We start from the raw sequence: 144,179 nt of genomic DNA, 5'->3' as shown, positions 1-144,179 counted from the left end.
TGGGAGCAATGTTGGTTAGATGTCCACATTGATGGGCAATGATGGTTAGATGTCCTCATGTGACCTTCCCTTAAGCCTTGTTAAGCCCATTCTGACCGATTTACCGATTTTGATAATCGGTCGATTCCGATTGACCGATTGCCAATTCTGATTGACGAGACCGATTTGTCGATTCTAACTATCAATCGATTTCGATTGTCGTGACCGATTTGCCGACTCTAATTTTCAATCGATCCCAATTGTCGTGACCGATATGCCGATTTGATTATCGATCGATTCGATTGTCGTGACCGATTTGCCGACTCTGATTATCGATCGATTCCGATTGTCGTGACCGATTTGTTGATTTGATTATCGATCGATTCGATTGTTGTGACCGATTTGCCGACTCTGATTATCGATCGATTCCGATTGTCGTGACCGATTTACCGATTTTGATTATCGATCGATCCGATTATCGTGACCGATTTGCCGATTCTGATTATTGATCGATCCGATTGTCATGACCGATTTGCTGATTCTGATTATCGATCGATCCCGATTATCATGATCGATTTTGCCGATTCTGATTATCGATCGATTTCGATTGTCGTGACTGATTGCCGATTGACATGACCGATTCACTGATTCTGACTATCGATCGACCCCGATTGTTGTGACCGATTGCCAATTGACGTGACCGATTTGCCGATTTCGATTATCGATCGATTCCGATTTGCCGAGGCCAATTGTATAGGCCGATTCTGATTGCCGAGGCCGAGTATCGAGGCCGATTCCGAGTGTCGAACCCGATTGTTAAGGCCGATTTCGATTGCTAAGGCCTATTGTTGATGCCTACATAATGCATATGCGACCCGTAGTTGAGGCCCATTGTGATGTATTTGAGGCTCATGGGCAAGGCCCATTGTAATGTATTCGAGCTCCGTGGGCGTGGCCCATTGTGATACATTCGAGGCCCTTGTATGGAGCTCGATGTGATGTATGTGAGGCCCATGAGCAGGGCTCGCCTGTTGTGTATATGTGTCCCTTGAGTAAGGCCCACTGTGTTGTATATCGGGCCTTTGTGTGAGACCGTGGACCCATTATATGTTTGGCTCTATGTGGGTCATTCCTTGGGAGCAATGTTTGTTAAATGTCCACATTGTCGAGGTCGATTGTCGATGCCGGTTGTGGATACCAGTTATGAGTATGTGACAGCATAGCATCATGATACATGCCCATACGCATCATCTGCATGTTTGTTATGAGAGGTGGTTGATCATTGCATATGTCATTAAGCATGTTGTGTTATGAGACTCCCTGATAGGTGGAGGTTATCTCACATGAGCACGCGATATGTGCAGGACTGATGCATGACTGAATTGTATGACTCATGCATCTCGCATTATGATTCTGTATGCCCTAACGTATTTCCCTTTCAATATTGTACTCAAACGATTATATTAGTGGCTATGTGATGATGATGTTGCTTTTGTGATTTGGGTAATCTTGTGGTTATGCTCATTACGAGATAAATGTACGTTGAAAAATCCTCCTTTTAGGATCCCAGGATCGAAATCTGGCGTATGAACGCTAAGAGTCGAGAATGGGGTACTACGGAGGCTGTCGGCACCGAATTCGGCAATCAGGATTCCTGTGAATCCGATTTTCGGGTTTGGGGCGTGACAATAATATCATTGACATAAACTGAAACAATTGTATTCCCCTTTACTGAGTATTTCCAGAAGACAGAATGATCTGAGCTACACTGGTGAAAAGAAGCATCCTGTGTTGCATAAGTAAATTTGTCAAACCATGCATGCAGCGACTGCTTGAGGCCATATATAAACTTGCGAAGATGGTACACTTTCTTTTTCTCCCCCTTTCAGCAAAAACTGGGTGGTAGGCTCATATAGATTTCCTCATGAAGATCACCATGTAAAAATACATTTTTTACATCAGGTTGATGAAGTGGCCAGACTAAATTTGCTATAAGAGACAAAAGGACACGAATGGAATTCATTTTGACTGTAGGAGCGAACGTCTTAGTGTAGTCAATGCCATAGGCCTGAGTAAAGCCTTTTGTAACAAAGCGAGCTTTTTTACCAATTAACCGTACCATCGGGCTTGTGCTTGAGAATGTACACCCATTTACAACCCACCGCCTGCTTTCCCACAGGTAAATCAATGAGCTCCCATGTCTGATTTTTCTCCAAGGCAGTCATCTCCTCCATCATGGCATGCTTCCAGTTCGAGTGTGCTAATGCAACATTCACCTAGGTAGGGAAAGATATGGAATCCACATTGGTAATAAATAACTTGTAGGAAGGAGAAATCGAGTGACATGAAACAATTTGTTGGGGTTCGAGTGAACAGTGCTCGACCAATTGAGGACTCTGTTCGACTAGTCGAGCTTACGCATATTTGAGTTCGAATCTTGTACAGAGTGCGGAAATTGGAGGCGGTTTCGCAAGAGGTGCAAAAGGAGGTTTCCAAATTTAGGCAATGCAAGAGGGTTTTCTAAAGCTTTACAAGGGTTTGCTAAAGGGTTTAGGGCTATCAAAGGTGAGAGAGAGAGAGAGGAAGCTTGTGGAAGGGAGGTTATGCTCGTAGAGGTGATCTACTGTGCACTCGACATCTCAGCGCTTCTACATCCTCGTGATTGGTGAGATCTCTCCATTTTTCTTTTATTCTCTTATTGTTTATCCACTCCTATGTGAGTGAAGAAGGTTGTAACGTTATACTTCATAGTGGATTATTGATCTGGATGAGGTCCGGTGGTTTTTACCTATTTGAGGGTTTTCCATGTAAAAATCTCTTGTGTGGTATGGTTTATGCTTTGATTTATTTCATTGCTTTATTATCCCATAATTCTGATTTGTTTAGGGAGGTTAGATCATAAGGTTTTCGGCAAGGCCCCCAACAAATTGCTTTAGATATGAATAGTAGCTTAGTTATCACACATCATCTGCATTGGTGTAGAAGGAGAGAACCAATTTCAGTCAAGAATTTCTTAGCCAAAGCAATTCACTAGTGATCTATGCCATAGCTCTGTACTCGGCTTTAGCACTAGAGCATGCATGCTCTAGTTTATTCCTATTGGCGAAAAGGGGGAAGCCAAACTCTAGTGTTATGGATGGAGGAGAAATAGTCAACCACTGATATGGACTGATTCATGCATTAGCTCGTAAGGAGGAGGAATTACGACTTAAGTGATGAACTGCCTATCCATACATCATTCCAAAAACTAATGTTCTTGCTGTTACCCAAAGATATGCCAATTCTTGGAATGACCTTGCATGTCATGCTGTCAATAGATTTCAAGCAATAAGAAGCTCTATACAATGAGGATTTCTTGATCCACCTCACTGAGCTCTCCAGCCCATACTTACCCGCAATTACCTTGTGCCAAAGACTGCTCTCTTCCACCCTGAACCTCCAAATCCATTTACCAAATAAAGAGGATACAATTAAAATTAGTTTTCTGAGGTAGCGGATGGAGAATATATTATATATACAAAATTTTAGTGTTGGGAGAAAGATTTATTCTCGACCACATGCACAACGATATCAAAATCAAAAGAAAGCAGAAAAAAAAAAGAAGCAAACTATAACGCAAAGATTCACATGGTTTCCTTTCGGTACGTTCATAGATTCACATCGATCCACTATACTCAAAGTCAAAAACAAAATAACAGCTCTTAATAAAACGACAACTCTTTCTCTCTCTTTCATGACAAAATATATATTATCCCGAACAAGCTAATGTTTACATAAAATTCCATGTAAATTTATGAAATTGCCCCAAGCAAGGAGGCATTGCCTCATTTGACCCTATCGAACTCAACGCGGACCTTAACCCATGAAAGTGATGGTTGAATGAGTAACACACTTCTTATGATCAAGCTCCACAAATAATAACAGTTGGGCCCTATAGAGTTGGTTGTTTTACGAACTGGTGGTGAAGACAAGTGGTTAACTATGTAAATTGCGTATCTTAGCTGATCATTAGGGGTGTACACCAAGTCAAGCTGGCCTCAACTCGACTCGGCTTGGCCACTAGCTGACCCCAGCTCGAACTGGGCTCGGCTCAGTCCTCGAGCTTGACTGGCCAACTCGACTCAGTTCAGTTAGTAGCTCAGGCCAATTCGAGCCGAGTTCGAGCCAAAATTGAGCCTACGCGGCATTTTCACAAACACATGTAGTGCGCTTTCAATTTCTCATTGTATGTAAACTAGTAGTGGTTGTTTACAAGTATTTCATCAAACACTTTATAGGCAACATCAAAATCAAGAAAAAATGGTATTTGTTTCATATACATACCTTCCTCGCCACTAGCTGACACTTCGTTGAGTCATTTCATTAACGACTTGGTGAGCAACATCAATATCAAAGTAACCGAGTCACCGAACTAGTTCGATTCGAGTTCAATTCGAGTTGGGGTTTGATTCAAATCGAGCTTGGGCAGCTCGAACTTGGTTTGAAATCTTTTCAAGCTCAAAAAATCAACTCGGCTCGAACTCAACTTCAAACTGAGTCGAATTGAGTTTTTTTTAGTCGAGTCGAGTGAGCTAACCAAGTTGACTCGGGTCATGTACACCCCTACTGATCATGTGTTCTAACTTGAAGTATCCGTAAGAGCGGAACGATAAGGTGAAATATAGGGCTAATGAGAATGTCCTCCGGAGATGGACTCTCGTGTTAGTTTGGCAAAAATAAAAATAAAAATAAAAATGGTACAAGCTTTTAAAATGTACACTTGGTGCATTTGTATAGCAATCCAAACCTTCCAAATCCCTGGACAAATTGTGAATGGAACAAAACAAGAAAATAATGTCAGTGAATATATTGTTAAGCATCTCATATTTCTCTTAAATGGTCCACTCACAAGTTACAAGTTTACTTTTAACCGTTCATTTGACACCCACTAATCACTAATCAAATGGTTAGGATTGCTTAGTAAGTATAATTTTAGAGCTCCATCCACATTGGGATCATAATTTGAAACGGTAGAATAGCTGTACATGGGAGCCACATGTGAGGAGGATGAGTCACATTATATTTTGACCCAGTTTGGGTTAAGTTGGATTGACTGGGTTCCGATCAGCTCGTCTGCTTTTAGTGGGGGGTGACTTCACATCCCATCCATGGCTTGGGAAAACGATTGCTATAGATAATAAGGCCATATCAAAGGATTCAATCATATGATTAATGTAATTTTGGGGACAGTTCAGATCAATAAATTGGGCAGTCCAAATCAACCGACGCAAAGGTCCATTTTAAACAAACAAAAAAAAAAAAACCCATAGGTCCGGTTTAAGCAAACAAGAGCCCATGATCAGATGCTAGGATTGTTTAGGGCCTGTTTGATAAATTACCTCGTAAATGAGTAATAATTACTTATCAGGTAATCACCGCCGAGACTCTGGCGGCCTAGCTTGGTACATGGGTAATAATTATTTATCACGTAATGACCGCGTTGTTTCTTACGCCGAGACGTTGACGGCTTAACTTTTGGACGTTTAATTTGAGGATGGCTGCCAAATGAATATAGGGCTCACTGTGATATACGTGATATATCAACACCGTTCATCATATATGTCAACCTAATTTAGCCCATGAAACCAACAATGAGGTGGATCCAAAGCTCTAGTAGACCACACCATAAGAAACAGCAGAAATTGGATGCTTACTGTATAAAAATTTTTGCGGCCCTCAGAAGTTTTGGATGAAGCTGATATTTGTGTTTACCACTTATTAATGTTTTAATGACTTTATGAACAAGTTAGATGACAAATAAACATTAATGTGAGGCTAATAAACAAAATAACTTTCAACAGTGCACATTAAAGGTCATTATTTTTTGTGATATGTGTCATTTGAGCATTGCATCTGTCTAAATTTTAGATTTAAGCCCTAAAATCTTTCGATAAAACAGATGGACAGTGTGGATATGTCATGTACATGAGGTCCACAAATTTAAGTAAACTTTTTTGAACTAATTTTTCGAGACGAAAATACGTTTGCAATTTCAAAGAGGGTGAAAAGGTAATAATAACCTTTTTCGAAGGTATCTCCCTGATATACAGAAATCAAACGGGCCCTGCATCGTGTACAATTTTTCATCACGATGTGTATCATTCATCAAACCCGTTCATCATGCGTGAATCATCTGGATGAAGAACTGATAAAAAAAATAATGATAATAAGATTGATAAAAATCTCAGGTGGGCCACGAATCATGAACTTAAATGCTTTAGTCGTAATTTCTATTTTTTTCCATTTTTGTGGCCCACCTGAGTATTACACATGGATGAAATTTTGAATATACGGTGAACATAAGTGTTACTACATGATGCACGGAGTCGATTTCAGATAAACAACACAGTAGGCCCCCAATAGCTTGGATGTCTTACGCGCTGTGTAAAAACAGGCGTTGTATACGATTTCGGTACATATTAGAACGGATGATAACCCGAACATATAGAACAAGAAGGGGGAAAAATCAAGGACACGTCCATTTCAGTCCGTTCCAGAGAGAGGGAGAGATGAGAGCGATTTCCACTTCTCTGCCTTCCGTTGCTCCTCGGCTGAAAATTAGCCGTTGCTCTCCTTCTTCGTCTGCTCTTCTCTGTTCTCCACTTCTCTCTGCCAACTCTCCTCTTTCTCTAAATCCAAGGCGCAAAACCGGTAGAAGATTTTCCAGGCTTGTATTGCAGTGCAGCAGTAACAAGCAAGGATTTGGCTCAGGTATACCAGACTCTCCTTCTCCTTTCAAGCCTGTGTGTTTGCTGCTTGCTTCTGCATAGGATTTTCCGTACATGTGGGGTCCATGAAGTGATTAAAACCACCGGCGACCACTTGATGCGACTAAACCACCGCCCAAGCAACACGCCACCAGAATCAAACGCCCCTTTGATTCCAACGGCACACGGAAAATGCGATGATCGTGTGCAATAAATAGAAAGAAGATAATGGAGAGAAACCCAAAACCACAACCACACAAGAACACACGATATACATGGTTCATCACTTGGGCTACATCCACGTGCAATCCGGCAAAGAAAAATCGACTATAGCAAGGAGAGATTACAAAGAAACAAGGAATGAAGTACCTTTTTCAAGAATACAACAAAACCCCATTGAATCCAAGTTTTAAAAGAAAAGCCCTCCACCATTGCAATGTTAGCAATAGAGCTTTTCACCTTGAATACCTTGAAAAGAAAACCTTGGAGCACCTCTTGGAAAACCTTGGAGCCTTGAATCAAGCCTTCAAGAAGAAAACCCCCTTTTGAGACCATTTCGTGGAAGAAGAAACACTCTCTCCAAAATTTGTAATTCTCACTTAACCCCAGAAGCCCCCTTTTGACAAGTGAAATGGCAAAATGCTCCTCCGTGCACTAACAATTGGGCATTGCTAGCATGTGAAACATGGGTCATATGGGCTCAAGAAAGGGAATAAACCAAAGTAATTTTGGTGTCACAATTTTAATAATCTCCACCTTGATAGCAAAATCACTTCCTTGCCTTGCCAATCCACCATCATTACCTTGCCTCGAAGCCTAGAGAAGTCAAGCTCCAATCAAGCCTCTCCACTTGAACGGTCTTTGTAAGCATGTCCGTTACATTCTCCTCTGTTCCTACCTTCGACAAATGAATTTGGCTATCTTCAATAACTTAATGAATAAAATTGTGCTTAATTGCAATGTACTTGCTTCTCTTGTGATTAACTGGATTCTTTGCCAAATAAATGGCGCTCATATTGTCACAAAACAAATCCATAGGTTTACAAACAAAACTTATCTCTCCCATAAGTCCTTGAACCAAACTGCCTCCTCACAAGCTTCCGTTGTTGCCATGTACAGTCGATAATGCTACCGTTCCTTGAAGCTTTGACATCCAACTTATAGGACCATTTGCAAAACAAAATACGTATCCTGAGTCGATCCCTTATCAAAATCACCGACAAAATTTGCATCAACAAAACCATGCATCACCTTTGCCCCTTTGCTATAAGTAAGCACATGATTACTTGTGCCTCTCAAGTATCAAAGTAGTAATTTTTCCACCTCCTAATGTGCTTCCCTAGATTTGCCATAAAACGACTAAGCACCTCAACCGCATAAACTATGTTCGGCCTAGTACATACCATAACAAACATTAAACTTCGAACCACACTTGCATATGGAGCCCAATCCATATATCCTTTTTCCTCCTCCGACTTTGGACTTTGTTCTGAAGATAACATGAAGTGAGCCGCCAATGGAGTCTTTACTGGCTTTGCCTTGCTCATGCTGAACTTGTTGAGCACCTTTTCAATGAACCTTCTTTGAGAAAGTGACAAGGTTCCACTTCGAGTTGGAGAAAGGATAAAAGTGGGTCCCTATAGAGTTAATCTGGTGGGTGTTCAGAAAGAAAATAGTTTCAAAAGGATATATTGACATGATTAAAGATGTGTATGAGGGAGCAATAACAGATGCAAGGACAACTAGTGGAGAGACAAGTGAATTTCCTATTATTGTAGGCTTACACCAAGGGTTGGCATTGAGCCCATACCTCTTCTCATTGGTTATGGACGAGCTAACAAGGCATTTGTAGGAAGAGATTCCATGGTATATGTTGCTTGCAAAAGATAGTTTTGATTGACAAAATGAGGGAGGGAATAACCACAAAGTTAGAATTATGGAGGGATGCTATAGAATTTAAAGGACTTAATATTAGCTGGACTAAAAATAGAGTGTATAGAGTGCAATTTTAGTAACAATTGGGGGGGGGGGGGGGCGCACTTTTGATACCTTCGATTAATAATTAATGAGAGATTGAGAAGGACGTTTCCTGTAGAATTCAAGTTGGGTGGAAGAAATGGATATATGCCTTTGGAGTTTTATGTGATCGTCTTGTACCACTCAAATTGAAAGAGAAATTTATAGGATAGCTATGAGACTTGTCATGCTTTATGGGATAAATGTTGGGCAGATAAATAGCAACACGTTCATAGGGCAAGTGTAGTTAAAGTGAGGATGTTGAGATATATGAGTGGCAAGACGAGGAAGGATAGAATTAGAAATGAATGCATTTGAGGGAATAAAAGAGCAATATTTATAGGTAATAAGACAAGGAAAAGTAGACTTAGATGGTTTGGTCATGTGCAATAGAGATCACAAATTATGATGGTTAGGAGTGAGTTGGTACAAGCTGAGGCTCTAACAGGGACATGGATGGAGGTAGTAAGAAAAAAATTGATGACATATGGTCTAACTAAATGTTTGACCCTTGACAGAGTAGAATGGCAGAACAAGATTCATGCAGCCAACCCAATTAATTGGGATAAGGCTTAGATGATGATGACGACGACGATGATGCAACTAGTACAATGAAATGGTAGCTTTAAGTGCACATTTTGATCATATCTTCGTATAGATTTTTGTTGATATTTATGCCCATTTTCAGATACCTTTTCAATGATATTTGTCAATTTTTCCTCTATTAATGTATAATGACACTTATGGTGAACCACTCTCTTAATTTGTAGTCTCTTTTCCAAATCAATTTCATTGGAGTTTCTTCCTTAAAGGCTTTTTGGGTCCTCTTGCTTACTCAATTTTAGATTGAATCAGTTGATTGATTTCAAGTGCATTTCTCTCTTAATCACTCCTTTATTTATTTATTTATTATTTTTTAGTTCTCTCAATTCCATGATCATTGATCTCTTTTGCATGTTTTGGTTAGTTGTTCACTAAACTCTTTTAGATTCAAATGGATTTCCATTTTTTTTTCATGTTAAAATTCCTCTTTAGTGCTTCTCAACACACACACATGCACATGATGGAATCCTATTATAGGAGAGAGAATACAAAAAGAGGGAGAAAACTCAAAAAAAGAAAGAAAGAGAAGAGGATCTGGGATCAAAATTCGAAGTGGTGAACTCTTTGCAAGATAAAAGAAGATTTGATGGTCCATGATCAAGATCTTTGGTCCCCAATCTGTTGATCTAGATGCTTGTGACTCAAAACTCACATTTGGACTCTAACCATCATTGAGTGCCCTAGTGCCCAAACACATCATGACATCCATCATCCACCACATTTGACGCATGGAAGGATGTGTTGAGGTCAAGCACCGTCTTCCTTAGGGGATAGCTACTCTGAATCCATGGAGCTTCTCTGGACTCTTCACAGAGATGCCTCGAATCCACGAGGAAAGACTTTTTTTTAAAAAAACAAAAAAACAAAAAAACAAAAAAAAAAAAAAGTAGAAGTAATTCTAGAAATCCGAAATAAGTTGCTTGATGATTTTCTAATCTATATGTGTCCCTGTTACACCATTAATATAGAAAAAGGAAAGAAAAAAAATTCGTAATTACCAAAAATAGCAAAATTCTAACTCTAATAAAAATCCTAATTCTAATAAAACTCTTCTAAAGCCTAATTTCTAAAAATAAAAATTCCAAATAAACTTTTGCTAGAAGAGTCCTAGCATGATTACAAGTTATTTCTAAAAAAGAAGAAAATCTAAAACTCTGAAAATAAGAAAATATTAAAAATCGGAATTACTAAAAATAGTAATTTTTTCCTTAAATTTTCGTTTTTGAGCTGAAAGTGTGCATTTTCTGGCGAAACGGATAGGTGTGACCCACTTGGTGGGTCTGTTCACCTCGGATGACCCGTTACAGTAAAGATTGATAGGTTGTGCGTCCCGTAACGATACCCAGATCAAAAGTTATGATCAATTTACGGTCCACCTTCTTTTGGTCCAACCATGCTAGGAATGTATCGGTGCCACGTCCTACATCAACATTTTTCCTCACAAGCAGTTGTTCTGCAATCAATATCTTGCCTTAAATGATCCCCACTCTGTCGATATAGATGCTTGTGACAAAAAAATTCATTGATCCAATGGCCAAGATCCTTAAAGATTGGTGCAAGGATCTTTCAATCTAGGAGAAGTTTGGATCAATGAAATTATGGGCCCCACTTCTTGAAACATATCCTCAAGGATCATATAATTCCTCCCCTTCTGACTGGACCAGGTTCATGGAGTCGGGAAATACAGAGTTTTCTCTTGATTGCTCAAGGTTGATATATCTCTTACCTTTTCTGCTGTGTGCTGTGATGTTGATGCTGTGCAGGTGAGAATGATAGCAAAGCTATTTTGGATGCTTTTTTTCTGGGAAAGGCTTTGGCAGAGGCACTTAACGAACGTGTGGAAGCTACAGTAGGGGAAATCTTTAGCGTTTTTGGTCAGTGGCAAGCTGAGCAACGAAAGCAAGTGCAAGACTTACAGGTAGCAATTTCAGTAGGAATGTAGCTGATTTATGTAATAACTGGCTTCCTTTCTCTGTCTTTAATTTCCCTGGGACACAGTAGTTCCAAAGCTTCAAATTATTGTCTTCATCTATGACTTGGAATTCTCGGCCAATCCTCTCAGAGCATCAAACATATTAATAAATAAGCGATGCTATTGATTTTTCAATATACAATTAACATAGAAGAAGTTGACTAACTGATCACTGGGGGGCAGGGTTTTAGAATTTCAAGCCTTTGATGTTAAAGCACTTTTTCTATAGAATTCTTATTATTCGATATATGATCATTTTCAGTATGGGCATCTTTTTTGCCAAGTATTTATAAGTCAATGTGTTGCAATTTTTGCTCTCGTGGGTGTTCCTTTTTCTGGTGGCAGATATGATGTGCTGTTTCCAAATCACAATTGCAATATGAAACAGACCTTCTCATTCCTTTCTCACCTGTGATGTGGGGAAGAAGGGCATGGAAGCCCACCTTGCCTCAAACATCAAGAATATCATGTCCGCTTGAATCCCCAAACCAATTACAGCTTTGTTGTACAAGCAAACGGGCCTTATTCATCATTTGGTACTTGTCATTTGAGGAGAGGCTCTAAACTTTGGTTATGTTTAGAAGAGATTCATGATCCTTGTGCTCAGTTCACCATCTAGAAATCACCTGACCCCAAGCCGACTTGCCTGAGTCGGCTTGGTTTCAGTGGAAAATAAATGTGTCATCTGACCAAGCTGGGGCAAGCGTTACCATTTTTGGTCCCCAGCTAAGTCGCACTCTGAGACTGTTTTGTTTCTGTCTCAGTTAGTAGTTTTATTATTCATCCTGTCGAAAGCAAATGAAATTGCAGGCTCATTAGGGATAGAAGGTGTCACTGTTGAGTGTTGATTGCGACTGCTGCCCTCTTTTCTAGTCTCTTTGTCTGTTTGACTCCACTCTGCTTGTTGATAAACAAAGTTCTTAAGTTATCAGGGAAAAAAATTAGGAGTAAACAGGGGTACTCATTTCTTAGAAAGCTAAGGCATGGTTTTCTGCAATGGTAATAATCTTGTCTGAGACACCAATAGCAAAAGGCCGTTGGGGGTAACTGTCCGGTGATGGAAATTGGACACCCTTGTTCCTAAGATGTTGAAGGAATGGGGCCCGCCACCCTTCAGCAATAGCAAATTTTCACAAAGAGGTTCAAATCAGGTCGTTCTGATTCATCATCATCATCATCATAGCCTTATTCCAACATGAATCCTTTTCTGCCATTCTATTCTATCAAGGGCCATAACTTCAGTTACACCACAGGTCATCAAAGTTGTAACTCATGTCCCTTGCCCTTTTAGAGCCTTCAACTTGTACCAACTTATTCCACAACCACTGGTTATTCCACTTCATTCAAAGAAAAAAGATCACTTGCAATCAAAAGAGTGTTATGAACTATAAAGTTCTAAAAAAGAATAGAGGCTGATGAAACTTATTTTCTTAAGGAGCTGAATGGTAGAAAACTATGGAAAACTGTGGAAATGAAATCAATCTTCATAGATGTGATGTTCTCCTCTGTGAAAACAATAGTAGGTGTGGAAATTGACTTCTAACGATTGACCCTATGCAAAAAAACCAAAAAGCCTGTTTTCCACATTTTATGAGAGAGTTCTCGACCAGAAATCACATTTGTTAAAACTAACGAGCCTTTTAAGATTCTTTTCCATGGTTTTCCTCTAATGTGATGTTTATCTCTTCAAACTTACTTCTTGAGTTTCACCAATCCAAACGAACCTATGGAAAATGATATATTACACCCCATGCATTTGATAAATACCCCTGTTTTTATAATTCTTGCACAGTAAATGGTATTAGAAGTGTACTTCTCATAAGGAAAAAGGGGGGGAAAAAGCGTTGACTTTCAAAAAGAAGAATAAGAAGTGTACTACTCTAATAACAAAAGCAGAAAAATGGGTGCATCTATCAAAAGCTTAGGGTTTAGATATGGGTCCTTACTCTTGCCCCGGTGGTAGACTCACAAGAGTTTGAACACCAGGTCAAGGGTTCGAGTACCCATAGGTGGTGAAATCCCACTACGGCATGAGTGTGTGGGTGTGAAGAAAAGTTCCTAACCGTGGTTGATGCCTCGATATACTTCTTTTATAGTTCTTCTTTAGTTAATGGTTTAGTGAACAATCTATGCAGGAAGAGGTGTTTGAAAGGGCCAAAAAAGCGAAGGAGAAAGCTGCACTTGAAGCCATGGAAGAACAAGGAATCCTTCGCAAGTCAACTGCGCCATCAACAGAAGCTGAGACTCCTGCAGTCCCACCTCCACCACCTGTTCCTAGTGACATTGACCCTCCTCTGGATACCGCGGAAGAATAGCTTTGTCACTTTTATATCATATCGCCTGGCTGCATTTGGATGCCCAAGTGAATTGAATTGCAAAATTCAGTTTAATCAAAAGAGGAAATGCTGAAAATTTAGTGACGCTTGCTCCTTTTCATAACGAGGAGGAAGTAGCGTTCAGCTGTGGTTATGTTCCTTTCGAGTCCAACTTGAGAGCAATGTAATTGCACCTGAGGAAGGATACTGTAATTTGGTCATTTCCACTTCTATTAGGCTAGCAATTGCAATTCAATTGGGTGGTGCATCCCAACACATGCACTGTTGTTGTTATCTTCTTGTTTTCTAATTCGAATGCATCAGCCTTCCATCATTTCTAATATATGGGTATAGAAATACATTGTATCTTCTTGGGCTTGACATTTGCTTATGGTTATATACGCATGTATAGTCATTCATCATGCAGCAAAATTTCATTTTCTTATTCTTTTTCATGTTGGGGCATGTTTGGATATCACTAGTTCCATGAAAATCAATTTTTAATAATCTCTCTGGAATATCACATACAATCCTTTGATATAAAAAACAAAGTAATTGTTATACATTTTCATAGATCAAAATCTCTGATATAAAAAACAAAGTGATTGTTGTCTCATAAATATAAGATTTTTACTTGCTATCCAAATAAATTTTTTTTAAATATAATTTATGTTTTAATAATCTCTAGAACATCGCATATCATCCTTCGGTTAGGTATGACAGGTTTTTTTTTTTTTTTTTTTGGTAGGAGGGTACATAGGATTCTGAACATGCAGGCCCATGTTTTGGTTTGTCAAGAAAGTTGACCAAATTGGCCCCAGATGAGGAGTGCCTTGAAAAATCTGCAATGCTTATAGATCCTAACCCTTTGATTGATGGCCTATGAATAGATGGTCTAAGGAGAAAAACCAAAGTTCAATCGTCCAATGTGAGAATAGTTCAAGTGATTAGCGATCTCCAAGTCTTTGAAATCTTCTGGGTTGTACTCATCAACACCAGTTGATATAATGTCCATGGTCTACGACACACAACATGCGACCAGGATGGAACACCAAGCATGTTATGAGTCCCTAGATGGGTTTCACGCCTCTATTTCACCTTTCCATGAGGGCCCATCAGCAGCAGTAGTAATCTAGAGGCGCCCCTCTACAAAATCAAGGAGATTCCATTTCCTTGTGATATGGTTTCTCAGCTATGGTCTGCCCATGGCTGGGCCCCGTAGGTGGATGGTACACATGGCAATTGTAAAAGGTGAGCAGAACCATTGTCAACAGCACAAGAGCGGTGGTGGTTGGAAAGTCATGTGAAATCGTTCCAGCTGCATGCCATTTAAGGGACGTCTAACACAGTTTCAGTAGCCACAAGACTTCTGGGAAGTTACTGGTGCATGTGCTGGCCCACCAGATCACAGTAGTTCATATTAACCGCAGGCAGTTGCCACGTGTATGCTTGATGTGAGGGTGGTACAACAATCTCCACCGTTGATCACAAACTGTGTTATCATACCGATGTTGATATGTTAAATTTTATTATTAACTTCAAATAAATATTTCTAAATAATTTAATTTTCCCCAGTAACATAACAGCCTGAGAAAATCCTAAAATTTTAAAAATCTCCCAAGAAATTTCCAGCCGAGAAAACGGTAGCAGTTGCCAGGTTTAAAATCCTAAAGAACTCAATAGAGCATATAGGAAGCAGTTCTCATGGATCCAATGCACAAGCATGGCCGACATTCTGATGATCCAGATCGTTGAGACAATTATACCCCAATTTCCCAGACTGGTCCTTTCATCAACCCACTACAACTGTTATTCCAAACCCTCATTCTCAGGCAGGGCTACTGACCAAAGGGTTAGAACCGTCTGATCTGGGAGATTCTTCAGGCAGCATGTATGGTTTAAACGGCAGTTTCAGACTGCAACTTGCCAAGAGACCAAATACACTACAACTCACCCGACTTGTTCCATTTTAGTCGGTTTTAGACCTATCCTGTCTGCTTTTGAATACAATATAGCCATGGATAGTAGCTGCCACCAAAGCCAATGCGACACAACCGACTCGGTTTCCCACAGACAATATATACAACATGACCCACATCCAAAAGTACCGAATAGAAAGCCACCCCAGGTAGTTGCCACCAAACCAACATGACTCATCCGAGTTGACTCAGTTTTCGACAGACTGTAGATACAACTCAGATTTCCAACTAGCAACCTCCACATTGATTGAAAGAAAAAAAAAAAGGGGGTAATCTGAGTAGACTCGGTTTTCAACAGGCGCAATATATGAGACTTGGTTTCCGACAGATGCAATATATAAACAAATCCAAGTCAACCCAGCGCAATGTAAAGTCAGTAATGGCAAGTGATTGATTTGTGTGCTATCTAATAGTCTATTACATGGGTTGATTACAATAAACAAGTCCCATTCCAGCAAGAACACTGACCCATCTTTCACAATGGCCCATTCATTCAGCTCTAATGCAAATATAGGAAATTTCAGAACACAACTAATGATAGCAAATACAAAAGAGAATTAAACTACAGTTAACAAAAACAGAAGGCCGAAGATGCTAATGCAAAAGGTCCATTTTATTCATATCTACAAAGACCTGTTTGTATATGTTTCTCTAAGGCCTCAGCCCCTACCCTGACCATGTATTAAAGGAACAACAGAAAAGAAAAGGAAAATTTTCCAAAATCTACTTGTTCTTAACTTCAATGTTCAAAACACGCTCCACAGGTGGGACGTGGTGGCTAAGTTGGAACTTAAAAAGGTGAAAAGAAAATATGGGGCGATTAGGAAGAAGGTGATTTTGGGTAAATATTGAACTCTCAAGCAAGTAGTGGACGTTTAGTTAAGAAAACAAGTAGGTTTTGGTAAATTTCACAAGGTGGGGCATGCCCATTTACACCGAACTTACACCTTGGGTCTTATCTCAATGCCTTCGATGATAACCCCAGCCTTCCAGTTACCACCTTTCACCTCCAACAAGCTCATGTTAACCTTCCCTTCATCTCCCTCATCATTGTAGCAATCTCCTAGCTCAATCTCCGACCAACCATTGCTTCTCGGGAGTGGGACCCGTGCGGTGCATCTTGCATTCCCTGCCCCAGTACGGCGCCACATGTTAGGGCGATTAAGCATGTTCCATAGCCGGTCCCGATTGCTCCGGTTCTCCTCGGACTGAAGGGAGGCAGTGTGTTCGGACACTTGACTTCCTAATCTAACTGACACTTCCGCAAGGGGGAACTCGAGCCCATGTGAACCCACATCGTATCCCATGATGAAATGAGCACTGTACGTAGTTTTGGGTGAGAGCATGCGGGAGTTGATCAGCCCATGGATCTCTAGCCAACAGACACTGTTGAGCACAGCTACTTCAGCAAACCTGCAAAGGAAAAGAGATGAATATGCCTGACTAAATTAAGAGCTGACATGGATATCTAGAAGACAAGCTACTTGGTAAAGTTTTGGTTAAAATTCAATAATTCCTATGATCAGGGCTGGGATTTTGGTGATCCCTGTGATCTTCATGGTTTGATTTATATATATATATATATATAGAGAGAGAGAGAGAGAGAGAGAGGAATGCTCACCTGTGCACCAATTCTCATGGGTTATCGTGAATTTTTTTTCAGAACTCATCTCCCATGATATGAGCACAAAATCCAAACCGTCCATGTGATGCAGCACCCCATGAAACCCCCATGACCCAACTTTCGCTCTTGTCCAAAACTTTGGTGGGCCATGGCAAAAGAGAGACAAATCAAGGGGGGAAATTGTTTCCTTTTACCATGGCCCACAAAGTTTTGAATGGGTGAAAGTTGGGCCCTGAGGGTTTCATGGGGTGTTGCATCACATGGACGGTTTGAATTTTGTGCTCATATCATGGGGATATGAGTTCTAAAAAAGTTCACATGAGTGCTTGTGAGAACTGATGTGCTCTCTATAGGGGAATGCTCACCTGCGCACTCATGAGAACTTTTTCAAAACTCAACACATGTAATGTGGATCCAAAATCTGAACCATCCATGTGTTGCAACACCCCATGAAATCCCCAGGGCTTGACTTTCACTCCGATCCAAAACTTTGGTGGGCCATGGAAAAAGGAAACAGTTTCCTCCCTTGATTTGTCTCTCTCTCTCTCTCTTGCCATGGCCCACCAAAGTTTTGGATAAGGGTAAAAGTCGGGCCCCAGGGGAATCATGGGGTGCTGACGGTTCAGATTTTGGGCCCACAGTACGTGTGATGAGTTTTGAAAAAGTTCTCATGAGTTTCTCGGGAGAACTGGTGCGCGGGTGAGCATTCCTCTCTCTCTATATATAGCATTCTGTCCAAAGCTTGTAAATGACACTTTGGACAGTTCAATCATTGATCTAGAGTACCACATGCAAAAATCACACTGATCGGATGATTCTGGCCATTTGAATGACAGCCATCATGCGATAACCATCCGTTTTTATGAGCCATAAATTTGGATGGTTAGAGCTCGACCCAGCAGAGTTCTTCTTTGGAATCATAGGCAAAAGCCTATCAGATTCAGTTTCAAAACGATGACTGTATCTATTGCTTATTTGCTGGATATTGACCATCCATTTTTTCTTATGATTGGACCGTCCCATGGATCATTAAGAAGCCTTGTGCACAGCACTAAGGGGGCATTTGGCGCATGGGATTGGAAGGGCATAGGTGGGACTGGGATTTGTAAACCTGGGATCTGAACAGCCAGCTGTTTGGTGACGGTTGCAATTCCGGGGGTTAGGACACCCATATCAGAAGCTGTGCCTGGGGAAGGGATTTTCACAATCCCGCCTTGGATTTGGCAATGCGTTCGGTCACTTCCACAGGTCTGCAAAGTTCTGGATATGGGATGGAAGCAAATCCCACAGCCGACCCTGCAAGTCCCTCGTCTCAGGCCTGCAGGCTCTTGTGTCTTTCTCATTACATCTTTACGGATTGATGCATGGAAACCCTAGAATTGCTCTGAGGCTACGGACTAAAAACTGGTTGAATGGTCCATCATCTGTAGCCCATGACACTCCATCGCCTGTACCCCACGACCCAAACACTCCTTTCGGTGGATTTGTGTACTGATTCAAACCAGGCCCTCTTCGTTATCCAAACAACGTTTGGAGGGGGATCCTTACATAACCCATGTGGTTACACCAACACCCAAACAGGACATCACCTTCATTCCGCAGGTTGTATTTTCTGCCAAGAAGCCATCCAAACGTTCCACCTATCAAGCCAACCCTCATGGGATTCAAGACAATCCCTGACGTACCATCATCATTATTTTTTTTGTAATCCCATCCCACCAAATCCCTTCCAATCCCATGCGCCAAACGCCCCCTAAGGACTGTCCCTGAAGGTGCAGGCATTTTAGCAGTCCCATACCATACATATTATTATCAGTAGTATGTAACAGGAGCTTTGCCGGGCACACAAGCGTGTGCAATAAATAAAGCTCATACACATGCCACGCGTGCCAGCATGGCACATAGGTGCGGGATCTAATCCATCCATCAGGTTGGTCTGCCTTCTACATTTTCCCCATAAAATGAAATCTGGTCCAATTCGCATGCAGGCCCCAATATTAGCAACAGGTGGATGTTATGCAAACTGCAGCCCACCTGAGCAGTGGATCAACCTGATTTTTGCACTAGGGCATCAATATAGTGGTGCTGTTCTGACGGATGGATTGGATCTTGGACCTATCGTGCCATGCTGGCACTTGTATGGTGTGAACATGTGCATACCTGCGTGGGCTTAGGCAAAGCTCTATGTAACAGCAGTCACCATTCCCATAAAGACATAGTTATTAATGGTATTCTGTTATTATTATAAAGAAAAAAGATAGGGAACTCAGAAAAAGTAAAAACCAAACCGGGGAAGCTGCCAGTTCAGTCCCTGTTCAATCCAAATAGCTCAACTGTTGGTTCATGATCTTCAGCCTGGTTTAAGTGGTTTCTGAGTTCTAGAATGGTTTGAATTGAACTGAACTGGAAATGGCTCTGGTTACTGTTGAACTACACTGGACGATCTGCTCTGGTTTTCACACCACTGAAAGTTCAAATTCTCTATCTCATTAGCAGTCCCATGAGGAAGAATGAGATGTAGAAAGGATAGAAAGGACTAACCTGGATTGGGGATGATTCGTCCACTTCCAGTAACTTGGAGTATCTCCCCATACAATCGAAAGCTCCCTTGCAGACAACATAAAACACTTCTTACCAGTCGTTTTCTCAATTGAAAAGCTCTGCCAGAGGGAGAGAGAAGAAAGTATTCAATGGAGGTTCATAATTTCATGCAGTGCAATCATTCCATGCTATTCATAAATTCATCACTATATATATGTATATGTGTGTGTGTGTGTGTGTATAATTTTTATATTTATATTCGTGAGTAGTGTTTGGCCAATTTTGCCAATATTACCCATGCAATCAATCCAAGGGAGGGGCATAAAGGCATAAACATCCAATGTTAAAATGGAAAGGGAATATGTCTGGCCCTTCAACCGATGGCATTTTTTCATGCAGTAGCCCACTCTCAAACTTCTTCTCTTTGCGTGTAGCTCACACAAATGACGTCGCATTGGGGAGAATGCACGACAAAGGCTCCATACAATTGTTGCACCCACTCATTTTAGGACACTAGACCAAAAACAAAGCAGATCTAAAACTCGAGTGGGCCACAACAAACCAGAACAAGAGGGGATGAGTTGCCCTGTTTTTTTTTTTCCTCTCCCCTACTCTCTCTACATGCGTCGTACATGCCGCAACCCTAGCTTATATAACAACGCCAAGAACAATAGGAGTAGAAACAACAATAACGACATTTCATAATTGGACTCAAATAATGATGATAATACTTCAAATTATTATTGTACTTGGATTGAAATACCACATGCCAGATAAAAGGTTCTCTACTAGCTTATTCACCAAAACCTCATGGCCTGAAGTTGGGCCATGACAGTCACTGTATTGAAGGTCAAGAGTTCAATTGAATCCAACTAGACAGTAGGGTTGACACTACAATAGTGCTTGTAACATTATATCAAGGGCCCCCTTCTTTAACCTAACTTTACCCATCAGGAACGGAAGTATCCAAGGCCGAACCTTCCAACCACAAAAATAACAAAACCCCCATCATTTGTCATTTCCATCCTAAACAGTTTCTGATGAGCATGATGAGTTAGTCATCTATAAACAATGGTAGATGAGGTTTCAATTGACTACTGATATATTTGATTTTCAACATGATTTAAGCATATCTGTTTGCCAAACAGATATATATGCAGTTGGCTTGGCCCACTGAAGCAAGTTTGTCAGATCAGAATTGATTAAGCTTCATACCCAAGACAGATTTGGCTTTGTTGGTATCTTTGATCTCAAAATAGCAAGATAGTCACTACTCCATCAAACTGATTCACTCAAGCCCATGTCATTACAAACGAGTAAGGTGTCACAATCATACGAAAAACAAGGCCAAGAATCTTCATTGGTTTATTTAATACAACAATGTTTGTTCATGAAATGGGATCTTAGGATCCTTGGTTTCGATGGTTTATTTGTATATGAACATGGCCTTTTTGTAAGGCAATATTTTTTTCGGAAAGGAAATTTTTTTGGGTCTTGCAAGGAAATTGTCTACTTCCGATTTTACTAGAATAAGAACCGCAAAGGACAACCTGAACATTGGGTTGTGCGTCGCACCAATGCTCAGAACCTTCAATAAGGTATCCAATCCAAGAAACCTTGGTTTCTCAAGCGACGCCATTTATGGCCAAATTGGTTGGAATTTCGTAGTTTTCCACTTTGTAGGACATGCTTAGCAAATTCTAACGATGCTTTGTCGTTTTGCCAGATTGCAGTCAAGCACACAAACTCGACCTGATTGACCAATGAGTCAAGACTCAGACTAGTTATTCACTAACCTAGGTTTGGCATTTTGCCAGATTGCAATCAAGAGCTACAATTTTGGCTCGGTTGACCAATGAGTCAAGACTCAGTCAAGCTAACCACTGACCCAACCTAGTCTCATAAATCTTGACCAGTTTAATTAAAATACTGCTAAAATTAAAATTGAAAGTCTTTGACATTGAAAAAAGAGTGAAGACTCATCATATCATTTTAAATAAAATGAAACAAAAGTAAGAATTGAGGGCAAGGTGTTCCGTAACGGTAATGGTGGCCATAACGGCCACCACCGTTACCTTTATGATACGGGGCATAACAGCTATTACGGCCTCATAACGGCTGTTACGGTCTCTTTTATTCATTTATTTATTTATTGAAAAAACCCCTGAAAAACTTGTATATGCCCCGTGATGTTAATTAAAAAGTATGAAAAACATGTATCTGTCCCGTAACGTGTTTATAAAAAAAAGTAATTATGGCCTTTATAGGGGATGTAATGTGCCGTTAATGGCAATTGTTGATCATTTTTTTCAATAACGGTTGTTACGGCCGTTACAACCTTGTAACGTGTAACGGTTGCCACCGTTACCTTTACGTAACAGCCTTTACGGCACATTATGATTGAGGGTGCATTTAATTTCTTCAGATATCATTAAATTGAAAGTCCTTGCCTCTGTGGTAGACTTTTAGATGTTTCAACACCAGGTCTTGGTTTCGAGTTCCCATAGGTGGTGAAATCCAACTATGGCGTGAGCGCAGGGGTGTGTGTGTGTAGGGTGTTTTTTAAAAAAAGGTGCATTTAATTTCTCCTGATATCATTAAATTTCATAATATTTTGCACCAAGTTAGACTGATTAATGATGAAATGTCATGAAATTTCACAACACTTGGTGAGACCAACACACCCTTAAATAAAATCTTGAAAGATATTGATAAATGGAGTGGTGGGCAAAAGAAGATGGTGAATTGGCTCATAATTGAGTAGGAATTTATAGAGTCGCAGTGCATTAGGATACTACTCAATTTGAATGAATGAGCCCAATCCTACCATGATGGAGTTTTACCCAAATATGTTGTTTATTTTCATATTTGGAAGTTTGATGGCATATTAAAAGTTAAGTGGGAAAAAGGAAAAGAATCAGCAAGCTGATGGAAAATCCGGCATGCAAAATTGCGAGTGTTTACAGTGAAAAAAATATCCATCAGATATCCAGACTGTTCATCTAGTTGGGCCATCTCAGACAAGCCATGGCCCAAGCAATCGCACGGTGGGTTGGCCTGCCAATGGAAGGGGGGAAAAAAAAACAAATAGGGTAAAGGTTACGGGGCTCAATTGCTGTATGTGCTTTTCAGCATTCAAAAGGCTGCATGTGTTTTTGAGCCTTCCTCGAGGTGGTGACTAATCCACAGTCCTTGCATATGGCATTGTACATAATTCCAGATTGTCTAAATCATGATATCACCGTAGATGGGACATGTCCTCAAGATCACCATTCTCAGATGATCCCAACCATCCACTTGGTGGAGATCAGTTGATGGTTAGTAATGTAATGGTCTCATCTGTCCAAAATGGCTACATTTACATCAATCCAGACCATCAAAGTTGCAAAATGGCTATATTTACATCAATCCAGACCATCCGAGTTGCAGGCTCTATTGTCAAAGAAGCATATCACAAAAACTGCCCTTGCCAAATGATCCCTAGCGTCCATTTAATTTCAAAGGCCTGTTTGGGAAGGTTGAGATCTCTCCCAATCAGTTTCATTTCTGAGGGGCCACTATTTCACCGGTTTGGATTGACTTGCATGCGAGCCAGAGGTCCAGTGGATGAGTCACCACCATTTAAGAAATGGTGTGAAACGCACATAGCATATTAGCGATTTCACGTGGGCCACCAAATGGTGGGTCCCACTGGTCGAATGTCCATATCTGGACTGAAGCATACCAATTACGAAAGACTTCAAAAAAAAAAATCAAGATTAAAATATTACCGTCATGGCATCACATCTGCCATACACGTGCCTGAATGCATGTCAATCCAGACCGTCCAAATCCAAGGATGTAGCACAGAACGAAAATCACAGACTGAATGGGGAATCAATGGACGTCTAAATATAAAATATCCAGACGTCCAAATTCAACAAATAAGATCAGACGGCTGAGGTCATTCAATCACTGTAAATTCCAGTATATCCTCCATCCAAAATGGAACCGCAATTTGGAGGGCTCGGATTGCCTTGCATGCCACATGTACGGTGGATGGAACACCACCAAATTGAAAATACTTTAGACCGTTGACATCTAAAATTCCAGCGAAAGCACCTGCTGGGTGACCAGGGTATCAATCGGCGAAGAATCAACGGGCGGTAAAATGACAAAAATACCCTTGACATTTCTAAAAAAGTATAAAGGGCTGATGAATCCATGGTCTCTGAAGGATGGATATCATCGTCTTTTCTATTTATAAAGCCTATGGCACAAAAAAAGGGACTTCTATTGATTCCAAATGAGAGCTTTTTAGCCAAGAAGTGGAAGAAAAAAGGACCTCGAGAATCAAGGAATTTACCATTTTTCCACCGTCGATGAGAATCGGATCGCACAGACGGAAATAGAGCTCCTTCTTCGACGAGAACTCGACAGGATTGACAGATTTTGAGAGGATCTCCGAGCAATCCGACGGCAAGAATTTCTCCCAGACGGTGTCAGATTCCGACGCGGATTTGAAGGTATGAGAGAGGGTTGACGATCTACACGCATCACGAGGAGTTGTGTAGGAGAGGATGTGAGAAATGCAACCTTCGGGCAACCTACCGAAGAGACGATCCGGATCGTCCATCTCCACCTTTGTACTACTGGAATCTGACGGGTGAGAGAAGGGACGCGAGAACATACAGAAGATAAAACGAAATCCTGATGCAGACCAGAGCGAAATCCTTCGCATGGAAGGAAACGTTGTTCCAAGAGCCCTATTTGTGGCCTAAGGGTAAGGTTAGAATTACGGAAATGCCCTCGCTGCTGTGCGAATACACTTCCAACAGCCCTATTTTTACTGAAATGCCCTCGCAGCTGTCGAAACAAGTTGAAACACGGTATCACACAAACGGAAACGGATTGGCTACTCCCCCTGACACCAGCCAATGGCTGGTGGTGGGTGCTATGTGGGCCCCTCCATGATATATGTGTTTCATCCATGCCATCCATCTATTTTTAGATATCATTTTATGGTATGAGTCCAAAAATTTAGGTATATCCAAATCTCAAGTGGACCACATTACTGGAAACAGTGTTGATTGAGGGGTCAACCATTAAAAATATTTTGGGGGCCATAAAAGTTTTGGATCAAGCTGATCTTTGTTTTTTGTCTTCATCTGGGCCTGTATGACCTAATCAACAGATTGGATGTCAAAGAAACAGTACAGTGGGCCTTAGGAGGATTTTAATGGTGAATATCCAATTACTATTGTTTTCATGGGGTGTGGTCCACTGAGATTTATATACCTCTCATTTTTGGGATCAAGCCATAAAATGATCTGTAAAAATGGATGAACGGAATGGATGAAACACATACATCATGGTGGGCCCCACAGAACACCGACCACCAGCCACGGAGCTGGTGTCAGGGGGAGTAGCCAATCCGTTTCGATATGCTACAACATATCCCCTACCTAGTTTTACAGTACACGTCGGGACACTAGCTGTTTGATCCGGGGTATATTCCGTCATCCTAACCGTTGATCTGACGATTTGCACAGCTGTTGATGGCTTGGTCGAGAAAATTAAAGATTTAAATATCTTAAACTTTCGATGAATGGTCCATAAAATAAAGGTTAATCAGATGTTTATATTCAAAGATATTCTAAGCGTTTGGATTATTGCCACGTCACCTGAGATCCCACGGGAGCAGATTGGGGCCATCCATCACGGTAACGCCTTGACGTGGCAAGATTCGATTGAAGCAACCCGTGTGAGTACCTAATCACTTTCAAACCGACTCGGATTCAACAGCGACCTCTCCCAAACCGACGTTCTTACTGATCGGTGTTGGAAATCTCCGTTGCCCACCATGATTTATGTTTTATCCAGCCGTCCATCCATTTCCAATATATTTCAGTGCATCATCTAAAAAATAGATAGATACGAATCTCAGGTAGACCATGTTATAGGAAACAGTGGTGATTGGGGTTAATCATCACTGTTTCCTGTGGTCGTGCACCTGATATTTTGATCTGCTAACTTTTGACCTCATGACTTAAAATGAGCTGGAAAATGAATAGACGGTGTGAATTAAACACATATGTTATGGTAAGGTCCACTGACTAGCGCCAATACCTCACTGTCAAGGGTCGCTGCCGAATCCAAGTCCGATGCAGCGATCCTAACCCTTGTATCCGGGGCAGTAAATCTACGAGTGACAAGGAAGGAAGCCAATTGCCTACTGAGTAAACTCTGTATTTTATCCGCTTAATCCATCTATTTTATTAGATAATTTTAGAACTTAAGCGAAAAAAAAAATTTGAAGAATGTCCAGAGCTCAAGTGGATCACATCACCGACATGAGTTTTGAATCAAGCTGATATTTGTATTTGTGTAATCCAATTAATTGGTTGGACCACAAATAAGAGTTGTTGTAGGCCTTAGCAAGGTTTCAAAGGCAGAAATCATTATTCCCACTATTTCACGTGTGGTCTGCTTGAGCTTTGGACATGTTTTAAATTTGAGCTCAACCACTAGCATGAACTGGAAAAATAAATTGATGGCACGGATATAACATATATGTACACATGCACTCAGGCCTAGGGAAGCATATTGAGTACTGACTAAACTTTGTTCCGTGAGCGTATTGAGTATACTCTGTGGGGTCCATGGTGATTCATTTATTTTATCATTCGATCTGTCATCTTACCAGATAAATTTAGGGCTTGATCTAAGAAATGAAGCATATCAAAAGCTCAAGTGAACCACACCATAGGAAACCGTGTGAATTCAATGTCTAAGGTTGAAAATTTCTTAAGGGTATTAGAAGCTTTCAATCAAGTTAATCTTTGTTTTTTTCCTTCATTCGTGTTCTTATGATCTTATTAACATGTTGGATGACAAATAAACATTACTGTAGACCCTAGCAAGGTTTTAACTGTGGCAATTATTATTTCAACTATGTCCTGTGGTGTGGTCCACTTTGACTTTAGATATACTTTAATTTTGGGCTCACTCCTAAAATGATATGGAAAAATGGATAAAGGGCATGGATAAACCATACATTCACGGTGGGCTTACTCAGTACGTTAAAAGCGTGCTGAGTAACTTAATACGCAATCCGATTTCAATGATCAGCCCCATTGTTACGAGCTCAATTGCGAATGCCCGAGTAGAATGTGCATGCCCTCGACCGAGAACCGTACAATAGCCGTTTTTGGGAAGGGTGCCGTTGGTTTCCAAACAACGGGAATACCCTCGAGCGAGGATGGTGGGCTACCAGACATGATCCGTTACTTTGTAGTTACTGAAGTTTCGATGACATGTTTCCTCTCAGAGCATCGACTTTTGGCTCGTAACAACGCATGCTGGTGCACACGTAGCACAGGCAGATAACATTCACGCTAACGTACTTTGTTTTAAACAAGCTTGTCGGTCAGCATGTGTGGCACATGTGAGATAAGGGTACTAACATATGAGAGTTGTGGCTCAACTAACTTCACCATATTTTTTTTTTTTGTTAGCTTGTTAGTACACCCATTGTCAGTTCACACTTCACTGTTAGCCACCCGCACTAGGGATCGATGCCAAGACCTCAATGTTGAAACGAGGTATCTTTCACTCGGTCTACCACTTGAGCTTAAAGTTGAGCATTTCAGATTCGATCCGATGGATCCGACCCAATCAGACCTGATCAAACCTGATTCGAACCGAACCGACGGTCTGAATCGGTGCGAATCGGGTAGCTCCATCTAAATCCGAAATCTTTTCGGGTCGAGTTCAGGTTGGACCTGATCCGACCCGACCCGATCCGGAATCCGATCCGATTCGGACCGTCTGTATTTGAAATGGGTTTTGAGACGGGTTCCAGCTATTTACCTTTGTAGCAGTATAGAAGAAGCTTTTGCTTTCAATCGTTCGATTAACTTGGGTGTGAAATGGAAGAACCGATCGCGGAGAAGCAGACGGGAAACTGTCTCTGTGTACTCGTGTGGGTTAAAAAATGGGAGTGAGACAGGAGATAGTTCAACCATTGAACGATCATGGTTGCTGCACGTGGCATGCAAAGAGTGGCGGAGAACAGATGAGCAGCTCAGATGTCGCACGTGTAACGAAGGAGCGAAGTAAGCAGAGAGGGTCTACTCAGGCCATTAATGCAAAGAAATCTTCATCACGAGGGTACTTGTCTCAATGGCCTCCAAACCCATGGACGCGGATTGCGTCCTACCCCCACCCGTGTCCACCCCGAATGGGCAGTTCTGTGGGTGGGCCCACCGTTATGTATCTGTTTATCCAAGCCGTCCATCCCTTTTCTCTTATAATTTTAAGGCATGAATACAAAATGAGGCAGATCCTACGATTAAGTTGACCACGCGAAATAATAAGCTCGGTTGCATTAAAGGCACAACGCATTAAATGACAGTTGCATTAAACACAAGAGTAATCTTTGGTGTGGTCCACTTAAGCGTTGAATGTGCCTCGTTTTTGCATTTATGCCTTAAAATGATAACAGAAAAGGGATGGACGGCTTGGATAAACGGATGCATCTCGATGGGTCCACCCGCAGATTTGCCCGTTCGGGGCTAGAGACGAGCGGGGGTAGGACGTAATCCGCATCCCGAATCCATGCATTAAATAACATACAGGTCTAATCTCATTATGAGATCTCTTATGCAACGTCACCCCGTTTCTCTCTCCCCAACATCTGCCCTGAGGTTTCGTTCTATACATCTCGATGTTAATTTATGGGATTCCCACTGCATACTTGACTTACGTTTTCTTCTTATCCACCGTTAATTTAGTATCGACAGATTTGATGGATAGGATTATTTAATAGTATTAATTTTTTATATATAAACTGTCCATGATAGAAACTTACATATGGACAAACCTGATTTTTATATAACTCCTCTACGTGTCCTTTTGTGTAAGGCCTGTATCTTAATCCGTACTGTTTCGTCGATTCTCGCGATCCTTCCCGACGAATTCTGGCAACCCGCGACCTATAATCGACGTTTACGCGCGATCCTAAGTCGTATCCCGTAGATTTGAGTCGGCTTGACCCGAGACTTGTACCATTGTGACTGCACCGTCACCGTGGTTTCGACGCCGCGTATTACGTGCCGAGGCGATACCCAGGCCAGGAGATGTGAGCCCGCGTTCAGTTCGAGGAAAACACCGCGCGTTGCAAATCCCAAGAAAATCTCTACATCATGTCTCATCAATCAACCAACCAATCAATCAATCAATCACCTTATGTCAAGTACAAGAACAACCTCAAAGTCAACTCTCTCTTACACGCCCATACATGTGAAGTACACCTATCAACTCACATCCATCACCTCTCCCTTAAAACCACACATTCTCTCTCTCGTTCTCTTCACATTTTCCAAGCAACAAAGACCAAAAGAAGAGTGGACGTCCAAGCAATTCTAAAAGAGAAAAGTGTGTTGTGTGGCCCACTCCCTATCACAAAATCTATCATCCTAGCCCTTCATCTCTCATCACCTTCCATCAAAGTGAGACACAAAGAGCTCGACATTCTATCGGACCAAGAAGATTAAATATTGGGTGCTTCTATAGGCCTAGATTTTATATTTTTATGATGGGCCAAGTGAGGCTTATCGATTGATGGTATGGATCTCACTTTGGACCTTAGATGCGGCCAATGGCCCGCTATGATTCACATGATCATTCCATGATGGGGCCAATTTCCATGGACCCCATCACGATGTTTACTTTCTAAGTTTGAAAGAGGTCATCTAGATCTTCCATTTTGGTGGAGAAGGAATCTCCACCGTTGATTTTTGATTTGGTGGGCCCACATATATTGGGACCCACTTGATGTATGATTGAATGCATAGAAGGGAGGGCCCATAGTGTCGGGGTCCCTCCATCGCACGTGTCCCTTTCTCTCTCTCTCTTCCTTTCCTTTTCATTTTTATGTGATGATGTGGCCGTGTGGCCCACCCGGATGTACCCCACCTTGATGTATGTCTTATCTAACCGTCTTAAGCCATGTGGGCCCTATCCTTTAGTGATGGGAAAACACAAGTATCAGGTTGATCCAATCAAGTGGGCCACTTCCACGTGGGACCCATTAGCCGTGGTCCCCACACGTGGGACCCACCCTATATATGTGTTACCCAAACCGCCCAGCGTTCAGGGACGCTGGACATGGCTGCACAGTGAAGCTTGAACTGATGGTGTGGTGTACTAACAACAAGCCTTTTTGGGTGGGCTGCTCATGCAGGCCCCACCTTGATGTATGAATTCAATCCACGTCGTCCATCCCATTTCCCAAACTATTCAAGTTAACATCCCGGATTTTTGTCAACTTGGAGATAGACGTCCTTAGGCAATGGGTCGATCATAACACCTTATTAACTTCTCAGAATTCAATCCCAAAGTCTCGAATCCCATTTTCAACCCATTTCCTTCAAAAATCTTACCTTTCACCACCTTGTTCTTCAAATTTTTCTAAATACTTTCACATTAAACACTAATCCTAAAGTTTAAATGATGAAGAACAATACTTAAACTAAAACTTTTTGTAAATGGTAAATACATAAATAAAATAGGCTTTTGACTATTAACTTTATGGAATCTCACAAAATGAATAGGTTATTTGGAAAGATCAGTTTCTCCTACCCTAGGACCTTATTCTATTGTAATTAAGGCAGAATTTAGTCAAGTACTCAACTAAATAATTGATGGATTTGGGTCGAACCACTTTCTATACTAACTGCAAGACCCAAAACCATTAGAATCGCTAACCTAACATTACCTAGAAATCTAGGATCAATCTCAAAACCCAGTTGCTCTCGGGAGCACATTGAAACTTTGTATCGGACCTGGACCGCGCGTCGAAAGTCCGATTACCGTGAAATTATACGGTTATGACTACCTTACTGGCCTTGACAATCATCTCAGAAATCAAGTCCAAATAATATCTCAAAATGCACAACTTGAGCCCGGAGCGAAGTGTGTGAGAAACGCGAATATCTTTCGAGAATGAACTTAAACTTAAGTGATTTGGGCCGTTCACTTGCAGGCCAAACTTAAGGTTTCAGACCGTCAGATTCTGACCAACTACACCCTCGGATCAGGAAAAATTTTCAACACATATCAGTGTACTTGTGACCCTGATCGAGTAACGGTGACCGTTGAACTGAAGCAGGTCCTCCGCGGTCGATCCATAAATCCAATCGGATCGAAATCTTAACCTAGCCTAGATCCAATGTCAAGAAATTTTTTCCAGACCGTATGCATGAAATGGGCCTCCAAATGAGCTCCGTTGGCCCGAAACAATTGACTTTTGGCTATAACGTAAGTATACCATGGCCTTGGGGCCATTACCATCAGTTCTGGGCCTATATGAGGGCCTAAACCCACCTCATTTCTATTCCATACGATTTTCTCCAAACCCTAGGAGAGAGAAGAGAGAAAAGGGGAGAAAGGAGTAGAGATCGAAGGGAGGTCCTTAGAGTTTGCTGCCGTAGTTCCTTCCTGCTACTCCACGTGTTGAATCGCATCTACATCTAACTACACCGTCGAATCCAACTTCGATTTTGGTAAGAAATACTAACCCTAATCTGTTTTAGGTATCCAAGTAGATGAATCGATGAAATAACTAACCTATTTCGTGATTCAGGTAGCCGTTGTGCCGTAGACAAAGACATAGTATTCAAACCGAGCTCGATCGGTACGGGTTTACCGGCGAAAGGTGTGGACTATAAATGTTTAGGTTATGGTTTTCAAGGCTTTCAATGTCAGTAATGGTTTATGACTGACTTGCTTGCTATCACATACGCCTAAATACGACGTTTTCAGCGTCTTACACATCTATATGAATTATGTAGAATATAATGCATTCCATGCATTTGTTGAAATGTCTGAATGAATATGAAATTATGATTTGTGCTTGTCATGCTTGTTAATCAAAAATACATTATCATTGTATGTGTGACAACTCTTTTGTGAAAGGATCCGCCATAATATAAGTTATAACTAATATATTACATGTATGTTGTAATGTGTAGTCTAGGTGTTTAATAAAATGCCTGAATGAGTAATTGTTCGATGAAATGTATTTATTAAAGGTGTTGGGATGAGATCCTCAATTACCTTAGTGATTCGAATAGATTTCTCCATGTAATTTACATTAGGCTTAATGATTTCTGTATGAAATGTACATGTGTGATGTCATGCTCACTATGTGTTTATAGAATGCTTAAATGATTGAAATGCATGAGTTGGTTGTTAAATCCTGTTATGACTACTATATGGGAGTGCTATTACTTGGAGTATGATTGGGACTACTACGTAGTCTAGGCAATCGGTAATAATTCATATTTAGTGGTCGAATTAGTCTTGCACATTTGATGCGTTCGATGAATCCGAGTCGTACGATGATTGTCAACAGTGGTACGATGTCGATTAATTCAGCGTACGCTCATACTAGTTGAATTTGTCTAATAAACCGATTAGCTTATTGTGCGTTCACCATATATGGATGCTACTGCTTAAATCTAAGGTATCACTTACAATGTAAAACCCGCTTCAACTATGGTATCACGATCTACTAAGACTCATGAGCCGGACATGGTGGTATGAGACACCGTGGTCGAGCTGTCGGCCTATGCTGGGGCGACGAGCCTCCCCGTAGTGACCAATGAGTAACCCAAACTCGTGAGTCGAATACGGTGGTATGTGACACTGTATTTGAGTTGTTAGCCTCCATTGACGCAGGCTGGTTGTGGTCTGCAGACAGGTTGGTGACGAGCCTTCGAAAATAGATTGCCAGTTGGTAGGGCATTGGTGGAGTAACCTCGAGTACAAAATAGGCCTACCACGGCGCAATCTAGCTGTGGTCCCCAATCGGGTTGGTGATGAGCCTTCGAAAATAGACTGCCAGTTGGTAAGGTGTTGGTGGTAGTGACCTTGAGTGTGAATTAAACCTACGCTGAGGTGACGAGCCTCCTGTAGCAACCTATGGATAAACTCGCGAACTTGCCTATCGTATGTGATTAACTAGGACTTATGACCCTAGATGGATCATTGTTTGGGTAAATGATATAAAAGGAGGTACCTTAGCTTCCCAAATCTGCTGTATGAATAAGTCTAATTAAGAAATTGGCTAATCATATACATGCACCGCATTTGCATGTGCCTTTGGCGTTGGAGTTGAGCACAGAGGAAGGGGTGCATGCCGCGATCGTGAGATGATGTCTTAGAGGGAGTGCAGGCGAAGGCATGCATCATTAATACATACCATCCCTGCATTAATAAGAATAGCTAGGATTGTTTAATGTATTACTTTATCATTACTGCTTAACTGAATTGATAACATGTTAACCTTTGCTTTATAATTCCACTGAATTAGCTACTCATTCTCACCTGGGACGGTGTTTTAAAACACCACCTAGACTCTAGTTTAGATGCAGGTAATGGTAGAATCTATGCAGCTAAAATGGACTTCATAGGTGAGGAGGAAGAGTTTTTCTACATTCAACTCTCCGGCGGGTTTATGTAGACCCCGTGCTGATTCGATGGGTTTACAGGGACTTATGATTTAGTCAAACACCTTATATTTGATAATTTCTTTATTTTGAACCAATACATGTATATATTTAGCCCAGTTCCATACTCATACTACGAAATTTGTGAAACGTTTTCATAATTAAATACATATATTTCAGTCTTTCGCTTGCCAAATTACATTAACTCTGGAGTATGATATGTTGTTTTAGTATAATCCCACTTATGTTTAAATGCACTAATATGGACAACATTCAATTATCATTATCTATGTTGCATAAGTAAAGCGTTGGAACTTGAGAGTAGAGCTTTGCTCAACCCCCAATTTTCAGGGTGTTACAGTACCTCACTACATAGTTGTTGTAGTGGCATCACCAAGTCTGTGGGTCCCACACGCTTTATCTATGTCGTCCATCCCTATGGGACCCACCATGATGCATGTGTTGCATTCAAACCGTCCAACCATTTTGAAAGATAATTTTAAGGTTTGAGACTAAAGAATAAGACAGATCTAGAATCACGTGGACCACGCTGTAGAAACAATGGGTTTGAACGTCCAACATTAAAACCATTAGGCTACAGGGTTTGACCAATATGATATTTGTTTTTTCCTCTAAATCCAGGTCTTTGTGATCTTATGAATAGGCTAGATGGGAAATGAACCCTATGATGGGGTCCACTGGAATTTAACCGTGGAAATCACTACCCACGGTTAGATGTGGTATGGTCCAGATAATCTCTTGATATGACTCATGTTTTTGCATAATACTTTATATTGATCTCCATAAATAGATGAATTGTGTTTGACCCATTCAACTCGGCCCATTCGACTTGGCCCATTTGATTCGGCCCACTGATTCGGCCCATTTAATTAGGCCCAATATGATATATGAGGCCTGTTGTTGAGGCTCACCTTGATGATATATATGAGGCCCATTGTTGAGGCCCACCTTGATACATATGAGGCTCATGTGATGCAGCCTATTTGATGTATGTGAGGCCCATGGGTCGAGGCCCAATGGTATGTACATAGGGTCCATTGCAATGTGTGATTCCACCATGGTTTACGTAATGATGTTTATGGCGGGCGATGCCTTGGGAGCAATGATGGTTTGACATCCACATTGTAAGAATAATGTTGGTTAAATATCCGCATTATTACTCTCCTAGGACCCATTGATAGGCCCATACTTATTGTGTGTAGGCTGTCTAGCCCCATCTTCGTTGTGAGGATAGTTCATCACCATATAACATTCTTAGTATAATTCCATGATTCATGTCATACACATCATATGTATGCTTGATATGAGTAATGACTGATCATAGCATCTGCCATTGGGCAGATTATTTATGGGACTCACTGATAGAAGTTACCCACATGAGCCCGCGGTGTGCGCAGGATTGTTGCATGACTAGACGGTGTGACTTATGCATCTCACATATGTGTGACATGATCGTTGTACGCCCTAGCGATATCAGGGTCGTGGCCTCCACAGGCATGTCGTGGATAGCTAGATGGGACACCGAAAATATTTGGTTCGAGCATCTGGGTACTTTGGATGTCCATGGGTGAAAGTCCCTAAACCTCCAAGGCCAGGAGATGCCCCAATGTCTAGACCGAGTGGAACATGAGCACCCGAGTGCCAAATACCAGTAGACCGCGTCTCCCACTATGTCATGGTCGGTTGAGAGGGGGTACAGCCTTTTCCGCCCAAGTGATGGGGCTGTAAGCTAGGCTGAGTTTGACCAGCTCGCAAATGAGTCCGCTATCGATGAGCTGAGTAGGTATTGGCAGACTATTGGTCAGGTGGATAGTGTGGTCTCTTCCACTCGCTGGGCTGTGCGGCTAGGGAGGCCGCAGTCAGTGTGGAGTGTAATAGACCCCGGTGATTCCCCAGAGAAGAACAATACTGATATACAGACTTGATATGAGGACTGACATGATATTTGACACCCCGTCACTATTGCACATATGGGCGGGTGCACGTAAGCGGACGCTGATGTGGGCGGGGCTGAGGCCTGGGCGAGTTACCACACTAGGCGAGCTACCAGTGGTTGGCAGGCTACTGTGCTGGCAGGCTACTGAGAAGGAGTTGCATACTCATTCATTCATCCATTCACTATCCACTCGGGCTGGTGGTGCGCAACTATTTGTTACATGTACTTTCGCAATGTTCATAATTTCGGTTGGGGCACGCGACTAACCTGAGATCAGGAGTTTACCATATTGTGTTTGACTATCCAAATTTAGGTATGAGACTGGTTTGGATAGAATTCCCTTGTGATGGACCCCATAGCCTGCGATACTACATACTATCATCCCGACTTTACTCCAACGTGGTCGTTTCATTCGCATCGCATATTGCATTTCATCAACGACATACGACATTTTGGATTGCTATGTTTCTGTACTTAAATGGCTTAGACGGACTTGGCAGGATTTGCATATTGCATTGCATCCACAGTATATGATATTTGGCTCATTATGATCTGCGTTGCGTGCTCTGATATTATATGACTCATGGACTTACCAGTATATTTTCGCTTACTCTGATATTGTATGATTCATGATCTTATCAGTATTTCCGCTTACTCTGATATCATATGATTCATGATCTTACCTGTATTTTCGACATTGTATGATTTTGACGTTGTATTTGTGTGTTTGACACTTACCTTGTGCACACACTTGCACCACCCTCTAAGCTTTCTATAAGCTTATGCACGATAGATGTGTGCAGGTGACGTTAGGTTGCAGCATCGTTGAGCATGGAGCGTGCAGCGGTCTTCTGGAGCTTTGATTTTCAATATATGTATTTCCCCTTCAACACTATATTCAAATGTTTATATTAGTGGATATGTGATGATGATGTTGCCTTTGTGATTTAAGTAAACTTGTGGTTATGCTTATTATGAGATAAAAGTACGATGGAAAATCCTCTTGTAGGATCCTAGGATCGGAATCTGGCATATGAATGTCGAGATCCGAGAATGGGGCACTACGGAGGCTGTCGATGCCAGATTCGGCGATCAGAAATTTTGTGAGCCCCTTTTCCGAGTTTGGGGTGTGACATTTTGGCTAGATGGGTCTACCATATTACGGTTCCTCTGTCTCCACCTTACCATATAAAGTAATCTTTGACAGTTCTTTCGTCATGGAGAATTTTTTTAAAAACTACCTACACAGTATGAAATTTACACCTGGTACCTTTTCCAAGTTTTCAATAACCTGCTTTATTAACATAAGTAATTATTACTAGAGTAGCTTCATTAGGCTTCTTAATAGAGGTTGGGCAGAGCAAATGAGCTCAGTGACTCAAGCGGGGCCCCACCAAGATGTCTTTGTTAAATCCATCCCAACCATCGGGTGCATCACTCAATCTTAACCTCAGGGTTCAAAAATCAGTCTAATTAGTGATTCATGTGAACCACATAGCTACAAAAGGTACAAAGGACAATCCTCACCATCCAAATTATTTCACTTGGTATGGCCTACTTGAATCATAAATGGTCTAATTTTGAGCCATAGGCATAAATTTTGATGTGGCATCTAATAGGTGGAGTGGATTTATATAACTATTATGATGGGCTTGTGAAAATCAAAGGTGGATGTCTCCCTCGATAATGTATCTTTTGATGTAGCTCATCTAAATTAGATATCATTTAATTTTTAGTCCAAAATCTAATGTGAGATCATGCATATACACATCAAGGTAGGTCCAAAAAAAAAAAATCATCCCTCTCATATCTATGTTGGAAAATGAGAATATTAAGGGATGCCTACCCTTGTTTTTTAAGGGGCTCACCTTAAAGTGAGACCTACTCATCACTAGATGTGTCATCTCATGTTAGGCTCAAAGGAAAAAATAAAATAAAATCAAACTTCCTTACAATTAAGCAAGCCACAGTAATAGAAATAATTTGGAGAGATACATCCACCTTTTTTTAGAAAGCTCAGATGATATTTATATAAAATCCACTCAAACCATTACATGTCAAACCAAAATTTGGACCTAGGGTTTATACATCAGGCTCATCAATGATTCAGGTGGGCCACACAAAGGAAAATAGTTTAGAAGATGAAGGTTGTCATGTACATTGTCTCCAATCATGTGGTCCACCCAAATCATGGATGGAGTTCATTTTTAGACCCTAGGCTAGACATGTGGTGATGCGCTTGGTTGTCGGAGTGGATTTTATGTAAACATAATAGTGGGGCCCACCCAAGCTGCCGACTCCTTTGCTCCACGCAAGACCAACTTCAATCTTATAGAGTTTACAAATGATAGTGTAGGTTATTGATTTTTATTTATTTATTTATTTATTTTTATTGAAAATAGCACCGGAATGCAAATTCCAAAATAACTCGCTAGTTTTTTTGTAAAGTTCCTTTTTATATTGCTTTTGAGAAAGGATTTCATACTCTGGCAGTGTGATGGATGATGATATGCAGGCGCTTAAAAATTACTTAAATATTATATACATGGCATACTATAATTCAAACTAAACCGTCCAAATTATGTCTCATATCTTAGATGCATCATGAACCAATAACTATACTTATTGGATTATCTGACTTTTAAATTAGTTGGAATTTTATTGGACGATTAAAAATGAAAATATCCAACGGTCTTATTTTAAGAAGCAAGTGTCCACGAATCAGAGGTTATGATTGTTCAGCCAATCTTATTTTTGACATGTAACTTAGAAAAATTCGAGTTAATAGATGCCACGTGTACCATTTTCCAAGTGCATGCGTATCAAGTGTCATCCGCAACCAGAGTATTTCAAAGAACTCTCATCTCTTTTTCTTTTTCTTCTTTTCAAATGGCTATTCTCTTCCTTTTACGGAATTGAGAGAATCTAAAAAAATCTTCTGAGGTATGTATTCCCTATTCTATTGGAAATCTATATTCTTTTGTAATGGAATTTTGCATTTCCTGTTTTCAATTTCATCTCTGTTTACTGCTTTCAATTGTATCTCTGCATTTTCTCCTTCGTTGTAGAACTCTTTCTTCTTGGATTTGTAATATCCCTGGTAGTTTTTTTTTTTTTTCTACTTTTGTGAATTGAAATTCCAAATATTTTGTAGATTTCTAGAAGTTTCTGGAATTGTCGGTCATACATATGAGGATAAAAATGACCTTTTCTTTTTAATCAGAGGATATAAACATTACTTCCAACCAAATGGAAAGATCAGATCTCGCACAAGTGTTATCAGTTGGCACGTGTGATTTGTGTGGAACAAAAAAAAAAACACGAGGACCGGGGGTAACATGTTGAAAATTCTCTGGTCTTCTTCAAATTCTGGTTTGGAGTTAAGAGGACACATTTTCTTCATGCATCGATCGCCTGTTACTTCTTTTGTCATTTTTCTCTTGAAATCTGGGTCGGTTCGAACAATGTTCAATCCGATCCGACTCGGTTTTCCTGACCGAGTAGGACCCGGATTGGATCAGGCCATACAAATTTCGGATCGGTTCGAGTCAGGAGACCCGGACTCAGTCCTGGATCGGATCGAGTTCAGGTCAGCCCATTGAGATTTCGGATAGGATCGAGTTGGGCCCAATCCGATCTGACTCGGTCCGATGCCCAGCTCTACTTGAGCTATGGATCAGGGGTATTACTGGTGATCCAAATCATTCATTGGTAGGGGCCCCAACGGACTTGGGCGTGCATTTGGTAATCCAAACGGGACGTTAGGTAGTTCCATGGTGTAAGAATATTGCAGACTTATTCTCATTTTGCTAAGGAGTGCATGTCAGTTCGCCAAATGGTCCTGCGCTTGTAACACTAGGTAGCTAAGGCTGCAATGTCCATCTCGACTAGAAGTGCGTTTGGTCCATCAAATGATCACAGTCAGCTAGATTTTAGTTATGTTTGGGTCATGAAACCTTGTCAAGTGAGAAATGTGGACGTATGATTTTATTTTATTTTTTTATTTATGTGTCCTTTCAATGTAAATTTTAAGCGATGAAAAGGATAGACCATAACATAAAGATTATTTGAATCGAAAAATAGGGCTTAATTTTGAGCCATGAAAAATATAGATCATATTATAAAATTTATTTGAAGTAAAAAACGGGATAAATTTAATCATAAGGTAGACCACACACATATATTGAGTTGAACCATTATGGTTTTCGGTCAATCTTGCGTTTTAAGTTTATATATATATGTATATAGAGAGAGAGAGAGAGAGAGAGAGAGAGAGAGAGAGAGAGAGTTGTATATGAACATTATACATAGACACACACAATGTTGTATATAAACATTACACTCCTGAAGTGACTACCAATGTTTTAATGGTGGGAATTATTGAGCATGTGAGGCCACGAGAATGAATCATAAGATGAGAGGAAGTTGTAGACGGATTTCTCCCCAACAATATGAAGCTAATAATTTGTCTTGTGTGAAATTATCCACTTCCAATTTTCCTGGAATAGGAACTGCAAACGACAATGTGACTGTTGGGCTGTGCGTCCCGCCAATGCTCGGAATCTTCAGAAAGGGTATCTAATCCAAGAAACCTTGGTTTTCTCGAGCGAAGCCATTTATGGCCGAATTGATTGGAATTTCCAAGTTTTTTATTTTGTAAGACACGCATAATAAATTATAACTGCGCTTTCTCATTTTGCCTGATTGCAATCAAGAACTCAAACTTAGCTTGATCGACCAATGAATCAAGACACAGACTAGTTATTCACTGACCTAGCTTTGGCATTTTGCCAAATTACAATCAAGAACTCCAAATTGGGCTTCGAGCTAACCATTGACACCTACCTAGTCTCATAAATCTTGTCCATTTTTAACAAAAATAATTCTAAAATTAAAATTGAATGTAATTTATGTTGAAAAAAAAAAGTGAACCCCCATTATATATATATTTTAAAATAAAATGAAAGAAATGTAAGAATTTAGATTTCATGATATTTTGCACCAAATTAGAATAATTAATGATGAAATATCATAAAATCACAACATTTGGTATGACCAAACATGCCCTTAAATAAAATCTTGAAAGATGTTGACCTATGAAGTGGTGGGCCAAAAGAAGGTGTTTGGCTAATAATTGCGTGAGAATATATAGAGTTGTAAATGCATTATAAGTCAGGAGTAGTATTCAATATGCTCAATTTGTACAAACAAGTGCAATCCTATATCATAATGGGTTTTTTTTTTTTCCAAATATGTTCAAAATTCTATAATTTTCGAATGGCCTAAGCATCCAATGTTTGGTCCTTTTCATGAATGATTGTTGTGTTGTTCACATAAACATATATTTTCACATTTCTCTTTAAAGAAATGTGCATTGCATCAACCATCCAAAATGGGGAGCTTATCAAATCAACAATCTGGATTGCCAAACAGTCCATGAAAGCAATGTCCACCTTGGTTTTCCTTGAAATCTATTTCAGTAGAGCATATTATGTCAATTGCCTAAGGCAGAACTCTCAATGAAATAGGCCACTATAACTTCGCCTTTCTCACCCCAAGAAAACTAAAGAATACAGTTCTTATGATTGGAATTCTATAAAATTTTCTAATGCTAACTAAGTTTTCATTGACTTTATCAAGAACAACGATGGGATCTTATAAATCGAGCTATAGATGGGTGAAATAGTAATTTGATTGTTTGGTTGTCACATAAGTCCTGTTTCGAATTTTCAAAGGTTAATAAAAAGTTCTTAGTCTTAGTCCATAAGAAATAATAAGCATTAATGGTCAAAATGGTTGAAATTTCTGCCTTGATGGTTTTGCAGGGCGGGCCCACAGATTCCACATAAAGCTGTCCTTTGCCAGATTGCATCCCTCTGGAAGATGGAGATGAATTTAAAGCTTAATCTAAGAACTCAAAACTTGGCTTGGTGGACCAACGAGTCAAGACTCTTCATTGACAATTCAACCGGCGAATCAACGCAGGCTCACGAGTTTTTAGTAGATTTAATTAAAAATCAGTAAAAAGTTCAAAACTGGGAAACAAAAAAATATCTTTACTACTTTTTCTAAAATAGAAGCCTGGCTATGTTTTTGAAAGATACTCATATCGGAGTTGGAGTTTTGTGGGGCCATGTGGGTTGCTTACAACATTTAAGCCATCCAATATATTTGCCCCACTATGGTGATGGCATGTACTAAAAAACAGACTAATTAAATCATTGCATGAGCTATGTTTGAATTTGAATGTTTTGAGTGGTGTATATTATTTTTTATGAATTGACCTTTTTTATTATTGGATCCCTATTATATTTTTGCCCAATAACCATGTTAGTGTGCACTTGTTGAATATAAGGACGTCAAACACATGACCCAAAAATTCTGAATTCTTTGCTTCTTAGAGCAAAAAAAAAAAAAACAGAGAATATAATAATGTAAATTTTCCTTTGAAAAAGTACTGCCGGTAATAAAAGCTCACGTAGGCATTATTTGGTAAAATCTCCATTGGGCATTGTAATGCAAGAATTCAAAGTCAAAATTGGAGAGCAAGAAAATTCTTTTTAAGGATGAAAATACAAAAATACTTTTGTTTATTTTTTGTTTAAAAATGCAAAATTAAAGATATATGGACCCACATGGTGTGTGTGTAACATCTAACCTATTATCAAACGTATGAACAACACCATGATTACAACCTGAGGAAAGTATTAAGTCCATTATATCATTAGATGGGCTCTATTTGAATATTAGTATCTTTTGAATTGTGTACATTATTTTTTATGAATTGGCCTGTTTTATGATTAAATCCATGGTATTTTTTATTAGCCTAGCAATAATATTAGTGTGCATTTATTAAATTAATTATATAAGAGACACATGCCACATGGGCTCGCAACTTTTGATTTTCTACTTTGTTGTAAAGAAAAGATAAAAGGAGTGCAGTATTGTAATTTCACCTCTTAAAAAGCCTGGGATATATTCCAGTGCAGGCTCCAATTAGTAAAATCAAAGGCGGTAAAAATCCAAAGTAGAAAAGATTAGAAGACTTTTATACCGTGAAAACAGTGAATCCTAGTTAGGTTATTGGTATGGAATGAATGAACGGTCTAAATTGATGATGGGACTATCCCAAGAGTCTAAAGCGCATCGTGATCCATCTACAAAAATATGCTTATGGGATTCGCTGTAACCAAATCCAGACCGTTCCCTTTATCCGATCAATCAACGGAAGTGCAACGCTAGTGGACACACAGGACTTTGATCAGTGGGCCAGAGAGTGGTCTTAAATGGGTCCACCCCAGGTCAGAGCCAGTTAAATCTCAACGGTACTTTACTCCTGGCCCATATCCATTCATGCATCTCTACCAATGCCAAGTTGCTGCATATTCGACTAGATATCAGATGTGGCCTCAGATAAAAAATCACATCCATCAGGTGATCGTAACTAGAGCTTGCATGAGTCAAGTTGGACCAAGTTAGGGCTGACTTGGCTTGATCCGGTATTGAAGCCTAAGCCGAACTCGATCCAACTCGATACTGAGTCCAACATGCTTGACTTGATTCGAGTTCGGTTTGGCCTAGACTGATCTGGACCGAGTCCAATTTGATTAGAAATATCAAGTTGGGTCAAGTTGGCACCAAGTTGGATCGAGAGATAAGAGAGGGAGGGACCGGAGAGGATAGAGAGAAGGGGAGGAGGGGAGGGTGATGGTAGTGGGTGGTTGCCAAGCTTGGAAGAGGTAGATGAGGAGTATGAGAGAGGGAGTGGAGAGGAAAAAGAGGAGAAGGAGGAGGGTGATGGTGGTGGGTAGTTGCCGGGCTTGGAAGAGGAGGATGAGGAAGGGAGTGAGAGAGGTTGTGATCGAGTCGGGGTAGGGTTAGATAGTCGGGTAGAGTTGGGTTTTAGATCGAGTCGAGTCTAACCAGTTCGAGTTTCGAGTCGAGTCACGGGGTAACTCAAATTCGACTTGGTTTGAGTTTGGATTGGGCGAAGCTTACACAGTTTGGACCGAATCACTCATTCGGTTCGGATCTAGTTGGATTGGACCGAGTCAAGTTAGTCAGATTGGGTCATCCCGTGCCCACCTCTAATCGTAGCACACCAGATCAATGGACATTATTGTAATTTGTTTTATCCATCAATCACATGGAATCAATCAGAAAATTAAGGTGGTCTAATTGGTGGGCCTATTGAATTGTCAGGACAGTAGAAGAACAGGATCACTGACATCCAGAGCCACATGTAGGGAGGTGATTGGTCCATACGATTGGCTGTAGTTGAGGAATGCCGATGGATAATGGGACGTGGATTGTGTCCCATCCCCGCTCGTATCCAGCTGGGAACGGTCAGCAGCTTTGAGATCCATACCGACTATTCATTTTTTCGTATCATTTTAGGGGATAAGCCCCAAAAAGAGGCAGATCCAAGACTAAAGTTGACTAAACAATGGGGATTAAATTCTTACCGTTGAAAACTTCTTGGGGCCACAGAAGTCTTGGATGGAACTGATATTTGTGTTTTCTCTTCATCCGGGTCTATGTAACTTTTTGAATAGGTTAGATGGCAAATAAATATCATGGTGGGCCATAGAAAAGTTTCAACGGTGAGAATCATTATCAGTGCTGCTTCCTGTGGTGTGGTCCACTCAAGCTTTGGATCTACCTCATTTTCAAATTTATCCCTTAAAATGATACGAAAAAATAGATGGACGGTGTAGATAAGATCCATACATCACCATGGCCACACAAAGCTGCTGCCCGTTCCGAGGTGGAAACGGCGGGGGTAGGACACAATCAGATAATGACTTGTGCTTGAAGTTCAGACCCAAAAATGGTCTGGGCGTTGTTTCAAGCCAAATACATTGAAATGGCTGGTCTTGGGCTTAACTAATCACTGCCAACTCGGACGAGTCACGAGTCGATTTGAAATTAAACGAGTCAGTCCGATTCAGGGAGGGGTCGGCCAACACTCTCATGTTAGTTTTGCATCATTTAAAAAATGGTGGCAGCCCACCTACCTCAGATGTGGAACTGATGTACACATATATAGACCATCCAAATTGTGTCCCATTGTCATTGGAGTTTATATCTAAAATCACACTGATCAAGAAATCTTAACTATCCCATCAATGGCTATCAAATGGATGGTTAACAGTAAAATAGCAAAAGGTCCAATTTTGAAAAGAAACTTAGAAGTTTAATGTTATCTTCTCTGGGATTTTTTTTTTTTTTTTTTGGGCTATGCTCCATCCACATTTCGTTCAGCCATTTGGATGGTCTGGATTGTGCCACAACCATACTATACATGCATTTGAAGAGTCACCACCATTTGTTAGGGGTATTTGGATCCTCAGTTGCTTAAAATAAGCTACTTTTTTCACAAGTAACTTCTCTTAATTTCTAATTATTAAGAAGATAAGTATATTTGGCAAGCAACATACTTACCTACTCATTTTCTCTTTCATATATTCTAATTGATTAAAAGTAGAAAAGCAAAAATAAAATAAAATTAGGTCTATTAAGTAAAAAAGTTACTTAGTTAAAAGTCGCTTTTATCCACCGCTGCTGTAAGTAGAAAAAGTAACTTATTTGGTGGAATCCAAATGGGCCTAAATGTTTCAAAACTAACACAGGATTCCAACAAATGTACAGCAATGGTCGAGATTGAATAGGACAAAAAAAATCAAATGGCTAGAAAATTCCAATACGAGATTTCTTCGGCGCAGTCTATCTACTGCGGGCGCAGCACAGTAACAGTCTGGATTACTGGCAAATGGGCGCCAGTTGTCGCACGATGGAAACCCGCGTATCCAATAAATCCTCTCGAGGAGATGAAAATTGGAAATTTTCAAAAATTGGCGCCAGAAAGGAGGAAAATGGTATAATAGAGAGAGGTTCGAGAAATACAAACTCACGAGAAAAAAATGAAGTCGAAACGGGCAGCGGTCAGGCAGTTCGGGCAGCTCTCCCTTCCCTCATCTTTCCACTCGAATTCCATCCCCAGGTTTTTATGGTGCTTTTTTCGTCCTCTTCTTTTGATAGATCTTCCTCTGTTTGCTAACTTGCGCCTGGGGGTTTAGGGTGTCAACCTTTTTTTGACCTGCAATATCGCTTAGTTGTAAGGGAAAAAAAGAAAAAGAAAAATAAAATGACGGTGCAGATTGACAGGTGCCCATGGCTCATTATAGATGCATTCCCTTTATTTATACTATTTTGTGCATGAAAAAAAAAAAACTAAAAAAAAAAAACTGTTGTTGTTATGTGTACACAGTGCGCACCAAGAGTTGGTGCGCACATGTTGCCCACAGTTAGATTATTATGGGCGAAAAATCCAAGACCTATTCCAAAACTGGATTATTATTATTATTATTATCATCATCATCATTGGAAAAGATTCTGTGTGCACGGAGTGCACTGAGAGTTGGTACGCACATATCTCTCACCATCCAAAGGTGGTGGGGCAGAAATTTAACACGAATTTCAAAAGTTGTGTTTGAAATTCGCATTTGAGGCACCCAACAAGTTTCAAAGGATGTCTTTTGATTGCAGGAGTAACATAGCAGGTGCATGGATAAAGAGGAGATTACTGTCTTCTCAAGAATACCCCCCTGAATCTACAAGGAGAGAAATATTTGAAAACATTAGATAAAATTGATATTATTGATGAAAAGTCTAGATAAGGACTGTTTATAAAGCCCCATGATATGACTTATATAAGACCTAAGCCCCAAGTCCTAAATTCACAACTTTCGAAAATTGGTAAGCTTACTAAAATGGTAAATTTTTTAAAAATAGTAAATGACTTTTAAATTGACAAAAACTCTTTCTCATGACTCAAACAAATATTTTAAAGACTCTCTGAACTGTAAAATACATTTTAAAAAAATGAAATTATTAAAAATAGTAAATTTTAACGTAAAAACTTAAAATCAAACCCTAAAATGACCTATTTTGGAAAACTGCTCAGAGGCCAATTGTCTTTGGCATTGGCCAGCATATAGAGCTTGTTGATAGCTTTCGAATGACATATTATATGTGCTAAATGGATAACTCGTTGCAAAATTATGGCCCTCGGAAGCTATAGTGTGTGCTAGACCCTTAGATTGAACTTTCTGAATTGTAACACAGTTTCCTTCCATCTTAGCTATCCATGTGATTGTCATTGACTTTGTCCTGCATCAAGGAGGGATAATATGCATGCTGAATTTCAGTGCTTGATGTGCACATTAAGTCACAATCCTTTTTTTTTTTTGCTCAATGATATTTTCCTTCAACTTTTTCCTTGTGGGTATGCCAAAAACCTACTAGAAATCCTATTTATACACTAAAACTTGGGGAATGTTCGGACAGTTATAAACACTTGATAGGTACAGTATCTTTAAGTCATTGCCCACAAAATGATGCTTGGGATTGATGGGGCATTCAGGATGGCTTAGATACAGTTTCATTTTATAGTTTATACACATTTATACACAACCCATGCCAATCCCTTTCTGATTTTTTATCATCGTAGTGTTTTGGTTGATTGAATAACTTTATGTGGAGTTTTTAATTTCTTTATGCCAGTTCCAAGGATAGGAAAGATGATACATCAAGCAAACCCTTGACATCATGTATATCTCTCTCTGACTTCTTAGACCGAAAGCTTGATAAAACTACGCAAAAATTGATTCAGGTATCTAACATTTTTTTTTTCTTATGGACATTTCTAGCCCTTTCTTTTACTTTTATGTATTCACATTCTATTCATACATTTTCATATTTCAAATTTGCTGCATATGGGTTTCAATTGTGAAAGCGATTGAATTGAGAACTCAATAACAGGAGAAACAAAAGTCGTTTTCTACAGTCGCTATTGGGCCTGTTAATGAACATATGGGACTCAAACGAGAAGAATCTGGGGCTGATTTTTTTCTCAATAGAGCTGTTTTTCAACATTTTAAGCACAAGTTGAATGAAGGAGATTGCGTACGATCAAGTGGTGGGGGTGAGCTTGGAGTATTCGAGTTAGAATTGACGGAGGATAGGGAAGATTTGAGGAAAAGAAAGAACCCATTTGCAGTTTCTAGAGGTTCGTGTTTTTTTTTTTTTCTCATACCCATCTCAATGGATCGATGTTTTTTTTCTCATGGGTTAATCTAACAACATTGGAGGTGCATTTGGATCCACTATTGAATTGAACTGCAATTTTAAATCCAATCAAATGGTATTTGCCATGTTTGGATCAAGGGAGGCAATGGATTAGCCTCAGCCAAGGCCAAACCAATTTACTAAGTAGGCCAAGAATTCAAACCCGAGCCCAAATGGCAACCATTGTTCAAAAAGCACAAACTTGACTTGACTTGAAGTCCGGTCTGGTTGGGTCAACTCGAAGACTTGAATGAGTGTTTAGTTGACTTGACTTGGCATTAAATTAATTAAATAAGAATAAATGGAGTAGCAAAAAAAAAAATTGAACTGCTATGTATGCTATAAATAGCACTAAAAGTTGGTAATGTGTTGTGTGCTGCTTAAGCTCTTTACCTCCTTAGTAGAGGTCAAAGCACTACACACTACTTTTTATTTAAAAAGTTGCTCCACTGAGTGACTCGGCCCAATTCATACCGAGTCAGGATCAAGTCTATCTCATGGACGAGTTGAGTTTCTCAGTGTCTTGCCTTGAAATCTCGTTGAATTGAGTTAACTCCGCCGAGTTTCAAGTTGAGTCAGTGAATTTTAGAACTATGCTGGCAACCCAAGCCCCATCCATTTACTAAACAAGTCTAGGATTTAAGACTATACTCCCATCCAAAACAAATTATCAAAGCCAAAGCCCCACATAACTTGCCTTGTCTATCATTTGTGCCTTGTTTTCAAGCCAATCAGTGCTATTTAAGAGGTTTACGGGTTAAACCTATGCATCGCTACATATAACTTCTCATAAGCAGGTCTGGCTCAGTTTGATTTTGGTTGGGTCGGTGTAGGACCAAGCCTGATCTATTTCCTTAAAGGACCTCATTTTCTGGCATGAACTGAACTCGGGTTGGGCCAATTGGTACCCATTGCCAACCTAGTTTGGTCTCCTATTCACAATTATACTACTTTTAGTGTTGTTATATACGATTGCATAAGCAATTATGCCATCACATATGCTATTTCGGACCAGTGGACTGCATATGCTATGCTGGCATATACAATTATTATGCCGTTGGGGTTATGTGATTGCATAGAGAATTATGTGACTGCATAAGCCATAGTTATGTAGTTATGCCTCATGTATCGATATGCGATGGCATAACTTCCCAACGGTTAGATTTCTGACTGTTGGGACTTAGTTTTTGTTTCATTTTCTCTCACATTTTGCCTATAGATAGGCACTAGCCCATATATTCACAACTCTATTACTCTTTTACACACTCTCTCTCTCTCTCTCTCTCTCTCTCTCTCTCTCTCTCTCTCTCTCTCTATAATATTCTCATATCTCAATCTCCCTAGTCTCTTAAATCTCTTACTAAGTCCCACTCTATTACTCTCATTCTCTGTTAACATCAATAAAATTTATATATTGTTTTTTCACATTTTTGAGTATATGCATTTATTTGAGTAGTTGTTAGTTGACTTGTTATAGTCTAATAGTATGATAAAACCATTAAAAAAAACATTTCCCTACACACTAGTATTTTTATAGAAAATTTCATCTTTTTTCATTTCCTCTTGATTTAAATATTTTTTTTTTTCCATTTTCCCTTGATTTTTTTATTTTTTATTTTTTAAATTTGTTTGGGGGTCAGTGCCATTGCATAAGCACACAGCCCCCCTTGGGTTGTGCAAGATCGCTTATGCCATTTGACACACAAAGACCACTTTCAAGATGGACTTGAGGAAGATGCAAATGCAATTTGATGGCTACTTCTTCAGCATGAAAACAGAGAAATGTTGTTAGTATTTGCAATTTATTCCACTAATGCATCCAAATGCAAGTGGTGCATTCACTGAAATTACACAAGGGCTAAAAGACACCTAATTGAGTGGATTGAACGAGGCAATGGCTTTAATTGTTTAAGCTAGTCCAATGTAAGATTTTAATTTCAGCAATTTAACTCCACGAGTAGAGATGAATCTTACTTTTGTTCTCTTGTTTTTCAGGTGGAGATGAGAGAGATTCCCATCAAGGGCGCTTGGTTGTTCTTGGTGATGATCCAAAGCCCAAGCAAAGGGGGAGAGGAAACATGTTTACAAGCAAGAGGCCAAAAAACCTCTTCAATCACTGTATGTTGCCCTTCTCATAAGTCAAAATCAATCAAACAAGATTTATCAGAAGTCTGTGCACTTGTGCATGCTTGTGTTAGAAATCTTAAGTAGTGGGAAACTTATGCTTTTTCAGATGCAAATGGAAGTGGCTGGTGGGACTGCAATATGGAGGGAGTTGACAGTGAAGAAGTTGGTTGCAGTGAGGCGTGGGAAGGAATGGGGTCCACCACCTTGGGAGGATTGGAATGGCATTAATTTGGTTAACAGCTCTGTCCAAGTTCCCATCAGATTCCTACACATTGTCCTGAATTCTGTTTCTTTTGTATCAAATGAAATCTGCAGAGCCCTCTTCTTCCAGTGGTTGGCTTGCAGTTTTAAAGTATGTAGACTTGAATGTATGATTGTGGGATCAGTAATGCAAACAACACTAAAGAAGTAAGGGGTCTTTTGGCATCATGGATTTTTATTTTATTTTTTATTTTTTATTTTTTATTTTGGGGGGGGGGGGGGGCAAGGGATTTGAGGGGATTTCAAATCCCCTGGTATGTTTGGCGCCATAAAGTAATTGGAGGTTTCAAATCCCCTTAAAGAGGGGGTTTGAAATCCAAGGTGAAAGCTTGGATTATATCTAAAATCCTTCCAAGAGTTACATGTGTAAATGTGTGTCACTAGGCTATTAATCTATTGGGCAAATGGCCCACTGATGACATCCCAAAACAATCAGATTATCTATTGCATCACTATAAAATTACTTTAATATGATGATCTATTCCATCCAAACATTGTCCATGTAAAACAATGGTTAAAAATCGTCACTCGGATGTGATCTTGTGCTTGTGGTCCATCCGAGACTTGGAATTTCATCATTTTCAGGCAAAGTAAATATTTCAATGGGCTTATTACAACCATTGTGTCAAACATTACATACTTACACTAATTAGAGATATTAAAGTTGATTTAGTAATTAAATTCAAACCACTATAAATATACTATGCATAGCTACTTTTGGATTACAATCCAGGGTGCCAAACACAATAGGAGGATTTCAAATCCAGGGGGTTCCAAATTCATGCTCCCAAATAGGCCCTAAATGTATTGTTTTTGGGATTGTGAATCATACAATGCTCAATGTTTACTGTAGTTAGTTTTGTGTGGCATGAGATATGATAAAATTATGAAATTTAAGCACTTGGTGGGTGGTTTTTTTTTTACATAGATTAATCGAAGGGAAATGAGCCAATGCTAAATGCTACATGTAGCTACAGATCTGGAATGTTTGTCTGTGGGGTCTAATTATGGATGCCCCTCATACCAAATGTTGCATCAGTCGAATGATAGTAGTTGCTAATTGGACATTTTTGCTCACCTAATGTGTACAGTTGGTTGGACCTTTTTCTAACCATTTGAAAAGCTTAAAAGTCCTCTGATCAGTAGCTAGGATCACCAATGGGTTTGATCTTGGGGTGTGCTCCATCCATGGTAGGGCCAAACATGGGCCTTTAGTGATTTTCTTTTTAATCATCCATTTTCTTCAAAGTCATTCCCATATAATAATTGGCCCTGATATCCTGCCTGTCTGCCATAATTTACCTTTTCAATCTCTCATGTGAATTGTGTAGCATTCCCTTGTGATTTTATACCCCCCCCCCCCTCGCATCCAAGCCTTTTACCAAATCCCGACTAATTGGGGTTTGCTAAATGAATCTTGTTATGCCATTCCACTATCACAGACCATATCCTCAGTTAAACCATAAGTCATCAAGGCTTTTCTACTCCCTCAATCCACATCTTTTCGGGCCTTACCGTTGCCCCTGTAGAGCCTTCGACTCGAACCAATTCACTCACATAGTCACATAGCACCACATGAAGGAAAGTAGACTTAGATGGTTTGGCCATGTGCAATGGAAACGAAGAACAACAACCACAATACAAATTACAAGTCCTGCAATTTCTTTGTTTTAAAATCTTCTGAGTAGGAATTAGAGTCCCACAATATAGAGGGTTCATGAACTGGATAGAGAATTGTTAATCTTGAAGTCCTGCTTCCCATATATAGCTCAATCGTCAATTAACATCTGAATGTTGCTCCCAACAAAACTATCATTCTTGTGGTGAATTATGTATGTTTAAAAGATATTGAGAGTTGGAGAAAAAAGAATGAGATTCTCACAAAAGGAATGCTATTGTGACATTTGTGTTTCATGGAGTTCAATGAAGTGTGCATCATTACATCTCTATTGTACACATGGTGGCCGTGTGTAGTGACTGGGATTTTTTTTATTTGGTGGGCCACCATGTCAACGATGTCAATGGGCCATGGTCCAAAAACACAACAATCTGACGGTCAGATTTGTCCAATCACTGCAACTTTTGGCCTATATACATTGACATGGGGGCCCACCAAAACAAGGTCCTGATCACCATAGATGTTAGCCACATGTAAATTGGGAACAGTTCTCTGTAGAACTTCCATGAAGCACATGTCTTGATAGCATTTTTCATGTTTATAATGACAGGCAGCTGATGATTTTATGGCGAACCACTATCACTAAGTGACTTCATGCTGATTTGCCTTGAATTCCTATCTCGTTCCATGGATTCCGCGGCAGACTGCTGCCATTCCTCTCTGCAGTCTTCATCATGACTTAGATCATCATCACTCGACGTTCCATCCGGAGGTGGACCGTCATCACTTTGATCATCATCACTCGATGCTTCTAGATGTGGATCACTGCTCGGCTTTTTCTTTTTTGGAGGTGGATCATCACTCGGCAATTTCTCATTCATAGATGAAATATCACTCGGCATTTTCTCTAAGGGAGGTGGAGAGAGAATTGGAAGATTAGTTGTTCCTCCAACATCAGGTTGTTCAATTGCAAGGAAGCTGAGGGCAGTGACGGCATCAACGATCAAAGGACGGACAGCAGCTTCCTCTTGTAGACACATGGCGGCAACCGCAACTGCTTGATTCAAACCTCTTACTGGGAACTTCCCTTGAAGAAGTGGATCAGCCAACTCCGGGAACCTCTTTGGGTCTTTGAAATATGGTTGAGCCTGTTGAACAGAACAAGAACACCAAACACAACTACAGTGTAAATGATCTGATAGATGATACACTTCAGAGAGGTATTATATGTTTAACTGCATCTAAGTGTATTGCACTTACATGAACTTGAATACAATTACAAATGCACTTGGATGCACTTTGACTGCACTCAGAGGCACAGAAATGCACCAAGATGCACTTGATCACAAATATCCTAGTGAAAATCCTATCCCTTTGGTTGGTGTTTAGCAAATAGATAGATAAGAAAGAGAATGCAACAAACAGTTCATATCCAACCAAAAAATGGGCCAGATATTAGTAAACAAGCTTCCCACCAAAACATTTCTCAATGGGAGAAACTCTTTTCTACCTCAGAAAACTACAGTCTTTTGCAAACCTTTGGATGGGTATTAATTGGATGGCCTGGATTTCCAATCTGGGGGGATTTTCTGTATGGGCCATCGACAGTGGGGCCATCGTATCAACAGTTTGGATAACTGAACCATGGGTTCCACCTGTACAAAATGAAAACCCAAGCACATCTTACAAACTCAAAGGCCATGCATTGTACGGCACCTTTTACTTCAAAACAGGTGCTGCCCATGGATTCTAGAGGAGTACAACCTTGTCTACTGCAAGGTGGTATGATTATCTCCAAAACTTACATAAACTGCCTGACAACATTTCGTGGGTCCAATGATCTTGGTTGTGGCTTTGAAACAGTACATTGAAGTAGGCACAAGAGGTTTCAATACTATCCAGTTTGATGATGTGATTCTCAGAAGATGCCAATCTTAGATAGTAGCCTTTGAATATACTTATACACAAGTTCTTTAAACTTCCTGCATCAGACAATAATGAGGATATCTGCCATGGTTTGGAGACTTGACCATGTTTGATATGACTCATTCAGGTTGACTCGGACTCGGTCGGGGTGGGGTAGGCTCAGGCGAGGTGGGGAAACTGGGAATGTCACTTGACCTGACTTGAACCCTTTTCATTTTTCTTCCATTTCCCCCCATTTTTGCCCCCAAACTAGATCTAGGTTATTGAAGTCTTACTAGAGATGATTTAGGACACTTCCATGAATTTATTAATTTAATAATTTTGTAAAAAGATTATTTTATTAAGAAATTAATCAGGTACCTATTCAGTTCAACACAATAAATTGATATTTATTGCATGTTATTGTCACACATTCTACTAAATCTTATCTTAAAATTAACTCACATATCGTTACTTTTAAAAATATTTTCTATATATGTGTACACACACACACACACACACACACACTCCTTACACTTTGAGAAGGGTGTGATTTGGCCGAGGGAGCCCCAACTTGACCAGTATGGAATCAGTCGCTCTGAGTCTCCAATTCTTAAAACCATGGATAAATTGTTAAGAGTCAATATGAACTTTCTGAATTCGAAAGTTTCAGTTCAGAAAATACTGCTTTCTGTACCAGCGTATGATTTGCTTGATAAGGAGATCTATGCAATGATGATTGAAAAGGATCTCCCTGGCATGCCCTTGTGAGATCCAGGCCATTCATCAGGTGGGGCCCACTGCAAACATTCCCATGTCCCAATAATTAGGGTGGTTAACTAATCAGGCGGGCCAGTATAGGTCGCGGGAATTTTCATTAGCCATCCATTTTTCTCATTCTCATGGCCCAACTGTTAAGTGGACCTACTGATTTTTGGGCCAGTATGTTCAGTCGGCTCCATCCAATGAATGGCATAGATCATGCATCATGCACATTTCCTCCATGTTTCTGTTTTATTAGTTCTGAATGTAACAGGAGATGAAGCTTTCAGTGAAAGAAAGAGCTAGCGGATGACTTACCCAGGCAACAAGATTCTGTTCCTCAGGAGGCCTGGTCGTGTCAATTGCACTCCGCCCTGTGATTAGCTCCAGCAAGACGACTCCAAAACTGTATACATCCGACTTCAACGTCAGATGACCTGTCTTTACATACTCAGGTGCACAATAGCCGTAAGTCCCCATCACATTTGATGGGACATTCATCTTATCTCCAACGGGACCGAGCTTAGCAAGCCCATAGTCAGAGAGTTTTGGATTGAATTGCTCGTCAAGTAAAACGTTCGATGATTTCAGATCGCGATAGATGACAGGCGGGTTCGCCTGATCATGCAAGTACTCCACACCTCTAGCAGCACCGGTCGCTATTTTCATTCTGGTATTCCAGTCTAAGGGTTTCTTGTCTGGTCCAATACCTGCAAAGAAAATGGCATTTGGATCGAATTCAGCCATGATCATGCATTGGATAGAGATGTGTAGACAATGCGAAAGCTAAAATCGGAATGTCCTTTCCCAATGAAGAGAATTCTGGATACCAGTCATAAGTTAGTACTTTGATAAAACTAAAGATACCTAAGAGTATTTAGGTGCAGTTATGAATCAAATTGCAATAAATAGTCTGAGGCCTAGTTTGGAAGGATGAGGAAATTAGCATGTAGCTAATAACATTGTTAGAAGGACAGCGTTTGGGCAAGTCCCATCTTGATTTGGGAGGCATGCTCAAGGCTGTTTCCCATCAAACTGTCTCGAAATGGCAAATGGGTGTGTTAGAGTATACACATTGCAGTATATTTGAGTGTGAGAGTACACTTATATTCAATGGTATTTGAGCATACGCATTGCAGTATATTTGACCATTGAATATATGTGTATTCTCATACTCAAATATACTGCAATGCATGTATATCAAAGACTATATACTCTAATGGGGCGAAATGTGGCTTCCACCTAAATCTTGCTTATTTTCCATTTCATTCAATGGCACGTTTGATTCAAAAAACATTTAGTAACTTCCAACGGACTATAATCAAGCAGAAATTACATTACTTTCAAGTTGGGACTGGAAAGGGATGTGACTGCAATTTAAGAGCTACTTTCTCATTATCAATGCTTCGAAACACCACTAAAACCGAATGGTTTGCAATTCAATTCAGTCATGCATCCTAATGCAGCTGCTAAAATTCAAACTTTTTGAAACCTGAAAAAGGAAAGTGGCGTTTCCAAAAATCTGTGCATGATCAAAATGAAAACCAAATGCACAAGGAAATCAACTCAATCAGTCTGCATCAATAAACTCCCACGGTGCAGACTCGTGGTTCACAAAACAGATCAAAATTAAACCATGTTGATATGAATCAAAGCGAATACAGTACCAAACAAATGGTCTTGCAAAGAGCCCAACGGCATAAACTCATACACTAGAAGCCTCTGATCTCCATCTGCGCAATACCCGACGAGTTTGACGAGGTTTTCATGGTGAAGGAGACAAAGCATCAAGACCTCATCAAGGAACTCCTTGTTTCCTTGCAACCTGTTTCTGTCGAGTTGCTTAACAGCCACAAGCTGTCACAACATAAGCTGAAATTAGTATTAATAAGGTACATCAAATTTGAAAAATGCGGGACAAAAAACAGACTGGGAATCATGGTTACCTGGTTACCATTGTCAAGGGATCCCTTGTAAACTCTTCCGGAACCTCCCTCACCCAACAGACATTCGGACCGGAAATTGTCGGTAGCTGATGCAAGATCGCGGAAAGTGAATGTTTTTGCCTTGATGTTTCCATTGTTGTCACTTTTTTCGTCTGCAGTTTTTTCAGGTGATTGCTTCTGCTGGGGAGTCTCTGCACAGGAATAGTGGAAATAAGATTTGGATTCTTTGAGTGTGATTGATGATGCAATCTTTAGTGCTATCTGCTTCAGTTTGAACTCGAACCCATTTAGTTGCAACTTTAAAATGAGTTCATCTTGTTTTAGTTAACAAGAATTATGATTAAGAGATTTTGGTAAGAATTAAAAATAATCTTGATAACCCACAAGTTATATAAACTGTAATTTCTAATACATAATTTGGCATGCTGGTCATCGCAGGAGATCAAGAGTGGGCCCCACTTGATCACACATGTGGCATGCTGCACGTGTGCCTCCACAATGATCACATGTGTGGTCCCTTCCGTGGTTTAGTCTATAGTTGTTTAATTATTTAGTTATTTCTTTCTTTGAGGCCAAAATACCCTCACCTCACCCAGATCATTACATGTATCAATTTGTTATAGATCAATCAACAATCTAGATTATGAAGATCATACAAATTACTACGCATTTTTGAAACTGTCTTTGCATGGGTACAGGATCGTTCCCATAAAAAATGGCTTGTTGCTGCATTTTTTTCTTCATCTAATAGCAGGCCACTGGTTGAAAGGTTAGGATTGTTCTGATGAAGTGATTTTTGGGACTTGCTCCATAGGTGGAGGGGCCTGTTAGATGAATGTAACAGGCCCCAAAACATAAGCATTGTACGAACTTAAGACACAATGATGTTATGCATATCTTTCGGTTGAGGATCACATTACTTCATATCATGTCCCAAAAAATTCCTAGAAAGTGCATGTCAATGTTATCTAAGTCCCACTTTTGACCATATAAGTGTGGCCATTGATCTGATGGCCAAACTGTGGACAGGGGATGATACAAAATCTTCCAGATTGAGAGATCTTAGCCATCCCATCTTTGGTTTTTTTTTGTTTTTTTTCTAGAACATTGTGGCATTTCCATCTTGTGATCAGATCATTTCCTTGGCTGTCTATTTTTAAGTCACTGATTGAAGGGCTAAGAACATTCAAATTTACAATGGTTTTGGGTCATCCCCATCTGTGGATCCACTTGAATGTACCACACACTCCATGAGAATTAACTGATGTATCAGAAATAATTCCAGTCTACCCAATTTCCATACTAGCATACAACTTATGTCCATTCTACACATAGCGGGCCGGGGAGGCATCAATTTAACCCAAATTTCCTGCTGAATGTCAATATTGTCTTCTTCTTCTTTTTTTAAACTGTCCATTTGAATACTCTACCCATTGGATGGGAAGTACTAGTGCGGTTTTCAAATAATGGGTGGTCATCCTGTTGGATGACACGAGATGGATGGTCGATGTGAGGTCAACATGAATTCGATGCAGATTAAAACTCTAGCATTAATGCAATTTAAGAATATTATGTCACAAGAGAGTGGGCTAATTGATGTGGCACTCTAGGAGGTCAAAATAGATAAGGATTCAATTCAAAATCTTCTACAAATCTAGGTGTATTGAATTTTGATGCGAAATTGCTCGAAGGAAACTCCCATTCAACCATGGTATGATAGGTGATCAGATGAAAATGGTAAATGTCCTACAAGTATTCTCATGAAGTGTCCAACAATTACTCTCATCATCTTGAGCTCTTTTGTATTTGATATCAACTAAAGATGCTAGGAGTGAATCATTCTCATTTACTTGATATCAACTTGGCAAGTAGAATGCAACACGAATGGTTATGTGCAATACAAAGCATTTGCCTTGGCTGCGAGAAAAATAATTCACGGATTTCGGGATTTCCATGATTAGTCATGAATTGATACTCTTGCAGATAAGGAAGAGCTCTTTCTTTAAAATGCAACATAAAGAAGCCGCATCTCTCTCTCTCTCTCTCTCTCTCTCTCTCTCTCTCTCTCTCTCTCTCTCTCTCTCTCACACACACACACACACACACACACACACACAAATCAATTTTCTTCACTCCTGAAATGGTCATGAACCGGCAACCGACTTATACACGTTGAGGATCCGAGGAGACAGTCGTGCATCATCAGTTGGGGGATGATATGCATAGAGAATACATGATGTTCAATGGTTCAATGGCCCAATAACATTGTTCGATGGTGATGGACCATGCCATGAAAATATCACAGATTGGAAGATCCTGGCCACCAATCCTGGGCTTCCCTTTTCCAGTTGAATGAGGACCCCTGCTGTGTTTTATTGACTGTCTATTTTCCAGCATTCAAATGAAATTCAAGGTTGTCCTCTCAATGAGAGTTTTGTTACATGGTCCATGCCATAAAAATATCACAGATTGGAAGATCCTGGCCACCAATCCTGGGCTTCCCTTTTCCAGTTGAATGAGAGCCCCTGCTGTGTTTTATTGACTGTCTATTTTCCAGCATTCAAATGAAATTCAAGATTGTCCTCTCAATGAGAGTTTTGTTACATGGTCCATCCACGGCGTGGCTCCACAAGACCAATGGTCTGGATCATCGAACGATGGGTGCCCCTCATAAAACTTTAAAACCTGAGTCAACATGCCCAAACGTACTCCTCATGCTTCCGTGGTTGCGAAAGTGGAAGAAGACTTACCAGGATTTTTCTGTGTCAATCGTGGACTCTCTCTTACGTGAGGCGGCAATTCCTCTATCTCGTTCTTCTTCTTCTCACCCGAAGAGAAGCAAGGAAAGCAACTCATATCTTGAAATCCAAATGAAGAAAATCTTCAACTCCTATCCAAACAAGATTTCCAAAACAACAATGACACCTTCCATTACAAAAATTATTCCCAAACAGAAGGAATTCAATTCATTGATTCTCTGGAAATTGGGTGGAGACCGTCCGTCAAATACCTGAAACACCTTCAAAGCCTGGACAATAGCATCAAAATCTCAATGACCCAGTTCATAATTTCGTCAAATAAGTTCGAATTACACCAAGATCTCGGTGACCAAATTCACAATTTAATCCAAGGAGACCCAAAACATCCTAATTATATTGACATTGCTTCTGAAGAAGACACAGAAAATGCAGACCCTTCGGAATCCGCTTCACAAAAACCACCAAAACCTCCAAAGGATCAAAACCCAGAAATTCAATTTGCCAAACTCAGATTGAAAAATGATTAAAAAATTCTGGAAAGACAAGATCCGACTGAAATGGAGAAGGCCGCTTTTCAGAACCGAGAAATCCCAAGAGATTTCACGATTCAGGGTAAGGGCAAAGGCCAATTGCCAGGTTTGGGAATGAAAAAAGGAGGAGAGGCTGTTGCTCTTCTCCGGAGAAAAAGGAGGAGATTTTGAAGGTGTCTAAAGGGGGAGAGACGTTGATCCGATTTTGGCGGGAATAATGGCCGTCGTATTACCGTTGTAGATTTTGGTTTAAAACGAAAAATTAAAAGGTGTTATTTGATACTCAGGCAGCGTATGATTCTTGATACACAGGCACTCAGAAATTGTATATGTGGCATGCGCTAGTTCAAGTTAAACCGTTTAAATTGTGGAACCCACTCCCTCTAAATTAAAAACCTAATATCAATTTGGTTGAACGATCATAGCCCTTGATTCACGGACACTTGTTTATAGGAATGGGGCCATTATATATTTTTTATTTTAACCGTCCAATAACTGTCAGAAAAAACAAACCAAAAAAAAAAAAAGATTTTTAGCCCATGATACATCTAGACTCGCGAACCATGATTTGGACGGTTTGTTTCGACTAAATGTATGCCACGTAAGCATTCTATAATTAATTCCTAAGTACCTGAGTATCATTCATCACACACTGCCACAGTATCAAAATTTTTCTCACAAACGCCGATGGGCCCCACCTTGATGTATGTATTGTATATCCACTCCGTCCATTTGTTTCTCCAGCTCATTTTAGTTTAAAATGCCAAAAATGAAACAGGTTCAAATTTCAGGTGCACCATTTCATAGAAAACAATGGTCATTGAACGCCCGCCATTAAAATTTTATTTTCTTAGGGCCCACCGTAATGTTTATTCGCCATCCAATCTGTTGATAAAGTCAGACAGACCTGGATGAAGTAAAAAAACAAATATCAGTTTAATCCAAAACTTATGTGGCCCACAAGAAGTTTTTAATGGTCAATTACCATTGCTTCCTGTGGTGTGGTCCACCTGAGATTTGAATCTGCTTTTGGGTTTATAACCTAAATTGAGCTGGAAAAACAGATGGATGATAACAAGGCGAACCGCACCTAATCCGAACCGTCCAAACGGTGGAATCTTTGTACACTCGTCGTGTCTCCACAATCAGAATGGTTAAATAATTCTGACCTGAGATTAGTGGTCATATTTTCGTTACATGTGGACCAGTTACTACCTTTCATGTTTGCTGTCAGCCATCAAATGCCAATTAGAGGGCTCGGATTCGGTAGTGACCCCTCTAGTACGGAGGCCGGTACTGGTCGGTGCTGTGATCCCACAATAACGTATGTATTTTATCCATGCCGTCCATCCATTTTTTCAACTCATTTTATAGCATTATCCTAGAAAAGAAGCATATCCAAGTTTCAGGTGGGCCACACCACAGGAAACAGTGGTGATTGAATGCCCACAATTTAAAACTTTTTGGGGCCACAAAAGTTTCGGATCAAAAGGATATTTTTATTTTCCCTTTGCCACGTCATTGTGACCTAACCAACGGGTTGGATGGAAAATAATCATTGCAGTGGGCCCTAGGAACTTTTTAACGGTGGTCGTTCAATTACCAGTCTCTTTCAGTGTGTGCCACCTGAGATTTGCTTCTCCCTCATTTCTGGGCTCATGCCCTAGTTTCTAAATAACTGGAAATATAAAATGGATTGACAGGTTTATGACCCTTTCAATCAAATACTAGGCTACTTGTGTCAATGAAGGGTTGTATCTTGTTAGCACGTGCGGATAGGATAGTGCAGTTACGCAGGAGTCATACTCTATCCAAGCTCATTTGAACGTTGGTGCACCGAGATAAACAGATTAAGATTGAATTTGAGAGCTTAACAGCTTTCTTTATTACCAACAATTACAGTGATCATGTGATTTTAAAAGACCAGAGATTAATATTTCTGAATGAATTCTTTTTACCTTGCGTTAAAGACTTTTCTTTTACCCATCAAAGTAGGTTTGATATTTCTTAATAGAACAATGATAAACAAAATATCTAAAGCTAAATGTTAAAAATACAAATTTTATTGATATGTACTTGAATTTTAGTACAATTAGTAGATAAACAAATAAATAGGGAAATAAATAAAAGATAGATATCCGTGAATGCTTGTGCGAATAAACAATCAAGATGAATTGGTTAGTAGAATGTGATTGGAGTGTGATCTTCCAAGTAAAGATGTGATTGATCGGGAATCCAATGATGGTGGGTCATGCATATTTATACTACTTATAAGCATACTGTAGCAATGATGTTGGATAGTAGATACTGAGCTAACCCGAACTCCAAATGTTTTGCAGTGTAGTTGGATGAAAGTGAATGAACTAAAAATAAGATAAATAGTTTTACACTGTGTAGGTTGATTGTATTTGACATGGACCTCACGCTCTTCGTTGAGTTTGGCTTGTACACAATTTGGTGAGTGGTGGTCTCACTATAATGTCCATCTCATGAGGAATTTGAATAGTTGGCCATGCGAATCTCTTGAATTTTTCATATAAGCGTAACTTATCACATATGAACACATGTACAAGAGATCACGTACGCATTTTGCCATTCGGGTCTTATAATGCGCGTTAAAAGCCTTGTTGGAATCTTGAGCTTACTAGACTCTTGCATAAAAAAATATATATATATATAACCTTGTTGAATTCCTCATGTCACTAGATTCTTACATCTAAGAGAGTCGCTTTTAATAGGGACTAGTATTTAATGTTTGATAGATATATGCTTTGACATGATTTTGAGATGTAACTTTAATAAGACTTTTACTCGCTTTTAACAAAATTCTAACAATTAGTGCTCTAATTTGTACACAATCTCTTTGACGTGATTTTGAGATGTAACTTTAATAAGACTTTTACTTGCTTTTAACAAAATTCTAACAATTAGTGCTCTAATTTGTACACAATCTCTAAGGGTCTGTTTGGCTGGGCCGATCCCACGGTATTAGGAGGGATGGGATCGCGATATCCCTAGTTATGTATGATGAGCCAAACAGACCTGGTGAACTTGTCCTGGGATATAAGCAATCCCATGGATCTTAAAACAATCCACTAACATCACCATCATTACCTTAAAATTGATCCCATCCCTTGGTTGGACGGATTTGAAGGAAAAATCCTGGGATATGCCGGGCCTGCCAAACAGACCTAGTGAACCTGTCCCGGGATATATCAATCCTATGAATCTCAAACCAATCCACTGACACCACCATCATTTTGAAGTTCATTCACACCAACATGGTATCTTTTTAACAGTTCGATCTCGCTGAGTTAGGCCAAATGTAAATGATGGCATAGATGGAACACATACATCACGGCGGGCCCTTGAAGCTTTTCTAGCCTACCCGTACCGAGAACTCAATACTTGAGGAGTCACTACCCAAACCCAATCCGAATCCGCTCTATGCATGTTACTTGATGTGCATGAAATCCACCCCATCCATTTAGGTGCATCATCCCTTGTTTAGCCTTGGTCTGCAAAACTCTGGCTCATTCAGCATTTATGTGAGCCACCTCTAAAATTAGACCTAAAAACCTTTAAATCCAAATGGGGTGCCTGCCCTAGCTTTAGAATACTTTGATTTTTGGGTAATTCTTTCGTCTTGATGAGCCATGATAGATGAATGGATTATATGGTATCCAAACACCAAAATGAGCCTAATATACAAAACTAATGGTGGGCCGCTAATCCCAACTTTTACTAAGGTGCTGCTTACTTGAGTTTTGGATGGTCATAATTTTGGATTCGAAGGTGAACATGAAACAACAAACCTAATCATGGGATCGATCCCATGAAACTTCCACCCACGCCTCACCATTCCTTCATAGCTAAAATTGTTTGATACTGCGGTATAATAGGATGGTTGATGCACATGCTCCCCTCTAATCTTGTATGGACTTAATAATGGGATGAAAGACGTGGCAAACCTATTGATAACAAGACCAAATGAACATTAATCCTTGGTATGCTTTTTTATAAGTGACCATCTAAGAATAATTATGTATAAAAATTATGATTTTCCCACCTTTTTAATGAGTTTTTGGATACTCTTCCTTTGGCCCGAAATTACGGGCATAATGAACTCCTCAAATGAAGGTTTATTTTGTCATTTGATACATATTCCCCTACCACCTAATCAGGAGGAAAGGTACTTGCAATTATCCAAAGCAGTGGGAAGGGTTTTTTTTTCCACACACTCCCACACAATATGGGCACCTGAACTCATGATATTAATGTTGAAACACAATCCATCTCCCAGTGAGCCATGAAATGTCACTTGAGATGAGGTATTAACAATTGTCAGAAACAACAAAATGCTTTGTAGTCTCAGTTGTGTGACTGACATCTGCTCTTATTTATAAAGTTAGCTCGGTCCAAAACCTTGAGTAGTATTACCACTTTTACCCCAAGGAACAATGAAAACTCAATCTTAAAGCCTCTTAGGTTCATGCTGTTAGGGCTAAGTGTGTTATATATATATATATATATATATATATATATATATATATATATATATATATATATATATATATATAGTAATGGTCTCCTGCGCATTGTACTGCAAAGAATTTATATGCGAGCCTTCATGTAAGCCGTAAGATGAGGAGAACGGGTGTGATTAAACTTCATCGAGAAAAAAAGTCTTAAAAAAAAGGCTCTCTCTTACACTCATGAAGAGAAATTTGTAATTGCAAGAGGATTTCCCGCGAAAGAATTTTGTGTGGGGCATATTATGATCTTTGTGATAAATCCAACCCATCCATCTATTTTTTGAAATTATTTTAGGACATGCGACCAAGAATGCGGAGGTTCACTGTAATTTTCTTCCTTCTCATGGAGGTCAGGTTCTTTGCCCCCTTCTATCCTCCTTCACACACCGATCCCGCTTTATAGTTGCCTTTTCTCAAAAATAAGTTATAGAAGATCGTGAGATGGGCCATTTTTATATCAGATGTTCTGTTTCTCTTATCCATCTATTTATTTTGTACGCATACAATAGCTTCCTTCATCATATCATATACTGATGCAGGAGTCAACTGGTGAGCAGCTTAAATAGGTTACACGTGCGATCTATTCTTCACAACGTGCGATCTCCTGGCCCATTTGATGATCATACCTTAAATTTGTCATATAACTCCCATGTTGGCATCTCTCCACATTATCCTCAGTAGTTCCTTGGCAGAGGTAGTTCGTTGAGAGCGGACGTTAGTTAGATTCGGTAACAACCCCTCCATTATCGAGCTCTATATTGAAAGAGATCATGGGCTCCACTATAACGTATGTGTTTTCTCCAGGCCATCCCTTCATTTTGTGAGCTCGTTTAAAGCCCATTAAGTAAGACGAATCTATATCTCAAGTGGACTACAGTACTAGCAAGCAACGGAGACAGTGATGCCTCCATTGAAACTTTCTAAAGCCCATCATCATGTTTATTTGCAGTTTATTTACAAAGCGGCCAAAGGAAAACATATAAATCAGCCTGATCCAAAATAAGAAGTTTTCAATGGTACGCATCCAATCCCCACGGTTTCCTGTGGTGTGGTCATTGTGATCTTTGGATTTATTTTATTTTTTGGATGATACCCTAAAATGAGATATCAAAATTGATAGACGGCGTGGATAAAGCACATACATCATAAAGGCCCACACATCTTCGACCAGTATGGACCAATACAGAGCTTGGTTCTCGAGGGTCAAGAAACTCCCGCTGTCTGTGACAGTGGATTTAGGAGATTTTTCCCATAGTATATCTCACCTTTTACCCACTAGCTTTTCAAAACCACCTAAACTTTACTTTCCACAATTAAACCACTACTGTACAGATAGAGTGGGTGGATGAAAATACCCTTCCAACCTGCCCGTCCAACCTCACCCAGTTGACCCCATCTTGCTGCCTGTCCAACTCGAAACAAATTGACTACTCCCCCGCCACCATCTAATGGCTGGTGGTCGGTGCTCTATGGGCTCCACCATGATGTATGTGTTTCATCCATCCCGTTCATATATTTTTCTAGATCATTTTATGGTATGAGACCAAAAATGAGGTATATCCCAATCTTAAGTGGACCACATTACAGGAAACAGTGTTGAACGAACGTTGACCATTAAAAACTTTTTTGGGGCCATAGAAGTTTTGGATCAATCTGATATTTGTTTTTTCCCTTCATCTGGGTTTATATGACTTAATCACTAGATTGGATGTCAAATAAGCATTACAGTGGCCTTAGAAGGATTTTAATGAATCTGACTTATTCATTGGCTAGTGCCCTAAAATGATCTCTCCAAATGGATGGACGTCGGGGATACAAAACATACATCATGGTGGGACCCACATAATTTGGTGACATCACTTCGGTAACGAGTCTCACTACTCAAAACAAGATCGGGATGCCCCGACGTTCTTCTCAACTCAAGCCTGACCGAGCACTTCGTGAAACTGACCAAGCCTCACATGAAAAATGACCATGCCTCACATGAAATTAATCAAGCCTAACATGAAATTGACCGAGTCTAACAAGAAATTAACCGAGCTTCACATGAAATCAAGACCGAGCCTAACATGAAACTGACCGAGCCTCACATGAAATCATGATCGAGCCTAACATGAAATTGACCGAGCCCAAAATCGAAGCATATTCAAAGATCAAGTGAATCATACCATAGGAAATAGTGGGGATAATGATTTCCACCATTGAAACCTGGCAGGCTCCTAGTGATGTTTATTTGCTATGTAACTTGTTCATAAGATCATGTAGACATGGATGAATGAAAATCACAAATTCAAGCTTGATCCAAAACTTTTATGGCCCACAAGGAATTTTTTCGATTTAGGGTATATGAAAATTTGTTCAAATATATTTGTAGTGCATGCTTTCTTCAATTGAAGTACCATTTTCGTTATTTATTAATAAACTAAAATGAAGAAAAAAAAGCAACAATTTGGTAGAAGAGTATTCTTATACGAAGAAAAGAGAAGATTTTAAAAAATGAGTTTTTATGTAATAAGAGAGGACAGAAGATTACAAACAATGAGTTTGTATTGTGGGTATATTTTTGTCCATAAAAAAAAGAATGACCTAAACTTAAAAAGTAAAGTTTGAGAGTATTTAGAAAAGCTAGCAGTTGAGACTAGAGGTTTGTAGTGAGAAAAATCTCTTATAGGGTATTACCCTTACCATGTGAAGCACATCTGGATCAATTGTCTCACATCCACGACGTCCATCCGTTTGTTCAGCTCATTTAAAGACCTTATTCCAAAAATTAAGCAGATCAAAATATCTTGTGGACCACACCACTGGAAAAAGTAAGATATGGCCATTAAAAGCTTTTTGTAGGTCATAAAAGTTTTGGCTGAATCTAATATTTGTATTTTACCTTAATCCAGTTATGGTTTACCTTATCAACGGATTGGATATAAAATAAATATTACGAATCTGCATACAGTGGGCCTTGAGAAGTTTTTAGTGGCGACTATTCAATCATCACTATTTGTTGTGGTGTGGTCCATCTGAGATTTGTATATAAATAATATTTAGGATTGCATCGTAAAATGGTCTGAAAAAACGAATGGACGGAGTAGATATACAAACAAATATCATAAAGATGGGACCTACGGTAAGCGTAACACCCATTAAACTGTTTCCCGGGTAACACCTGATCCGCGCCCGCTGATTGCTGCCCGGAAATTGGACACGTGTTCCACACTCGCACGTATCCATCTCTTCGCGGGAGTCCTCCAGAGAAAAACAAGCGCTTATGAGAATTCAAAATCTCACCTCGAGTATGAATGAAATCCCACGCTCGCCTCATCAAGCTTGGCCTCCACACCGACGCAGTAATAGCTACTAGACTCCTCAAGGCCTACGTTTCCTACTCTCCAAAATCACTCGCCAACGCCCACCAACTGTTCGACGAAATTCCCTTCAAAGACACTGTCGTATGGACCTCCCTCATCTCAGCCTACGCCCAAGCCGGCCACCCAACACAAGCCCTCCATCTCTTCTCCCAAATGCACATCCAAACCCAAACCAAACCGAACCATTTCGTCTTTGCCACTGCTGCCCGCGCCTGCGGTTCAGTTCCAGACCTCCGCCTCGGCAAAACAGTCCACGCCTGCGTAATAAAACATGGGTTTAGTCCCAATGTTGTTGTTGACACCTCTATCCTAAACATGTACGCGAAATGTTGTGCTATCGAATTCTCGGTCAGGGTGTTCGATGAAATGCCCGAAAGGAACGTAATCTCTTGGAACACAATGATTGCGGGGTACGCAAACAATGGGATGGGAATTTGTGCGTTGGAGCTCTTTCATAGGATGAAATGCGTTGAATGTGAAGCACCGGATGAATTTTCTGTTGTAACTGCATTAAGTGCTTGTGCTGGGACTAATGATTTGGCATTGGGTAAGCAAATCTATGCGTATGCTATGTGCAGTGGTTTTTTGTCAGACCCCGCGACTGCAAATGCGGCTGCGAATTTGTATTTTAGATGCGGAATAGTAGAGTGCGCCGAGAGTGCATTGAAGGGAAGAGAAGAGAGTGCTATGTTGAAACTCATAAAGATTAAAGGATACGTCTTCAATGGGAGATACCAAAATGCAATCAAGAGTATTGGTTACGATTTTGTTGAAATCATTTTGATGGATTGCAGTATTGTCATTCCTGTTCTAACAGCCTGTGCGAACCTCTCATTGCTTAGAATTGGAAGGCAAATCCATGGTCTTATTGTCACGTCCACTAATTACTACAATTGCCACTGGGATGATGAAGCAGCTGTCGCCATAAGAACTGCTTTGATCGACATGTACGCCAAGTGCTGTAGTATCGAAGAAGCCCAACGTGTTTTCGATTATTTGCCTATCCAACATGTAACGCATTGGAATGCAATGATTGCAGGGTACATTCACAATGGTTTGATTGAAAATGCAGTTCGTTGCTTTGATGCAATGCCTGAGAGAAATGTAATCTCATGGACGTCAATGATTTCTGGATATGTTCGTTACAGATTGCCTAATGAAAGTATAAGATTACTTGCGAAGATGTACCATGAAGATGGGTCAACTAGAGGAAACTGTTTCACTTTCTCGGCAGCTCTCAATGCATGCAGTCTCTTAACAGCATTAGATTTGGGCAAGCAAATCCATGCTCAATCAGTTCGAACTGTCATTACCTCAGACACCAACAGTGTGGAACTAGAAACAGCTCTCATCGACATGTACTCAAAATCTGGCAATTTAAATTATGCGCGGAGAGTCTTTGATCGGATGGGGGAGAGGAACGTGGTTTCATGGACGTCGATGATCATGGGCCATGCTATTCATGGACGCGGTTCTCAAGCCCTTGAGGTTTTCCAACAAATGCTCAATTCGGGGTTGGAACCAAATGAAGTTACATTCGTTGTTGTTTTGAGCGCTTGTAGCCATTGTGGTTTGGTGGAGGAAGGGATGCGTTACTTCAAGTTGATGAGGGAGAAGTATGGAATCATTCAACGGTCTGAACACTATGCATGCATGGTGGATCTCTTGGGACGAGCAGGGAAGCTCACCGAAGCATGGAGTTTGATTGAAGGAATCATGTGCGTTGACAATGACGGCAGTGGTGATGATGGTAATGACGGGGCTGTTCTGGGGGCGTTGCTTGGAGGATGCCAGTTGCATGGTGATGTGAAGATGGGGAGCCAGGTGGCTAAAAAGATGCTGGAAAGAAAGCAACAAGTCTCTGAAACTTACATTGCACTTTCAAATGTTTATGCATCATCTGGGATGTGGGACGAGGTGCACAGACTGAGAGAGGAACAGAAGAGCCAGGGTATAGACAAGGAGCCTGGTCGTAGCCAGATCGAGACGGTTGTTTCAGTTGAGGCAAGTGAATTGAATCACAGATAGTTTCACAGGTGGAAATGAACAACATCCCCTCCCAAAAATAACTTGGAATGTAAATTTGAGCTTGAATCTCTCAACATGGTTGCTGAGGAAGGGAGTTGCAGCTTGGTTAATTCAGCTTTATTAAACAAGTTATTACAATTCAATTCAATAGTGCATTCAAATCAACCCCAGGTTGTAACTTTCGCAATTCAGTGTTCGTGCCATGGGTTTGATCCTCGCTCTCTCATTGAAAGGAAGTCTGCGTATTAATGTCTTTTTCAAATGCACACGCCGTTGTTGTCAAGTGGGATGACGGTGTTCTGATACATGCCCCGGAAGATGGGATGTGAGAATTGCAATGTTGAGGTGGTATTCATTTTTCTGGCAAAGCACAACATAAGCATATGAATGATTCATGAATGAAATGGAAAATAAAGGATTTGTTGAATGCAGACTCTGGTCTAAATGAAGCTATGGCCCTTGGTAGAGTGGAATGGCGGAAAAGGATTAATGTAACCAACCCTAATTAATTGGAATTAGGCTTAGATGATAATGATGATGAGTTGAATGCAGACTCTTACAAGATGCGGGTATTTGTCGAATGCTTATTCATGCATATTGAACGTCATAGAAGAGATAGAAGCGGGCATGCCCACAAAAAGTACACTGTAAACTATTCAGTATCCGAAATGCTTGATTTCATTTATTTTGAAGTGGGAGCAAAACCTTGAATGCAAAAATGTAAACTAAAGTTGAAGTTGTAGAGAGCTGTTTCATTCATTTGAGTACCTGTATTTGCTTTTGTAAAAGAGAATTTCTGGGCCTCTCACAGCTGACTACCAGGTGATTATGATGACCTTCCTTTCAGTCACGTTTCAGATCCGCTGTTTGAATTTGTTCTCTGAATGCCCTTGAAATTGCAAATGAATGCATTGTTCATGCATTTCTAATAAAATATGTCCATATTCTTTATCTAGGATCTGTTTTATTTATATTTTGTGCTGACCACTATAGATGGGGATATGATGTGGTGGCGCCAGTATAACTACTGCAGATCCCTGTCTCCACAGTAATGTGGCAGGTTGATGTACCAATTGAGACCATGGTTTTAGTTATCTTTGAGCCGAATTGGTTTCGGTAACACACTGACTGTAATCAGCCTATGTAATAGATGATTAGATAGCAGGGTTTGTTTGCATTGCTAATTACATAAGTAATGTACTGTATAAGTGCAATGATTACAAATTTCTTTATCTCTCTCCTAAAACATAGCATTTGACAGGTTTATCCTAGTGAAATCATAATCATGATATTTTTCCATTACTTCAATGTCAAATCATGGAGAAAAATACACTGGTGTGTGTATTTGGATAGGAGGTTTCCACCACAATCCAGTGTTAAAACTGTAATGATTACAAATTCCTTTACTGGTCTCTTAATGCGTTAGCATTTGACTGCAAAATGGTGTATTTAAACAATCGTCGTAAAATCGTAATAATAGCACTTCTACAGTACATTAAAGATGTAATTGGCAATCCAAACAGGCCTTAATTGTGATCAGCCTATGTTATTCTATTACATTGTGTTTGTGAGAGTTTTGTGTTCTCATTGCCTGTCCTCGGCCTGGATAAAGGACAAGGGTTGCATAAGGCAGGCAGCTAGTATCAAACCCATGCCATTATAATCTTATCCGATGGAACAAGATTCACGAGCTGACCCCGATTGATTACATTGAGGCTTAGATGATGATGGTGATGAGTCATATACGTTTCAGTATGATGATGGTGATGAGTCATATACGTTTCAGTATGAAATGACACAAGTTACTACGCCAAAACGGGACTGAGTCAGACCGAGTTTGGGCGACCCATACTGGTTTCAGTCCACAAACGAGTTGCACTGAGAAATTAGTACTCAAATCCATGATTGAGATTGGCCACCAAGTACCCATCTTTCGAAATTCACACCATCAGGCAGTTCTGTCTGTCTTTATTTATTTATCCCTTCACTTTCTGGTAATAAATCTCAGCTATTAACTATTTTTGTTTTCTAATGTTGCTTTGTAGACCACTGATCAGATAACTATGATCATCATATATATGTGTATTTTGAACTGTTACCTATCTGTTGTCCACCAACTAGATGGATGGTCCTGATTGATGCCAGTGTACTGTGTAAAGATGACTCTACCATAATCTATTTCAACTGGTTCAGATGATGGTGAATAATGCAATCAGATCATCACCTGTTTTTCCTTCACACAAAACAATCACCAGATTGGGCAACTTGTATCAACTTGTTTAGCCCTAGAACCCGAATGATCCAACCTGCTTGTTAGAATTCAGAGATACTTACTCTGGAAGAGCAGATAGTACATACTCATGCAATCATACATTCTACATGTGGAATTATATTTATCCCAGAATACAAAATCTGGGAACCACTGTTGAAGGTATATGCAATCCTGAAACCGGAATTATTCACCTACATTTCTTCTCGAATCTGGACCATTGACTAATTTTCATTTTAACGTTAGTCAGATCACTGCCAATCCTACAGTTATCACATTATTTCAGTGTAAAGTATGGTGGCTATGTAGAGTGGTCCACACATGATCTGGACCATTAATTATACTTTCCAAATTATGGGTCCCAATGTATAATGAGCCAAAAATTATACCTATTCAATCACCTAACAATCAGATGGGTGGACATTTATTGAATGGTTTAAATTTAAAAATCTAACGGTCCTATTTCAACAAACAAATGTCCATGAATGGTTCACCGAATATGATTTCAAGAATTAACTTATACACTAGGCTTGATTTTAATTTTAATGTAAAAATCAGGTGGAGAAAAGAAGGGAGAGAGAAATGAGGTTAGAGATGCTTTACAAGGGAAAGAGAATGAAAAGCAGAGTAGCTGAAAGAAATATGCTGCTGCAAGCACAAAAAGAAAGAGTATGTTCTATCAACCGGGTCTATGCTTTTCCCGTTTCAAGGCCACATAAGTTTTAAATCTCTTGTTGAGATAAATGAAAATAAAGGATGCATTTGGATGATAATCTAATTTTTTGTCCATGAGTAGTCCACGTGTCTTCTTACCTTCTTAGGCAGCTTGCGTGATAATCTCATCCAACAAAGGCTATATAAGGCCCATCATAAGGAACCTGTAAGATCTCTATTGGCCACCTAATGTTAGGACATCAGCCCAAACAAAATGTAGATTTAAACCTTGTGGGGGCACAAAATAAGAAAAAGTTTGAATGAGCCTTCCACTGAGGGTCCTTTCTACTCGTTAAGAAGACAAGTATGTTGTTTCCTCTCCTTGGTCTCTCCTTCACCTCTTCTCAGCAACTTATGAAAGGTATAAAAGCTAAAAAAAGCTTAACTGAAGTAATTATATACTTTCGAATAAGAGGTTACTTTAGCTAATCATAAACCAAGCTTGCTTATATGCCATAAGTCACTTATTTACTGCTGTAAGTAGAAAAAATAACTTATTTGGTGATATTCAATTGACACTTTAATGTCGTGTACAACTGAAAAGGCTATGCTCTATGGGTAAAAATGTCATTGGCTCCCATTATATATGGCATAGTAGTAGAGATATGACACGTGTTATAAGGGGATGCCACCTGACTGTGTGGCCACCTTGATATATGTGCCTTGGGCATGATAAAAAAAATGAAGCATTTCCAAATTGCATGTGGACAATACTATAAGAAACGGTGGTGATTGTCTGCTACATACTTCCCGTGGGTTAGAAAAGTTTTCGGTCAAGCTGATATTTGTACGATCCACTCATCGAAGACTTGCTGACCATGTCAAGCAAGGTGGTTGGCAAATAAACAATTCGGTAGGTCGTGAGAAGTTTTTAATGGTGGATATTCATTCACCACTGTTTCCTGTGGTGTGTTCCACCTGAGATTTAGATATGCCTAATTTTTGGGACTATAATATAAAATGAGCTGTAAAAACGGATGGACGGCGTGGATGTAAGGCATATACATCACGGTAGCCCCCACAGTCAGGGATCCGTGGAAGCTGCGTCCAAGGGCTTGCAGATCAAGCGTCGCACGCAGCCATTCCCGGGCATAAGGTTATTTCAGTAAATTTTCACTGAGATCGGTTCCTACTTAGGGCGGAGGTGTCTGCGCTCCAGATAGAAGACGAAGAGAAGCTGATCCAAAGGAGAAGTTAAAGAAGAGAATGGCGTTCGCTTCTCGTCTCTTAGCTCGATCCAGACAGGTGATTTTTCCATCCCTGATCTAAACAAATCGCATTTGTTTCTGCATCTGTCTTTCACTGCATCAATTCCATTTTCTCCTTAGACATATCCGATCTGAAATGACTCTCTCTCTCTCTCTCTCTCTCTCTCTCTCTCTCTCTGTAAATCGGCTTCTGCATCGATCAATTTATTCTTCCGAATCAATGCATGTACGCTTTGTGCTTAATGTTTTTTCTTTTTACACTTTTCATTTTCTTGTATTAGTTTCTACTTTGTGAAACCCTAGCCCTATAAATTTTGCTTAGACGTAAAGACATGGGTTTTTGGTCCTTACGGCGGTGGGCGGAGAAATATGGCAAATCCTAGTCTTGCCAGATTTGTTGCTGTGGCACGCGTGTGCAGGATCCAGTTGTTCATGTGTCGGGGCCCACCTTGCATGTGCTGTGGCCCAAAAAATCTGGCTAGTCCATTTATTTGGGCATTCTACAGGTGAATGGATAAGATGGAAGGTTGAAACGGTTTGATGAAAGCTTCATGCTGTGTTGCCTGCGTAATGTCTGGACCAGCTGATTTTTTTGGACCTTGTTGCATATTGAGTGGGGACAACCTGATGAATGACCTGGATCTCACAGATGTGTGCAGCATTGGCATGCTCGGGGAATCATACTCGGATAGCTACTCTGACAGGTAGCCCTTGCCTCCTCCCTTATGGGGCTCTTTTTGTGATATCAGTTGTGAAGCAGTCGGGAGCTCCTGAATGCATCACAATGAAGACACCTAGCATCATGTGCTAGGATTCAATGGCAATACATGCCAGTGTAAAGCAACACATAAAAGGGAAAAATATCAATGAAGAGAAGAAGAGAAATTTCCATTCAATTACAAGTTAGTTACACATCCAACAAAGGCTATAAATAGCTTAACACAGACTAAAATTACTAATCCGCTCTTAATCAAACACTATTTTGATGCAAGTAGAGGATGAAATGGATAAAAAGAAGAAGAAAATTGTGGGGGAGAACCCACAATCCTCTAGTCAAGAACTAGGGAAGACAAAGTCCTGTCGCTTCTCTTCTTCCAAGCAAATAATGCCAACTCAATAGCATTCTTTTTATCCCTAATGCAAAATGCCTTTACACGTCCAAGCATAAGCCTTATATAGGCTTAAAACAAGAGAAAACCTTTATAAGGGCAAAAAGATGAAAATGCCTTTTAAGACCCAAATGCCAATTCCCCGCTCTGATGCCGCTGGTGGGGATTCCTTTCTTATTTCCTCGGTGGTTAACAATGAGCTCATTGATGAGGCCTTGGTTATTTCCCCTCTTCAAACAACCATTGGCCCTATAAGTCTTCATGCATTTTCTTAGGGGGAATTGGCTACCCTGGTTGCCACAATCGAAAGAAAGAAGTGGATTTGGGATGCTGTATGCCACGTTTGGGCGTCTTTTGGGGGTGGTATTCGGAGATCATGATTCATGACGAAGACTATTTTGAATTGTTCTAGATGATCAAAGAAAAAGACCTGTATCTTGTGTCTCCCCTGAGCCCCCTTAGGAACTCCTTGGGAATGGTTAAGGGTATTAGGGAACTAGCTAATTTGGGGTTTGTCCATGAGGGTATGCTTGAGGCTTTACCTAGAAATAGTAGGAAAGGGAGAGGGGCTAGAGTAGTGACCAATGAAGATTCTTAGTTGGAACGTGAGGGGGCTAGGGTGTCCCTATAAACGCTCTGTAGTCAAGGATGTCTGCAGATGTTTGAAAGCTTGTCTTATTGCTCAAGAAACGAAAATCCAATCCATTGGCTCCAAGTTAGTGGAGTTTTTCTGGGGGAAAAGGGGTTGACTGGGTGGTTTTGAATGCTTTTGGTTCCTTAGCGGGTATTTTGATTATGTGGGATTTTAAGGTTAGTGTAAAAGAAGAGTCTGGTTCGAGGGCCTACTTGATGTGGGTGGTCTTCTGAGAAGTTGAGATTGGGTTCAGGTGGGTCTTCTTCAGAGTCTATAGGCTAAATCGCCAGGCATTCCGTCCTGCTTTTTGGGACGAGTCATTTGATGTGGGTAGCAAATGGCAGCTTCTGTGGTGCATTGGGGGCGATTTTAATGTTATTAGATTTCTGCGAAAAATATCAAGGGGTTTCTGTTATGGTTAGTATGAAAGCTTTTTCAGATTGGGTCCTTAAGCATGTCATGGTGCCCCCCTCCCTTGGTGGCATTAAATATACCTGGTTAAGTGGGCAAGCTAACCCAGCCATGTCCGGAATCGATAGATTTTTGGTCTCTCCAGACTAGGTGGGTAAATTTCCCATGGCTCGATAGACGGGTCTTCCCAAACCAATCTCATATCACTGCCCTCTTCTTCTTGAATTAGATGTAATCAATTGGGGCCCTCAGTTGAGATTGGCTCAGGGTGGAAGGCTTCCATGATCTGGTCTCTTGGTGGCCTTCTTTTAATGTTTAAGGTTGCTTGGGCTTCAGACTATGTTAGAAACTAAAGCTGCTAAAGGTGAAGCTTTTTTTTTTTTTTTGAATGATGAGATTATGTTAACAAACAAACAAACAGAGCAAAAGAAAGAAGGAAAAACAAGAAAAGAAAACTGGGAACAACAAACGAGTTCCCAGAACTCAAAACCCCACAACAGAGAACTCAGGGCTCAAAGTCCAACCCCAAACAAAGTCAAGGATCCCACTCCTTAATCCACCGAAACGATTTACAAAGGACCTCACCAGGAGGAGTGGATCTATCCTCAAAACATCTACTATTCCCTTCTAGCCAAAGGGCCCAATACACAACCGAAAAAGCGATTTTCCATCTCTTTTTTCCTAACTTCCCTCCTCCTTGACTTCCCAAGAGCGAAGGTGGTCGTGAATGCGTGCCGACATTGCCCAAGCCACATTAGCTTGTTGGAGGATGCCATTCCAGCTGAGAGGGGAGAAAGGGCAGTGGATGAAGATATGATCGACAGACTACACCAGGGGTCTAACCAGAATAGGATATTATTACCTTTCCCCATAGAGAAGGAAATGTGTTGGAACACCAAAGCTCCAACCTTGTGGATCTCTTTCCAAAAATTAGGCATCCTATGCACGGAGGAATTTTTGGATCTCCAACCACCTTGATCAACACCATATTAGGCCCTAATAACATATTTCCACAGGACTTCCTCTCTCGAAGCAAACTGCTAAGTCCACTTACCAAGAAGGGCACGATTAACTAAATCTAGAAGCTTTGTACCTGCATCGCCTTCTTAGATAGGCTTATAGACCTCGTCATACCTTACCAGAGGAAACTTTCTGTAGAAGGAACCCCCTTGCCATAGGAAATTCCTTTGCAACCTGTTGATCTTGGTCACCACCAACTAGGACAATGAAATAAAGACAAAATAAATAGGGAGGTTAATCTTTAATGAGAGAGAGTCTCCCGCCCAAAGAAAGAAGGTTGCATTTCCACGGGAAAAGTTTCTTCTCCATCTTCGCAAGGACAAGTCCCAAAAGATGTAGGGTAGGTTTGCCAATACAAAGTGGGAGACCCAAGTAGGTGAAGGGAGGTTCCCACTTGATAGGGAAAAGTAGTGGCAAGCAAAGCCACTTTAGGCTTAGCGAGATGAATTTTGAAGAATTAGTCTTAAGCCCTGACACCACTTCAAACCATTAAACCGTCATAGCTAAGCAATCAACAAATGAATAAGAGGGTTCACATAATAGAAGTGTATCATCAGCAAACTGAAGATGGTTTATACCTTGCTGGAAAGCATCCATTGTAAAACCATGATATAGACCAACCTCCTGGCCTCTGGAGATCATTCTGCTAAGACCCTCAGACACAATGATGATTAGAAATGAGGATAGAGTCTAAAGGCGAAGCTTAAAGGCTGGGAGAAAGAGATTTTTGGGTAAAGAGAGGCATAACTCGACTCTATCCTTTGTGAGTTGCAGGTATTAGATGTCATGGAGGAAAGCAATCCCTTGTTTGTAGAAGATAAAGCCTTCAAAGATAAGCTTTCTTCTACGTTGCGGATCATTATGCAGTTACTGCCAGAAAAATTGTCTGGAAAGTGCAGTGCAGAAGGGGCCTCCAAGATTGGGAGATTCCAGAATTTGCGGGCCTTCTGGAGAGGATATACGCGGCGGCCCCTTCCCCTTCGTCTAAGGACAACATTTATTGGAGACCAGATAAATCCTCCTCCTTTTCTATTCGATCCCTCTATAACCAGTTGCACTTGCAGTAGCCCACCCCCAAGGCAAATCTTTCTTTTCTCTGGAAATACCCAGCTTCCCCAAAAGTTCTCGCTTTCAGTTGGCTGGTCGGAAAAAAAAGAATCCTAACAGTGGATAACTTGAGGAGGAAAGGGATGATTCTGCCCAACATTTGCCTATGTTGTATGCGGGCAGCAGAGTCTGTTGATCACTTGCTTCTGCACTGCTCTTTCATTCAGTCCATATGGGCTGATTTTCTGCTTTGGTTCAACTTAGACTGGTGTTTTCCGAGTGAGGTGAACCACTTCCTTCAGGCGTGGCATGGGGTGAAATTAGGAAAAGTGAAAACAATTATCTGGAGAATGGCCATTCTCGCTGTCTGGTGGTCCGTTTGGGGAGAAAGGAACAATAGATGCTTCAGGAATTCCTCCAATCTTGCTGGGGTGGTTGCGTCTAAGGCTAAACGTTTCATGATCGAGTGGGCTACAAATGTTAAGGGTCTTTTTGGTTGTGATTTTTTCTTCTTAGGAGTGTAGTTGCTGCCTGCCCTCTCAGCAGGCTGTTCTCCCTTGTGTTTCTTTTTTTTTTTTTTTTTCCTTCTTAATGAATTCATCTTTCAAAAAAAAAAAAGAAATATAAGCTTTCTTCTGAATACTTATTGAGACTAAAGGAGCAGGAAATCAAATGGCGCCAACACTCATGGGCTATATGGCTTAAAGATGGAGATAAAAATACTAAATATTTTCTTGGAATTGCTAGTGCTCAAGCTCGTGCCAACTAAATTTCCTCTTTGATGGTGGATGGAACGAGACTGAAAGACACATCCTCTATTTCTGGAGTTGCTATGGATTTTATTTTATTTTCTAAGTTACTAAGGAAGTCCAATCTAGACCATCCCTCGGCATTTGGCCTTTGACTGTCTTTCTCTAGAGGAGGTTGAGTCTCTTGAAAACCTCCTTTGGAGGAAGAAATTAAGGAGGTTGTTTTTGGTCTGGAATGTGACAAGGTTCCTAGACCCGATGACTTTCCACTAGCCTTTTTTCTATCATTTTGGGATATGGTTAAAGAGTATGAGTATGTAACTGGGCTGAATATATATATATATATATATATATATATATATATATATATATATATATATATATATATATATATATATATATATATATATATATATATATATATATATATATATATATATTTGGGTGTCTTTTGCTAGAGCTAGGTTCATCCTTTGTAGACCTGATTCCTAAGCTGGATTGTGTAGTTTCTTTGAGGGATTTCTAGCCTATCAGCCTGATTGGCAGCTTATACAAGATCCTTATGAAATTGCTAAGTCAAAGACTCAGATCTGTGCTTGGTAAAGTCATATCTCCTAAATATCTTGGTGTATCAGATCCTTAACATTGCATTGATTGCCTATGAGTGTGTCAATTCCTGTCATTGGCTTGGTAGGTAAGGAATTCTTTGCAAGTTATATTTGGAGAAAGCATATGATCATGTTGATTGGGGTTTCCTTGACTACATGATGACGCAATTGTGTTTTGGTTCTAAATGGAGAAGTCGGATGATGACATGTGTATCCTCGGCTCGATTGACAATTATTATTAATGAAGTCCCATCTCTTCTCTTCTTCCAAGCAAATAACACCAACTCAAAAGCAATGTTTTTATCCCTAATGCAAAATGCCTTTACATGTCCAAGTGTAAGTCTTATATAGGCTTGTAAAAAGAAAAAACTCTTATAATCTTATATAGGGCTCGTAACAAGAGAAAACTCTTATAATCTTATATAGGGCTTGTAACCAGAGAAACCTCTTATAAGTGTGAAAAGGCCAAAACACCTTTTAGTTATTTTATAATAAGCCTTAGGGATATTTAGGTCATTCCATATTATTAAATCAACGTGTGACCATGCACATTGCCCACATGTGTGATGTGGCGCCCACATGTGACCTCTTTTGGGACACAGACAAGAAGATGGCATTAGCTCCCTTGGGCATGGGAAAACTCGTTTATGATGAATTAATTTCAATGTATTGCTTGTAGAGACCGAAGTTGATACCAAATGTACCCTAACCAATATGTCAAAATCCTTAGGACTGATGGAATGCATCAAGCTATGCCCTTCAATTGGATTGTAATATACCACCGCTCATCGTAGCTAACGCTCATGGTGGTTCACTCTGTTGCGGTACTCAATTTGACCTCTTTGCCATGTGGCTTTTCCCACTTTGAGACAACATGGAGGCTGCACTTTGTTTATCTTGGTGGCCCTTTCCACCCCAAGACAGCATGACAATTGTACATTGGTTGTCCAGGTAGCCTTTTCCACCTTATGGTGCTTTCACTTTAGTCTTGTTGCTCTATCCAACGGTCGCTCCTTCCACAACTTGAACACATGACCTGGTGTTAGCTTTGATACCAACTTAATGTAACCAGAGGATGCAAATGGATCAAAGAAAAAAGAAAATAAAGATTATGGGGGAGAACCCACAATCTTCTAGTCAAGAACTAGAGATCAAAAAGTCTCCTCTCTCTCTCTCTCTCTCTCTCTTAAAGCAAAGAACACCAACTCAAAACCAATGTTTTTATTCCTCAATGCATAATGGCTTTGCACACCCAATCATAATCCTTATATAGTCTTAAAACAAGAGAAAACCTTAAGAAGGGTGGAAGGATCAAAATACCCCCTTTAGTTATTTCATAATAATCCTTAAGTAGAGGGATTTAAGCCATTACCTATGACAACGAATCTAAATGGGTAGATCGTGTTTTTTTTTTTTTTTTGAAAAGTGACGATTCTAGATAAGAAGAAACAGATTACAAATGAGGTGGGAATTCAGCCTGTTGAGATAGCAGGTAGATTACCCACCTAAAAAACACAAATTACAACCCTTTAGAGAAGCAACATTAGAGGCCCATTCCACCAAGAGAAATTTCACTCTATTGACCAGAAAATCTGCTGAGTTTGAAATATCCTTGAAACATCTCCCATTTCTTTCTTCCCAAATTGACCACCAAATAGCTAGGAGGGACATTCTCCAAATCTCCTTTCTTTGGTTTCCTAAATCAGTATCTTGCCACGCTGAGAGCAAACTCTCAGTGGAATCAGGGAGAGACCAAAGAATACCAAATAGAGGGAGGATAGTTGCCCATATATAACTAATGAGCGGGTAGTGAATGAAAAGATGATGGATAGATTCTGCAAACAAACATTGGTGAGGACCATACCCCTTTTCCTCAAGTTATCGATTGTCAAGACCTTCTTCATTGCAACTAGCCACACGAACACTGCTATCTGGGGAGGGACTTTGAACTTCCAAACTCGTTCTATCAGATTTACACAATTGACAGAAGAGGCAGTTCCCAAAACTCTGTATAGGGATTTAACTAAGAAATGACCAGCTTTGTCAAGATTCCAAATAAGAGAATCTTCCTTTAGGTAGAAGATCTAATCTGACTACATGTAGATTTGAACCATGTGGAGAAGATCCAATGTGATTACATGTAGATCTGAACCATGTGGAGAAGATCGAATGTTTTAAATAGCGACGATATTGGCCGATATATCCCACGATATATCTTGTATTCCACTTGCGCGATATGAAACGCATAGGCAATGGCGATATATCCCACATGTTTGATCCAGTGAGCATTTTCATTTTTCAATCCATTTTTTTGTTGAAATTATGTTAAATCAGTGTCAAATGGTTATAAATCCATTGGTTCTTCATGTTTTGCTTGAAAAATCATGGAATTGGAGCTTTGATGTTGATATCCATTGGTTCTTCATGTTCTCCATGGTTTTTTTCAAAATTTTCCTTCAATCAACTATCAATTGAGACTAAAGTATTTGATAAAATGATCATCACATACACTGTACTTTCAAAATTTGAGTGTAGGTGGTCCGATTCGGGGAAAATTCAAAATTTTCCAAATTTCTCCATTGCAATGTTTTGCTTCAAACATGAAATCAAGCATGTATGAGGGCTAATCTACTGATTTGTTGAGTCCTTGTCAATTTTCGAAAAATAAAAATAATTTTTAATAAAAAATTATTAAAATATATATTTTTTAAATTTCCCTTCAACCAGTTGTTAATTGTGACTACCAGTTGTTAATTGTGACTAAATTCGAAGTATTTAGGAGTTTGATGAAATGATCATCACATACACTCTAAATATTATGCATTCAATATTATGCATTAGTTCAATTAGACAACACATATCTTAGGACCCTATACAAAGGAAACCTATTATGTGCACTTCTTTTTTGAGATGTTATGATTTAAAAGTGTGTATTAAAGTATTTTTTAACAATCCCTGGAGTTTCATCAAAAAATTCAACCATTTCCCCAATGTTTCCCCATGTTTCCCAAAAGTGCGATAAATTACCCTTTACAAACGATATATCCCGTGCGATAGCCGATACGTATTTGTATCCCAAGGGTGCGATACGTAACGCGATACTGATATTTCGAACACTGAGAGGATCCCATAGTTAATTATTTTTCCTCTTTTTTAAGAAAGGGGGAATGGTTAGGGTTTGAGATGGGAAAGACCATTGATGATTTAGGTTTGGGAAAGAGACAATACGGTTTTTGGGTACAGGAAAGAAAGAAAAGAGACGGACATGAGAGACATAGGGACGGGATAGGGTGGTTTTCTGAGATGAGATTTGGGTGTGGGGACAATGGATGGGTAAACTTTTGGTTATTGGGAAGAAGCAAATAGAAGAAAGATCAGAGTTGTTAAGGGAGAGGAGAAACTCCTTAATTTGTGGAGTGAACTTGTTCTCTGGGCACCTCCAATTTCAAGGAATTCAGACCAATCAGTCTTATCGGAAGCTTGTATAAAATATTGGCTAAGGTGCTCTCCAACAGATTGAAGAAAGTTATCGGATCGATCATAAGCCCAAATCAGTGTGCGTTTGTTCCAGGGCGTTAGATTATCGACGCTGCCCTACTTGCTAACGAATCCCTCCACTCTTGTCATCTTTCAAAGAAAAAGTTCATTTTTTGCAATTTGGACATGGAGAAGGCATATGATCATGTCGATTGGGACTTCCTTCGTTACATGATGAGCCGTTTGGGTTTCGGTGACCGATGGAGTTGATGGATCGAGGAATGTGTTAGTTCCGCCTTTTTTTCAGTATGATTAAATGGATCCCCGAAGGGATATTTCAAAAGCTCTCGTGGTATCCGACAAGGAGATCCGCTTTCCCCCTTCCTCTTCCTCATTATCGGTGAAGCTCTCTCCGCTATGCTTTTGAAAGCTCAATTGGAAGTTCTTTTTCTAGGTATTCAATTTAAAAATATGAAAGATCCGCTATCCCATGTTCAATACGCGGATGACATCTTAATTTTCTCCGAGGCTTCTCTCCAATCCGTTGAAAATCTTCGCATGGTTATCAGATGTTTCGAAGCAGTGGTAGGGCTGAAGGTGAATCTTTCCAAGTCTAAGTTATATGGGATTAATTTGGAAGACAGTGAAATTTCGGAGCTAGCGGAGCTTATGGGTTGTACAGTGGGTTCCCTCCCTTCCGTGTTCGTCGGCCTCCCTTTGTGTATGGGTCAGCTAAGGATTCATCATTGGGAAAAAGTTGTTAATAAATTTCGCCAACATTTAGCCGGATGGTTTTCTCTCTATTGAGGGGAGACTTACGCTTATAAAGGCAGCTTTGTCCAATCTTCCCACTTACTTTATGTCGCTTTTTCGTTGTCCTTCTGGGGTTCTCAAGTCGATAGATATGCTTAGACGCAACTTTCTTTGGAGTGGTGAGGAAGAAAAGAAGAAATTCAGCCTTATGAAATGGGGGAAAGTCTGTAAACATGTTAAAGGAGGAGCAGGCATCAAAGACCTAAGGTTGATGAATCGGGCTCTTTTGGGCAAATGGATTTGGAGACTCGGTTATGAAGAAGATAGTTTGTGGAATATTATAGTTAAAGGTAAGTATGGGACTTCAAATGGAGGATGGTGGACGAATGATTCCTCCCTCTACAGGGCCTCTGCGGTTTGGAAAGGAATCAGCCGATTGAAAAACGAGGTCACCAGAATGATCAGATTTGAGGTGGTTAAGGGAGATCGTATTAGGTTCTGGCATGATACTTGGATAGGTGATGTTCCTCTAAAGGATAAATATCCTTCCATCTTCCAGGTGGTGAAAAGGCAGAATAATTTCAATGATGAAAACTACAATCTCATTGGGGACAGAATTGTTTGGGACATTCCGTGTAGGAGGTACCTTCTGGATTGGGAAAGCAATCAATATGTGGAAATGCTGCAGTTAATCCATGATGCTTATCCCAATCAGGCCAGCAAAGATAGCATCATCTGGAAAGCTGATAAGTCTGCAGTATTAACGGTGAAATCATTTTATTCGGTTCTATCAGCCAATGAAGCTCCTATCCCCTCTCTCCATTTCCACTTCATTTGGAAATATGATATTCCCCCAAAGCTCCAGGTTTTCGGTTGGCTGGCAGCGTACAATCGAATTCTCACGCTGGAGAATCTTATAAAGAAAGGAATGATTCTCCCAAACATTTGTTTATGCTGTATGTCCTCAGCGGAATCGGTGAATCATCTGTTCATTCATTGCTCCTTCGCCTATTCTGTCTGGACCGCCATCCTAAATAGTTTCAAGATTAGTTGGTGTTTTCCAAAGGACGTGGACATGCTTTTGAAAGCTTGGCACGGGGTTCGTATAGGCAAAATCAAATCAAGAATCTGGCGGGCGTGCATTTTGGTGGTGTGGTGGGCGATCTGGATTGAAAGAAACAAGCGGTGTTTTCAAAATGAGGCGAATCCTTCCCACTTAATTTCCTCTCAAGTTAAATGTTTCATAGCTGATTGGGTGTCTCAAAGGGATGGGACTAATGTAGATCTTTCTTTTTTTTCTTCTTAAGGGCCTGCCTTCTCAGCAGCCCCCTCTCCGTTTTCTGTTTCTCCTTCTTTCCTTTAATATTAAGTTATTTTTCAAAAAAAAAAAAACTTGTTCTGATACCAAAGTGACAGCTGGAATCTCTGGAATGTGTGGCAATGAAGATCCAATGGCAACACATTCTAGGATGCAATGGCAGCAGTTATCAATCTAAAGCAACACATGCATAATGGAGAAAATAAAATCTCGAAGAATAAAAGAAGACAACTTTTCTTTCAACCATAAGATAATCACTAGGCCAAGAAGGGCTAAATTACTTGTGCAAAAACTAAATCCCTAAGAACAATGGCAATTACTGAACTGCCTTTATTGAACATTATTGCCTATTGAATAAGCTTAGTTGCCAGATCCTTCTAACTAGGTACCGCTCCCATTTCATATCATGCTTTGAGCATGCACTCCTGCTCTTGTTTCCTATCCTTTTATGCTTGATAACATTTGAAAACAAATGCTTCCCTGCTCTTGCACCCAAATCTTTCATGCCTCCTACTATAGTTCTAAGCCAGGATACCTTTGTCATTTCTGTTCTTATTTTAAAGCAATAAACTTAAAGAAACAACTAATGCTAATCGATCCATTATGTGGACACCCCTTGGGTCTCACACGTGTGAGCATGTGGGCCACATGCATTGGAGCATGTGGGTCCTACATGTTGGATGAGTGATCTGCTTGCATCAAGTTGGTACTTGAATGCATTAAGATAATCATTAAATTTTCCCAGTGTTGAGCTTGTTATATTTATAGGAAAGAGAACTGATCACCTACAACCAGTCGTATAAATGACCCATTCTTTATGGCTTCTGGATCTTTGGCTTGTTGGTTAACTTGGCCTATGGCCTGTGGTAGGTAGTCAGTCTCTATCAGAAATGGTGGTGGTAATGTCGTAATTTGGTTTGGTTCTCTGGGTCTGTTATTGGTGGTGGAATCTCCTTCATATGCATATGTGTTTCTCATTGCAGTCATTGATATGAGTCAAGGTGAAAGTTAATGGGAATGTCATATTTCCAGTAGTAGTTGCAATATCAATTTGGAAATATTCAATTTGTTTACTGCATGTTGTCAGGTGGAGTGAAATGGCTGATTATACATATGAGATAGTAGCAGGATATGTTGATGTGGGCCATTTCCTTGTTTACTCTTCTTCTTCTTCCTCCTTTTTCCGTTTAATGCTGATTGGACGTTCATATTCATTAAATGCTCAGTTTTGCGCGCCTTATTATGTTAGAAACTCCTACCAATTATGGCTTTCGGTTACTGTTGTATTCTGATCCAGCCTTCATATTAGGAATTCATTCTTCTTTGTTTCTTTGAAATAGTTCTTCTTATCTCTGAAAGAAGGAAATATTGTTTTGCAGCTGTATCCTGGTCACAACATGCTGCAACATGAGCATGTTGTTCCGGCCCGTTTCTTTTCCAAGGAAGCTGCCCCCCCTGGTCTCAAGGGAGATGGTAAGTGGATTGGTGGATTTTCAACATTTTATGCTCGTGATTGTTTCCAGATAATAAATGGTTGCCTCATGCTTCCTGGGAAATGGATTTATTGTGGTTCACTGAAATTTGACAATCACTTCCATTTGATGATATGCTTTTGGGATTTTGAGCAATATAGTTTCCTATGTTTTAATCCTTTTCTGGTTGTCCTGTTCTTAGATTGATCATCCATTTAGTCGCAAAGAGTCTAATTCCTACAGCGTATTATATAATAGTTGGCTACATCTTTGACTTCATTATTCTGGTCTCTAGTTTTATTTTTTTCTCCATTTCTTCATGGTTACTTATTTATATAGTGGAAATACTTTTTTGTTAAAGAAATAAATTTTCAAAAAGGAGTACCACAGGGCACAAAAATAGTGTTACAAATCCATATGGTAGTTCTTGACCATTAGCCTCGCTCTTTCCACACCCTTACTTGCAAGCTTATTGGCCCTAGAATTCAGGGGTGGCAATTGGCCAGGCTAGGGCCAGGCTGGGATTGGCCCTAGCTAGGCCCCATACCGTGGCCCCATAAGGACAATAATTAAATGATCAAAGGTTTGAACTAGTCCGATCTGATATATTTTTTTTTTGGGCTATCATCCATCTATGATGTACGTTGAATGGGAACTGCCAACAAGTGCCTCAAACAGTCCATTCTTTCTTTGCAATGATGGCCAACTTGATGATTGGACCAGTCCATTCATCATTGGGCCAGCCTTGGCAATTGGGGCATGTTTAGGGGCCTAGGGGTTGCCCGGCCCATTGACACCTCTACTAGCATTGCCTTCTTTGAAAATATGACAAACAGTTACTTGCATACTAAATGTAGAGACAAGGGTTTGGTGACGTGGTAGGCCTCTTCTTTCCTCTTTTGCCTTTCTATTTTTCTCTGTTTTTTTATTATTAAATTTACCTTACATTTCTCTCTAGGTGTGGGAAATAATTGCTTGTGATATATAAGGTTTCCATGATCTAGTGGGCTACTTAGTAAATATTCATATGATACACACTTGAGATTCACACCCACTTGATGATTGGGTATCTTGTAAATGTGTTTGAGGTGTGTAGGAAATGCATTGTTCATCTCACACAAACTGATAGCTTTGGCATTCCCTATTCATGCAAATGTGGCCAACATTGGTTTATTTTGATTTTGGGCCACAAAGTATGTATGTTAGGGCCTACTTGCTGAACAATTTGAATCTTGCACTTTTATTTTGGTGGGCGACACAATATGTTCTCTCTTAGAAAACATAATGCATTGAGTTTTTTTTTTTTTTTTTTTGAATATTATTAAAGGGAGCTAAAGGCAACCCATGCAAAAGAGAACAAAGAAAACAAAGCAAGGAACTAAAAAGAAAAATACTATACCACTCACAATGAAAACAAGCAAGACAACTAGAGCTATATAATTCGAGGACTAACACATGTGAGGATAACAACTCAAACAAAAAGCCGGACCATACCTGCAGGACGAAAACAAGAAAGCTCGAAAGATGGCTAATCCAAGATGTGAGAAGAATCTGAACCGAGGTTGATGTTGAGAGTCGAGGCCCAATCTTTGATATATCGAATAATTCACTCCAAGATTCTCGTAGGCAAGGTAGAAAGATTGCAAAAGATTCGATTGTTCCTCTTTATTTCCATATTTCCCAGATGATAGCTAAGACTGTCAATCTCCAAACAACTATGAAGGCTTTGTCACTTCTGATACCATGCTAGGAGGAGAAGGTCAATAACTAAACTTGGCATGGCCCAAGCAACATGGAATTTGGCAATGGTGGAAGACCAAATTCTAAAAACGAAAAGGATGGTGAAGAAACAAGTGGTTGATGGTTTCCTCATTACACAAGAATAGGATACAAACTAATGCAGGACATGAAATTAAATATGATGTGTGAGATTTCAAGCTTAAAATCACCTCAGTTCAGAAACAATTACACAAATTCCATGTCCCACATAAAAAGTCCAAACATTCAAGTAAAGGGGAATCTATGCGGGTCTAGGCCTACATAGGCTAAGACTGGACCAATAAAAATTATAAACCAAACGATGCTCAAAGGGAAATAGAAATCAACCACACATGCATATCAAACAGTCCCTAGTCCAAGGGATTCCCCAATCTTAATTCAAGGAACCCTAGGGGTGAAAAAAGAGGCAAATAAATTAGGGCTAATGCAAACTAAGGCTAGAGTTTAGGAAATAGGAATGAAAAGAGGAAAACCAGACCCGGAGAAAGCTCATGCATGCAGATGGTGACCCGGGGCTGACGCACGTGCTCGAGTGGGCTGGCCGCACGTGTGATGGAAGCCCGCCTCCCCAAAGTGATACCTAGGCCTTCATCGGCCAGAGGAGACCTTCAATCCCTCCAAGTTTGACGACGATCCAACGTAAGATCGAGGCGTAGTGCTCTGCCGAAGTTTCAGCCCTCATACAGGTCTATATTCGGGAAACTGACTGTAGGGAGATGAATAGCTGCAAAAGCTGAGAAATTCAAAGCAATAATGATGATAGAAGATGAGATATATGGATGGGAGAGGGTAGGGACGGATGGGGATAGATGTGGCTTCACACTACATAGTTAGCCCTTCGAAAAGGGAGGGCTTCACACCTACTTTTGAATTCTTCTACAACTCACTAAGGGCTTGTTTGGACGGGTGGCTGGATAGGATTGGGTTGTATTAGGGTGGATTGCATGGCTACCGAGGTGGTGTTAGTGGATTACAACAAATCCCACTGGATTGCCATATCCAGCGGCCAAGCTATGGCGTGTTTGGACGGGCGGATGGCTCGGGGGATGCAAAGTTCATTTCCGTTTGGCCAGGGACATCTACCACCTTCTTCTCAGCTCAGATCAGACTCACAGACAAATCCAACCTCAAAAGCATAGAGATAGAAAGCAAGAAGCAGATCCTCTGTTTTTCCTATCCCCTTCTGGTCTCCTTGGGCGACATCGGATCTACGTCCTTTGGTCATTGGATGACCCAGATCTTCAAGGATCATTGCGTGGGAGCAGGGGAGGTCCCTGATCTCATCATCTCCTCGTTCGTCTTTGTGCGGTGCCCATTTCTTTCAGGAAGACGGATTGACTTCCGTTCTTTCCTTGCTAGAAATTACATCATCCTTGGATCATGCGTGGAGGTTGTGACTGATGGACGGTTTGGATCGCTCACCTGATATAAGGTGGTGGTCCACAACGCCTCCCAAAATGGATGTGGACCGTCTGCTGCGAGCGGAAAGAAAGGAGAGAGAAATCTACCAGTGGATATAAGGAGGAGTGGATTTGGGAATCCGTCATCTAATCCGGCGAAATCCATCAATCTTCCCAATCCAGCGTAATACCTCGCTGCCCAAACAGGCTGGCGTACAGACCACGGTGGATTTGGCAATCCAATCCCGCCAAATCCATCTTAATACCACCGAATCCGCCGGTCCAAACACGCCCTAAGAGAGTAGAAAAATCAAACAGGAATTTTTATTAAGCTTAAATGAATGAAAAAAACTAGAAGGGGTGCCTATTTATAGGGAAAACCCCTATTATACCCTAAAAACTTGCACCATGTGCGCAACCTATTATTTGACAATTAAGTAAACTAAAATAAAAGCCAAACAAAGAAATTTAAAGCGTTCACGATGTTCTAAATAATAACAATAAGCAAAACTCAAAATATGAAATCAATCCGACGAGTGGGCCACAATCATGAGATCCCATGATGGGCTTTTCTTGACTAATGGGCCTACTCTATTGAGTCAAAACTTCGTCTTCTAGCTAGGAGGCCCCCCTAGACGTCGTCATCGATCCAGATCGACGGTGGGCCCCTCCTTCTGGCGTACAAGTGTAGGTGGTGGTGTGCTTGCACGTGTGGACGGTGTGCACGGGATGTCCTCATCAATTCTCCCCGGCTGTGAAGATTTTGCCATTGGCGAAATAAGTCCTGAACTGCTCCGAGATGTAAGGATCAAGTCTCTGAAGCTCCTCCTCAGCGAGCCACGTATTGGTTGAAGCTGGACGTGACTTCCACTTGACCCGCCGTTCGACGTTGAAACTATTTGATGGTCCGGGATATCCTCTATTTCTTTTTTGGGTATGTGAAGGTTAGGTATGGTAGGAAGAGGTTGAGAAGAACAGTCGAGACGAGTAGGTATGAGAGGTAGAGGCTGGAAAAATGGGTCGTGACGGGTAAGTATGGAGGTAGAGGTTGGGAAAATGGGTCAGGACAGGTAGGTATGAGAGGTAGAGGCTGGAAAAAAAGGGTTGGGACGGGTAGGAATGAGATGTAGAGGTTGGAAAAATGGGTTAAAAAGGGTAGGTATGGGAGGTAGAGGTTGGGAAGATGGGTCGGGAGGGGGCTATGGGTCAAAGAATAAATCTGGGGAATCAAGATGGGTGGGCGGAGGGCCGAACAAAGTATCAGTGGTCCCCTGAAAAGTAACTAGATCCTCCACATTGAATGCGAAACTAATTCCTATGTAAAGTGGAAGATCTACCTCATACGCATTAAGACCGTTTTGTTTTATAATTTTGAATGGTCGAGCACTATACATTGAATTCCTTGAAACATTATGTTGGTCTGCAGAAAATGAGTAATGTTCATTACTAATCATGATCTTCTGCCTGATTTCTTGATGCCATGAATGAATGTGATGCGCAAAAGACTCTGTAGGCTCTGACGGCCTATGGGATAGTGACATGGGGACAAGATCAATAGGTTTTCCAGGTTTATAACCAATAACGACTTCACAAGGACTGAGACCTGTGGACCTATCGACAGAACTATTAAACGTAAACTCGGCTATAGGTATTACGGTGTCCCATATTCTGGTGTGCTCTATATCCTTCTTAGGGGGAGACTCATCCGGTAGATCATCAGGAACGATATCACGAAACTCATTCATTACCGGAATGACCTCAGTGGGTAACTCTACACTAGCATTTGTTGCACTCTCTAGCTACGAGGCCACACATGTTGTACCCCTAAAAATAATGGTCTTGATGTCCCTTATGGGGTGGGGGTACGGGTGCACGCCCATAACTGATTTCTTGGTCACCTCCATTCATTGGTCTATCCTCCCGGCCACCTGCCTGAGATTGGCCATCTTCCCTAATGGTAGGGTTTGTCCTGAGGGAGGCCTTTATTTGGTCAAGGCGTTGATCTATGCTTTGTTCCAAGCACTTACCCCAAGACTCGATCTGTTGGGACAACTTGTTTAGTGACTCTAGCAGTTGTTCCATGTTTAGTGTAGGGTGCTAGCCAAAACCATGACCTGTACGTGTAGGCGTACAACTTGCTAATTCCACCTAAGGACTTTCTACGATGACTATATGAGACTAAATGATCCTATGAGACTCTATATGAGGGGACAATGCAATGTTACTCCAGCAATATAGTTAATAAAATAAGGGACTATGGACTCCTAAAAGCTACATGTGATGGACTAGATGCATGACGGACTCAAACAAACTAACACTCAGTGTTCATGTTGTCGACGATTTGTCGATATTATCACCGATAATATTGGTGTCGCTGCACTGGCGACATCGAAACCCCAAGTTTTCGTTTCTTTACAGAATATCGGCGAAATTTTCGGTGAAAATCCATTTTTCGACAATATCTTCGATAAAAATGGGTTCTTGCCGAGAATATTGGCATGGTGTGGCTGAAATAAAGGAAAAAAAAAAAAACTTTAATTTCACGATTTTCGTACCTGATTGGAACTCGGAAGAACAAAAGCCCTGTTAGGTAAGAAAAACCTACAAATTCCCCCCTTTTTTCCGATTGGAATATCGATGTCACAATTTCGGCGAAAAATATGAAATTTTGCCGGATTTCCCCTCGATTTGGGTCTGATTTAGGGTTTTGAAACCCTCGGTCAAAAACCCCTCGACGAGAAATCCTCTCGCTCTGATATTTGTGTTAAAAAAAAATAAAATAAAAAAATTCGAGCCTTAGAAGCAGAAGCGGTTGTGCACCGAGGGAAGCGGAATGGCTGGTGTACCTAGCTGTAGCTGCTGTAGGTACGTGTCGTGCGAAGACGAGCATTGACGCTCCTTGAGCTCCGAGTTGTACGAACGGTTCAAAGGAGATCAAAGTTACATGGGCCCCACAGTGATGTATTTATTATATCTACACCGTTCATCTATTTTTAGATATCATTTTAGAGCATCATGCAAAAGATGAATCATATCCAAAGATCATCTGTACCACACCATAAATAGCAGCGTAGATAATGATTTTCACCGTTAAACAATTTTTAGAGCCCACCGTAACGTTTATTTTACATCCAATCCGTTCATAAGGTCACAAATACCTGAATGAAGAGGAAAAACAAATTTCTTGTTCCAAAACTTCTGTGACCCCAAAAAGGGTTATAATGGTAGACGTTCAATCCCCCACTGGTTTTTGCTGTGTGGTCCACTTGATAGTTAGATCTGTCTTATTTTTTGTCCCAAGCCTTAAGACGATATCGCCAAATTGATGTACGGTTTGGATATAACACATATATCATGGTGGGCCCAGGGAGCATCGACTAGTAGCCACCTCTTTACTGGCAGTGTCAGTACAATCTGCATCCCCACGAATTGCCAAAGGGAAGCGGATTGGGTACAGCCCCGGCAACACCTAGCTGTGGGGCCTACCGTAATGTATTATTTTTATCCACGCTGTCCATCCATTTTGAAAAATCATTTTATGTGATGAGCCCAAAAAATGGGACAGATTGAATGCCCACATGAACCACACCATAGGAAACAGTGGGCATCGACTGCCTAGTGCTGAAAACCTCTCGGGGCCACAAAAGTTTTGGATCAAGGTCATGTGTATGTTTTTCTCACGGTGTGGTCCACCTGAGATTTGGATCTGCTTCATTATTGGACCGTGTACTCAAATGAGTTGGCTAAAAGGATGGACTATGTACATATACAACGCATACATTGAGGTGGGCCCATGGTTAGGGTCCCACCCACATCCCTATCCTTGAAAAACTTGCTAGGGTCCACTGTATTGTTTTGTTGACCCTTCAAACCGTCAACGAGCTGTCATAAACTTAGAGAAACCTTAAAATAAAAAAAAAAAAAAAAAACAAATTTCATTTTGAACCAAAACTTATGTGGCCCACCATAAGTTTTCAATGGTCAATCATCACTGTTTCCTATGGTATGGTCCACATAAGATTGGGATCAACTTCATTTGTGGGATTGTGCATTAAAATGATCCAGAAAAATAGATGGACGGACATGGGTATACAACACATTAAAATGGGCTCCATTAAATGAAAACTTATTGTGTAATGCATTCTTTTTGTAATTTTTTTATTCCTAAATATGCAAATATGTGTATTTAGGCATGTCCTGGAGTTTCACTGAAAAATTCTACTATTTTCTCCATGTTTCCCCCACATTTTCCTACATTTCTGGTTATCAGCGATATTATTGGCGATAACGATATAGTATCTTTATCTCCGGCCAGCGAAACTTGTAGCGATACCGACAACTCGAACACTGCTAACACTAAACAAATAATGTATTCCCCTATAAGAACCCTAAGCTTTGATACCAAATTTGATGCATGACATGAAATTAAACATGATGTCTGAGATTTCTGGCTTAAAATCACCTTAGTTTCAGAAACAATTACACAAATTCCATATCCCACATAAAAACTCCAAACATGCAAGTAAAGGGGAATCTATGCGGGTCTAGGCCTACACAGGCTAAGACTGGACCAATAAAAATTATAAACCAAACGATGCTCAAAGGGAAATAGAAATCAACCACACATGCATAGCAAACAGTCCCTAAGGGATTCTCTAATCTTAATTCAGGGAACCCTAGGGTGAAAAAATGGGCAAATAAATTAGGGCTAATACAAACTAAGGCTAGGGTTTAGGAAATAGGAATGAAAAGAGGAAAATCAGAGGAAAACCTAACCCGGAGAAAGCTCCTGCATACAGATGGTGACCTGGGGCTGACGCACGTGCGCGGGTGGGCTGGTTGCACGTATGATGGAAGCCCACCTCCCCAAAGTGACACCTAGGCCTTGATCGGCTAGGGGAGACCTCCAATCCCTCTAAGTTTGACGACGATCTGACGTAAGGTCGAGGCGTAGTGCTTCGCCGAAGTTTCAGCCCTCATACAGGTCCAGATTCTGGAAACTGGCTGTAGGGGGATGAATAGCTATAAAAGTTGGAAAATTTAAAGTAATAATGATGATAGAAGATTAGATATATGGATGGGAGAGGGTAGAGACAGATGGGGATAGATGTGGCTTCACACCATGTAGTTAGCCCTTCGAAAAGGGAGGGCTTCGCACCCACTTTTGAATTCTTCCACAACTCACTAAGATAGCAGAAAAATAAAGCAGAAATTTTTATCAAGCTTCAATGAATGAAAAGAATTATAGGGAAAATCCTATACCCTAAAAACTCGTGCCATGTGCGCAACATATTACTTGACGATGAAGTAAACTAAAATAAAAGCCAAACAAAGAAATTTAAAGGATTCACGAAGTTCTAAATAATAACAATAAGCAAAACTTAAAATATGAAATCAATCCGACGAGTGGGCCACGATCATGAGATCCCATGATGGGCTTTTTTTGACTAACGGGCCCACTCTTTTGAATCAAAACTTCGTCTTATAGCTAGGAGGCCCTCCCTGGACGTCGTCATCGATCCAGATCGACGGTGGGGCCCTCCTTCTGGCGTACGAGCATAGGGGGTGGTGCGCGTGCACTTGTGGACGGTGTGCGTGGGATGTCCTCATCACAAACGTTGGGTAAGATTATGCCTCCGTGTTGTATGTTGTCGATTGTGAGAGTTCTCCCTCTGGCTAAGAGCCTAGTAAAGGCTACAATCTTGGGAGGGCTTCCATAGAACCAAACAAAGGATGGAAAATTGGTCTCCTTAGCCAGTCTAGGTTGAATCATTTGAAGGAAAGATTTGTAGTTGAAGTTGCCCGAAACAGCAGACGCCCAAGAGATCAAATCAAACGCCCCTGGAGAAGGCTGAAATAGATGGAGCACCCTCAGAAGCTCCGACAATTTTGCAAGATGAGCCTCCTTAAAAGATCTCCTACAAGGAGAGCATTAGGCACCTGAATCGATAACCGAGAAACAATTAGCCATTGAAATGGATAAGTTTGGGTTGATTCCAACAAGATTAGGGAAAACAGAGGCTAGGGGCGTATCAAGGATCCATTGATCGAGCCATAATCCAATTTTGTTATCCTCACCAAGACTAAAGAAAATACCATCCATAAAGGAGGGTTTGAGGCTCATAATAGCTTTCTAAATAGAGGAGGCTTTGTAAAAGGGCGGAGGACTTAGTGAGCCAACCCCTTACTCAGTGCCATATTTGTAAGAATGATGTCTCCACCAAGAGCCATCCACCTTACTATAGTGCCACAATCACTTACTAACAAGAGGAGTTAATGTCTGGCAGAATAGGAATGCTAACTCCTTCCACATACAATTTGCACATTTTAGACCAACTGAGAAAATGGAATTAATTACTGTCTGAGTTGCCATTCCATAAGAAGTCTCTCTTGAGTTTATCGATCCTTGTTATGAGCCATAGGGCATCTAAACAGAGATAGAAAGTAGGAAGGTTGGACAAGAAGGCTTTGATAAGGGTTAGACGACCCCTAAGAGAGAGGTATTTGCTTCTCTAAGGGGACAACTTACCCTTAATGCTCTTTATAACAACATTCGAAAGGTGTTTGGTTGACTTACACAGATCGGTATGCCAAGGTAATTAGAAGGGAAAGATTTAGCTTTACAACCAAACATCTCAGAGAAGTTAGAGAGAAAATTGGCAACGATGTTAATGCCAAGCATTTTACTTTTGAAAATGTTAATTTGGAGCCTCGAGCTAGCCTCAAAGCAACACAAAATCATTCTCAAGTTGACAATGACCTTATTGTGGCTTTGAAGAATAGTAGTGTCATGATCAAATTGGATGTGGGAGATAGGGGCTAGAGGGGGCTACTGTGAACCCATTGAACAAACCCATTGACTCAACTTTTCTCATCATACGATTGAGACCTTCATCAACAATGACAAAGAGGAAAGGGGAGAGAGGATCCACCTGTCTGAGCCCTCTGGATGAGTGAAAGAAGCCTTCAACAATCTAATCACCAGAATCGAGAAGTGAGTGGATGAGATGCATGAATAGACCCAACCCCTCCATTTTGATTCGAAACTTAGAAGCCCCAAAATGTAATCTAGACAGTCCCAATCCACATGATTGAAGACTTTTTCAATGTTTAAATTGCAAACCAAGCCTTCAAGACCTTCTCAATAATGGGAATCGATACATTTGTGGGCAAGAAGGGCGCAATCGAGGATTTGTCTATTAACTGAAAGGCTCCTTGGGCTTCAGAAATGACCTTAGAAGAACATGCCTGAGTTTGGAAGCTAAAACTTTAGTTAGGATCTTATAGGGAGAGCCTAGTAAGCTAATAGGCCTAAAATCCTTCAAATCAGCCACACCTTCTACCTTAGGGATAAGAGCAATGAAGGTAGCTCCCATTGCTTGAGAGATCAAACCTGAAGAGAAAAAGTCAACAATGAAAGCAATAAACCTCTTGTTTGAATATATTTCAGAAAGATTGAAAGAAAATTATAAGAAATCTATTATGACTGGGCAATTTATGATGTAGGACAAATAACCAGTTGCTCTAAAATCTCGAACTAGTAGAGCATGACGAATTAATCCCTTTATCTCATAGCTCAGGCCTCACATCTCATGGGTTAGGACCTCGGCCGAACCCCCGTCCTGGGCCCTAAATCACATGGGTATCGCCTCACACGGGCCGCCCACCCCGAGTGTGTCCTCGCATCCCACGGGCTACCGCACTTGAGCCCGGTCTGAAATGCGCAGACCTCTCGCTCTGATACCAATTTGATGCAGGACAATTAACCAGTTGCTCTAAAAGCTCGAACTGTTAGAGCATGACAAATTAATCCCTTTATCTCATAGTCCAGGCTTCACATCTCATGAGTTAGGACCTCGGCCGAACCTCCCTCATGGGCCCCAAATTACATGGGTACCGCCTCACACGGGCCGCCCACCCCGAGTGTGTCCCTGCATCCCATGAGCTACCGCACTTCAGCTCGGTGTGAAATGTACATTAATCACCCCCGGTGAGGAGTCTAAAACACGAGACCTCCCCCGTGGGCCCTGCCCACCCCAAGTGTGCCCCTGCATCCCATAGGCGACCTCACTTGAGCTCGATGTGAAAATGCCCCTGCATTAATTTATCTCTGCCAAGGAAAAAGATAGCCGATTTGATTTCTTCCTGAGAGAAAGGGGCTACCAAAACAGAAACCTCCTTGGCAAAGATATGATTGAATTCAAGATATCTAGCCTAGGCTTGGACCAGTGCTCAGCTAAGAGAAGAGAAGTAAGAGGTTATCTAAGCACATACCTGGTTCTTGTCAGTAATGGCCTAGTGAGAGATCCATTAACACACACATAAACTATCTTATTTGATCTCGATCTAGCTTTGGCTATGGCGTGGAAATAATGCGTGGTTTTCTTCCCCTCTTTCAGCCAAACAGATTTGGATCACTATCTCCATTTGATTTCAAGTTGTTTAGAACCACTGGCATAATCAACCCTTTGATTTTCTCTAAGCGTATTGTCTTACTCCGAGAGGGGGGGCGATTCTTCCTTCACATCTCTTAACAGCTGGATTACAAAAAGGGAGTTAGATGCAACAATCTCGAGATCGTTTGAGCATCTTTTCTCGAGCTAATCAGATTGGTCTTGTGGAGATGGAGTTTGTGACTCAGGATGAAACTAGGATTGCCAGAGATTTAAAAAGAGGACCACTAAGAGGATATTGGAGTAGAGAATCCTTCAACCTCAATCCAGGAAGGCTCAAACTGGATGGCTTAGGAACCCAGCTGTCCTTCACAAAGTCCAGAAGGATGGGGCAGTGATCTGACATAGGCTTAGGAAGACCTCTTTGGAAAACAACAAGGAAAGCGTCCAGCCAGGGAAAGGAGACAAAAATTCTATTTAAATGAGACATAATGGGAGGGGATTGGCCATTGGACTAGGCATACTTGACATCTAGAAGAGAGGTCGATTAGGTTGTTGGCTCCAACCCAATCTGAAAAGGATTTCATACTCTTTGTGATGGGTCCATCGTTTGATTTTTCATAAGAAAATTGAATGATATTGAAGTCTCCTCCGAGACACCAAAGGAAGGACCATTTGAGTCTAATGGCATTGAGGTTGTCGTCATATAAAAAGGTGCCTCAAAGAAGCCTTACACGGGCAATTAACTAGCCAAATGTTGCAAGAAAAATCTAGATATTTATTTATTCTCTCCTTTCTGATAAGCAGTGATTTATCACTTATCTTGCACAAGTTTATGCTTCCAGGAGCCAATTCTTGCTCGTATTTCATATTGCATGTTTCTGTTTTTTCTTTTTTCTTTTTGTTTTGTTTGGTTTTTCATGACTGGTATGATATGGTACATGATAGTGTCCTTTGCACTTCAAACATTCCTTGAGGCTCAGAACAACTATGCTTTCAGAATAAAATATTTTCAATTTGATCTAGATATTCAAGGGGTTTGAGTTGACTGCTATTACCTGTAGCATAGCTACATGATTGAGGTTAGTCCATAGTGTGCATATGGATCTTCATCATTTACACAATCTATTTTTATGTTTTATCTAGTATTACATGCATTTAAAGACCTTCTTTCAGTCAACAGCAGATGCAGTATGCTTGCAATTATCATTGTTGTGTATATGTTCTGGTTCTGACAATGACATATCCATTGGGGCTGGAAGAGATGTTGAAGAACATATTTTTCGAGGTTAAGAATAAATTTGAGACGGCCATTGGGATAATTCGGAAGGAAAAGATCACCATAGACCCTGAAGATCCTGCTGCAGTAGCTCAGTATGCAAAGGTTATGAAGACTGTCCGAGAAAAGTAAGCCTTTCATTTTGAGTTAGTATGTCTTTCAGTTGATTAGTTTCCGTACTTCTATCTTCAGGATTTTTGCTCGAGTTTCATTCTTGTAGAATAGAAGTTTCTATGATTTACCAAATTTTGATGGACTTCACTCATCTGCTTATATCATCTTATCACCTTGCAGGGCAGATCTATTCTCAGAATCTCAACGTATACAATACACCATTCAGACACGAACACAAGGTATTCCAGATGCTCGAACATATTTGTTGACGTTGAAGGAGATACGGATCAAGTATGTTCTGCTTTCCCCTTCTTGTGAATAAAATTTTATCATCACTGTCTCTTAAAAAAAGAATTTTGTAGCTTTTAGTAATAGGCATTATCTTCTGTAGCAATGGTTATGCATTTTCTTTCTCATCGATCTCTGCTATTCCTCAGTTGTATTATTTATGAATATTTCTGTTACTTACGTAAGATGTTATTGGTTAATAAAACAAAGTCACCCTTGCCCCTTTTTTTTTGGGTTAAATCTCTCTCTCTCTCCCTCCTCTCCCGGCCCCCTTGTGTGCGCGTGTCATAGGTTTCTATCATGTTGTATGTGTGGCTTAAGAGAGCACTTGTTAATATTACTGGATGTAATGCATGGGCATTTTCACATTGGATTCAAGTGGAGTGGCCTGTGGGATGTAGGGCCACACTTGGGGTGGGCGGCCCATGTGAGGCGGGTGGCTTGTGTGAAGCGGAGCCCATGTGAAGTGGGGCCCACGAGGTGGGTTCGACCGATGTCCTAACCCATGGGATGTGGCGCCTGGGCTATGAGATAAAGGGATTGATTCGCCATGCTCTATCAGTTTGAGCTTTTAGAGCAAATGGTTAATTGTCCTGCATCAGGATGTCTTCCATTCTCTGTTGAAACATTGTCAACTTTCTGCCATTTGATAGGAATGCAAGTAAATCCTCTGGTTTAACCAAAACTTTTCAATCTAAAACCCAATGGATGAAATTCCATTATGTAGATAGATAAGTGAAATAGGTAGATTATTGCGTTCGTGTTTGTATTTTCAGTAGTATGGTGGAGCACCATACTAAACTATATACACACGCACACGCAATAATCTACTTATTTCTCTACACATTATACACCAGCATAAGCCCCTTCAAGGTCCATCTTTGAAACCAACTTTATTGAAGCCTGAAATCATCTTCATGTTAGCCTTTTGATGATCCACAACATCCTGAATTTGCATATCCATGAGGAGATGGACATTGTTTCTATAGGCTCAAGTTCCTGTGCAAAGATTTGGGCAATTCTTTTACATTACTACACAAGGTTAAAGTTGCAGAAGATGTAGGAGCTATGTGTCACTTCAGAAATTGATGAAATAAAAGTAGCACATGAGTTGTGGTGGTTATCTTTTAGTGTTAATGAGATCTGGATCATGGATATAGCATCTAGGTTAAATGTCCCATGCCGGAAGTTTTGACTTACCCAACTGAGGCTTTCCTGGGACTTGCCGGGCATATAACGGTTCTAAAGGTGCTCCATCTCGTGTTGGTCATTTTGTAAGAGAAGTTAGGGAGGCCATCAATTCGTATATGAGAAGCAATGCCCCCTCCATGCTGTAATTGGGTGATATCCGTCTTTTGTACTAAAAGAAATTGTTAATTATCAGGAAACATAGTAGCATCGGAGAACTCATAGAAGAAAGCCATTGCAGCGTGGGATCTCTCCTTGCAGATATTAATGGTAGCCTTTTAGGCATGACTGCATAGTGTCCTTCAATTTACTCTGCTTTTGAATTATATTAATGGAAATTGACAGCCTCTGTGACGTTCTTTGGTTATAAGATTTATCAATACCAAGAGTTCTTTATAACCTCTTGAGGTGGCTGGTCCATGAAAACAGGCAATCTCTTCCATCCTTTTGGAAAGCCATAAAGATTTGAAATTTTTTTCTACAAAAGAATGTTCATGAAGTTAGCACCAACTGGAAGTTTGTCTCTAGTTCCTCCTGCAATAAAGGAACCTCTTTTTCTTGGTGTTGAAGAAAGCAATCAATAGCAGACAAACATCGTCCTTGAGTTGATGTTACCAAAATTCTAATGGTTCCAATTCTTTACAGCATATGAAACTAGGGATCATGGCATCTTAGAGAAAGCCCCGGCAACTTCCCACCATCTCTGTACATTGACTGGGCTATAGAAACTCAAATTGGGGAAACCCCTTCCTTTTTTGGAAGGTAACTGAATATGATAGAAAGAAAACAGATACAACTAGGGGATAGAAATGAAGAGTAGGTCACCAGTGACTCTCCTGTCAGTGTGTCACCCGTCTTTCACAAGAGAATTGGCAATGCTATTCAGCTCCTTCAGTACATTTGAAAAACAAAATTCAGCGAACAAGCTAAATTTCTTGTCTCTGAAATTGCCTGGCCATTTGATGGCATTTCTAGAGTCTCCTTTGACCATAAGAACCTGGAAAATGAATTGGAGGCCTGTGGTGCTTCAAGAAAGTTATGAGTCATTGACTTCCCCTTTCTAAATATTCATGTGTCTGTGGAGTATCCTGCATGTTTCTTCCTCAGGACACAGACTGTCAAACTGCATTGAAGTCGTTCTGGAACTCGAGAGGGAAAAGAGGAACAAACCTCACTGGTTCCGAGTCTTTTGATCTTGAATGCTCTGTCTATTGCTGGACATAGGTCATAGGTCGCATCAACAATGTGAAAGCTAGAAGCTTACCAGGTTGGAACTACCAAGGCTAAGATTTTTTCAATGTGAATACAAAAAGGAAGACTAAATGATAAAAGGAGGCTCCAAATACAGCGCCGCCAAAGGGTTATTGAAGATTTCAACTTTTAATTGGGGTTTCACTCCCTTGACATAAATTACTTTGTAATTTGTATATAGTTTCCATTTCATCATTAAAGTGCCTGTCACTGGTAAAAGAGAAGTACCAGGCAAGGTTTAAAAAGATGGTGTTACGACATCATGATAGCTGATTGCATTAACATTAAATAACAGTAATGGCTGTTACGAAACAGAAAAAGAAGGGAAAAATGGAAAACAAAAAGCGTCCAGCCCATGGGGAAAATGCCTTCTTTTTACCCAAAAAATGGAAATGTGATGCTATTATGTGTAGAAAACTGTGTAAATAATGCTGCAATTTGGTTATACAATGACTTTTATTAATAAGATAAAGGCTGTTGCTAACAGGCGACGGGTGCTTCACATTGAGAAACAGAGTGCAAATTGACTGTTCTGTTATAACTGCTGCTATTTTAGGTGTTATGGTTTTTAAACCTTGTTATGGTGCTTTTTAAACCCTGGTTCTAGGTTTATTTGACAAATAGCAGAAAGTGAGCTGTGAACCTGCACAGGGACCAAACATACCAATTCTGGGTTTGCTGGGAGCTCTGGCTGAAATGACAACATCTATCATACCACATACTTGTCAGTTCCACTGATGTTAACTTCCAAGTCTTCAATAGGTTGGTCTGGTGGCCCTTAATACCAGGAACATTGAACCTATGCTCCAACTATCTGATATGCTTCATGGTTAACAGATTCAAGCACATTACTATTCACTTAGGTTTGAGCACGTGGAATTGGATCACTGTTGCCGATTGCATGATGTTGCGGAAACACGGACAAGCACTGAAAGGAGTTGGTGAATCTTATGCACAAGGTCGCAATTGAGAATTAACAAACTCCATCAGTGGTGCCATTGATTGACCTACTTTCTTGTTCTACAAGAATCTGGGTCAATGCCAAGTGGCAACTTGGCCTCCATTTAATAAAAAAACTACTTAGCACACTTCCCAGAGTGCTCTCTGGGTTTCCTAATAACAGTCCTTTTACATTCTAAAGTGGAAGGCCCACCACCAGTGGCCACTGGTATTTTGGGCACTTTCCAGAACAGGGCCTAAGTTATTCCAGGCATTGTATTGTAAGATTTTAATCGACTCAAGGTATTCCATAACAGTAGTGATGGCTGTAACAGCCACTGCTGTTACTGTTACGTTAAGGGCCGTTACAGTCTTTTTTTTTTTTTTGTTTGAAAAAACCTGTTTCACCCCCGTTATGGGCCATTTTATTTGTAACAGCTGTTAAGGCCGTTTCGGTCCCATAACACGAAACAGTTACAACCATTACTGTCATGTAACGGCTGTTATGTAACCGTTTTCACATATCATGAATCTACCATTTGTTTCTCCTGTTCTTAAATTTTCAGGCTGCTTATTGGTTCTACCATTTTATTGGAGGTGTCATGTCCTGACTGCGAACTTGTCCTTATTTATCTTGTCTTTTCTAAGATCTCCGAACATCATTTTGGAGTTTTTGCTTGGTTTCTCTAGTGTAAGATCATTTCTGGATTCTTATATTGGGTTGCATTTTCAGCTGAAGATAATATACCATCGGCATAGTTCCCCTTCGACATTGAAATAATAAGTTTAGTTTATAACAATGTGTTTGATTATGAAATTGGCATCCTTATGCCTCCACTTGTGTGTTTTATCATCTTTTTCTTCAATATTATTGACCTGTATAATATGTTTCTATTATAGGAGAGGCCTCAGTGATGACCTTGGTACCGAGGCTATGATGATGGATGCATTGGAGAAAGTAGAGAAAGAACTTAATAAGCCACTTCTAAGGAACGACAAAAAGGGAATGGCTCTTCTTTTGGCTGAGTTTGATAAGATCAATAAGAAGTAAGTGCCAATCCAGAAGTTTAGTCTACAAATTAGCCACTTGGGCTATCTGGTGAAGTAGCCTTCTGTTGTTGCAAATTGTTGCTTATTCCATAAACATAGCTGTTCACATGAGAATGCACTTTATCAATGTGAGCACAGGACAGTTTCAGGCATGTAATGATCATAGAAGCATGAGGCATACATACATAGTAGAGAGAGTCTGCTAAGCCCAAACTAGTACTGGTGCTTGCAATAGCACGTGTAGTGGAGCGTAGCTTCCATGCTATGTAGCATACACAAAGTGGAAATCCACTGCAGCACATGCTAGTTTGGTTGTGGCGTACACTATGAGGTATGCAGTATATGGTGTGGGTAGCATACACTACAGGGGATTTTTGCTTTAAAGCTTAAAAAAGTTTAGTTTTTGGGTTTATGTTAGTTTAGTATCAGTTGAAAAATGGTGGTGACTCATTCTCCTCACGCATCGCACTGATGTACATCTATCCAGACTACCCAGACTGTGGGTCCATCATGGACACCATATCGACCATATCTCTAGAATCACACCAATCAAGCAATCCTAACCATCTGTACAATTCCAAGTGTACAATTGAAAAGCTACAACCATTATTAAGTGTTGTAAAACTAACACAGAAGTCTAGCCTTTATAAAATAAAAGTCTCTAAAAACAGGGCGTTTGAAAGCCCTAACACTGTTTTTATATACTGCCAGCCCCAAAATTTTGCCCTTCTGATTCTCTAAATCCATATATTTAGAGACGAAAATCCAGGGGATCAATAGGCTTTAGGGAAAGAGCATTTGAATAAATTTTCAGGGGCATTGGAGCTTTATTTATTTATATTATATTTTCTTCAGTTGAATCTCTTCTAAAGCTCAAGGGATGTGTGTTCTTGCCCTTAATCCCCTTTAATGATTTTTTATATTTTGGATGCAGATTGACTTTTTTTTTTTTTGGGCATTTTTTCTTTCTCCTTTTGGAAAGCTGGTTCCCATGCAATGTTGTAAACTTGTTATACGACATGTATTTGTATGTGGTCTGCTGTGGTGGCATATGTCATGTGATCCAACGTGTCCAGTCCAACAGGATTGATCCAACCGCTTTTTTCATAACTTAAGTGGTTCGATCATTGTTTTTTTTTTTTTCAAATACTGGGTCCATTTGTATATCAGGATTGGGACCCCAAGGGGGTGCCTTTGTAATTCTCCTTTTCTTTTTGTTCTTCTGCTGTTTCTGTTTTTCTTTGCTGCCTTTGTGGCTTTTAATAAATTGCATTATCTTTTTTTTTTTTAAATCATCATGTGGGCCGCCATGCTACAATGGAGGTTTTTGGGTGGTTGTCCATTGTTTTCTATGGTGTGTTCCACCTAGTTAGTGCATAGGGGTGAATTTTGGGGTACCCTCATCCTGGTTGGGTTCACTTGATGTGCTGGTTGGATGGCATACACTCAACATGGTGGGTCCCCCACAAGCAGTTGCATACTGGTGATTTTTCACAAAAACTGCAAAAAGAAAAAGAAAAAGAAGTATATTTGTTTAGTGATAGGTGTTGTGAATCCTGTATCTTTTTTTCTTGAAAAATCAAGCATATTTTTTTATTATATACTTTTTTGCTATTTAATATTTATTTTTACTATTTACCATACTTTTCCCTTTTAATTTTATTAAAAACACGGAAGCAACATGTAGTGTACGCTTTAGAGGGGTGAATGCAATGCTATTTGCTATTTAAGATGCTAGCATGTACAGCTGCTCATGTACATGCTAGCATACGATGCACTTGTGTGCAAGAGCCTAGCTTTTGATGATGTTTTTTTTTTTTTTCCGAGGATGAAGCAATATTATTAGGGCCAAATAGCCAAAAAGAAAACAGCCAAAAAGAAAACTGAACAACATCAAAGAAAACAAAGAAAAAAGCAAAAATTCAAAAGGAAAGAAAGAGAATAGAACCCAAACCCCCCACCCACAATCCAATCCGAGATAGACAACCGCAGCTCAGGCAGAGCCTGCCTCCATTTGCCATGGCCAAGCAAACCTCCCCCTCCATTTCTTAATGCTCTTCCTGTCTTTGTGATTCTATATCAGGCTTGGCATTCGGAAGGAAGATCTGCCGAAGTATGAGGAGCAGCTTGAGCTTAAAATTGCAAAAGCGCAGTTGGAAGAGCTGAAGAAGGATGCCCTGGAGGCAATGGAAACTCAGAAGAAACGGTCAGTTGCCTGTGCCTTAAACATTCATTTCATTAAACAATGGTTTTTCTCTCTACAAATACCTTCTGCTATTTTTCAAATCATCATATCCTTAAAATTCCCATCCTTGGTAAGTGAACAAGCCTTCCCTTGAGTTTCACAAGCATATAGTGATCACACAACACTCCACAGGGATTATCTTTCCACTTTGAAAAAACTCTAATTCTATGTGACCCTCTTTCCTTTAAATGAGGATTGGAATGTGTTGTGGCCTTTGATTTCTTCCTTTGTTTTTATTTTCAGTGAGGAGTTCAAGGATGAGGAGATGGTTGATGTGAAGTCACTAGACATCCGAAACTTCATCTGAGATTCCCGAATTATTTCGGAGCCAGTGTCCATCGCACAATTTGGTCTCTTCAACTGCTTATTGGTCTATTTTCCCCATTTTGCAGGTCAACTATACTTTGTTATCTTGAATCAGAAATTCTGCTTGTTGAGAAGCTGTTTTATTTTTCTTGAATAAATATCATTGATCAGCTACTAAAGCTGATTGTGACAAATAATCACTTTTTTCTGTTCCTAATACCAATGAATCCATGGAAGGAGAGTTTCGGGTTGAACCATGTTCCACTCGCAGTTTTAAAATTCCGCGATTTGACTCAAAAACTTGGCCGATTGAACTCAACTGGACAAAGATACCGAGCCAAGTCCCCATGAAACTCAGTTGTAACTTGTAAGCACGACTCCATAAGTCAACTCGATTTGAGTCAACATGCCTCGAAGCAACTCGCTTGGGAGGTGATTTTAAAGATGGAGCGTTGAAGATGGATAATGGTACAAGTGGCACATTGGTGCAGGTGGGGCATGTGGTGCCAGGGAAGATGAATGGTGGTACGTGGCGCATTAGCACATGTGTGGCGCATGAGAAGATGGATTGTGGCATATTAGCAAATGTGAGGTGCAAGATTAGATGAATGGTGGAACATGTGGCATATGGTATGTGTTGGTCAACAAGGAAGATGAAGAGTGGCTTATTTGGCACATTGGTACATGTGAAGTGATTAAAAATGGGACTGTTAACCATTGAGTAAGCCCATTTTCCTTCCATCCAGGTGGAGGTGGGTGAGTAACAAAACGTGGGAAGAGAGGTTTCTCACAAATTCTACAAAGAAAGGCTTGACAAACAACGAAAATGCTAGTTTCATTGGAAAGTGTTTCTTTTCTTTTCCTTTCCTTTCCATTGAATCCAAAGAAGGCCCTAAGAAGAAAAAAATGATGGATGAAACTCTACCATTCTTGGAAGTGTGTATTCGGACAAATGCACTGAATGTAACGGCTATGTCAACACTGCAAGATCATTCTACACGTGTCTGTGGGCAGCATAATGAAAAACTACCTGGGCCAAGAATCAGAACGGTCCATTCAGCAGGTGGGCTATGCCCGCTGAAATAAATGGATAGCTGATTTGTCTGACTCAAATGTATTGTGTGTCAATGAACTGATGAGTTGATTGTTCCAATTTTAGCTCCAAAAGATCATCATGATCTGGTCCACCATTTTCATGGCCTAGATGTTCTGCTGAAATGACACGTTTGCCCTAAGTATGAGAGTTAGAGCTAAAAACACAATGTTGTACGTGGATTGTTATACAGAATGTTTGTTGGTGTCCTCACCAGAATAAATGGACTTGTCACAGTGAAAGCTGAGCAGTGAAGTAGGGCCCAAAATAAAGGGTAAGGGTCTCCCTTTGCCGACCTGACGGATTCCGCATATGAGGGGACGATAGTTCGGGATTCAAACCGTTGATCTAGTGGGCCCAACCATTGATGGGCAACTCCCTGAATTCATCCGGAATGGAAGATCATCACCCTTGGATAGACCTCCATTTCAAAGGGTTTGGAGTTCCCAGTTTTGAAGATTTTCAGGGGCATTCTCCATCCCCGGTCGGTGGATCAGATCGACGGTTTAGATTATCGAACCATGCGTCCTATTGAGTTAGCAAACCATATGATTTTTTTAGGTACCTATTATTCCTCCAATTCGTTATAAGATGAGAAATTGTCACATGCATTCTCTAGGTGGGCCGCACAATAGCAGCTTTTCTTTCGAATTTAATATTTTGCTTCCCAAAGAATATAGCAGCCTAAGTTTTGCACAAGGTGATCATCATGGTTTGGCCACCCTTTACATGGCTAGGATCTCCTGCACATGTGACAGGTTGGCATGAGAGATGGGGATTCGTGTGAAAGTTTCCATGCAGTGGAGGAGGTGGCCCACCTTACAAACGAAGTGGAATCTCTTTGGGGGGATGATATGGTAAAGCAGGTAGAACGGACAGATGGTAAAGCAATTTATCCACAGTACAGGTGGCAGGGTGATTTGTCATTTGGCAGTCCATCTATTAGCCTATACTGTAGTTGGGAAATGGCTCTAAACCCTTGTATCATATGATCTACGCCATCTGATTGTCAAAGCTTCACTGCAGGGAAGTGAAGAGAAGTGATGGATAAGATCATATAATAAAGGTCAGTTTTGAAACATAAGCCATCTATGCAAGGCCCACTTAGATGGATGGCGAAGATTGGTAAATTACACTTCCACTAGTACTGTTGAGAGACGGCTCTACAATATTTCGGTTCTCCCTCCGCTCCACCGTATCATATCCTTTTCTTTATCTTTCTGGGAAGGCCTGTTCTACTGAGCAAGAGCTAAAAAGGAGATATATAAAGAAAAAGTAACACCCAGTACAAGATCTCTTTGATCCTATCGTTTGACTGCTTATATCCGTATGTTCAAAGATCCAAGCCGCTTATCAGGATGGCCACGTGTCTTGGGTACCATTTCTGAATGATCAGGTCGATCTGATCATCAAGTGTGTCAAAAATAAATTGATTTTATAAGAAATTGAGCAGTGTTCCCTATTCGATCTACAAATGTGGCCCACCAAGCAATGTTCTGAGCATGATTTTTGACCCTGAACCCCTTCACGTTTGGTCCACCATGATCAACGGCTTGGATCTTAGGTAACACAAGTCTTGTTGATGTATACATGCTGAGCCCGAGTCCTTTTAGTCATTTTGCTTTTACATGATTAGATATCGATTAGACATTTTAGACATTGAAAGGACAGAGATTCGTTGTGGGCGTTGTAGGCTTTTAGTTGTTGTAGTTGATGTTGTTGTTTGCTGTGGTTACTGTTGTTGGTGTTACTCGGGCATCTTCCTAATTCTTCTTTTTTTTTGTGTACTTTTGCTTCTATTGCGACTACAGTCCACTTCCTTTCGCACATGTTTTTGTATTGGTCCGATTATCAGGACCATTAGCTTGGTGGGGGTGAATATACAAATTAAAAATCACATGATGGGAGAATCCCAACCGTTTGATTTTACACATTTGTGTTAGAACGTTCTATTCTAAAGTTACAAATCAAAACCCATATCATTTTCACGCTTTCGCTCATGATGAAGGTATCTCACCAACTCACTAAGTACACTCGATTTGTGGTTGCACGTTGATTTTATTTTATTTTCTCATGTGCAGAACACGTGTCAGATGTTTGGGCCATTTATCAAGTAGGGTGTATTATAAATATGATATGGACCAAAAATAAAGTTAGTTCACTAATCAAATAGGTCAAACTTATATGAGAAAAATAAACAGTAAAAAAGTTATTAGATCTTAATTTTGGTTATATGCAATGAAGCACAATACCTGATGAATAGCTTCGGATTTTGGACAACTGTGATGTCCTATGGGATCTTTCATACGTGTTCTAATTTCAGCCTTTGTTGAGTTGTGACTTAAGGTTAAACGAGTCAGGCCGTGGAAGAACTATTTCCCATGATGTGACTGGATTTTGACAACTTAGCATTTAGTGCATGCGCATTAAACAAGAGTCATAAGACAATGCCCGTCTTATGTTAGTAAAATTATAGCAAAATTATATGCGGTGTGCTCACTTTTCTTTAAAAAACAAAAGGTTTAGTGCCGGATCCTTTGCGTGTGCATGTGTGAAGGGAGATAAATACCACGGAGGCTTTGAAAATCTCACTATATTTTCATTAAAATATCATAAGAATTTTAAGATATTGGCTGTTTAATATATATATATATATATATATATATATATATATATATATAGAGGAACGCTCAGCTACGCACCGGTTCGCACGTCATTATGTGCGAACCTTCCTATCAACCGTCGGATAAGGTAGACGGTTTGGATGAAGGCGCTCTTAGCGCAAGCTTAAAAAAGTGAGTTTCCTTCTCTCGCACGTCTCTTCACCCCCTCTCCGAAAGATGCGGCGAAAGCCTTTTCATATAAAATTCTTTCGCTGGGATGCTAGGTGGGTCCCACCAAGATGTTAATGATAAATCCAAACCGTCCATACATTTTTTAAAATAATTTTATGGTATGAACCCAAAATTGAGGTAGATCAAATTCTTAAGTGGGCCACACAGTGTTGATTGAACTCTCACCAATAAAAACTTCATAGGGCTATCAAAATTTTGGATCAAGCTGATATTTGCTTTTTTGTCCATCATTCAAGTTTGCATGACCTAATCCACAGGTTGGATGTCAAATAAATATCACGGTGGACCCTAAAAAATATTTAACGGTGAGAATCATTATTACCGCTGCTTTCTGTGGTGTAATCCACTTGAGATTTGGATCTGCCTCAGTTTTGGGATAATGCCTCGAAATGATAAGGAAAAATGGATGGACGGGGTAGATTTCTCAAAAAGATCATGGTTGGCCCCACCTAAAATTTCAACGAACTTTGCAAACTGTGAGCGTAATTAGTAGCCAAGGTGGGGCGTCACTCTCACCACTGTTTTCTATAGTGGGGTCCACCCCAACCTTGGATCTACCTCATTCTTTGGACCATATCCTAAAATGATCTCTCCAAATGTATGGACGGTGGGGATACAACACATACATCATGTGGGGCACACAGAACTTGGTGACGTCACTCCAGTCGTCTCTGGCTACTTAACCTATGCTAGTATCCATTCCTCGTCAACCTCTGTGGTGACGCGGATTTCTTGCAAAAGCCTTTGGCAGAAGTTCCTGGGCAAGGATGTTGGGTGGGGCCCACCATCATGTTTTTGGAAAATATATTCCGCTCATCCATTTTGCAAGCTAATTTTAGGATAACCGACAAAAAATGAGGTGGATCCAAGACTCGACTGGGCCACACGAGAGGAAACAGTAGGGTTTCAGTGAGAATCGTTGAAACATTTTTATGATCATAAAAGCTTTTTTTTAAGGATAAATTTTTTATATTTTCACTTCATCCCTGTGTTAATCACCTTATAAACGGTTTTGATGGCATATAAACATCAAGGCAGAGCCCAAGAAGGTTTCAACGGTAGGTATTTCTTTCTCCAATTTTCCCTCTCGTGTGGCCCACTTTAGTTTTGGATCCACCTCGTTTTTGGTAGATTTTCCTAAAATAAGCTCTACAAACGGATGAACGGAGTATATTTTCCAAAAACATGATTATGGGCCCCACCCAGCATCCTTGCGCAGGAACTTCTAGCGAAAAGCTTTCACGGGAAATCAAATCTGCCCCCTAATTACGCTCACAATTTGCAAAGTTCGTTGAAAATTTAGGTGGGGCCAATCATGATCTTTTTGAGAAATCTACCTCGTCCATCTATTTTTCCTTATCATTTCAGGGCATTATCCCAAAACTGAGGCAGATCCAAATCTCAAGTGGATTACACCACAGAAAGCAACAGTAATAATGATTCTCACCGTTAAATATTTTTTAGGGCCCACTGTGACATTTATTTGACATCCAACCTGTAGATTAGGTCATGCAAACCTAAATGATGGACAAAAAAGCAAATATCAGCCTGATCCAAAATTTTGGTAGCCCTAGGAAGTTTTTATTGGTGAGAGTTCAATCAACACTGTGTGGCCCACTTAAGAATTTGATCTACCTCAGTTTTGGGTTTATATCATAAAATTATTTTTAAAAATGTATGGACGGTTTGGATTTATTATTAACATCTTGGTGGGACCCACCTAGCATCCCAGCGAAAGAATTTTATATGAAAAGGCTTTCGCCACATCCTTCGGAGAGGGGGTGAAGAGACGTGTGAGAGAAGGAAACTCGCTTTTTTAAGCTCGCGCTAAGAGCGCCTTCATCCAAACCATCTACCTTATCTGACGGTTGATAGGAAGGTTCACACATAATGACGTGCGAACCGGTGCGTAGCTGAGTGTTCCTATATATATATATATATTGGTGTGATTTTATTGCAAAAATATCACAATATTAATGAAAATCTTAAAATTTTAACTAATTCATTATATAAATTATATGTAATGAATTATGTTATTTATTAGTTTATAATAAATACCTCTTAATTTTTATTTTTAGCCTAATTTTTCAAATAATATATATATTTTTTTGTTAGCTTGTTAGCACATCTACTGTCAGCTCACACTTCACTATTAGCCACCCCTATTGGGGGAATCATACCAAGACTTCAGTGTTAAAATGAGATATCTTTCACTCAGTCTACCTCTTGAGCCATGGATCAGGGTGTTTTCAGATAATATCTTATGAAAATTTGAATTTAGAATTTAATTTAGAATTTCTTCCTATAAATTTTTGAGAATGCAATGCATGTAAGGGGGCTGAAATGTATGATGGACGTGTCAAAGATTGGCCTCTACCAAGGTCCATTCAGATTATTACATCTTTCTTGTGTTAAGCTAAATGTGGGAGGATTTTATTAGAAGACAAGACAAAGCAAGTTTTAAATTTGTTTGGTCTAGTACATATTTAATTGGCTTCATCTCATACAACAACTTACCGTCTGATCTTATTTCCAACAACAACCTACCGTCCCATCAAATCCTCCCACCTAATGAAAACCAATCCCAATACAGGCATAAGTGGTACCGAACTAGATCTATGGCAATTGCACCTTACACGTGGACCTTTGACAAGTATTCCCCTCCTCTTACATGAGGGCGACTCACTGAATCACGGCTCATTAAAGAAGCTGATTCACGCGTGATTGGGAAAGGCTACCCTCACATCACATCATTGTTAGGTCATGAAATGGACGGCTCAGGAACCTCAGTTATCACATGATTTTTTTCTCGTGCACATGCCCGAGACCTGAGTATATTTTTCCTATATTTGAGAAAATTTAGTGAAAACTATGACTATTTTTGAAAAGGTCGTATGGGAATAATGGTACCTCATGTATTCCTTGCAACGAGTTGCACTGGACATGTGGATGGTAAAATAATCGATCCGGACCATCCATTCATTCCATACTACCCTTTACAGAACACCCTGCAAAAATCATACTGAGTGGACGACCCTGTTCCTAACCATTTCAAAATTTGGCCAGCTAGATATCAGAAGCCAGATCCTCTGCAAAAGAAAAAAGCTCTACTCTTTATAATTTACTGTCGTGTTTATTAATATGCGTCAACTTATTCACCTTAGTTGTAAACGTTATTCAACTGCCTGTGTGGGGTCCACCTTATTCTGTGTATGCCATCCAATGACCACGTCACGTGAGTCCTACCATGATGATGTGACTTCTCAAAAATCAGGTCTATAAAATCATTAGTTGGTCGACGTCATAGAAAACAATGGAGATCCACTAAAAACTTTCAAATTCACTTGGTGGCCCACATTATGGTCAGATTCGTTTTATTTTCATTGGGTCTTACTTTCTTGGTCCATCAACCATTCTGGACGGATTGGATTCCGTACAAAAATTACAGTGGGCCCCACAAGAAGAGTGGTAGAAGAAGCATTCTCTACAAACGTTACTAAGGATCCGGTCCGTCCTGGACCCTGTAACGAAATGAACAACTGTAAATCCTCAGCCCAAGGAGTTGGCCTGTTCGTTTCGGACAGGTAGGCCCGTTTCCGGCGATCTAGGCCATTGATCTCTTTGGGTCCATTTTGGATGATCATGCGCATAACATCCCAGATCAGGAGATCCTATCCATCAATCTTGGGGATTCTTTCAGTTGAATGTGGAGCATCCATGTATTTCCCTTCTTAACTATCTATTTACACGCATCGAATTGAAAGGTGAGGATTATCCCATAGAAGAGGGTTTTTTTGATATCTTGCAATCCATTCTGTGGTCGAACAGACCAATGGTTCGGATCACTGGATCATAGGCCTCACTGAAACCGAGTACACTCTGCATAGTCCTCTTGAGGAATTGGCAGCTCCCAACACAATCATTAGATTTCATTTTCCTTTAACTAATATATTTTCATCAATGGAGTTCTTTGATACTCTGGCTGCCTATGACAACTTGATACACAGGCACCTAGTAAATGGTACACATGGCATCTTCTAAGTAAAGTCCAACACACTAAATTGTAAAACCCATTGTCACTAAGTTATAATCCAAAAACCAGCTTGTTTGAATAATGCTTACCTCTTATTAGTGGACACTTGTTTGTTGTAATAAGATCAGTGGATGTTTTCATTTTTAACCATCCAATAAATTTTCACTAATCTAATGGTCAGATAAACAAATAATCATAATTTTTGGTTCATGATACATCTAAACTGTTACAAAAATTTTGGACAGTTTAATTGGAATTAAATGTATGCCACAGATGCAATTTTGAAGCGCATGCACGTAATCCATCAAACACTGCCAGAGTAACTAAGATTTCTTATCCCATCATCAACATATCATGAGCCCTGTTTCCTACATCGACGTCATATCATTCGATACGCCATTATTAGAGAATCATAGCACCACCGAACATGACGTGGCCAAATAGACCAAAGCAAGAAAAAAAAGGGTAGAGTAAGAGACTAACACTCTGCCCGATTGTAATGTTGATAAGCAGGCACTTAGAAATTACTTATAAATTGCATAGAGGGATACAACTAATTCAAACAGACTTTTTAAGTATAGATGTATGATGAGGCAAAAAATATGCTTAATTCATCTATTTGACTATTAGATTAGAAGATATTTATTGGATGATGAAAATTTTAAAAAAAATCAATAATCTTATTTTAATAGACAAGTGTTAGTAAATAGAGCATAGGTTTTCTATATAAGTAATTATACTGTTTTTTGAAATAATTTATATAGATAGAATTTTGACTATATGTATTCAAATAAAATAAAATAAATGTATGTACAAGAGGATGTACCTTTCATCATCATCCAACTAGACGAAGTTTAATGGCAATGAACCATTGCTAGAATGATTAATTTCCATATTTTGGATCTTTATCATGCACTATCTTTAATTATATTAACAGCTGGGATCAATTAGGATTGGTCTTCTTTCTCCTCAACTTAATGTGATATATGAATAGAGATAAATATGTTGCATGAGAATGTGCTGAGCTGAAGAAAGGGACCAAGAGCTCAATAAATAGGCAATATGTATTAAGAATATAATTAATAGGCCAAAAGTCTTAAGATTGATGGAACACATTAAGCTAGGCTCTTTAAACCATTGGAATTATAACATTCCACCACCCTCTACTGTTGATGTCTACCACAGCTAATTTTGTGGTGGCACTCAATCTACCTCTATTCGAAGTAGCCCTTTTCAAGGCATGGTTGCTGCACTCCGATTATCTAGGTAGCCACTTTCACTTGGCAATTGCACTTTGGTTGCTTAGGTAAATTTATCCACACCGTGGTGGCTTTCATTATGGTATAAGTTGCTCTTTCCACCCTTTTCATAAGTTGTCACTACCATGGCTCAAACACATGACATAATATTGGCTTTAAGCCAATATGCTAAAAACCCTAAAACCGATGAAATACGTTAAGCTGGACTTTTTATACTATTGGGATTGTAATAATATGCTTCTAACCATTAGAAGAGCCTATTAATCATGTTTCCGTAACAAAGTTTACTGTGACAAGGGAATCCAATAATTTTTTATACCAAAAAAGGAATCTATTTGATATGAGAAATTTCCTCTCCTTATAACAGGAAAAAAGGGACCTTAGAATAGGAGACGACAACTTTGAAATAGAGAAGGAAACCCATTAAATGGTAAATGATATGCTTGAATACTTAAGTGTTATCATGTGGAAATCAATCTGATTTTGGAATTGTGATTTAGTGACCATTGGCTCCAAGATTTAATCATTTTAATTTAACTTTTACCACTAGTAGAAATTTTAAGTGCCTGTGTATCAATCGTCTTACTCTACTATTGTCTCAAATGAAAAGCCACTACCAAGAAATTGTCCATGACCCATTGAATAATTCCCAGTGAGGTGCCCAAATCTAAACACCATATCATTGATATGGCAATGCTTCGCTTGCATCAGTTTCGTAAAAAAATAAAAAAAGAAGAAGAGGAAGAAGAAGAGAGAGAGAGAGAAATGTAAAGTTCAATGAATTCCCTCCCCAAATTACTTCAATGAAATCCAATATTACATCAAGGTCATCATCATTAACCATCCTAAGTAGCCCAATGATCCGAACCACCCAAGTTCTAGATGATGCTACAACAACAAGCCATATTTAAAACGGTACGCAGAATAGAAGATTCTAATCCACTGATAGTTTGGGTTGAATTTTGATAATTGAAAAGAAAATTTCTGATCTTTTTATCAATCAACCCCACAAATAATTGTTCATAACTTTATCTTCACTATGATCACTGGATCACAAGTTCTTGGACACAGCACCTGTAGTATTGACGCTTCAGATTCTTGGACCATCTCTCCATGTGGGCCCCATTATCAAGTCCATGAAGAAATCTATATAAAAGATCAACCTTACAAAATGAGAAATTTTCTACCTCATTTTTTATTTTTTTTAAGATTTTGGCACTCAACAATAACAACTATAACAAGACACAAACATTGTAAAAAAAAAAAAAAAACCCACCATAGAACAGCTATAACGACTATGTGATGGTATCTACATATAACATGATCAATAGCAATAGCAAGCACAGTATCTCTCCCTATACATCTTGTAGAAGAAGGAGGTGATGATGGTATTAATGGTAACACTGATGAAGATGGTCCATGAACGTATGGACGCCATTCGTGGTTATAGTTTTGATGATACTACCTATTGCAGATGGGGTTTGGACCGCTCGGCACTTCATGTGCACTCGATTCAAACTGACGTGAGGGGGTCGCCTGTGGGTGTAATTTTGCAGATTGAGATGTAGGTGAGAGAAGCTTCCTCACAGAGATCGATGGCATGGAGATATTCAATTGATCTGTTGGATGAACCAGGAGGAGGAGGAGGAGGAGGAGGAGACCGAAGCGGAATGATTGTGTTTTTGTGAAGCTTTCGTTGTCGGAGGCCATTCAGAGTTCGAGATCGAGACCTGAAAACCACCCCCAAGAGCCCACAAGAGATCAATATCCATGAACCAGTTGCGCGACGAAGGTGAGAAGGCCCCAACAGGGAAGGGAAGAGAGTTTTGAGATTTTAACTACATGTGGTGAAGGGAAATACCAAACTCATGTAGCATGTGGATGGATTATATGAGGGAGAAACACATGAAAGAAAGTAAGGTGGATGACAAATGACTAAAGTAACCTTTGATTACACTCTAATTTCGAGTTTGACCCTGATTTTCATGAGTGATTAGGCTTAAATTGCTTAAGAATTTGTTTTGCCTATGTTGAAATCACCAGCACGAGTCGCCTCATTGGGACCCACATGCTGAGATGGTAAGATAATGGGGACCATCGATGTTCTCAGTGCTATGCTATGTGGGCTGCTGCAAGAAACTTACGCTGAATGGATGATTCTTAATTAGAGGGTTTTTTTTTTTTTTTTTTTTTTTTTTTTTAATTTAAAAATTTAAATAAAAGTTTGATACTGTGTATTTTATTACTTTGCTATTTTTTATATAAAAGATAACAAAACTATAGAATTGGGAATCTTGTTTCAATGATCAAACTATTTATATTTAAATGTGAATATGGATAAATATATCACCAAAAGCTTCAAAACTAGGTGATGGAACAAGTGACCCACAAAACCAAATTTAAAGAAGGCTATTCATATTTAAAGAGTAGAGTTAAATGATCCAAAGGTTGAAACCTTCTAGTAAGGGAGTTCTTATTTTGGGTATCCCCATCTAAGGTAAGGCCCATCTCAAGCATGACTTAGATTATTGTAACCTAACCTCAAATCCAACAGCTACAATACCAACATAAAAATTGCAGTCAATTTGGATGTGTTATAGTAAATTGCATTCTGTCGCTAATTCAATGTACATGTAACAACCAGCTGGCCATGGCCCACTCATGGGTCCACTCATCTTGATCACTCACCTTGATGGTGGAGCTTAGTTTTAGATAATTACCTACTTGACCATTATTGAACTGCAAGGAAAGTAGCATAGCTAAATTGTATTAGAAACTTTACGAAATGCCATTCTTAATTTTTTGTCTAACTGAACTACTGAAAATAATGTTAGCCACCATATTTTGAGGGTCTCTTTATTTTACCACTTTTCGTCGTATTTTAGTCATGTTTATCAACTTAATTTTTAAAAATGACAAAAATAAACTTAAAAGGCCATAACTTTATATATATTGATAGAATGCTTAATCCAAATTGCCATCCAACTTCTTCGAACGTGTTCAAACCCCAAGTGCAGGGTTGTGATGTAGTAATAAACTCGGTAAGACCGAGGTCGAATCCACAGGGACTGAAACCTGTACGTTATCTGAAAATAACCAGATCTAGAACTAGACTAAGATGTGATCTAAACCAAATAAAATTTAGGGAATAATTGTGGAATAATTATCTAATAACTTAAGGAATTCAAAGAAAGGAAACTAGGGATTCAGAGGATCCACTTGTAGAGATCAGGGAGATCTTATGCCTGCATCAAGGATTCAAACTGAACTTACTTGATCTGGTTTTCAAGAGATGAAAGGTATATGAATTAGAATGGATTCCATCATCCTACCATGCCCAGGAGACAAAGCAAATAACAGGATTAAACTAATTGCCAACCAATCGAAAGTACATGAAAGTTAGGAAGAGTACTATCATCCAACCATGCCCAGGAGACGATGGTGAACAACAGGGCCTCCTGACGTCATAAACATCAAAAGAGAAAAAAGAGATATTCAAAGCCATTGCAAACCCATTGTAATTTCAGTCACAACAGACCATTAAAGACTGAGTAAATATTCTTTTAATAATCAACTCGAAACCAAGTTCAGTTCATAAATTTAAATGAAAAGCAGGAAATAGTGTCTCCCATCTCGCTACAGGCTTCACCTCTTAGCCCTAGCTAAGTGGTTTAGCCACACATGATATGGGCTAAATTCCAATTAAAAGAAAGAAGAAGAAGAAGAAGAAGAAGAGGAAGAAGGAGAACCGGTTCAGCCGTTGTTCCTCTCTCTCTCACACGTCCACCTGCCTCCAGCCACACACGCTCCAGCAGCCAATCCGTTTTCCTTCCCACGTTCCCAACAGCAGCCAAACTCCCTCCTCTCTCCCTGACGTGCAGCAGCTACGTCCAGCAGCCAAACTCCTCCAAAAAACACGGTCCCTGCTCTCTTTCTCTCCGTTTTTTCTTCCTTGAATCCCCCTTTTCATGTTCCAGCCGTTCCATGTTTATAGAGTTGTCCTCCGAGAGCTCCTGCAGAGTCCTACCAGAAACAGGTTGCGGCGACAGTCCTCTCGCGGCCAGCTATTCAAACCGCGTTCGTATGCGTAGTGAAATGCAAAACATCTTGTGTTTGGATCGAGATTTTGGACGACTGATCGTCCAAAATCAGAATCGGACTCCTTGGAGGTGGTCAAGACCACCTGATCGAGCATGCGGACGGTCCGGATCATGGATCCGACCGTGCCCTTGATCATAGAATAGCCCACAGCGTCCGGTTTTCACGGACGCAGGGCCTGCGAAAAGCTTTCGCTGTGTGTTGGTGGAGGCCATGAACGATGCTGGAGAGGAAATCCACTCCGTCAGTTGGATTCGCCTCGGAATTCCGGTTGGAGATGGACGGTTTTGGTTGTCCGTTGATGCAGCCCATTGAATTGCAACTCAGCCATCCATCCTGCGTTTAAACAGAGACCCACGCACATATGCGTGTATGGGTTTGAAGAAACCCCTCTTGTACGGTCGGTTGGCTCCTCTAGAATGACTGGACGGTCCGGATTGTCAAAATGAGGCGCGAGTGGGGCCCACATCGAGCGCCCGTCGAAACAGCGTCGATCGCTGTTTCCTTGTTAAGGACGGACTTCGGGTCAGCACGATTTTTGACCGGACTCTCCATCCGGTGCATTGCTCGTGCACATGTACCCTATGTACATGCAATGTACATATGGGTCCATCGTAATGCTTGAGAGAAATCTGTGCCGTCCATCCATTCTGTCATATCTTATAAATCGTCCATACCAATTTTGAAGTATATCCAGATATCAGGCGGGCCCCACATAATGATTAAAGGGGCTGATCTGTCCGTTGGGCCACTTTCACAGTGATCCAGGAGCTGAAATTTTACGTGTACGGTTCATTTATGGTCCTCAGGATACGTATGGAGTTTCGAACTGATCGGATGGTGGGAACCCTATGATCTTGCATTCTGGACACTTTTCAAGCCACTTGAGCTTCAATTCCTCGATTTCCTTGGGTCCCTGGCGTGCAAATCTGTCGATCTTGGTCTCATAGGGTCCGTCGCTTGCCTTGGTGACTTTAGACTGTTAAATCCATGCCTTTAGTACCCTTTTCCAGCCCAAGCTCGTGAATACGCCCTGCATCTCAAACACGATTAAATCAGGCCATTAAGCGGTATCATGCTTGTAAATCTATGCAGCAACTGGGTCTGATATGCCATATTTGACCCTCAACAGAACGGTCCACATGAATGTCCACCATCTTGGAATTATCTAAATCGATGATTTTCCACCTACTTTTAAATGACCAAAATCACTAGCCATTTAGTGTTGAACCGTTTATACTATCATCCAACATGTTAGAATAGTTCAAATGGTTATCTTATTGAAGTATTTTTGTCATTAAAAAAAATAAGTTTTCAGCTTATTCTAGAATTTGATAGAGAGTGGTGAAACAAAAAGACCATTTATAATCAAAGTGCTGATATATAAAGATTTTTTTTTTTAATCCCTTGGTTCTTATATATTAATTTAGCTTAAAAACAACATTGTTTCAAAAAATAAATCAACTCATTAATTTGATGAGATAAGGATGCAATAAGGTAAAATGGATGGGCTCAATAATTTTGTAATTATAGTCAAAAGAAGTATACTGAGTTAACTTAAAGATGATGTCTTTTCTCTTGGCAAGCGGATCATGTCCAAATTGCCATCCAACTTCTTCGAACGGTCCACGTGAATGTCCACCATCTTGGAATTATCTAAATTGATGATTTTCCACCTACTTTTAAATGACCAAAATCACTAGCCATTTAGTGTTGAACCGTTTATACCATCATCCAACATGTTAGAATAGTTCAAATGGTTATCATATTGAAGTATTTTTGTCATTTAAAAGAATAAGTTTCCAGCCTATTCTAGAATTTGATAGAGAGTGGTGAAACAAAAAGATCATTTATAATCTAAGTGCTGATATATAAAGATTTTTTTTTTTTTTTTTTTTATAATCCCTTGGTTTTTATATATTAATTTAGCTAAAAAGCAACATTGTTTCAAAAAATAAATCAACTCATTAATTTGATGAGATAAGGATGTAATAAGGTAAAATAGATGGGCTCAATAATTTTGTAATTATAGTCAAAAGAAGTATATTGAGTTAACTCAAAGATGATGTCTTTTCTCTTGGCAAGCGGATTATGTCCAAATTGCCATCCAACTTCTTCGAACGGTCCACGTGAATGTCCACCATCTTGGAATTATCTAAATTGATGATTTTCCACCTACTTTTAAATGACCAAAATCACTAGCCATTTAGCGTTGAACCGTTTATACCATCATCCAACATGTTAGAATAGTTCAAATGGTTATCATATTGAAGTATTTTTGTCATTTAAAAAAATAAGTTTCCAACCTATTCTAGAATTTGATAGAGAGTGGTGAAATAAAAAGATCATTTATAATCTAAGTGCTGATATATAAAGATTTTTTTTTTTTTTAATCCCTTGGTTTTTATATATTAATTTAGCTAAAAAACAACATTGTTTCAAAAAATAAATCAACTCATTAATTTGATGAGATAATGATGTAATAAGGTAAAATGGATGGGTTCAATAATTTTGTAATTATAGTAAAAAAAAGTATACTGAGTTAACTTAAAAATGATGTCTTTTCTCTTGGCAAGCGGATTATGTCCAAATTGCCATCCAACTTCTTCTAACGCTCCACATGAATGTCCACCATCTTGGAATTATCTAAATTGATGATTTTCCACCTACTTTTAAATGACCAAAATCAATAGCCATTTAGTGTTGAACCGTTTATACCATCATCCAACATGTTAGAATAGTTCAAATGGTTATCTTATTGAAGTATTTTTGTCATTTAAAAAAATAAGTTTTTAGCCTATTCTAGAATTTGATAGAGAGTGGTGAAACAAAAAGATCATTTATAATCTAAGTGCCGATATATAAAGAAATTTTTTTTTTTTTTAATCCCTTGGTTTTTATATATTAATTTAGCTAAAAAACAACATTGTTTCAAAAAATAAATCAACTCATTAATTTGATGAGATAAGGATGTAATAAGGTAAAATGGATGGGCTCAATAATTTTGTAATTATAGTCAAAAGAAGTATACTGAGTTAACTTAAAGATGATGTCTTTTCTCTTGGCAAGCGGATCATGTCCAAATTGCCATCCAACTTCTTCAAACGGTCCACATGAATGTCCACCATCTTGGAATTATCTAAATTGATGATTTTCCACCTACTTTTAAATGACCAAAATCACTAGCCATTTAGTGTTGAACCGTTTATACCATCATCCAACATGTTAGAATAGTTCAAATGGTTATCATATTGAAGTATTTTTGTCATTTAAAAAAGTAAGTTTCCAACCTATTCTAGAATTTGATAGAGAGTGGTGAAACAAAAAGATCATTTATAATCTAAGTGTTGATATATAAAGATTTTTTTTTTTTTTTTTAATACCTTGGTTTTTATATATTAATTTAGCTAAAAAACAACATTGTTTCAAAAAATAAATCAACTCATTAATTTGATGAGATAAGGATGCAATAAGGTAAAATGGATGGGCTCAATAATTTTGTAATTATAGTCAAAAGAAGTATACTACGTTAACTTAAAGATAATGTCTTTTCTTTTGGCAAGCGGATTATGTCCAAATTGCCATCCAACTTCTTCTAACGGTCCACATGAATGTCCACCATCTTGGAATTATCTAAATTGATGATTTTCCACCTACTTTTAAATGACCAAAATTACTAGCCATTGAGTGTTGAACCGTTTATACCATCATCCAACATGTTAGAATAGTTCAAATGGTTATCATATTGAAGTATTTTTGTCATTTAAAAAAATAAGTTTCCAGCCTATTCTAGAATTTGATAGAAAGTTGTGAAACAAAAAGATTATTTATAATCTAAGTGCTGATATATAAAGATTTTTTTTTTTTAATCCCTTGGTTTTTATATATTAATTTAGCTAAAAAACAACATTGTTTCTAAAAATAAATCAACTCATTAATTTGATGAGATAAGGATGTAATAAGGTAAAATGGATGGGCTCAATAATTTTGTAATTATAGTCAAAAGAAGTCTACTGAGTTAACTTAAAGATGATGTCTTTTCTCTTGGCAAGCGGATTATGTCCAAATTGCCATCCAACTTCTTCGAACGGTCCACATGATTGTCCACCATCTTGGAATTATCTAAATTGATGATTTTCCACCTACTTTTAAATGACCAAAATCACTAGTCATTTAGTGTTGAACCGTTTATACCATCATCCAACTTGTTAGAATAGTTCAAATGGTTATCATATTGAAGTATTTTTGTCATTTAAAAAAAATAAGTTTCCAGCCTATTCTAGAATTTGATAGAGAGTGGTGAAACAAAAAGATCATTTATAATCTAAGTGCTGGTATATAAAGATTTTTTTTTTTTTAATCCCTTGGTTTTTATATATTAATTTAGCTAAAAAACAACATTGTTTTAAAAAATAAATCAACTCATTAGCTTGATGAGAAAAGGATGTAATAAGGTAAAATAGATGGGCTCAATAATTTTGTAATTATAGTCAAAAGAAGTATACTAAGTTAACTTAAAGATGATATCTTTTCTCTTGGCAAGCGGATTATGTTTCCACACCATCCAATGCTAATGAAAAAGAATCATGTGCGCGGTTAAAAAATAATATACACATCCTAGTATTATAAAAGTAAATTATTATTTGAAAATGAGAATTTTTTTCTTTTTCCCCGTAGATTCTACTCACGATGGACGGACATGATTCTTTCCCAGTAGTCCAATATTGCATGGGCGGTTGTGAAAGGTTTCGGTCCTGTTTGACTTGGGAAATCCCTTAGTAGGAAATAATGGCGTTGGTTGGCTGCTTTTAGAAAGAAAAAAGAAAACACGGAAAGCAAAGCATCGCATTCAAAGCACTGCTCTCAGGGCAAATCTTGTCCCCTTGATGGGATGTCGTGGGCCCCACCACGTCCACCCTTTGTAAATCGTTAACTTTTGGATGAGAAAAGAGAGTGCACGTCAAGGGCACTTTAGTCATTTTGAAATGGGCCATGGTGCCTTGATAAAAGCACCTGAGATTTTTGGTGATGGTTGCATGACCGCGTGCAGTCATAACTAGTTAAACAGTACTCCCTTGGGTAACAAGGGCTGACCAAGCGCCACGTCAGAGGAACTTTTGTAACATATATCCACACTGTCCATTTAGTACCAGCCTCATTTTCACCCTTAAAATAAAAAAATCATGATCATATGCATGTCTACCCTTAGTTTTGTGTAAGACCCATGGCTGACCATGGTATTTATACGCTATCCAATTATCCATTCATCTGAAATGCCTCATTGGGATGAATGGATTACCCAAAAATCAAAACATTGTAGAACTCAAGTAGGCCATAACATCATATACATATCTATATATATATATATATATATATATATATATATATATATATATATATATATATATATATAAATTTAACCATCATTGTTATCTTTTGAGCTCCAGGACCTCGAAAATAAAGAGCGGAAGAAAAAGAAACAGTAGACTCTTCCCCTTGGGAGCTGGGACATAAGGTGGGGTCAGTTAAATAGAGATTAGGGGCAATGGGCCAGGTGACCCACCTTGGCAGCCCTACATTGTAGGGCCAGGTCTTGAAATCTAGCCTGTGTGTGGGTCACTGATAGTGTGCAGTTTAAAGACAATCAGTAAACCTGAGATATGTTCTAATGGTCCAAATCATTCATATGATGGGACCCAATTCAAGATTAAATACACAAAAAAAATAAAATAAAATGCAAAAAATAAAAAATAAAAAAATCTTAGATTGAGCTATTTCAAAGCTTTAATAATCTAGTTCTTTTCCTTACTAATGCAACCGTACACTATAGTAATGTGAATAATATATTAGTGCACGTATTTAGGTCCATGCATATGGTAGATATTTGGCTGGGCCATACACTTAATTGATAAATAATCTTATTTAACATAAATGTATTATAGAAGAACTTTAATTAATTCTTTAAAAGAGCTTTTAGTTTGTAAACACATACATGAACTAATTACCCATAGAATACACAACACATATGCAATTTATCTTTAACTTATAGAACCGTACTAAGTTAGCTTATCTTAGCCCGGGCCTGAGGACTAGGGCTGGTGCTTCTTTAGCCCATTACAGCCCCAGCAGGGCTAGGCCAAGGCTTAGGGCTTTAGGGCCCCAGCTCAGCCCATCCATTGCCACCCTACCTGCTGTTAGTGATCTCACCGTCCATTGACATGTCGATATAAACACCACCCACCTATGATAATTCCAAGTAGCCCATCTGCGATAGAATCAAAACCACTACTTTGAGGTGACTAGATGGAGAACCTCAGCCATCAGGGAGAGTATATTCTACGCCTCTTATCAGATTGCATCCAGCAGTTATTCCATATTTTTCCAGAGATGCCCTAACTTCTGGACTGCAGGATTGCAAATGGCAGATGAATGTGAAAACTTTCCTAACGCGTGGAGAACACCGCCCATTCACTCACAAGCACACGTGCCAATAAAGCACACGTGTCCAATACCTGAGCTTTCCATCAGATGGCCGCATGGTTTAAGATCATCTGGTGTAAAAATCAGGCCGTTCTACTTCGGCTGTATACTGGCGGCATGCGAAAAGTCAGAAGGATGTCTAAAAAAAATGGTTTCAGCAGTTGATTTGTATGGCACAATGCGGCCCAACAGAGGAGTGAACCTGACTTTTCTTGTAAAGATCTAAGCAGTGTGGCCCACCTGATGGAAAGCTCGGATCTTACACACGTGTACCATATTCGCATGCGCACAGGTTGGACACGCGTGGGCACGTACATGTATCATCTTTGCAAAATGGCCGCCAGCACGGCGTAGTCTCCTATGTTTGTTTGCCACCATTTAAAAAATGGTATTGATTTTTTAATCGTACACATGGCATAGTTGTACGACCATCCATACCGTCCAAATTAAACTGAGATGATGATTTAACCATCTAGTTTTTCCCTTCAAATTTGAAAGACACGCTGTTTTTCTTTTAACCATCTGTTCAATAACCATTAATTGGAAGGTTAAGATTGCTTCATCAATGTGATTCGACACTTATGATCCATCCATTAGTGGGCCTCACAATTTGGGTGGTTACGATAGCTGCACATCAGTGCCACACCATGGGATTTACTACATTGAAACTTCCAATGGAATATGTAGCAATGTTTCACATGCATCTCACGTGCCTTTGGCTTAGAGCATTGTTTTTGCCTATCCTAGGAGAGAATCAGTACCAATCTAAGATTCCAAAAGCACTCATGACATTTTCCTATTCTCCTCCACTAGTGGAGCATTTCACAACGTGGAACTTCTACTCGTAACTTTCAAAAATTCCAAAAGTGGGGCTGTTTGGTTGTGTAGTGGGCAGGAAGAGCTTGAAAATTCCATTGTGGGAAGCTTGTATAGATTGCAATGAAAGTGATTGTTCGGCTCCACAGGAGCAGCGATTCATTATTTTTGGAAATTCCACGGATTTCCAGTGCAACGTTTGTAGAAAAGGTCATTCTAGAAATATTGCAGGTGGGACCACTTCTATGTAATTATAGTATCAACAACACTAATGGGCATCCCAGCTATGAAAGCGGCGCACCACAAAATTTAGTTCGATTCAACCATTATATGAGCTAGCTATGTAATTATGGCATCAACAACCTCAAAAGGAGTCTCAGCTATGAAAGTGGGATACCATAAAATTTAGATGGATCCAACCATTATATTAGCTAGCTATGTAATTATGACATATTCAACAACCTCAGAGGGCGTCCCAGCTATGAAAGTGGAACACCACAAAATTTAGATGGATCCAGCTATTATATGAGCTAGCTATGTAATTATGGCATATTCAACAACCTCTTGGAGGGCGTCCCAGCTATGAAAGTGGGACACCACAAAATTTAAATTGATCCAACCATTATATGAGCTACCACGTGAATTTGGAGCTTTCTGGATTTCGATCACATAAAAACAACTTAGTAGTTCACACCATAAAAAACATCTAAAACCCTCCAATTCATGTGGTGCTAAAGGTTGGATTAAGCTAACTTTTTAAGTGCATGAATTTCATGTGGGGCAACCCTTCTGGATGGCTTGCAATATCAAAGTAGGGCCATGCTCAAAAGTTGTAGAAGAAGCTTATTCTACAAATGTTGTAAAGATTGTAGAGGATTGTCTCTAATTATTTTCGAAAAGAGGCTGGCCCGATCCATTGCAAAACTTTATAGGTTAACCTACTATATATTTTTGAGGTCAGCCATGATTTCTACATGACATCCAATCCATCCATCACGTACATATACCCACCATGTTGTGCATAAAAACTAGGCTAATCTAGAACTGAGGTGGGCCACACCACAAGGAACATTTAGGATGGGGTCCCAACTATTAAGTGTTGGAGGACCGTAGAAGCAAACCCTGAATTTGGATCATATGATAGTAAATAAAAGTTAAAAAAAAGCATAGACAACTATACACAAATTTTACATGGAAAAACCCTTGTAGGAAAAATCACAGCACAAAGCGACAACGATTACTCTGAAAACGATAAGTATAAGAGATGAAAGAACTTACAATTCAAAAAACCTTGTTATCTCCTCTCTTAACACTAGAAACGTTTAAACTCTGATTGTTCTATCATAATCCCGTAATTACACCCATAAATATAGTATAACACTTGGAATAGGAAACTAATCACGCAATTATGTAAAATTACATGTGCCATTGATATAAGCATTGATTGATCGAGCAATTTTCAATCAATCGAGCCCCACATGTTCAATCGCTCGAACATGCTTAAAAGTGTTTAGAGAGTTTTTAAGTATTTTCGAATTTTGTCAATCGATCGACCTGACAATTAGATCGATCGGGACTATCCAAAACTGTTAAGAGACCAATCTGTATAGTTCGAGGTGCTCTTAATTGATCCACCAGGGTGGTCGATCGATTAAACCCCTGTTTCATGTATAAATTGAAGACATCTGACAATAATCTCCACAGTGGCTTCAATCATCATGAACCATTGCTCCAAACTCCATCTTTATTCACCTTTATCATAGCTTTTTTATCGTCACCGCTTCTCGTGCACACTCCTTCTTCATCAACTTTTTGTCAAACTTAGAGAAGTCGAACGAAATCAGAACTTCTTTATGGGAACCACCTTAGTAAGCATGTCCTCTGGATTCACGCTCATGTAGATCTTCTCGAGAGTGACACCACCTTCCTTAAGTACCTATTGGATAAAATGATGATGAACATCAATATTTTAGTTTTAGAATGTTAAACTGAATTCTTCGCCAAATTGATCGCGCTTTCGCTATCACAATTAACTATCATGACATCCTGCTGAAGCTTGAGTTTATTCATCATTCCACGCAACCAAGCGCTTTCCTTGAAAGCCTCAATCTCTATTATATACTCAACTTCTATTGTAGAAAGACCAATCACAGATTGAAGCTTTAACATCCAACTGTTCGCTCCACCCATTAATACAAACGAGTAATCCAAATTCGACTTTTGTTATTTACATTTTCTGTGTAATCTAAATTCACATAACCTACCAATATTCCTCTGATTTCTAAAATATTAAGACGTATTCTGCTATACCTTGTAGATAACAAAGTAGCCATTTCACTGCCTTCTAATATTACTTGTCGAGGTTTGACATGTATCTATTCACAACACCAACTCCATGTGAAATATCCAGTCTTTAGAGACCATTCCAAACATTAAATATTCGGTCTCGTAGGGCATATGAGACATATCCTATTTTTCATCTATAATGGGACATTGCTCCGAAGAAAGCTTAAAGTATCAAGATGAGGTGTGCTAATTGGCTTAGCTTTGTCCATCCCAACCTTCACCAGTACCTTCTCTACTTAAGATAACTGTAATATGCTCCCCTCTCTCTCTCTCTGTATGTCTATGCTGATAATCTTTTTTGTATTCCTTAGATCTTTCATTTTAAATATCCCTACCAATTTAATCTTCAATACGTTGATTTTAGATATGCTATGACTGGCGATAAACATGATATCAACATATAATACCGGTAATATGAATTCTCCATCACTCAGTGTTTTAAAGTAGACATAATGACCATATTCACTCCTCATAAACCACTGACTTACCATGAAAGTATTAAACTTCTTGTACCACTACTTAGGCGACTGTTTCAGGCCGTACAGCGACATCCTCAACCTGCTAACTTTAATCTCTGATCCATTTTCTTTGAACCCCTATGTTTTATTCATATAGATTTGCTCTTCCAATTCTCCATGTAGGAAAGTGGTCTTAGTATCCATATGTTCCAGTTTAAGGTTGTACTGGGCAACTAGCACCAACACAAACCTGATAGATACCTGCTTGACAACTGGTGTGATTATCTCGCTGAAGTCAATGCATTCTTTCTGAGTATATCCCTTTGCAACCAATCTTGCTTTGTATGTTCATGCTTCTTCCGGTAAATCCACTCGACCCGATAACTTTATGTCCAATAGGAAGCTTCACCAGTTCCCATGTGTCATTCTTGTATAGAGAGTCCATCTCGTCTTGCATTACCACCATTCACTTCTTAGCATCTGCATCATTCGGTGCTTCCTATAAGGTACATGGATCCCCCTCATTTGTAATGAGGGTGAATGCAATATTCGAGTCATTTCTATATCTCGTCGGTAACTTGTAATTTTTAGGCGAATTTCTTTAATTGCAGTTGACTTTTTCATTTTCTTGTGTTCTTCCTTACGAAACAATAAATCCTTATCAAACCCGATGTCACAGCTAATCACGATCTTCCGTGTGACCCGATCATACAGCCTGTATCCCTTCATACTATCACCATAGCTAACAAAGGTGAACTTTTTCACCATTTGGTCTATCTTATCTCTCTCAACTGACGGTACATGAGAGTAAACATTAGAACTAAATACACACAGCCCTGAGTAGGCTACGTCATGACTATTACACACTTTTTTTTAAAAAGTTACAACCAATCGGTGTAGATGGATACCCATTCACCAAGTAATAAGCCATGTTAATTCTTCACTGTTGTCAGTCCTTAATACTTTTAATTTTTTCCTTGATTGTTTTTCTACTATCGCCTTTCACACTTTGAATGTGGCAAAAACGTCTGATTTATACTTCATGAGGTATACCTAAACCTTTTTAGAGTAGCCATCTATGAATGATATAAAGAAGATGACCCTCCTTCAGAAACTATGGGTGACATCCCCCATACAATAAAATGCACATAATCAAGCACTCATTTCATATTTTCCTAACTTAAAAGATAACTGTGATTGCTTGCCATATATGTAATGCTCGCATATATTTAAATCAAGACATTTAAAAGTAAAAATTAGGCATCGATCAGAAAGTACCTTCATACTATGCTCACTCACATAGCTTAGACGTGCATGCCACAAACGTGCCAATGTGGATTCCACTGGAGACGCTATAGCTCCACCCGATATGGTATTATTGATCAACTTGTAGAGGTTATTGCTTCGTTATGCCTTCATCACAATGAGTGCTCACTTTGAAATTTTTAGGACACGATCAAACCTGTGAACTTGCACCCAAGTGCATTGAGAGCTTCTAGGGATATCAGATTCTTTCTTAGCTTAGGAACATGTTTGACATCCATTATAATGTATTCTGTTCCATCAAACATCATGATACGCACCATTCTAATTCCAACAACCTTATAGACAATGTCATTGCCTATAAACACCCATCCACTATCGCATTGACTGTAACTAGTGAACCAATATCGTTAAAAAGTCATGCAGTATGAGGCCGCTGAATCCAAAATTCACGTATCGTTAAGATAACCAGATTTGGATGTGGTCAAGATGTCACCACCATTCACCTTTTTACTAGATTATGCTGTGTTGGCCTCCTTTGGCACTTTATCTGATTTTTCTCCTTCTAAGCTTTAGGATTTCAACAATCCTTTTTTATATGCCTTTGTCTTCCACGATTCAAGAATTTCTTTCCCTAACTACTGATGTATTCGTATATGACCCTGTGCCACTGTCATTCTTTCTTAACATCTTCAACTGAAGGGGTGAGATGATAATCTTGACATTAATGGTCTCTCTACCGTAGTAGATAATGTCTATGAAGCTATCGTAATACTTTAAAAGAAAGTTCAACAGCATTAGGGTTTAATCTTACTCGTCAATCTTCACTTCCATATTCGTCAATTTTGTGAAATATATGATTAAACGCGCTGATATGATCAATAAGATCCAACCCTTTCACCATATTCAAATTATATAATTACTTTTTAAGATACATACGATTTCATCATATACAAGCTATCTAACTTCTTTCAAAGTCTTATAGTGGGCTTTTGATCATGGACATTGTATAAGACATCCTCTAACAAACATAGTTTGACCAAGGTTTTTACCCACTCATCCAATTCTTCCCACTCTTCATTGCTCATAAATGTTGGACGCTTTTCTATACTAAGGAGTGCATGTTTCAGCCTTTACTGAGCTAGAAGGCCCTTCATCTTCACCTTCCATAGTTTGAAGTTGTTTTTCTTGGTGAGCTTCTCTATTTCATACTTCACGTTTGATCTCTTAATCATCATGCCTCAGATCTAAACTCGAATCCCCAACATTAGCTCTGAGACCACTTATTGGGGACCACAGAAGCAAACTTTGAATTTATATCACACGACAATAAGCAAACCCAAACAAATCATGCACAAGTATACATGAATTTTATGTGAAAAACTCTTGCATAAAATAACCACGGCACAAAGCGACAATGATCATTATGAAAATGGTAAGTACAAGAGATGAAAGAACTTACAATTTAAAAAACCCTCATTTTCTCCTCTCCAAACCTTAGAAACATTTAATCTCCATTTGTTCTGCCGTAATCCCACAATTACACCCATATATATATATATATATAGTATAACACCTGGAATAGGAAACTAATTGCGTAATTATGCAAAATTGCATACATCAGTGATCTAAGCATCGATCGAGCAATCCTTGATCGATCGGGCCCCATATGTTCGATTGCTCAAGCATGCTCGAAAGTGTCCAGAGAATTTTCAAGTATTCATGAATTCTGTTGATTGATAGACTTAACAATTCGATCGATCGAGACTGTTCAAAATTGTCCAAAGACCAATCTATATAATTCGGGGTGCTCTCGATTGATGGTTGATCGATCGAACCCTTGTTCCATATATAGATTGAAGACATCTGACAACGTAATGACCTTTCAAATTATGTGTGGACCCACCATGTTTTGTATATGTTTTTAATTTATTCAAAAGATGTGATTTTTGGTGATCTCTTCTCCTCTAAAAAATTACAAATTATTTTTGTCGTGCCCTAGAATAATGCAGCCTGAGTAAAAAAAACCCATCTCTTGCATGCATAAACGAAAATTAGATAAGGGTTTGAAGTTTGAGGGCCATTTAGCTGTCGGATAGGTGATTTTTGGTGATATTAACAATTATACAAACTAGTAGTTATGGCGTGCGCAACGCACATTGAAATAGTTATTGGATACCGTGGAAAAGTGTAATAGTTAATACTTGGGCACTTTGAAACCATACACATCGATCAATCAAACCAAACCATTTAAATTGTGATAATTACATTAGATAGGTTAGTTTCCAAATTTAAAATTGATTGATATTTCTAATCTTTACTTATAAGCATTTATTTGTTGGGTCCTTACTCTTGCTCGGGTGGTGGACTCTCAGGAGTTTTAACTCCCGGTCAAGGGTTCGAGTACCCATAGGTGGTGAAATTCCACTTGCATAAGTGTGTGGAGTGTGTATGCGTGTGTAAAAAAAAAGAAGTATTTATTAATTTGTTAAATTTGGATCATATATTGATTTTATTTGACCATCATTAAATATCCACCAATCAGCCATCTAGAATCTCAAAGTAATATAATTTTCAATTAAAATACACTTGAATTTAACCCACGATTTTCATGTCTTAATGTCAATTTATTAGCTTGTATGTGTATAATTTTGTAGTGCTTGTGTGTTAACCATCTCACTTTACAAAAGTATCATCCAATTTTATATGATGAGTGTAGCTAAAATGAGGAGATGGATAAGTGGTAAGATAAGAAATGATTGAATTAGAAATGAATGCATTCAAGGGAATTTATGAGTAGTACTAATAGATAATAAGATGAGGTAAAGTAGATTGACTTAGGTGTTTGGTCATATTCAAAGGGGACTAAGAGCCACATTGGTTAGAAGGAATGAGCTGGTACAAGTTGAAGGCATTAAAAAGGAAAGGAAAAAGTCCAAAAGGATATGAATGGGTTAATTAGCAAGAAAAAGTCTTGATGAGCTATGATTTAACAAAAGGTTTAGCCTTTGATAGAGTGGAATGGCGGAACATGATTCATTTAGATGACCCAATTAACTAGGATATGGCTTAAATGCAGATAATGACTCTATAAAATTCAAAGTTTCTCTCCTTGAAAAATGGGATATAACGTGGTTGAAGGGGAGAGTCTAGTAGAAGTAGGGGTGTACACGAACTGAGTTAGCTCAGTTAGCTCGCTCGACTTGACTCGAAAAAGCTCGATTCGACTCGGTTCGAAGATGAGTTTGAACCGAGTCGAGCTGATTTTTTTAGCTTGAAAAAATTTCGAACTGAGTTCGAGCTTGCTCGAGCTCGACTCGACTCGGATCGAACCCCAACTCGAATTGAACTCGGATCGAACTAGTTCGATGACTCTGTTACTTTGATATTGATGTTGCTCACCAAGTGTTTGATGAAATGACTCAATGAAGTGTCGGCTAGTGGCAAGGAAGCTATGTATATGAAACGAATACCATTTTTTCTTAATTTTGATGTTGCCTATAAGGTGTTTGATGAAATACTTGTAAATAACTACTGTTGTTTTACATACAGTGAGAAATGGAAAGTGCACTGCATGTGTTTGTGAAAATGCCGCATAGGCTTAATTTTGGCTCGAACTCGGCTCGAGTTGTTGATTGAACCGAGCCGAGCTGGCCAGTAGGATCGAAGACCAAGCCGAGCTGAGTTCGAGCTGGGGTCAGCTAGTGGCCAAGCCAAGTCGAGTTGAGGCCAACTCGACTCGGTTCAACTCGGTGTACACCCGTAAGTAGAAGGGACAGTTTGTCCGTCGTGCAAATCTAAATTCGTTAAATATCTTTGTTTTTTTCCCCTGAAGCCCCTCTCTTTTCTTTAAATAACCCAAAGCTTTATCTAATGAAAAGTATAACTATATGGGTAAAATTCTCCATAGCTACTCCCATTATATGAGTAGAGATATCTGCTCAACAAACCATGCAATCATTTGAGATTGTTACCCTCAATGAATTTACTAGACAACACATGGTGGAGAGAGTAATAGCAATATTTCATGGTATCTTAAAAGCCAACAATCTTGTAATTTCCATGATTAGTGTCAAGTAAATCACAAAACTATAATAGCTTAATGATAATGCCAAGAAAATCTTTATTACAAAATACTCTATTAAATTTCAAAACAAAACTTAGAGAGAGAGAGGCCTTTCATTATTCGACAAGGGCAAAAATGTTAAGCAAACCATTGTGTGGTAGTGGCGATAAATTCCTATGTTAGTTTTGCACCATGTAAGACTTGTTGGTGACTCTTCATCCATACACATATCAAAGCTGTATGGCCATCTAGATCAAGGTTTAAAGAATCATCAAAATTGCCCAACAATGTACTGGTATTATCCATGAACCATACAACTATATCAACCCAAGACAGCCCAATACATAGCGACACGTGACTATACTAATGCAGGAGCATTTTCAGACTAGGCTCAAGTGGGGTAGCATGTGGGATGTGGGGACACACTCGTGGTGGGTGACCCGTGTGAGGCTGGTGGCTTGTGTGAGGTGGGCCCCATTGTGTGAGGTGGAACCCATGTGAAGTGGGGCCCACGAGGGGGGTTCGGCCGAGGTCCTAACGCATGCGATGTGGGGCCTGGGTTATGAGATAAAAGGATTGATTCGCCATGCTTTATCAATTTAAGCTTTTAGAGCAAGTGGTTAATTGTACTACATCAAAATGGTATCACAGTGGGAGATCTCATATTTGAGACTCCTCATCGGGAGTGATTAATGCAGGTACATTTTCTAACCATCTAGTTTTGAATTTTGACCACTCATTATTTACTTTTTTGACCACTAGTTTGATAGCCATTAATTGGATGATTAAGATTGCTTGATTGGTGTGGATTTAGAAATGCGCTCCATCCACATCGTGATCCACAATTTGGATGGTCATGATAACTGTGTTCATCAATGACAAAGTGTGAGGAGGGGTCCCACATCTTTTAAATGGTGCAAAACTAAAATAGGAGTTTAGTCCTTCATTCACATGGTGAAGATGATAAAATCTTATAAAATGAAACATTTCAATAGTTTGATACACAGTCAAAAGAGAAAAAACACAAAAACCAAAAGCTATGATTAGTCAAATGTGTAAGAATAGAGCAAAGGGTTTGTGAAAAAAGCTGGAAGATTTATCATTGTTTTTTTTTTTTTTTTTTTTGTTAGGTGACAAATGAAAATGACATGTCATGATAATTGAGGTACATGACATGCAAGAAAGCAAACTTAGGTAGGTATCTTATCTTATTGAAGGTTCCTGTAAATACCAGGCACATGAAAAGTCTATCTGCCTACCTTCTCTTCCAAAAACAAAATAATGCCTGCTTTTTCATCTTCCTTTGGCAGTGCATCTTGCTCCCCCATATCATTTGATATTAGATAAAACTTTGATACTCTGGTTGAGTGTGATGGATGATACACAGGCGCTTCGAAATTACTAAAAAACTGCATGCGGCATACATGTAATTAAAATAAATTCTTCAAATTATGGGTTTCAGTTAAGATGTACCATGAACCTGAAGTTACATTTATTCGATATTTTGCTGTTGGATTGGTGGACATTTATTGGATGGTTTAAAATGAAAATATCATTCCAAAATTATGTAGTTTACTTGATTTTTTTCTTAATTTTTTAATTTTATTTTTTATTACACGTGCACTAGCACCACAGAGTGGAATTTCACCACAATGGGTACTCAAATCCATGACCTGGTGTTGAAACTCTTGTGAGTCTACAACTGAGGCATGAGTGAGGAATCGAGACGCTAGAGTTAATATGTACCACATGACTGTTTCAGAGTGCCTGTGTATCAAGCTTCTCCTGATGCTTGAGTATCAAATAACTCATTAATTTAAGGCTGCTGTTGGCTGGGACCAGAATAATTCACTATGTTTGAGATTTCTTCTAGAATTTCCAAAATTTGCAAAATGATGCTTGTGTGGATGTGGAAGAACTTTTTCTTTCTAACAAAAGAAGATCCTCGATTGTGAATTTTTGGAAATTCTAGTAGCAGTAGAAATTCCAAAATCACCAATAGTTTTTCTTTGACTGAACAAATTGAATAATTTCATTTTGAAACAAGCTCTTCCTATTTCAACACATGGAATGTTATCCAATCGCATGTTTGGCATCATGCATATTTCGCGTCGATTTTACCAGACATGGACACAATCGTCTCTGGATGAACACTGATCACTTAGAAGTTAAAACAGCCAAGTGTTTGGAATTTTATGTTGGATTTTGCAAGAACAGAAAAGGCTAATGTCATATTAGCCAAGTGATCATGGGCCCTACATTGGCCCAATTTTTATGGAGCTGTCCCACCCATGTTGTTAGCTGGGCCATTTGATTAATAATCCAAGGATCACAGTGCCTTAAAATTGCAACATCTAGACTTGATTGTGAAGAAAAAGATGTAGTTTGAACTTTAAAGTGGAAATCCAGCTTTACAGAAAGGTGTGGACACCATGAAAGGGCTAGTGTATAATAAGAAGTTTCTCAGTAAAGGAGATTACCATGTAAAGGTGGTGGGCCACAAGTATACATGATAGGGTCTTGGGAGATGAGCTTTCGCTTTCACTTTCGCTTTGCAGGGTCATTGATACTCTTGTCGCTGTGCCTGTCATTTTCTCTAAATAGTCACATGTTCCCATTTTCATTTATTAAAAAAAAAGGTTTGCAGTGTACCAATGGTTGGATTTGAGATTAAGATTGTGTTGATACAAGTGGAATGGTTTTTACTTTTTATTTTTTATGCCAGAGCATGATGAACGGTTTGGATTTTCAAACACATGGCACGTATGAATATGTCGTGCGAGAGACGGTCAATCCCAGCCTTGCTAACCTCATTTTTCAAACATAGGAAAAGCAGCTTTCCAAGCAAATGACAATCTCCTACTTATTTAATGAGAAATGAAAAAGGGTGGCACCCAAACAAACCCTATGTCTAGAAAAAAAAACAGAAAAAAGAGGAAGAAAAAGAAGAAAAGAAGCTTACACCATCCATCTCTAGAATTCTGCATGCTATGAAGACCTTGTTCACATTAACACTATAGCAAGGAGTTCCAAAATGCTCTTATGTGAAATATATGAATTTTACAATTAAAACTTACCATGCATCGCGCGTAATTTATGAACATGTTTGGACAACCCAATTAAAATCCAATTGGATAAAAAAATCTAAGATGGTCAATCAATTCCAAGTGTAATCCAGTCTCCGTATCCTTGCCTGAGTTGGTAGAAACACATCCCCTCAAGGGAATGATCTGGGCATCTAGTCCTACTTACCTTACCTTACCATCTTGGAGGTTCTACTTTTAGGGCCAAATTTTTTTTTTAAAAAAATAAAATCAATGAAAGATTATAGTCCATTGTTTTATTTAAAATTAGCTTTACAAATTCAATGAAAGATGTCCCAAATATGAATATAGTATATGTATGGAATATTATGGTACAGCTTAACATTGAGTTCATTTTTTACTTTATATATGTCATTCTTTGACATTTCTATTTTAAAAAAAAAAAAAGAGAAAAAGAAAAAGGAAAAAATCATAAAACAAGCATCCAAACTGCATAGATTAGATAGATGGGTTGATATGTTTCCTATCGTTTTTGTGTCATTGCCTTTGGGCATTAAGAGCATTGGCCAGTCATGAAACATTATCTAATCACTTTTTAATAAAAAGGGACTGAAGTTGAATTGTGGATTATCATCCATGTAATGCAATCATGATAATCCAATGTGAATCCTAAATTGCAGGATCTTTATTCTGATTAACGACAATTGTGTAGGGGCTGCCCTATTCTTTATTTACGAATTGCACTCGTCATCATGCGGTGGCAACGCACATTGGTCATCTCGCATTTCAAAGTAACTACCGACAGCTCATGTGATTTGCGGTGCGTTCGGGAGCTTAGATGTTAAACAATGGATTGTATGTGTTAGTCATTAACCCATCGGGCCCACTTGTAGATGGGCTCCGCACACTCTCTCTCCATTCCTTCCTCTTCTCTTGAATTCAAATTGATCTGATATAAAGTTATTAGAGGAATAAAGGATATTGCGCTTCCCTAATTCTATCTCTAATCCCCCTTTATTAAGAGAGGAATTTCTTTTGGGAAATTCGAAATTCCTTGGCTATCAACATCTTTTTAGAAAGTAAATGGAGAGAGAGAGGAATGGGACATACAACTAACTATCCATTAGCTCATATCTAGCAATCTAAACCATTGATTGTATCTGGTGGGCCATCTTGGTTGTGGATTAGATGGTGAAATAGTTCCATTAATTTCCACTCTTGTAGCTAGTAAAGTAGTCAGGCCTCTAGTTATTATATCTTCAGTTTTGTGACATAGGTCCATCTGTTATACTATTTAGATCATCTATTGATGTTGCCAGCTTCCATTGATTGGGTCCACGAAAGGCCTACAGGACGCACTTCAATCAAATCGACAGTGAAATAAGAACTACCTCTTGTCATTTGCTATTGGTTGGGGGCGAAAGGAAGCATACAAACAGTCACCTACATTTTCAGCTGTCCTGTTATCAATATAGTATTCTCTCATCCTAACATGACTTAAATGAAAATGGGATGGATTCCATTGAGGCAATGCAACACACTGTTTCTTCCTGTTTGTGCTTGGCCCACCGAGTTGAAGATAATGTTGTCGTGGTGCATTCACTGTTGTTTGGGTCGATGCCCAGGCCTGATGTAGAGTGGGTCGTGGACAATTTCATGGCCAAGATGTACCAGAAAAGGCCTAATCAGAGGCGGAAGTGATCCGGACTGTCAGAACCTTAAAGTAGGCATATCTCGAAAACCGGAATGAGTTATTCGACATACCATATATGATTTTGGGTAGAAGAAGCTACTTTAGCCAACCAACCCAGCTATACCGGGTCTCCCACGCCGAATTTGTGAGATTCCATAAGATTGACGGTCGAAAATTCATTTTATTTTAGTTTTTACTATTTAGAGTAAGTTTTAGTTCGATCATAACTTTTGATCCATTGAGTTTTAGGAGTCGTGCCCAACATGAAAAGGGCTTAGAAAAATTAGGGGAATAACATGGTTAGACCAAATTGGACACTTATTATTTTTGTAGAAATCATGACCATTTATAAATCGAAAGTTTACTATTTATAATAAGTCACAATTTCAAGGAGTTTGAGTTGGAGTTTGATTCCGAAACTTCTTCCTAGGTTTGATATTACTATTTAAAGGATTGCAAATTCGTTTTTATCATCTATCAATTTATTTTTGGAATCATTAGAAATTATTTTCTATTTTCTTCTCTAGTGGATTTGAGGAATCTCTATCAGGAGTATAGAGAAACTCCATGAATTCGGAGTAGTTATCCTTGAGGAAGATAGTGCTCGACCTCATCACGTCTATCCCTGTGTCGAAGATAGAATTGGGCGAATTAGACCAATTCATACCTGAATCAGGCGAGTCCTAGCTCGATCTCAAGATTGAACAAGTTGGTCTGAGTCGAGAGTCTTTAAACCATCCTTCAATGAATATTGCCATCCCAACTATCAATGAACAAATAAAAGGAAAATCTAGCACAAGCAGAGTCTGTTATTTAGTTCAATATGGCATATTGTAACAAAAAGAGCTAATTCCCTAAGTGGAGATTTATTTGATACTCTTGTTGAGTAAGATGCTTAATACTCAGGCATTTAGAAATTGTAGAAGTGGCATATAAATTAAATTAAACTGACAAAATTGTGGAACCCAATGTCACTAGGTGATAGTTTCAAAATAATTTCGGTTGATATGACTAAGCAGTACCAAGCTCTAATTTGTGGACACATGTTTGTTGAAATAGGACCATTGGATTTTTTTATTTTTTATTTTTTCATTTTTAAACGTCAAATGAATGTCCACCCATCTGATAGTCAAGTATTTAAATAAGCATGTTTTATTTTTTGGCGAATCATACATCTTACACTGGGGTCCATAATTCGGACAGTTTAATTTGAATAACATGTAATTTGAATAACTTGTATGTCATGTATGCAATTTCTAAGTGCCAGTGTATCATCCATCGATCGTACTATGCTAGAGTATCTAATTTTTCTTTTATCATTTAAATAGACGAGAGAATTTTCAAGTGGGCCCCGCAGATCTCCAATAAAAAGCCAGAGTACCTAATCCAACTTTGCCAAACTCAAGGCTAATCTTAAAAAATCCATTATTAAAAAAATGGAAAAAATAAGAAGTACCACTCGTGTGCATAGATTTTAATAAAATGAAGGCAGGCTAATTGCATAAAGACTGAAATCACAGAATGCTCAATGGGTCACGTGATTCGGACAGCCATGTGGTGGGTGGGCCATGACCTAAAGATCACATATGTGGGATGATCCTAACCATTCCATTTGAGAAAGAATTGGATGGTTGAAAATAGTTAATGGTCCACTATAACTGCACAGTAAAATAATCAAGACTTGGATAAGGATTTCTTTTCATGGTGGGACCCACTGGCTCGATTAAAGTTTGTTTTTTTTCCATCTCTAGGATATTGTCTTGGTGGGACCCCATGCTTCAAACCAGGTTCCTCAACCCAGTCAGCAAGTAACGTTGCCGGGTTGACTCGGCGAGCCCCGAGTTGACCAGCCTAGTTTGTGAAGTGTGTTTAAGATCATCCACCAACGTGATCATTTAGGCCATGGTGCATCTAAGGTGGGCTAATGGATGAGCGGTCCAGATCTTACGCACGTGTGCCACATGTCCATGTAGAAGTCATCTGACTTGAATTAGATGCGTGTAACATTTCAATAAAATGGCTGATGGTGGACCTACGCTTCATCAGGACAGTGAGACATAAATACAGATAAAAAGAAAAAAAGAAAAAGAAAAAAGAAAAAGGGGGGCAGCAGAGCGTTGTGGCCCATCACATGTCCTTAAGCCATTTTCTTTTTAGTGTATTGGACTTTGTTTATGGGCCATTTGTCAGAAGTTTAACATCTTCCGAGTTTTAGAATTTCAAGGCAGCCTTTACGTACCTGATCAAATGAGTGGTTTGGATTGGCCAATAACAAATCCAATGACGATGGTCCTTACATATCCTTACTATAGTACTGTAGTACGGTGATGTATGGTCTGGAAACTCCAGCACTGTTTGATATTTACACATGAAATGGTACTTTTTTTATGGGGGAGCGGATTGCCTGTGACCCCATATTCCTGTGCCCGGGACTGTGTGGGGCCAGAGATGGGCCGTAACAAATCTGCTCCGTCCATGTGTTTTGCAAGAACAAAATAGGACAGGGATCTAAAAATCAGCAAGATCCAAGACTCCTGTGGGCTATACCACCTGAAACAGTGGGGATTGAACACATGGGGTGACAGAAGTTTTGTCTTAGGATGACATTTATGCCTACAGTTTATCTGTGTGGTAATAACACGATGAACGGTTTGGATGGCATAAAAACATCATGGTCAGGTCGAGGAAGGTTTCAACAGTGGAAACTTTGTTCCCTCTATTTTTTTTGGTGTGGCCCACCTGAGTTTTTTGTCTCGCAGATTTTTAAAATCCTGCACTATTGTGGAATTTCAGAACATATGGACGGAGTGGATTTGTCATGGACGACTCTGTCATCCCTGGCATAGGTATATCAATGTGCCCAGGACTGAAAGTTGGTTGGGTCGGGTTGGTGCTCCACCCTCGCCCAATCCAAAGGTTCCTATATCTCAACCCTAATTCAACCCAACCCAACCTTAGGTTGGGAATTCTCAACCCAAACCCAACCCAAGCGAGCTCGGTTGTGTTGGTAGGTTAGTTGGATGGATACATGCTAATATTTTTGTTATTATATTTCAATACATATTTTATTTTTTGTACCTATGATTTTGTTAATTATATATGTACCTATTTATTGTAATGAATTTCATTATTTCTAAACAAACAAGCTAAAATATAGGGCAACTACTCCTTTAAAAGTCATATTATGTAGCACGCAATTCATTTGGGAGAGAGAAATCTAGTGTATCTTGTTAGCTCTAGACAATGAAATGACGTGGACCAATGAGACCCGATGACACTGAAATTTCATGTGCCTTCAACACAGAAGATCCACAATCAATTATAATTTATAACTTATATATGTGACGGGTTTGGCTTCGTGTTCGGGTTGGGTCGGACAATCCAAACCGACCCAGGTTTTATCAGGTTGGTGTTTGTATAGCCTAAGCCCGAGACCAAACCCAATACATCATGCCCGTGTCCAATCCAAAGTCGGGTCCATTACAGGTTCGCCAAGTTGAACCCACCCGACTTTCAACCTAACCCAGAGTCACAGGCAATCCACTCCCCCTCATATCGGAGTGGATTAAGTGAGACCCGAGCTCACATAAGACCATGCAGGGTTTATTGTGGGGCCCACCTTGATGCATGTATTATGTATCTACTCTATCTATCCATTTTTCCAAGTAACTTTTTGGCATGATCCTAAAAATGAAGAAGATCCAATTATCAAGTGGACCATACTCTAGGAAACAATAGTAATTGAACACCCTATCATTAAAAACTTCTTAGGGTGCACCTTAATGTTTCCATGGTGTTTATTTGCCACCCATCTATTGATAAGGTCACATAATTCAGGATGAAGGAAAAAAACAAATATCAACTTGATTCAAAACTTTTATGGCTCATTAATGGTCAATCACCATTATTTCTTATGGTATGGTCCACCTGATAATTGGATCTGCTTCGTTTTTTTGGACAATACCCTACAATGATCTATAAAAAGGGATGGACTGGGTGTGGACCCCACATTAAGAGCCGGACCATCTTGGGCGAGGCCAATGTCTCTCACCTTTTACATGCTTTTGGGGTCTTAGCTTATAGTGGGCTTGTTTGGGAACGTAGAATAAAGGCAAAGAAAGAGGGGGAAAGAATTATCTAATGAAGAGTTTTTTTTTTCCTTTAAGTCATCGAATTATGAAATTTAATTTTGAGTTCTTACTTTAATAGCAAGTGAAAAGCAAATATTCCTCTTGCAACACTTAGCTAGTTTTTTATACCTTAAATATAAATTATGAAAAAAATGTAATGATTACTTAGTGAAATTTACTATTTTTTTTTAATCCATGTAATACAAATTATCATATCCAAGAAAATTTCTTCTTTTCATTGTTTGACATAGGATTCAAGATTTTCAAACATGGGAGGGTAATTTTTTATGAGATTGATTTGTGCTTCTTTCTTTCTAAAATCATCTAATCTTTT

General features: G+C 39.5%; 7 protein-coding genes across 9 annotated transcripts; 4 read left to right on the top strand and 3 right to left on the bottom strand.

Moving 5' to 3' along the window:
- The first annotated feature begins 6,494 nt into the window (after nt 1-6,494).
- Nucleotides 6,495-13,791, top strand: LOC131240467 (uncharacterized protein At4g13200, chloroplastic-like). The gene is made up of 3 exons (XM_058238715.1): nt 6,495-6,729; nt 11,108-11,262; nt 13,452-13,791. Exons 1-3 carry the CDS (start codon nt 6,528-6,530, stop codon nt 13,629-13,631), a joined length of 537 nt encoding a protein of 178 aa, XP_058094698.1. The 5' UTR covers nt 6,495-6,527; the 3' UTR covers nt 13,632-13,791.
- A 2,414-nt stretch (nt 13,792-16,205) lies between these two features.
- LOC131240466 (F-box protein PP2-B10-like) lies at nt 16,206-24,510 on the bottom strand. The gene is made up of 3 exons (XM_058238714.1): nt 24,121-24,510; nt 19,776-19,894; nt 16,206-17,023 (listed from the first exon to the last, which is right to left on the bottom strand). The coding sequence occupies exons 1-3, from the start codon at nt 24,493-24,495 to the stop codon at nt 16,552-16,554; spliced, it is 966 nt and encodes a 321-aa protein (XP_058094697.1). The 5' UTR covers nt 24,496-24,510; the 3' UTR covers nt 16,206-16,551.
- A 20,568-nt stretch (nt 24,511-45,078) lies between these two features.
- LOC131240464 (uncharacterized) lies at nt 45,079-49,910 on the top strand. 2 transcript variants are annotated; one of them, XM_058238712.1, is made up of 5 exons: nt 45,079-45,228; nt 46,791-46,899; nt 47,049-47,295; nt 49,350-49,472; nt 49,588-49,910. In XM_058238712.1, the coding sequence occupies exons 1-5, from the start codon at nt 45,149-45,151 to the stop codon at nt 49,707-49,709; spliced, it is 681 nt and encodes a 226-aa protein (XP_058094695.1). In that variant the 5' UTR covers nt 45,079-45,148; the 3' UTR covers nt 49,710-49,910. The 2 variants fall into 2 exon arrangements, with proteins under 2 accessions (XP_058094695.1, XP_058094693.1); XM_058238710.1 differs by having other exon boundaries at nt 45,083-45,237.
- Nucleotides 49,911-51,983: 2,073 nt separating this feature from the next.
- On the bottom strand, nt 51,984-58,829 carry LOC131239011 (probable serine/threonine-protein kinase PBL25). Its single transcript, XM_058236573.1, has 5 exons — nt 58,724-58,829; nt 55,974-56,164; nt 55,695-55,884; nt 54,346-54,737; nt 51,984-52,508 (listed from the first exon to the last, which is right to left on the bottom strand). Exons 1-5 carry the CDS (start codon nt 58,827-58,829, stop codon nt 51,984-51,986), a joined length of 1,404 nt encoding a protein of 467 aa, XP_058092556.1.
- Nucleotides 58,830-67,093: 8,264 nt separating this feature from the next.
- On the top strand, nt 67,094-69,190 carry LOC131239010 (pentatricopeptide repeat-containing protein At5g16860-like). The gene has a single exon (XM_058236572.1). It carries the CDS (start codon nt 67,094-67,096, stop codon nt 69,188-69,190), a length of 2,097 nt encoding a protein of 698 aa, XP_058092555.1.
- Nucleotides 69,191-73,259: 4,069 nt separating this feature from the next.
- Nucleotides 73,260-106,465, top strand: LOC131240463 (probable ATP synthase 24 kDa subunit, mitochondrial). Of its 2 annotated transcripts, none has more exons than XM_058238709.1 (7): nt 73,260-73,418; nt 85,887-85,980; nt 98,814-98,958; nt 99,125-99,235; nt 103,511-103,657; nt 105,744-105,866; nt 106,149-106,465. In XM_058238709.1, the coding sequence occupies exons 1-7, from the start codon at nt 73,380-73,382 to the stop codon at nt 106,210-106,212; spliced, it is 723 nt and encodes a 240-aa protein (XP_058094692.1). In that variant the 5' UTR covers nt 73,260-73,379; the 3' UTR covers nt 106,213-106,465. The 2 variants fall into 2 exon arrangements, with proteins under 2 accessions (XP_058094692.1, XP_058094691.1); XM_058238708.1 differs by having other exon boundaries at nt 73,309-73,418; nt 85,848-85,980.
- Nucleotides 106,466-116,219: 9,754 nt separating this feature from the next.
- LOC131240465 (CLAVATA3/ESR (CLE)-related protein 41-like) lies at nt 116,220-117,324 on the bottom strand. The gene is made up of 2 exons (XM_058238713.1): nt 116,917-117,324; nt 116,220-116,597 (listed from the first exon to the last, which is right to left on the bottom strand). Exons 1-2 carry the CDS (start codon nt 117,159-117,161, stop codon nt 116,495-116,497), a joined length of 348 nt encoding a protein of 115 aa, XP_058094696.1. The 5' UTR covers nt 117,162-117,324; the 3' UTR covers nt 116,220-116,494.
- Nucleotides 117,325-144,179: the final 26,855 nt, after the last annotated feature.

Source organism: Magnolia sinica, chromosome 3 (assembly GCF_029962835.1).
Source record: "Magnolia sinica isolate HGM2019 chromosome 3, MsV1, whole genome shotgun sequence".
Taxonomy (NCBI): domain Eukaryota; kingdom Viridiplantae; phylum Streptophyta; class Magnoliopsida; order Magnoliales; family Magnoliaceae; genus Magnolia; species Magnolia sinica.
Note: the sequence above shows the minus strand (reverse complement) of the source record. Positions and strands in the feature narration are given on the sequence as shown.

Excerpts from the sequence above, each read along its gene's own strand:
- LOC131240463 (XM_058238708.1), top strand. The coding sequence starts at position 73,380 with ATGGCGTTCGCTTCTCGTCTCTTAGCTCGATCCAGACAG. Across the intron at positions 85,981-98,813 it reads CCCTGGTCTCAAGGGAGATG|AGATGTTGAAGAACATATTT; the intron begins GTAAGTGGATTG and ends TGGGGCTGGAAG. Across the intron at positions 105,867-106,148 it reads ATGGAAACTCAGAAGAAACG|TGAGGAGTTCAAGGATGAGG; the intron begins GTCAGTTGCCTG and ends TTTTATTTTCAG.
- LOC131240466 (XM_058238714.1), bottom strand. The coding sequence starts at position 24,495 with ATGCGAAGGATTTCGCTCTGGTCTGCATCAGGATTTCGTTTTATCTTC. Across the intron at positions 19,895-24,120 it reads TCATCGACGGTGGAAAAATG|AGCTTTTCAATTGAGAAAAC; the intron begins GTAAATTCCTTG and ends TCCCTCTGGCAG. Across the intron at positions 17,024-19,775 it reads ACGAATCATCCCCAATCCAG|GTTTGCTGAAGTAGCTGTGC; the intron begins GTTAGTCCTTTC and ends TTTCCTTTGCAG.
- LOC131239011 (XM_058236573.1), bottom strand. The coding sequence starts at position 58,829 with ATGAGTTGCTTTCCTTGCTTCTCTTCGGGTGAGAAGAAGAAGAACGAG. Across the intron at positions 56,165-58,723 it reads ATTGACACAGAAAAATCCTG|AGACTCCCCAGCAGAAGCAA; the intron begins GTAAGTCTTCTT and ends ATTCCTGTGCAG. Across the intron at positions 54,738-55,694 it reads TTTGCAAGACCATTTGTTTG|GTATTGGACCAGACAAGAAA; the intron begins GTACTGTATTCG and ends TTTTCTTTGCAG.
- LOC131240464 (XM_058238710.1), top strand. The coding sequence starts at position 45,149 with ATGAAGTCGAAACGGGCAGCGGTCAGGCAGTTCGGGCAGCTCTCCCTT. Across the intron at positions 46,900-47,048 it reads CTACGCAAAAATTGATTCAG|GAGAAACAAAAGTCGTTTTC; the intron begins GTATCTAACATT and ends ACTCAATAACAG. Across the intron at positions 49,473-49,587 it reads AAAAAACCTCTTCAATCACT|ATGCAAATGGAAGTGGCTGG; the intron begins GTATGTTGCCCT and ends ATGCTTTTTCAG.
- LOC131239010 (XM_058236572.1), top strand. The coding sequence starts at position 67,094 with ATGAAATCCCACGCTCGCCTCATCAAGCTTGGCCTCCACACCGACGCA.
- LOC131240467 (XM_058238715.1), top strand. The coding sequence starts at position 6,528 with ATGAGAGCGATTTCCACTTCTCTGCCTTCCGTTGCTCCTCGGCTGAAA. Across the intron at positions 6,730-11,107 it reads CAAGCAAGGATTTGGCTCAG|GTGAGAATGATAGCAAAGCT; the intron begins GTATACCAGACT and ends GATGCTGTGCAG. Across the intron at positions 11,263-13,451 it reads AGCAAGTGCAAGACTTACAG|GAAGAGGTGTTTGAAAGGGC; the intron begins GTAGCAATTTCA and ends CAATCTATGCAG.
- LOC131240465 (XM_058238713.1), bottom strand. The coding sequence starts at position 117,161 with ATGGCCTCCGACAACGAAAGCTTCACAAAAACACAATCATTCCGCTTC. Across the intron at positions 116,598-116,916 it reads CCAAACCCCATCTGCAATAG|ATTTCTTCATGGACTTGATA; the intron begins GTAGTATCATCA and ends TCTTTTATATAG.